The 133856-nt window shown below is 49.6% G+C and overlaps 13 protein-coding genes, 4 non-coding genes and 1 pseudogene across 29 annotated transcripts in view; 13 read left to right on the forward strand and 5 right to left on the reverse strand.

Annotated features, from left to right (window-relative positions):
* Nucleotides 1–14148: 14148 nt before the first annotated feature.
* On the reverse strand, nucleotides 14149–15173 carry LOC136138622 (eukaryotic translation initiation factor 3 subunit E pseudogene; annotated as a pseudogene).
* A 7173-nt stretch (nucleotides 15174–22346) lies between these two features.
* TNFSF12 (TNF superfamily member 12) lies at nucleotides 22347–30302 on the forward strand. The gene is made up of 7 exons (XM_065896418.1): nucleotides 22347–22581; nucleotides 22742–22789; nucleotides 23371–23443; nucleotides 24113–24166; nucleotides 24251–24286; nucleotides 29236–29360; nucleotides 29542–30302. The coding sequence occupies exons 1-7, from the start codon at nucleotides 22423–22425 to the stop codon at nucleotides 29791–29793; spliced, it is 747 nt and encodes a 248-aa protein (XP_065752490.1). The 5' UTR covers nucleotides 22347–22422; the 3' UTR covers nucleotides 29794–30302.
* A 1126-nt stretch (nucleotides 30303–31428) lies between these two features.
* TNFSF13 (TNF superfamily member 13) lies at nucleotides 31429–33576 on the forward strand. 5 transcript variants are annotated; one of them, XM_065896420.1, is made up of 6 exons: nucleotides 31429–31740; nucleotides 32099–32168; nucleotides 32322–32369; nucleotides 32513–32631; nucleotides 32843–32981; nucleotides 33242–33576. In XM_065896420.1, the coding sequence occupies exons 1-6, from the start codon at nucleotides 31483–31485 to the stop codon at nucleotides 33349–33351; spliced, it is 744 nt and encodes a 247-aa protein (XP_065752492.1). In that variant the 5' UTR covers nucleotides 31429–31482; the 3' UTR covers nucleotides 33352–33576. The 5 variants fall into 5 exon arrangements, with proteins under 5 accessions (XP_065752492.1, XP_065752491.1, XP_065752493.1 ...); XM_065896419.1 differs by having other exon boundaries at nucleotides 31483–31740; nucleotides 32096–32168; nucleotides 33242–33351; XM_065896421.1 differs by lacking the exon at nucleotides 32322–32369 and having other exon boundaries at nucleotides 31483–31740; nucleotides 33242–33351.
* Nucleotides 33577–35704: 2128 nt separating this feature from the next.
* Nucleotides 35705–43848, forward strand: SENP3 (SUMO specific peptidase 3). The gene is made up of 10 exons (XM_065897244.1): nucleotides 35705–36419; nucleotides 38631–38870; nucleotides 38968–39079; nucleotides 39454–39601; nucleotides 39731–39778; nucleotides 40191–40268; nucleotides 42265–42402; nucleotides 42589–42672; nucleotides 42792–42842; nucleotides 43294–43848. Exons 1-10 carry the CDS (start codon nucleotides 35705–35707, stop codon nucleotides 43402–43404), a joined length of 1725 nt encoding a protein of 574 aa, XP_065753316.1. The 3' UTR covers nucleotides 43405–43848.
* An 886-nt stretch (nucleotides 43849–44734) lies between these two features.
* EIF4A1 (eukaryotic translation initiation factor 4A1) lies at nucleotides 44735–51470 on the forward strand. The gene is made up of 11 exons (XM_065896362.1): nucleotides 44735–44767; nucleotides 46130–46178; nucleotides 46615–46747; nucleotides 47207–47346; nucleotides 48839–49007; nucleotides 49343–49452; nucleotides 49789–49932; nucleotides 50016–50153; nucleotides 50277–50366; nucleotides 50636–50715; nucleotides 50834–51470. The coding sequence occupies exons 1-11, from the start codon at nucleotides 44745–44747 to the stop codon at nucleotides 50976–50978; spliced, it is 1221 nt and encodes a 406-aa protein (XP_065752434.1). The 5' UTR covers nucleotides 44735–44744; the 3' UTR covers nucleotides 50979–51470.
* On the forward strand, nucleotides 46782–46916 carry LOC136139594 (small nucleolar RNA SNORA48). Its single transcript, XR_010657114.1, has one exon. It is a non-coding gene; the product is annotated as a small nucleolar RNA SNORA48 (small nucleolar RNA).
* LOC136139595 (small nucleolar RNA SNORA48) lies at nucleotides 47645–47789 on the forward strand. The gene has a single exon (XR_010657115.1). It is a non-coding gene; the product is annotated as a small nucleolar RNA SNORA48 (small nucleolar RNA).
* LOC136139610 (small nucleolar RNA SNORD10) lies at nucleotides 49111–49251 on the forward strand. Its single transcript, XR_010657129.1, has one exon. It is a non-coding gene; the product is annotated as a small nucleolar RNA SNORD10 (small nucleolar RNA).
* On the forward strand, nucleotides 50412–50558 carry LOC136139576 (small nucleolar RNA SNORA67). Its single transcript, XR_010657097.1, has one exon. It is a non-coding gene; the product is annotated as a small nucleolar RNA SNORA67 (small nucleolar RNA).
* Nucleotides 51471–52284: 814 nt separating the features above from the next.
* CD68 (CD68 molecule) lies at nucleotides 52285–54431 on the forward strand. 3 transcript variants are annotated; one of them, XM_065897504.1, is made up of 6 exons: nucleotides 52285–52440; nucleotides 52523–52980; nucleotides 53162–53281; nucleotides 53413–53489; nucleotides 53602–53772; nucleotides 54087–54431. In XM_065897504.1, the coding sequence occupies exons 1-6, from the start codon at nucleotides 52392–52394 to the stop codon at nucleotides 54103–54105; spliced, it is 894 nt and encodes a 297-aa protein (XP_065753576.1). In that variant the 5' UTR covers nucleotides 52285–52391; the 3' UTR covers nucleotides 54106–54431. The 3 variants fall into 3 exon arrangements, with proteins under 3 accessions (XP_065753576.1, XP_065753574.1, XP_065753575.1); XM_065897502.1 differs by having other exon boundaries at nucleotides 52392–52440; nucleotides 53413–53485; nucleotides 54087–54220; XM_065897503.1 differs by having other exon boundaries at nucleotides 52392–52440; nucleotides 52601–52980; nucleotides 53413–53485; nucleotides 54087–54220.
* Nucleotides 54432–56275: 1844 nt separating this feature from the next.
* MPDU1 (mannose-P-dolichol utilization defect 1) lies at nucleotides 56276–59121 on the forward strand. The gene is made up of 7 exons (XM_065897129.1): nucleotides 56276–56378; nucleotides 57538–57603; nucleotides 57792–57924; nucleotides 58258–58343; nucleotides 58463–58581; nucleotides 58746–58856; nucleotides 58996–59121. The coding sequence occupies exons 1-7, from the start codon at nucleotides 56276–56278 to the stop codon at nucleotides 59119–59121; spliced, it is 744 nt and encodes a 247-aa protein (XP_065753201.1).
* A 572-nt stretch (nucleotides 59122–59693) lies between these two features.
* Nucleotides 59694–61497, reverse strand: SOX15 (SRY-box transcription factor 15). Its single transcript, XM_065897130.1, has 2 exons — nucleotides 60723–61497; nucleotides 59694–60102 (listed from the first exon to the last, which is right to left on the reverse strand). The coding sequence occupies exons 1-2, from the start codon at nucleotides 61247–61249 to the stop codon at nucleotides 59934–59936; spliced, it is 696 nt and encodes a 231-aa protein (XP_065753202.1). The 5' UTR covers nucleotides 61250–61497; the 3' UTR covers nucleotides 59694–59933.
* A 1313-nt stretch (nucleotides 61498–62810) lies between these two features.
* On the reverse strand, nucleotides 62811–76867 carry FXR2 (FMR1 autosomal homolog 2). Its single transcript, XM_065897128.1, has 17 exons — nucleotides 76430–76867; nucleotides 70170–70222; nucleotides 69743–69836; nucleotides 69269–69340; nucleotides 69006–69154; nucleotides 68658–68751; nucleotides 68066–68182; nucleotides 66552–66722; nucleotides 66270–66348; nucleotides 65803–65912; nucleotides 65480–65566; nucleotides 64954–65176; nucleotides 64557–64754; nucleotides 64264–64464; nucleotides 64074–64169; nucleotides 63828–63928; nucleotides 62811–63512 (listed from the first exon to the last, which is right to left on the reverse strand). The coding sequence occupies exons 1-17, from the start codon at nucleotides 76508–76510 to the stop codon at nucleotides 63417–63419; spliced, it is 2022 nt and encodes a 673-aa protein (XP_065753200.1). The 5' UTR covers nucleotides 76511–76867; the 3' UTR covers nucleotides 62811–63416.
* A 7580-nt stretch (nucleotides 76868–84447) lies between these two features.
* SAT2 (spermidine/spermine N1-acetyltransferase family member 2) lies at nucleotides 84448–86098 on the reverse strand. Of its 2 annotated transcripts, XM_065896840.1 has the most exons (6): nucleotides 85785–86098; nucleotides 85563–85614; nucleotides 85343–85426; nucleotides 85142–85243; nucleotides 84959–84999; nucleotides 84448–84825 (listed from the first exon to the last, which is right to left on the reverse strand). In XM_065896840.1, exons 1-6 carry the CDS (start codon nucleotides 85848–85850, stop codon nucleotides 84658–84660), a joined length of 513 nt encoding a protein of 170 aa, XP_065752912.1. In that variant the 5' UTR covers nucleotides 85851–86098; the 3' UTR covers nucleotides 84448–84657. The 2 variants fall into 2 exon arrangements, with proteins under 2 accessions (XP_065752912.1, XP_065752913.1); XM_065896841.1 differs by lacking the exon at nucleotides 85142–85243 and having other exon boundaries at nucleotides 84658–84825; nucleotides 85785–85850.
* A 1109-nt stretch (nucleotides 86099–87207) lies between these two features.
* Nucleotides 87208–91567, forward strand: SHBG (sex hormone binding globulin). 4 transcript variants are annotated; one of them, XM_065896881.1, is made up of 8 exons: nucleotides 87208–87315; nucleotides 87481–87572; nucleotides 88684–88873; nucleotides 89783–89944; nucleotides 90180–90339; nucleotides 90456–90592; nucleotides 90992–91199; nucleotides 91452–91567. In XM_065896881.1, the coding sequence occupies exons 1-8, from the start codon at nucleotides 87208–87210 to the stop codon at nucleotides 91565–91567; spliced, it is 1173 nt and encodes a 390-aa protein (XP_065752953.1). The 4 variants fall into 4 exon arrangements, with proteins under 4 accessions (XP_065752953.1, XP_065752955.1, XP_065752956.1 ...); XM_065896883.1 differs by lacking the exon at nucleotides 87208–87315 and having other exon boundaries at nucleotides 87502–87572; nucleotides 90234–90339; XM_065896882.1 differs by lacking the exons at nucleotides 87208–87315; nucleotides 87481–87572 and having other exon boundaries at nucleotides 88737–88835; nucleotides 89837–89944.
* A 7230-nt stretch (nucleotides 91568–98797) lies between these two features.
* ATP1B2 (ATPase Na+/K+ transporting subunit beta 2) lies at nucleotides 98798–103947 on the forward strand. The gene is made up of 7 exons (XM_065896877.1): nucleotides 98798–99335; nucleotides 101111–101239; nucleotides 101954–102058; nucleotides 102175–102380; nucleotides 102618–102674; nucleotides 103455–103553; nucleotides 103661–103947. Exons 1-7 carry the CDS (start codon nucleotides 99224–99226, stop codon nucleotides 103823–103825), a joined length of 873 nt encoding a protein of 290 aa, XP_065752949.1. The 5' UTR covers nucleotides 98798–99223; the 3' UTR covers nucleotides 103826–103947.
* Nucleotides 103948–111721: 7774 nt separating this feature from the next.
* TP53 (tumor protein p53) lies at nucleotides 111722–115284 on the reverse strand. 3 transcript variants are annotated; one of them, XM_065896984.1, is made up of 11 exons: nucleotides 115211–115284; nucleotides 115052–115073; nucleotides 114890–114962; nucleotides 114705–114832; nucleotides 114099–114285; nucleotides 113906–114018; nucleotides 113566–113675; nucleotides 113087–113223; nucleotides 112926–112999; nucleotides 112392–112498; nucleotides 111722–111803 (listed from the first exon to the last, which is right to left on the reverse strand). In XM_065896984.1, the coding sequence occupies exons 1-11, from the start codon at nucleotides 115282–115284 to the stop codon at nucleotides 111722–111724; spliced, it is 1107 nt and encodes a 368-aa protein (XP_065753056.1). The 3 variants fall into 3 exon arrangements, with proteins under 3 accessions (XP_065753056.1, XP_065753055.1, XP_065753057.1); XM_065896983.1 differs by having other exon boundaries at nucleotides 114705–114962; XM_065896985.1 differs by lacking the exons at nucleotides 111722–111803; nucleotides 112392–112498 and adding an exon at nucleotides 112567–112598 and having other exon boundaries at nucleotides 112925–112999; nucleotides 114705–114962.
* Nucleotides 115285–124331: 9047 nt separating this feature from the next.
* The window catches only part of WRAP53 (WD repeat containing antisense to TP53), an 11454-nt gene continuing 1929 nt past the window's right edge, over nucleotides 124332–133856 (forward strand). Inside the window, exons 1-5 of the mRNA XM_065897349.1 lie at nucleotides 124332–124878; nucleotides 125029–125127; nucleotides 125614–125725; nucleotides 133436–133524; nucleotides 133712–133802. Of these exons, the coding sequence (XP_065753421.1) occupies nucleotides 124475–124878; nucleotides 125029–125127; nucleotides 125614–125725; nucleotides 133436–133524; nucleotides 133712–133802 (795 nt within the window). The 5' untranslated portion in view covers nucleotides 124332–124474. The remainder of the gene's footprint in view (nucleotides 124879–125028; nucleotides 125128–125613; nucleotides 125726–133435; nucleotides 133525–133711; nucleotides 133803–133856) is intronic.

A 133856-nucleotide genomic window follows, 5' to 3' on the forward strand; every position in this document is an offset into this window, starting at 1 on the left:
CTCGCGGGCTCTAGAGCGCAGGCGCAGTAGTTGTGGAGCACGGGCTTAGTTGCTCTGTGGCATGTGGGATCTTCCTGGACCAGGGCTCGAACCAGCGTCCCCTGATTATTGGGGGCTAACTTTTGTTACATGTGGCACTTCAGTTGTCTTAGCACTGTTTATTGAAAACAAATTTAATTGACTTGGCACCCTTATTAAAAATTGGTTGGCCATAAATGTAAGGTTTTACACCTTGCTAATTCTCACTCGTTCTTAACATGTCAAATCACACTTACCTTCCTCTGTGGTGCTTTCCCTGACCATCTCCCCACTCTCTGTACCCAATTAGATAGACTTTTTTTTTTTTTTTTTTCATTACGCAGGCCTCTCACTGTTGTGGCCTCTCCCGTTGCGGAGCACAGGCTCCGGACGCGCAGGCTCAGCGGCCATGGCTCACGGGCCCAGCCGCTCCGCGGCATGTGGGATCTTCCCAGACCGGGGCACAAACCCGCGTCCCCTGCATCGGCAGGCGGACTCTCAACCACTGCGCCACCAGGGAAGCCCCAGGACTGATATTAATACCAAGAGCAGGAGGAGTTTTCCTGAGCAACTGGTTGGTTGTTAATCTCAGAGACTCCTAGAATCATGTGATTGACTGAGTCCTACATCAGCTGCTGGGATATTTAAAGCAGATTTGTGGTCCCCTCCCCCAACACAAAGCAATTGGGGCATTGTGGTACCCATTTTATACTTGTTCCTGGCATGTGATGGCCCCACCTTGCTTCTTCGCTCCTCTTTCGCCTTCTTTGCTTCACTGAGGTAAAATTACATCCAGTGAAATGCACACATCTTATGCAGACAACTGGATGAGTTTTGACAACTCAAATGTTGACACCCATGTACCAACACCCAAAGCAAGAGAAAGAGCATTTCTATCACCCAGGAAGTCCCCTTGTATTCCTTTTCTGTCAACTCCTCACCCTGAAACTGTCCTTTCCTGCCTTTAGTGTAGTCTCTTATTGTTTTTCATGTAGTCTTTTAAATATCTTAAATTCTCTCTTGGAATGAGAAAGGGGATGAATAATGAGGATATTCAAGTGGTGGAGAGGTCCCGGCCCTGGCTCATTCCCTTACAAAGCTTACCTCCCATCTGGGAGAACGACACCCAAAGAGGAAGCTCAGATCCCACCGCCTGAGGCCTTCTGACCACGTGCTGGGTTCCTGGCCAGGCCCTCCTTCCCTCTGCATAACTGGAAGCCCCCTCTGTATCTCACTACCCAGCCTGGGGGTGCTTCCCAGGACACTTCCTCATGGGCAACTCTTACCTTTGTTCATTGTCCCTTTCCATCTCTGATCATCATGGATCCTCTCCTTCCTTCAACCCAGCCCCAAACTTAGTCATCACAGTTTATCCTACAAACCATTTTTTTTTCTACGTGCCCATCACTGCACCGGGTGAGGGGGACACAAAGACAGAGCCTAGATGGTTCTGGCCCTCTGGTAAGTAAGGGGCTTGCTACCCACATGTGGAAAAGTCACCTTACAATACAAGGCAGTATGTGACCTCAGAAAAGGAGAATCACGGTGAATTTACACGCATCAACCTCAGTGAGGCCCTCCACAGCAATCTAAGGTCCTCGAGTTTATTAAGCCATTCAAAAATATTTATTTTATGTTTGCTATATGCCAGGCACAGTTCTAAACACTTGGGGCACATGAGTAATTAAAACTGTTGAGGCCCCCTGCCCTTGGGGAGCTTGCATCGCAATGGGAGAAAACACATAATAAATGTAAGAAATAAGTAAATCAAGTAGGAAGTGAGAAAGTAACCATTGCTATGGCAAAAAGGAAAAGGGCGGGCTTCCCTGGTGGCACAGTGGTTGAGAGTCCGCCTGCCAATGCAGGGGATGCGGGTTCATGCCCCGGTCCGGGAAGATCCCACATGCCGTGGAGCGTCTGGGCCCGTGAGCCATGGCTGCTGAGCCTGTGCGTCTGGAGCCTGTGCTCCGCAACGGGAGAGGCCACAACAGTGAGAGGCCAGGGTACCGCAAAAAAAAAAAAAAAAAAAAAAAAAAAAAAGGGCAAGATGAGGGACCAGGAATTTGGGACCTGGGCCAGATGCAGGATTAAATGAGGTGGTCAGGTGGGCCTCATTGAGCAGAAGAGATTTGAGCAAAGACATGAAAAGGGGAGGGAGGAGATCTAGTGGGTATCTAGGGAAACCTCTTCTAGGCCAGTGGTTCTCAGGCCAGTGATGTTTCCTCCCTCTTACCCAGGGGACTTTGCCAACATGTGGAGACATTTTTGTCGTCACAACTGTGTGTATGTGGAGGTGCTACTGGCATCTAGAAGGGAGAAGCTGTAAACATCGTACAATGCACAGGACAGCTCCCATGACAAAAACTTAGCCAGACAAAGAGTGAATAGTGCCAAGGCCAAGAAGCTGGTCCAGTAGTAGGAACAGCTGGCGCAAAGGACCTGTGGCAGAAGCATGCCTGGTGCTCATGGAACTCTGGGAACCTGTGTAGCTGGAGGGAGGAGACAGGAGCCAAGGTCGGAGGGGGAAGGGCCAGCTGATGCAGGGCAGCGAGGCGAGTGCTGATGATGTGAGCAGTCACTGCAGGGCTTGAAATGGAGGCGTGATGTCATCTCGCTGAACATTTTAGAGACTCCGTCAGGCTGCTCTGCTGAGAACAGGCTGTGGGACCGAGAGCCAGAGACCAACGCAGTGACCCTGAGAGCCAAGTTGGACTTTCTCCTCTTTCCTCCCCGTCCCCCATCCCTCCCCCTTTCACTCCCAGCTGAGGACCTCAGCCCTCAGGGAAAAAGCAGCAGCTGTGGATGAGACTCCCGCCCCTGCACCCCCTGCTCACCCTCCTTTCCGGCACAGGGTACAGGCCAAGCCCCAGGCATGGGCCCAGGATTCCCCTCTGGTCCCTCCCTTCAATGCGCAGGCCAGGCGCACTCTCTTATCTCCCATGTGACAAACCAAACAACCAGCCCCAGAGGCAGAACTGTCCTTCAAGGCAGGAGACTCTGGAAGGGGGTCACCATCGAGTGCCAGCCTTCTGAACCGTTGAGTCCCTTTGTTATGAAAGATCCTAGGGGTTCCCACCACCTCACAGTTTGAATTCTTCTTTCCATGAGCAGGCATTCCTTTTCCAGATAAAACAGAAGGGGAGAATTTAAAACAGTTAACAAAAATGATCAAATCTACTATAAACACCCCCTCCCACTGGCCCTGGAGACCTCTTTCAGCTACCATCCCCCACCCCATCCCTCTGCGGCCAAACCACATCTTCACCCACTGCAGTCTGGTTTCCGCCTCCCCAGCTCCACCAAAACTGCTCTAACCTCCATGTTGTTAAATCAACACAGCCGACACCTCCCTGCTCCCTGACACTCCATCCTCCCCTCCTGCCCCATTGGGGCTTCTCTTGCAGTCTTCTGGAGTCCCTCAGGGTTCAGCCAGCCTCTACTTCTCCTCTCCCCCTCCCCTTTCTCCCTGGGTGATCCCCTCCCACAGATTTAAATAGCATTTATTTAAAATATCATTTATTCCCTCAGCCTGGCTCCAACCCGAAATACCCAAGCACTAGGCAGACTTCTCTGCTTGGACATTTCATGGGTACTTCAAACCTAACATGATCAGAATGGAATTCTTTGTCTCAGACCCGTTCCTCTCTGGAGGTCCCCATCTTGATGTATGGCACCCACATGCATCCAGGTGCTTGAGCCATCCGAGCTGCCCTGGATCCTCCTCTCCTTCGGGACCATTTCCAAGTCGCATTGCTGTTCTGTTTTATGAATATGTCTCAAGGCCACGCACGTCTCTCCCTTTCCACACCTCCTCCTCAGCGTTAACTGCCATCATCTTTCTCCTGGAGTCCCCAGCCAGCTCCCTGCCTCTTCTGTCCCTCCCTCCAATCTTTTCCACGTGATCTTTCTAAAGCGAAATCTCCTCCCTCCACGGCCTGAACCCGGTATAATGGCTTCCCTCTGCCCTTTGGATCAACTCCCAAATGTCCAGCCTCCCAGCCGGCCGCTGCCCCTCCCACACCACGTTCCGCCAGGTCTTCCCCACCCCTGGGCCTTCTAGGGATGCTCTTCCCCTCCCAGGAAATATATTATTTATGTTAAAATATATTTTATAGGTTCAAAAAAATTTTTTAGGTGTTGTAAAATACATGTAACATCTAATTCACTGTGTTAACCATCTTTAGGCGTACAGTTCAGTAGTGTCAAGGACACTCACATTGTTGCACAACCATCACTGCCATCCATCCCCAGAACTCTATGCATCTTGCGAAACTGAAATTCTGTACTCCATTTCCCCTTCCTCCCAGCCCTCGGCAACCACCATGCTACTTTCTGTCTCTATGATTTTCACCACGCTAGGTATCTCATATAAGTAGAAGGATATAGTATTTGTCTTTTTGTGACTGGTTTATTTCATTTAGTGTAATGTCTTCAAGGTGCATCCGTGTTGTAGCATGTGTTAGAATGTATTTCCTTTTAAAGGCCAAGTAATATTGTATGGATATACCACATTTTGTTTATATATTCTTCTATCCATGGACGTTTGGGTTGCTTCCACCTTTTGGCTATTATGATTAATGCTGCTATGAAGAGTCCAAATATCACTTCAAGATTCTGCTTTCAATTCTTTTGGGTATATACCCAGAAGTGGAATTGCCAGATCATATGATAATTTTATTTTTATTATTTGAGGAATGGCTATGCTATTTTTTTTTTTTTTTTGCGGTACGCGGGCCTCTCACTGTTGTGGCCTCTCCCGTTGCGGAGCACAGGCTCCGGACGTGCAGGCTCAGCGGCCATGGCTTATGGGCCCAGCCGCTCCGCGGCATGTGGGATCTTCCCGGACCAGGGCACGAACCCGTGTCCCCTGCATCGGCAGGCGGACTCTCAACCACCGCGCCACCAGGGAAGCCCCTATGCTATTTTTGATAGTGACTGTACCATTGTATATTCCCACCAACAGAAGCACACAAGAGTTCCAATTTCTCCACACCAGTCCCAGCACCTGTTATTCTGTGGGCTTTTTAAATTTAATATTAGCCATCCTAACTGTTGTGGGGTGATATTTCATTGTGGTTTTGATTTGCATTTCCCTAATGACTAGAGGTGTTGAGCATCTTTTTATGTGCTTATTGGCCATTTTAAAAATCTTCTTTGGAGAAACGTCTATTCAAGTCCTTTGCCCATTTTTTAATCAAGTTTTTCTTTTGGGGGAGGTTGAAGGAGTTCTTTGTAATGTATAACCCCTTATCAAATACGTGATTTGCAAATATTTCTTCCCACTCTGTGGGGTTGCCTCTTCACTCTATTGATGTATCTTTTGATGCACAGAAGTTTGAATTTTTGCTATAGTCCAGTTTACCTATTTTTAGTCTTGTTGCCTGCGCGTTTGGTATCATATCCAAGAAATCATTGCCAAATCCAAAGTCATGAAGCTTCTCCCCTACGTTTTCTTCTAAGAGTTTTAGAGTTGTAGCTGGAAATACTCATAAACTTCTCTCTCCCTGGTTAACTCCAACTCACATTTGCCTGCGTAAATGACCCTTCCCCAGGGGGCCTTATCTAATCCCAGCTGCATTCATAATCCCAGTCACATCCTATGACATCCTTTCATGGCCCACATAGTACGACTTCCCCTTCGTGGCCCTTTCCCCAGTGTAGCGAGATTTTTACTTGGTGGACATTTGTCATCTTGAAGGCAGGAGCCTCTTGTTCTCACTGCAGGACTAACACCCGCCACAGCACTTGGTACCTAGTGGGCCTCCGTACATTTTTGTTGAATGAATGAATGAGTGGCCAAGTGTTAAGTGAATGGGACAGAGGGTGAGCGCGTAGGGAAGTTAAAGCTGGATGGCCAGAAAGAGGAGAGGTCTGATCCAGGAAGGCCAGGAAAAGATTGGAGAGGAGAGAAGTTCGGGAAGGCCTTCTAGCTGGAGGGAACAGCCTATACTCAGAGGTGAGACTGAGCACGGCCGCCAGACACAAGCAGGTGGCCAGACTGCCTGGAGCAGGGCCGTGCAGGCAGCCGTGGCCAAGGGGGCTGGGTGGGCCCGGCCTACACCAGGTACATGAGTCTGACCAGGAGAAAGAGGGGAACCAGTGAGGAGATGGAACCACCCTGTGCCATAATAAAATACTGTCTCTAGAAGATTCTTTGGCAACAGGGTGCACAATGGGTGTGAGGGGAGGAGATGCTGGAGGTACAAAGGCCAGTATGGAAACTTCTACTGGTTGAGAACCACCCTGTCTGAGACCCAAGCTCACTGCTTAAGTGCTATGGCCTTTCCATCTTTTGCTAAACTCTTTGCTAAGAACATCCTGGGCAGAAATAACCAGCTGCTGCACAGCCTCCCGGTGTGGTCCTGTTTCCTGCGCGTGAGTTTGGCCGTGTACACACCTCAGCTTTGTCCTTGTCATCTGCCATGCCTGCACTGCACAGCCGGACACACAGCAGCCCCTGAGCTGACAGGTCAGGCGAATGAATGCTTCAATCAGGCATTTTCTTTGCTCCCTGAAAAATGGGGCCTGCCCCTCCATTGCAGTTTAGGGGAGAAGGCCAATATGTTTTCTCAAAATAACGCCTGGTCAGACAGACTACAGAGTGTGTTCCTTGTATCCAACTACAGTGTCCTCTTTGTATAATGCAAATTGCTTTGCACTCCTTGCATACAAGTGAGGGCTCAATAACTATTTGTTAGCGGTGAACAGAGAGCGGTACCTCAATAATTGTTAACGGATGAGCCCAAACATGACCTAAGTACATGCAAACAAACAAGCCTTAACCTCCACCAAAAGCCTAAGGATGGAGCTGCCACCAGCGTGGGCCTCTGGGGTCATTTGGCGGCCCGGGATCTGATCCTCCTGTCTGGGCAATTTCCTACCATATGCACATTGCTGGGAGGTGGAGCCATCCACCCTCGTTAGAGACCCTAAAGCCAGAGGTTCACTCTCCCAGCATCCCTTGCAGCTGATGGGGGTCACATGACCCAGGCTGAGCCAGATGGACCACTGCCCCTTCAGACTCTGGTTTGAGGGCTAGAGAAACAAAGCAACAAGGAGCACATCCATCCCAGGGCCAGCAGTGGCCTCCAGCGTCCAGGACCAGTGGTGCTGGAGGTCCTGGCTGTGCGTGTGTCCTGCAGGGCCTGTGGCTGGCATACCCTCACCAGGCCAGATCTGCAGGGAGCTTTGGTCTGTGTCCATGCTGCGGCTCCCTTGACCTGGCTATGCAGGCTTCCTGGTGATTCTGGGAGCCTATGGCCTTCTGATAAACTGCTTTTCTGCTTATAAACACCAGGGATGGTTTTTATTGCTGAAAACGCTAACGGCTCAGCCACAGACAAGAGCTTGGGGCAGAGGTGGAGGCCTTATGTCCTGCTCGTCTGAGGGCCATGCATCAGCTCCAGGCCCAGGCTCTGCCCCAGGAACCCCTCCAGCAGAGCCTGAGCAGGACTCTGAAGCAGTGGGGTCACAGGCTGTCCTAGCTCGAGGTGCCAGACCAGCAGCAGAAGCATAACCTTAAATGCAAATCCTCCTTCCCAGACCTACAGAATCAGAAATGCTGCTGGAGGATCTCCCTGGTGGTGCAGTGGTTAAGAATCCACCTGCCAATGCAGGGGACATGCGTTTGAGCCCTGGTCCGGGAAGATCGATCCCATATGCCGCAGAGCAACTAAGCCCGTGCGCCACAATTACTGAGCCTGTGCTCTAGAGCTCACGAGCCACAACTACTGAGCCCGCGTGCTGCAACTACTGAAGCCCGTGCGCCTAGAGCCCGTGCTCCTCAACAAGAGAAGCCACCGCAATGAGAAGCCCATGCACCGAAACAAAAAGTAGCCCCTGCTCACCACAGCTAGAGAAAGCCCACGCGCAGCAACGAAGACCCAACGAGCCAAAAATAAATAAATAAATAAATTTTTAAAAAAAGAAATGCTGCTGGAGGGGACCAGCAAACCCTCTAGGTGGAGACGCAGATGCACCCTAAAGTTTGCCGTAGAGGTTAAGGGAGGAGCCACGTACAGCAGAAAAAGCAACAGACAGAAAGCAGAGACCAGGTTCTAGCCCTTGACTAGTTGGCTTTGTACTCATTTGCCTTACCTTTCTGAGTCTAGTTTTCTTTCATCCATAAAGTGGGGGATCATGATATCACCGTAGAGATTTTTTGTGAGGATTAAATTAAGTAACACTGTACACATACAGTGCCAAGCATGGTGACGGTCCCACAGGAAGTGGCAGCCATCACTGTTCAGACTGGTTGCAATTAGTCCTCTTAGTGGACAGTTGTGCAAATTTGGGCTGGGCCCCTAGTGTCTCAGCCTCATTTTTTCCTCTGTAACATGCAGATAACAACCCTCACCTCCCAGGCTTGTCTGGAGAATCAAGGAAGATAAACTCTGAAAGCAATGTTTTGTCCAAACTAAAACATGAGACTGTGAAAACACAAAGTGAAACACAAACGTTCAAAAATATTCCACCTAGATACCAACACAAGGTCAAGTAGGGCTCACTTGTGGGCTTCTCATCAGGCCTGGGCTCCAACTGTGGGCGGGGGCTGCATTAGGCAGAGGAGACCCAGCAGTGAGCTGGCAAATATGGTCTCTGCCCTCGAAACTGCTCATAATTGAACTTCACACTCCAGTGAAGGGATAGACAATAAATATAAATTGTGCTCAGTGCAATGACGGCAACACACAGCGTTGTGATCGAGAATAACATTGGGGTTGGGGAGGGGATAAAAATGTGGGAGGGAGGATGAGGAAGAAACTTGCGGTGTTGGACCACACTTAAAGGTGTCATATGAATTTACTATATAATATTTATATATCCTATCTGTGTCTGATAAAGGGTCTAGAAGCAGTGATACTTCTAGAAGTACTGAGTTTACCCTGTGTTTAGATCTTGGTTTCTAATAGACCTCTCTGTGACGGGAAACAGAATTCCTTGAAGAGCTCCCAGGGCTGGTACAGAGGAAGTACAAAGGGTGCCTCGAAGAGAGAGGTGGGGAGGAGAAGAAGAAAGAGAAAGAGGAGGAGAAGGGGAAAGAGGAAAAGGAGGAGGAAAACAAGAAGGAAGAGCTCAGAAACTGAAGAGGACACAGGAATCAAATGGAAAAATCTCCCACTGGATGAATCTGGAACAATATACATATTAAAATGGATAATGACCTAATAGATTATAATACATTATATAATCAATGAACACATGGCTATCCTAAAAATAAAAACAAATAATAAGTGGAGAAGAAGGGAAATTACAGTAGAGTGTAATTAATAAATACAGAGGAAGAATTAGGAAATTCATGTCTTGAACCCAACATAGTAATAATTGATTCAGGCAAGAAACATTAAAGGATGTTAAAGTCTTTAGGTAGACTTTTGTTGGAGAACAGGATATTTACAGGGTCTCAAACGTCTTTCCACAGACTCTTTTTTTTTTTTCGGCCGTATGGCTTGCAGGATCTTAGTTCCCTGATCAGAGATGAAACCTGTGGTCCTTGCAGTGTAAATGTGGAGTCCTAACCACTGGACTGCCAGGGAATTCCCTCCACAGACTATTTATTCATCACAAAGATGATAAAGGTAACTTTAGAGTGGAGAAGCCTAGCACAAGAGACCTTAACCAAGGGATCAAAGTTAACATCACCAGCGGTAATGGGATGAATCATGTCCTGTGCCTCCTGATACGAGGCACCGAGAAGGACACACAGCATTTCTAGGCTTTCCTGCCAAAAATGTGCAACCTGATTTATTCATAAAACAACAGCAACAACAAATAACCTAGGGGACATTATGTGATATTGTGATTTACAATAAGAAATATATATTTCATCTTTGTCCCCATTTCTGGCACAGAGCTCCTAAAACCCTTGGAATTTCCCAGTTGATAAGAGCAATGGGAGTATCTTTTCTTTTAGTATTTGGTCTTTTGTCCTTGGTTTCTGAAATAATGCCAGGGCCATAAAAGTGAAAGGAATGTCTTGTGTCATAACAAGTGTCATAACAAATCCCCTTCAATCACACTTGAGCTTATGTTAACGGGGTGACTTTTGGAAAGCCCCTAAGGATGGGGGCTGGTTGCCAGGGGAGCCAACCATGTGATTAGAGGGTTGGAACTTTCTCAAACTTCCAGGGAGGGGAGAAGGGCTAGAGATGGAGTTCAGTCACCAATGGCCAATGATTTAATCAATCATGTCTATGTAACAAAGTCTCCATAAAACCCCAAAAGGACCACGTTTACAGAGTTTCTGGGTTGATGAACATGTGGAGGTGCTGGGAGGGTGGCACGCCCCTTCTCACAAAGCTTGCCCTGTGCATCTCTTCCATCTGGCTGTTCCCGAGTTGTATCCTTTTGTAATAAACTGGTAATCTAGCAAGTAAACTGTTTTCTTTCTTTCTTTTATTTTTGGCTGCAGTGTGTGGCATGTGGGATTTTAGTTCCCTGACCATGGATCGAACCTGTGTCCCCTGCATTGGAAGCACAGAGTCTTAACCACTGGACTACCAGGGAAGTCCAGTAAACTGTTTTCTTGAGTTCTGTGAGCCTCTCTAGCAAATTAATCAAACCTAAGGAAGAAGTGGCGGGAACGACTGATTCATAGCTGGTTGGTTAGAAGCACTGTTATCAACCTGGACTTTCCCTTGGTGTCTTGTATGTGGGGAAGGGACAGTCTTATAGGACTGAGCCCTTAACCTGCAGGGTCTGACACTATTTCCAGGTAGATGGCCCGGAATTGAGTTAAATTATAGGACACTCAGCTGGTGTCGCAGAAACGCTTGATGTGTGGAAAAACCACACCTCTGGCATCAGAAGTGATATGGCATTGTAGAAGTATTGAGAATAGAGGAGACACACAACAGGAAGTGAGTTTTTCCTTTATACCTTCTCTAAAACAACTGGCCCAGACACAAAAAAATCAATGTCTTGAAAGACAAAGAAAGGTCGAGAAACTGTTCGCAATTACAGTAAGTCCCCTACATATGAACAAGTTCCATTCCGAGAGTGCGTTCGTAAGTCCAATTTGTTGGTAAGTCCAACAAAGTTAGCCTAGGTATATAACTAACACAATCGGCTATATAGTACTGTACTGTAATAGGTTTATAATACTTTTTTTTTTTTTTTTTTTTTTTTTTTTGCGGTACGCGGGCCTCTCACTGTTGTGGCCTCTCCCGTTGAGGAGAACAGGCTCCGGACGCGCAGGCTCAGCGGCCATGGCTCACGGGCCCAGCCGCTCCGCGGCATGTGGGATCTTCCCCAACCGGGGCACGAACCCGCGTCCCCCGCATCGGCAGGCGGACTCTCAACCACTGCGCCACCAGGGAAGCCCAGGTTTATAATACTTTTCACACAAATAATACATAAAAAACGAACACAAAAAATAAAGAAAACATTTTTAATCTTACAGTACAGTACCTTGAAAAGGACAGTAGTGCAGTACGACAGCTGGCATCCAGGGGCTGGCATCGAGTGAACAGGCAAGAAGAGTTACTGACTGGAGGAGGGAGAGGAGGTGGGAGACGGTAGAGCTGAAGGATCCTCAGCAACAGGAGACGGAGGGCGAGCTGCACAGCCACTTGTGGAGGATGCACGCACGTGACAGTGTACTCCAGACACGTGAACTAATTCATGTAACTGGACATTTGAATGCACGTTTAATCTTTGAAAGTTCGCAACTTGAAGGTTCGTATGTAAGGGACTAACTGTAAAGGAGCCTACAAAGGCGTAAGAGTGTGACCTGTGATCCTGGATTGGAAGACGCCTTGCTATAATGGACATTATTGAGATAATTGGGGAAATTTAAATATAGATTGTATACTAGATAGTGGTGTTGTATAGATATATTAAGTATGCAGATTTGATATTTATATTATAGTTAGGTAAGAGAAAAATCCTTGTTCTTAGGAGATCCATGCTGAAGTATGTAGGGTAAAAGGTCATGATGTCTGCCACTTACTCTCACATATTTCAACAGTAATAATAATAAGAAGAAAGTATATTCGTGTATATATATATAATATATACATGTGAAAAGAAAGACAAAGCAAATGTGGAAAAAAGTTGACTATTGGTGAATACAGGGGGAAGGTCTAAGGGTGTTCATTGTAGTATACTTCAACTTTTCTGTAGGTTTAAAATTGTTCAAAATAAAATTTAAAATAAAAAGCTAAAAACATTTCCAGTTGAAAATACTTTGGGACTTCCCCGGTGGTGCAGTGGTTAAGAATCAGTCTGCCAATGCAGGGGACATGGGTTTGATCCCAGGTCCGGGAAGATCCCATGTGCCTTGGAGCAACTAAGCCCGTGCGCCACAACTAGTGAGTCCACGTGCCACAACTGCTGAAGCCCATGCGCCTATAGCCCATGATCCTCAACAAGAGAAGCCACTGCAATGAGAAGCCTGTACACCACAACGAAGGGTAGCCCCCGCTCGCCACAACTAGAGAAAGCCTGCGTGCAGCAGTGAAGACCTAACGCAGCCAAAAATAAATGAAAAATAAAGAAATTTTAAAAAATAATAAATAAAGAATAAAAAGCTAAAAACATTCCCAATTTAAAATACTTTGGACTGTATTCAGTGATCAAGTGTGAAATTTCTGTATCAACTCCATTTGTGATACCAAGTTTGGTAAAATAATGAATGAACCAATTTAAAGATAGTGCATTTATCTTCCTTAAAATGACTAATGAAGGAAATGAGAAGCCAGAGGGATAGAGGCCAGGGAAAAAGGGTTTCAAAATGAGAGTGAAAAACAATCAAAGATGTTGCAAAGAAGTAAGATGTGCGCTAAGGCGTATCTACTGCGTTGAGTAAAGGGGACTTTGGTGGAGCATCGTCAGCTGGGGAGTGGGAGGGAGGGCCAGGGAGTTATCAGTGAAGGGATGGTTGTGAAAGCCTGGGGAAGGATGGGGATTTGGAATACGAGTAGAGGATTTCGGTTGTTTTATTAATCGATTGAGGGAATTCCCTGGCAGTCCAGTGGTTAGGACTCCACACTTCCACTGCAGGCGCCACAGGTTCAATCCTTGGACGGGGAACTAAGATCCTGCAAGCCTCAAGGCGTTGACAAAAACAGACCAAAAAAAAGTTGATTGAAGTTTTGAGCTTCCGAATTTTGACAGAAAGTGTGTGTGGTGGTGACTTGGGAGGGTGGTGATAAACAGCTAGTCCTCTTCTAGGCTTGCTACCGACTCCAGTTGCCTGGGATTGTCCCGGGTTTAGCACTGAAAGTCCCTCATCCTGGGAACCTTCTCAGTCGGGATGGCCACTGTCCACTCCCAGGTTGCTCCCACTGATATTAACTGGTCACTGCCAGCCTGGGAGGTTACATTATATTTTTCATTCAACAAGCTTTTGCTGGCGGTGGAAATATGATGGCCAGCAAAGCAGACACAGCCCCGACCCTTACAGACCACGGGAAATTCCTTCTTTGCATTGAAGTGGTATTAATCAAACTGGGCCTCTTTTAAAAAAAATCTTATTTTCCCTCATTATAATGGTAGAAAAATTGAGAAGAAAAGTGTACAAAGGCAGAGAAAAAAAAATCGCACTGGCAGATTTCCTTTCAGTATTTTTCCTACACATTTCCCCAGTCACTTCCTATCAGTGTCCAAAAAAATGCAAGTTAATTTTAATTTTGGCCGCAAACCAAGAACAAAAAGGTTAAGTGCATTGAATTAATTTTTCAAGCCAAAGTTAAAGGCTCTGAGGATGATCTGCTGTCTCCAAGGGTCCAATCCCTGTTTTTTTCCACTAGCAGGTGTGATCACAGGCCTGGCAGAGGCGTGTAATGACTTTCCCTCCTCAGCAAGGCTTCCTGCTTTGCAATTTTTTTTTCTTTTTACAAATTGAAATGCTGCATTCATTTGATAACGAATCAAGTAGAACAGAGGAGATTATGGTGAAAAACAACAGTGCCTCACCCCTTCCCATCCTGTTCCACCCAACACCCTCCTGTGACCTAGAGGCAACCCCATTTTTTTTTTAACTGCATAAATGAAACAGCCAATTTTATTCAAATTCTCCAAAATTTATGCTCAATATGTTAATTGTTTCTAAAATGTTTCACCTTTGTATAATGGTTTTATTATTTCATCTTTCTTTTATAGTTTTTTCATTTTTTTCTGTAGAGTTCTTCAGTAGAAGCCAGAGTCCTGAGTGGCCCAGTTAGGAGCCTCTGACCTACTATTCTGATTAAGTTTCTTCTCAATATTCATGGCCAACATCTGGCTTCTAAATGAAAGGCTTTTGGTCTTTTCAATCACTTGTTGATGGGGTGAGACTGCACTGTTACCCATAACCACATGACCTAATTTAGAATCAATCTTGGCATCCAGTCTTGAATTTCTAATCAAATTTACAATCCACCTTTCAGCTTCTTCTGGAGTCATGTTCAGTTTATCTGCCAACATGTTTATGCTGCTACATTGATGGATGCGACAAAATGTCTCAAATACGAAGAGACAGGCATTTTCAATGAAATCCTCAAGACAAGCCACCAAGAAGAAATCATTCACTAGCACTGATTCACATTCCCTTAGCTTTTTCTGAGCCCCATCAAAGTCAAAGTTAACATATAAGCATTCAACAGACTCTGTAATTGGGTTTTTATATGTGTAAGACTCCTGTTGAATAACTTTGACCAGATCTTTTAGCACCTGCCGGCGTTTTCAGACATCTTTGTTTGTTATGACTGCTGTGGTCAAATAGTGGAGAATATGTGGACACATTGTCTGAATTGTGTTAAGATACGGTGGCTGGTAAAGGAAGAGATCAATAATGTTATCACACCCTTTAGGGTGATTGAAGAAAACAGAGACCAATGAATGAGCCACATTTGCTGCTGAAGAGGCTGAAGTGGAGAACTCACAGAATTATTATCTATCGTCTCTTTTAATGGTGTATGGTCTTCCATGGCTGCATCCCAATTCTGCATTAAGATTTCAGAGGCCAGTTTTCCCCAGAGTGAACTCAAAGCATTTCTATCCATTGCTGGAACCAACACTCTAAAGAAGTAAAGATATTCTGCTGCTCCAGAGTAATTTCCACATTCATATTGGAATTTTGCATATCTGTAGAGTGTATCTAAATATTCCTGCCTAAAACCATGCTTGTCTGCCAGGTAGTCAAACAGCATCTGACCATCCCTGGTTGACTGCATTTGAGGCAACCCCTTTTAATGGTTTCTGTTTTTATTTCTTTTGGAAGTTGTTTCCAAAAATCCTAGCTCAAATGCCCGTACTTTATTTCTTTATATATCAGTTTTAGTGAATGTTGAGCTTCCAATATAAAACATGAGGCGTTTAACTCATTTACCCTCCCTCTCCCTCTCTTCTTCCCAATAATGACTATTTATATTATTATTTTTGTTTTTATATTAATTATTTTGGTTCCATCTACTTTCCTCAGCATCTCTAGCAAGAGAGGCCAGCTTGTAACTCCTCTTTCTCTCCTCACTTCCACATGCAAACTTTTCTCAGTTTCACATTTATTGTACAAAGTCAAGATTTTGGGTATTTACAATTGTTCCTGCAACCACAAACAAGTCTTCTTGATTTTTCTATGTCGACTCCAAAGGTTAAGATCCAATGAACAGTATTGACATTATGAGGGTCTTGTGAATACTGGTCACACTCAAACAACGGGCTGGAACCCTGCGCCCCCAGCAGTAGAAGTGTGGGGTCTTAACCATTGGACCACCAGGGAAGTCCCAGGATTACACTTTCTATTCAATGCACTCAATCCCACAACCCAGGAGAATGTTTTAAGCATTAAGGTCATTGATTAATACTATGTCAATTAAATACCATCATGTCATATTAGAACTTGCCTATCATTTAAACTATTATTTATTTATCTATTTTGGCTGCGCCGGGTCTTAGTTGCAGCACGCGGGATCTTCCTTGTGGCACGTGGGATCTTTTATTTCACTTGCGCCATACGGACTTCTCAGCTGGCCCACAGACTTCTTAGCTGGGGCATACGGACTCTTCCTTGCAGCGTGCATGTGGGATCTAGTTCCCCAACCAGGGATCGAACCTGGGCCCCCTGCATTGGGAGTGTGAAATCTTACCCACTGGACCACAAGGGAAATCCCTTGCCTATCATTTAAATCAAGAATTTCTTCTTCAGTTTTGGAATTTTCCTAGAGATTCTGATGGCTTTTCTTTCTTCTTGTACTCCTTACCTATAGCATGTCTTTTTTTCCCCCGAGTTATTGTTCATACCATTTATACAATTCAAGCCACATTTTTGCTTCCTCCTCCAGGTAGAACCCATTACTCCCTAAGTCATCATCCTTCATTCCCTGTTCTTTGGGCTTAGATCCACTGTTTCCTGTATATTATTTTGTCTTCTTTCTGGTTTGCTACCACATTTTCTGGAATACATCCTCAATTTTCTAGAAAAGTGTGTGTGCAGGCCAACTTTGTGTGTCAGAACAAGTCTTTATCTGTTTGACCAGATATATATAGAATTCTAGGTAGAAATTCTTTTCTCTCAAAACTGTGCAGGCATGTCTCCATTCAGTCTTCTAGGATTCTCTGGTATTGACATAAAGTCTGTAGTCATTTTGATTCTTGTTCCTTTGGAGAGGAATAGTTTTTCTCTTTAGAAACTTTTAACATCTTCCCTTTATTCCTGACGTTCTGAAGTTTCATGAGGAAGTATCTAGATATGGATAATTTTTCATTCATCATCTTGAGCATACAGTAAACCCTTTCAGAAATGAAGACATGACTTTTTCTGGAAATTATCTCTTATTTTTTTCTAAGATAGTTTCCTTCCCTCCAATTTCTTCATTATTATTTTCTGGGGTTTCTAATAACTGTATGATCCTTCTGGATTGGTCCTCTGTGTTTGCTATCTTTTCTCCCTGATTTCCATTTTTCCTCTTTTCTTTTTTTTTATAAATTTATTTATTTATATTTTTGGCTGCGTTGGGTCTTTGTTGCTGTGCGTGGGCTTTCTCTAGTTGCTGCGAGCAGGGGCCACTCTTCGTTGTGGTGCGTGGGCTTCTCATTGCAATGGCTTCTCTTCGTTGCAGAGCACGGGCTCTAGGTGCGCAGGCTTCGGTAGTTGTGGCACACAGCATCAGTAGTTGTGGCTCACAGGCTCAGTAGTTGTGGTACACGGGCTTAGGTGCTCCAAGGCACGCGAAATCTTCCCAGACCAGGGCTCGAACCCATGTCCCCTGCATTGGCAGGTGGATTCTTAACCACTGCGTCACCAGGGAAGTCCCTCATTTTTCCTCTTTTTATTCTATATTTTCAGAGATTTTTTTTCTTAACTCTATGTTGTAATCCTTCTATTCAACATTTATTTTTGCAACCACAGTTTTAGTCTCTGCAAAATAATTTTTGTTCTCTGATTGCTCCTCTCTCACACAACATCCTGTTCTTGCTTTATGGATGTTTCGTCTTCTTGAATCTCCAAGTATATTAGATAGTTCTCTTTGTACTAGGAATTATCTGTTTTCTCCAGTGTCAGTTTTTTTGTTTGCTTATTTTGGTCTTTCTTTGCATGCTACTTGTTCTCCCATATGCGTGTAGATCCTTGGTAATATTTAATAAAGAACTACCTAGGTATCCTGGATTTCCTCTGCTGGTATATAAATTATACTCTTTCTCCTCTAGGTTTTTCCCTGGTGGAAATTTGGCCTAGAAATTCTTTGTGCATCAAGATAGGACATATCAACTGAAAGGCTTCAATTGGGGTAGGGAAGGTTGATGGTCAACTGTCAGGCAGTGGGCCACCCCAAATGCTAGAAGGAAAGACACTTATTCTGAACCTCCAACATTCATACCAGAAGCATTAACTTCCCTCAGACAATTGATTCCATTTCTTTGGAGACAAGATGTCTGACATTTTGTCTGAGGGAAAATGCCTTCTGGTGAGGAAGGGAAGTAGAGTCATAACTGATGCTGGTGGCCTGTTTTCCAGGCCTTCAATCAATTCTGGGTTTTCAGTCCCCCTTCTCCCACTGTCCTTTGCCCGTTGGCCAAGACCGTGGCCTCTCCTTGGCAGCCTAAGCAGCCAGGCTTGGCTGGACACCCCCCCCATCTTGGCTGTCTTTCCTTTTGATACTGTCTACTTTGATTTCAGTGGGATCTGAGGGGAGATTGGTGATGAGGAGTATGCCTGACCTGGGATCAGAAATCCTGTTTTATTTCCTAATTGTTTCACACGTCCAATACCCAGACTGACAGAGGCCCATGGTAATGGCTCACTCGTCAAGCTCAGTGAAAATCAAAGAACTCTTTAATGAATATCAGGGTCATCTCTAAACACAAGGCTCGCACGTTCATCTCAGGACTCTGGCCTCAGAGCTGAGGAGGGAGTGGGTAAACTGAGGAAGGAAACCGAATTACTTCAAGAAAACACAAGCATTGCCTTTATGTGGGTCAGGCTTTTCCAGATGGAGGTCTCTCTGGTCACCTGAAGGAAGGGGGCTTGTGCAGGGACAGACCCCTGTGGCTGACAAAACCAAGACCTTCCTCAGCTCGAGGCCTGGTGGGAAGAGGCAGCCACCCTCAGGAGTGCACACAAGCTCCTCAGATTCTCTTCAGTTCCTCACCCGCTCAGACAATGGTGTCTGGTACCAGTTTGCATCTTGCTATTCTGTCCTTGACTTTTTCCAACTCTTGCCCAATAACCTCAGATAATCCCTTTCCACTCCGTCATCCCTTTCTTCATCTCATTTGTATGCACCCAGAAAACCCTAATCACACCTATTAAGCACAGAATAATGACAGAGAAAACCTTGCTTCAAGGGAAAAAGGAAAGTCACAAGTTTGAAGTAAAATTAAATTTAAATCAGTGTCATTAAGTGATATAAATCCTGAAAATGACCAGAATTCCTTCTGGGCTTTCCACCAAAGCCTCCTGGGCTTCTTCCTTCTCCCTGTATTAAATGTGAACCACTAGAATCCCCAATAAAGATCTGTCCATTGGGGCTTCCCTGGTGGCACAGTGGTTCAGAATCTGCCTGTCAATGCAGGGGATACGGGTTCGAGCCCTGGTCCGGGCAGATCCCACATGCCGCGGAGCAACTAAGCCCGCGTGCCACAACTACTGAGCCTGCGCTCTAGAGCCTGCACGCCACAACTACTGACCCCACGCGCCTAGAGCCTGTGCGCAACAAGAGAAGCCACCGCAGTGAAAAGCCCATGCACCGCAACGAAAAGTAGCCCCCACTCGTCGCAACCAGAGAAAAAGCCCGCGCACAGCAACAAAGACCCAATGCAGCCAAAAGTAAAAAAAAAAAAAAAAAAAAAACCAACAAACAAAAAGAAAAAAAAAAAGATCTGTCCATTCATTCATTTATTAAATATTTATTGAGTGCTCCCTGTTTGCCTGATACTTCGCTAGTCACCAAGTACAAACAGAGAAGAAGACATGTCGGCCCTGTCCCCTTGGGGCTTTCAGTTCAATCAACCAACAAATGTTTATTAAGCATCTGTTATGTAGGTTGAGAACTGAAACCAGGGATACTCGTTCAGCTTAACATTGATTTTTTAAAAAATGTTAATTATTTATTTTTGGCTGCGTTGGGTCTTTGTTGCTGCACGCGGGCTTTCTCTAGTTGCGGCGAGCGGGGGCTACCCTTCCTTGCGGTGCGCGGGCTTCTCACTGCGGTGGCTTCTCTTTGTTGCGGAGCATGGGCTCCAGGCACGCGGGGCTTCAGTAGCTATAGCACACGGGGTCAGTAGTTGTGTCTCGCGGGCTCTAGGGCGCAGGCTCAGTAGTTGTGGCACACGGGCTTAGTTGCTCCGTGGCATGTGGGATCTTCCCAGACTAGGGCTCGAACCCGTGTCCCCTGCATTGACAGGCAGATTCTTAACAACTGTGCCACCAGGGAAGTCCCAACAATGATTTTTTTTTTTTTTTTTTTGGCTGCGTTGGGTCTTCGTTGCTGCGCACGGGCTTTCTCTAGCTGCTGCGAGCGGGGGCTATTCGTTGTGGTGCTCGGGCTTCTCATTGCGATCGCTTCTCTTGTTGCAAAGCCTGGGCTCTAGGTGTGCAGGCTTCAGTAGTTGTGGCACACGGGCTCAGTAGTTGTGGCACACGGGCTTAGTTGCTCCGTGGCATGTGGGATCTTCCTGGACCAGGACTCAAACCCAAGTCCCCTGCATTGGCAGGCGGATTCTTAACCACTGCGCTACCAGGGAAGTCCCTTAACATTGATATTAACATGACTATTCCACTGCCTTCATTGGCATAACATTTTTCCAAGAGACTTACCCAGAAAGATGAATATTGCAAATTAACCTTATTGCTTATTTATTGCTGACAGTTTGCCCCCTAAGACTGTTTGAACCCCTCACCTCAAAATCCTCATTATTCTGTGTTCATTCTAAACTATTACGCCATGACCCTTCCCCAACCCTAATCAACCCCCGCTCCTACCCCATCATGGAAAGACTCTCCCCCTTTAAATGAGATTTCAGAGTCTCAATAAATGTCATGGCCTTACTCATCTCCCTGTGAAGTGTTGTCAGACTGTCAAGGGCTCAGCAATAAACCTGGCTTTCTTTATCTTGTCAAAAAGATATCACGAGGTTGCTCTCGTGATATCTGGGGAGCCAGCATTTGACAAAGTGCTGGGAGCACAGTAGTGACTGATGTCCTCATAGAGTTTACATTCTAGAGATAGACGATAAGCAGATAAACCAGGAAATATGTAATTTGTATTTTACAATGTAGTTGGGGAGATAGTAGCCAAACAGATCATTACAAATTACAAACAGATCATTACAAAATAACTAAGAAGGAAATAAAGAATAGAGAACGGGGGAAGTTGGGAACCTGATTTAAAAAAAATGATCTAGAAAACTCTCTTTGAAGTGACTTGAGCCGGGGGTGAGGGTGGTCTGAGTGTTCCAGGTAAGGAGAATAACTGGTGTTGAGACCCTGAAGCAGGAAGGTGGTTCAGAAAGGTTCCACAATGGAAGAGAAACCAAGTCAGGAGGGCAGCGGGGGAGCGGGCAGGACTGAGCAGAGGGGGAAGGCAGAAGGGTCTCCACATCCTTACCTTGTTCAGAACCACTGCTTTACCTTGTTGTTTAACTATGACTTTTGCAACAGAGTTTTTTTCTAATCCAGTACTTCTCTTTGCAAATATGCAGAGGTGAACACTGCATAGTTTAAATGAACTTTGGAGAGTCTTACTGTTTACAAAAGTGTTTTCATGGCAAAAAGGGTCCAGCTTTTACGAAATTCAACTGAGTAAATTTGAAGGTCTAATTGGCTTTATTCAACATTCATGAATCGGGCAGCATCCCATTTTAACAAGCAGAAAGGCCTCTGAGGAGTTGAACCAAACGGATCTTTTATAGGGACAAAGCATTTATTAGCAAAAGAAAAGAAAGCAGTTTTTGTTTCAGGCAAGGTCCCCTTCCCTTTGGGGCCAGGAAGGGCAGGAGTCTTTTGGAGACTACCTCACTAGTGTGGATCAGGAAATTCCAGACTGATTGGTTGAAAACTCAACTCCTGGGAGAGGCTGTAACTGCAATTAGGTTAGGTATTACGTTTTGGTTTTGCTAACGTGGCTTTGCGCCACGTTAAATTTAAAGAGTTCTTGCAGCTCCAGTTGAGCTCAGGTTAGCCCTATTATTTGTTTAAGTGGCTTCTGTGTTTCCAGAGAAGTGCATTTGGGGAACACACTTGGCGAGGTTGGGGGCCGATGTTTCCGGCACACAGGTCTGGAAGCTTGCTCTCCCCAGCTGCATGACCCCGGGGTTTAAATCAACTACCAACTGATTTGCTAAAAGAAGTGAAAACCCAACCCGGGCTAATGGATGCCCTCAGGCTCTTTCCGCCACTTACAGGAAAGAATCGTCTTTTGGTGCAGCTGCTAAAATCCAAATGCCCCTTGGCCTCTAACCGTGTTGATTGAGGGATTGCCTAGTTACCTTGGTCTGGAGGCCTAAATTAGCAATCTCGCTTGGGCAGGACTAGACCTGCAGGAGCTGCAGTGCTGTCGCCCCGGCCACCCGTACACAGCCCGAGTGGAGTTTCTGCTCTTTTCAGCCCTCGCTGCCTCTCTCCCGCCGGCCGGCCGCGTGGAGGGCGCTCAGCCGCACACCCCATCTCGCCCGCTGCGCACTCACACAAACACTGCCCCGCTTTTCCACGCCCGGGCGGTGCGTGCCCCCGGCCGGGACTCGCTCTGTGGTCTGCACGCGGAGCGGCGCGCGTCCCGCTCCGTGCACTGCTCTCGGCCGGGCTCGGAGTTTAATCTCACACACAGTGTCCGGCTTCCTGTCCTCATCACACACACACACCCCCTCCCGCCCCGTTTCCCTGGCCCCTCCCTCTCTCCAGCCCGATCCGCCCGCCGGCTCCCCCTCCCCCGATCCCTCGGGTCCCGGGATGGGGGGGCGGTGAGGCAGGCACAGCCCCCCGCCCCCATGGCCGCCCGTCGGAGCCAGAGGCGGAGGGGGCGCCGGGGGGAGCCGGGCACCGCCCTGCTGGCCCCGCTCGTGCTGGGCCTGGGCCTGGCGCTGGCCTGCCTTGGCCTCCTGCTGGCCGTGGTCAGCCTGGGGAGCCGGGCATCGCTGTCTGCCCAGGTGAGGCCCGCCTGCACACCCCTCCCTGGGCAGATCAGGAGCGGACTCTGCCGAGCAGCTGACGGGGCCGGGTGGGCCGAGGGCAGGGGGCCAGGAAGATGGGTGGAGGGTGAGATGTCAGGTGGAGAAGGACAGGGTGACGCTGCCTCCTTCCCAGCAGGAGCCTTCCCAGGGGGAGCTGGTGGCAGAGGAGGACCCCGACCCGCTGGTGAGTGGGGGTGGGTGCTGGCCTCGGGCTGCTGGGCATGGGAAGTGTGTGCCGGCTGAGGGTGCAGGGTGTGCCCCGGTTGTGCCAGCAGTGTGCGGGGGTGTGCACCAGCCGCGCCGTGGGGCACGGGTACGTGAGAGAGAGGGTGACAACTGTGTGTGAGGGGTTTGTGCCGCGCTTGTGTCAGCCGAGTACGAAGCGTTTAGTGGCTGTGGTGGAAGTGCGAGTGTGTGGGAGTCTGCGTGGGAGAGGGATGCTGGCTGTGTGTGTGTGGTGCGTGTACCCACTGTGCATGCTGACTGGGTGTGGGCGTGTGTGCAGTGTACCAATGGCTGGTTGGGCGGAGCAGAATAGGGGGATGTGGCTGGTTGTGGGAAGGGGGGCGAGGGCTGCGGCCTGATCCTGGAGCTTGCCTCCTCGTGGCCCTGGCCACTCTTGGCTGAGAGGCTCGGTCCCTCCCTAAGACTTCTGTGCCTCTTGCTGGCTGGGGCCTCTCGTGACGGGCCCCCTGTCGGTCTCAGTTTATGTCTCTGGGAGTCCCTGACAAGATCCTGGTTTAGCCCTGCCCTTAATGTCCCTAGGACCTGAATCCCCAGAGAGAGGAGCGCCAGGATACCCTGCCTTTCCTGAAACTGGTTCGGCCTCGCAGGAGTGGTGAGCAGCCCTTTATCCCAACCTCAGGAATAATAATAGCGGCTGGTCTGTGGTGGCTTCTGGACTCATTATTGCTCTTGTTCATCATAACAGCCCCGTGAAGCAGGCAGAGCAAAACCCATTCTCCTCATTTACGGATAGAGAAACTGAGGCACTGAGAGTAAAGGGGGGGTTCAGAGTCATGGAAACTCGAACCTAGAATTCAGACCCTCCCTCTGAAGCTCCTTCCATGGCATAGACCTGCTTCTCGCTTCAGACCCTACCCCAGATATGAAGGTGGGATGGCCAGGAATTAGGAGAACCCCTGGGGTCCTGATGAAGATGAGGTGGGGGAGTCAGAGGCCTGAAGCCCAAGAAGCAAAGAGCCTTATGACTGGGGTGACCGTGTGGCCACGTATCCGGGTTTGCAGGGGGCTGTCCTGGCTGACACCTGTTGGCTCAGAGCGACGATTAGTAACACCCCTATTGCTCTCAGAAGCATCCCAGCTTGGATAATAAGTTATCAGCGGCTCTACCTATGGAGGAAGATAAGGCCTGAGGTTCTGAGGCCAGGAGTCTGGACGAGAATAAGGATGCCAGGGTTTTGAGGGGGATGGGGCTGAGAGAGCCGCTCCTGGCCCCTCTAGACGTGGGGACTGCTTTGCCCATCTGTCTTTCTTTGATTCTCAGCACCTAAAGGCCGGAAACCACGGGCGCGCAGAGCGATTGCAGCCCACTATGAAGGTGGGTGACCGTGAGCCATGCCCAGGGAGAAGGGGTGGCAGAGGGGCAGGGCAGGGCTCACCAACCCTTTCCTGTGTCTTACAGTTCACCCACAACCGGGACAGGACGGAGCGCAGGCGGGTGAGACCCCATCCCCACCTCTGAGCTCTTCCCTGACCTCCATAGCACTGGCCTTCTAGACAAGGGCCCCCCCAAAACCTTGACTTCCCACCCTCATCCCCGCCTTCAGCCTCAGAACCCCAGAAGCCAGTTCAGGAAAGTGCTTAGGGCTCGCTTCTCTCAGCTCCCGAACCTGAACTTTCTCCGTGACTCAGACATAGGACCCTGGGGGAGGCCCCTTCCCCTCCCAGAGCACAGGCTGATTCCCCCCACCACACCACCAGCCCAGCTTATCCTTTAGCCCTCGCTTGTCTCCAAGAAGCATCGTTGATTTTTTTTTTTCCTCTTCTTTCCCCTCCATATTCCAAGAGTCTTCTTGCTCTGATCATTTTTCTCCAAATGTTTCCAGTCTCTGCTCTTCTTTTCCATCCCTACCCCACTCCCCACCTCAGCGCCATGACCTCGGAACCTCAAACTCATTCTCCAGTCCCTTCCCCATTCTAGACTTTCCCCGCCCCTACTCTGTCCCACCTGTGTTGCTAAGCTAGGCCCCCCTGAAGCCCGCCTTCCATTATTCTGTTGCTTTTCTGCTTGGATTGCAGCCTCTCCCTGGTCTGGTCTCAGCCTATTTTCCTGGCACACCCTTATGCCTTCTCCACATTTGTTGGGCTGACACCCCCTCCCCATCAGCGTGCCTCGTCTGGACTTTGCACATCCTGTTCTCTCACCTGGAATGCTCTTCCATGTGAGAGGTCAGGAGGCAAGACATGAGAGTGGCTTAGTCTAGGGGTCTGGCAGCAGAGATGGAGAGAAGTAGATGGATTCAGCGTGTGGCTTGAAGATAGGGTTTGCTGTGGGGATGAGAAGGATAAGGGAGAGGGGGGAATCAGAAATGATTTCTAGATTTTTAACTTGGGCATCTTTGAGAATAATGGTCCATTTATTAAAATGGGGGTTAACCAGGGAGGAAATAGGTTGTGAGGTGTGTAAATTAATAATTGAATTTGAGATCTAATAATAACTAAGTGGATGCATAATAATAAACGAGTGAGTTTCACAGATAGATGGCTGCACACGGTAGAGCACACATCCTGGGCAGGATGTGTAGGGTCAGGAGTCCTCACCAGATGGGGGTATTTAAAGCTATAGGTCTGGATGAGACACCTAGGGGAAAGACGGGCTCCACAAGTGAAGCCCTGAGGCTCTTGGACCTTTACAAGTGGAGCAGAGGAGGAGAACCCAGCAGAGACTGAGAAGCAGCCAGAGAGAGGGGAAGAAACCCAGGGAGGGTGGTGTCCTGGAGTCTCGGGGGGGACACAGTTTTAAGAAGGAGGATGCGGCTGTCTGTGTTGAGTGCAGATGACCAGTCACATGAGATGAGAACAGACAAATGACCGCTGGGTTTGGTAACATTAAAAGTCAACTGGTGACCTTGACAAGGGCGGTGTCAGTGGTGTGGTTAGGATGGAAGCCAGCCTGGATTAGGTTAAGAGAAAATGGGAACTAGGAATCGGAGACAGTGACAACCCTTTCCAGAAGTTTCTCTGTGACAGGAGCAGAGAAATGGGCCAGGAGGTAGAGGAGGATGTGAATCAAGGAAAAGTTTGGTCTTTTTAGTGATAAACAATACTGCATGAGTCTTAGCTAATTCTTATTCAGTGTTTAATCTCATCTAATCCTCGAAACAGTCCTGAAAGGAAGATAATCCGATCATCTCCATTTTACAGAGGTAGAGATGATGTAACTTGTACGGGTCATGATGATACGAAGAGGTGGAGCCAGGATTTGAACCCAGCTAGTGTGTGCTTGTGTTCCAGACATTGTGTGAGAGGCAACTGCTGGTGCATGGCTGGGGAAACCTGCAGGGCAACATCAAGAAGGTGGGAGGGGGTGGGTTCCAGAAGGAGGAGAGGACACATCATCCCATCACCATAAGAGGCTCAATGGCAAACATGAGAACAGGTTGGTTTGTGGTTTCGGTGGCAGGAGGTGGGGAGCCCTTATCTGATGACTTCTAGGTCCTCTGGAGAACGAGGGAGACAGCGGCAAGAGAGATGGTGCTAAAGCAAGCGTAGTGGGGGAAAGAAGGACAACTGCCATGCAGTAAGGAATGAGTTGTGATTGTGAAACTGAGTGACACCACGGTCCCAGACACGCCATGCCCTTAGCCACAACCAGCTCAAACTGGTTCCCTAGCCAGGAATGCCCTCTCTCCTTCTCTCCCCCTACTCTTCCTGCCCCAGGCCACCTTCCTCCTTTCTGTATGGACCATTTATTTCAGCGGTTACCCAGACATTCATTCATTCGTTGACTCAACACACATGCCCTGAGATCCCACTGTTTGTAAGGACCCGGCTAGGTGCCCACAGTGAATAATACCCAGACCTCTTTACAAGGAATTGCTGTCCAGGAGAAGAGACAAGCATATAAATTTGTAAATTACAATGTGATACAACAACAACAATAAAGAAAGTAGCCAGAGGCGCGTGGCGGCACAGAGGAGACCACTTTACAATGGGGTAAGGGACTCCTTCCCTAGGAAGGTGTGGGCCTTGAAGTGTGAGTGTGAGATGGACGGGGGGGCAGGGGCCACTTGTGCAAAAGCCCCGAGTCTGCCAAGAGTATGATGAGGCTGGGGGACCGGAGCAGCGCGATGTGGCTGACGAGACAGAACTAGAAGAGCAACATGGGGTGAGGCCGGAGAAGAATATGGAGCCAGGTCACAAATGGAATCTGGAAGTTATCCTGAGGTCAAAACAAGAGAGGCAGGCTCGCATCTGCATTTGAGAAGCGTCACTCTGTGGCTCTGTGTCGCGTAGCCAGTAAACTGGACCAGGCGAGACTGGAAACAGGGAGTCCAAAGAGGAAGCAGGCTGGGAAGAGTCCCAGTGAGAAGTGGCAGGGGCCAGACCAGGGAGGGAGACAGAGCCGTTTAGGTGGCAGAATAGCTAGAAACTGGTGATCAGTGAATGAAACTGGTAAAGGAGAGAGTGGCTTGGGTGCCTGGTAAGAGGTAGAACCAGGAACCCAATGTGGAATGCAGACAGTCAAGCACATTTGGGACAGGGGAGGACCAGGCTCAGTTTTGGGTTTTGTTTTTCAGGCTCAGTTTTGATCTAGGTGAGTGTGAGGTGCCAGGGGCTATTCTGATGGCAGGCAGGTAGCAGTGTCAGGAGGGGCAGGAAAGGGCAGGGCTCGAGGCTCAGGTTGGAGTCTGCAAAATAAAGGCCAAGGGAACCCCTAGGTGGGGATGAAAATGCCCAGCGAGCATTATGTTCTCCTTGAGAAAGCAACAAGGATAGCGCACCGGAGCAGGCAGAGGGTGAGGCTGCTGGGGAAGGAAGCTGGCCGGGCTACTGAGATGAAGCCAATGAAGCCCTGGAGAGTGGCCCATGGACCCAAACAAGAGAGAGCTGTTGCCACGGCCACCTCCTTCCCTCTATCTTCCCACCAGCGTGTGCTTGGTGCCCACTCAGGGCAGGCCCAGCTCCAGGGGCTGGGGTGCAGCAACAAGACCAATACCTCTGTCCCCTGGGGGAGTCAGACCCCAAACTATCACAGAAGGAAATAAAATGATTTCCCTCCTTGGTGACTGCTGTGAGAGAAACGGGGTGAGTGGAGGAGAGATTATTGGAGATGAGCTATTTCAGGCTGGGAGGACCGGGGAGGTCTCTCAGAGGGACCAGTCTGACAGAAGGGGCCAGGCAGGGGAGGAATCCTGTGGGGAGGGAAGAGCAGTAAAAGCCCTGTGGAAACAATGAGCTTGGTGCACCGCAGGAACAGAAAGTGGGCCGGAGCGGCTAGAGGCTTGTGACTTGGAGGAATGTGTGAGATTAGATGCGAGAGGTAAACAGGGGCAGCCCATAGAGGACCTGGGAAGCCACTTGAGACCCTGCTCTGTCATTTGAATATTTATCTTCTTTACAATTTGCAATTACCCTCACTCTAGACTTTTTTGGTAACAGCTTTATTGAGATATAATTCACATTCGATATAATTCCCCTGTTTAAAGTGTACAATTAAGTTTTTAGTATATTCACAGAGTTGTGAGATCGTCACTACGGTAATTTTAGAGAGTTTTCATTACCTCAGAAAGAAACCCTGTACCCTTTACCCGCCACCCCATATTTCCATGATCCCCCGAGCCCTAAGCAACCACTAATCTACTTTCTGTCTCTATATATTTGCTTACTTGGACATTTCATAGAAATCATATAATACGTGATCCTTTGTGACTGGCTTCTTTCACTTAGCATAATGTTTTCAAGGTTCCTCCATATTGTAGTATGTATTAGTATTCCATTTCTTTTTTTTTTTTCCCCCTTGGCCCCAGCGCGTGGCTTGTGGGATCTTAGTTCCCCAGCCAAGGATCGAACCCGCAACCCCTGAAGTGGAAGTGCAGAGTCTTAACCACTGGACCGCCAGGGAAGTCCCATTATTGCATTTCATTTGATGGCTGAATCATATCTCATTGTATGGACTTAACACAATTTTCCTTATCCATTCATCAATGGATGGACATTTGGGTACCATTTTATTATTTTTAATTTTTTTTCTTTTTTCCCCTCTTTTTAGTTTGTTTTCCCATATTTTCCTTTTCTCTTATTTTTAATTTTAATAATCCAAGTAATGTATGATTCAAGTAACGCATCGATACATTCTCCAAGTAGAAGAGCAAACAATACAGACACAAACTATAAAAGCCCCCCAATGCTTCTTCAATCCTCCTCTTCTCCCCAGAAGTGGCTGGTGACAACTTGCCCTGTTTGGTTCTGGTCATATACGTTGGGTTTCTTCACCGAACTTCCTATTTCACTCCCAGCTCCCTAGGCCCTGGCGCCTCCCTTGCCCTGGGCCCTCTAGATATCTTCTGGGTAAGGTAGGCCCAAATGTTTATAAACTCAGTGGGTGGGAAGTGTGAGAAAGTTCTATAAAGGGATTTCCCCCTGTCTCTGAACATCCACATTCAGGTGTGGACGGGACGGTGAGTGGCTGGGAAGAGGCCAAAATCAACAGCTCCAACCCACTGCGCTATGACCGCCAGAGCGGGCAATTTATGGTCACCCGGGCTGGGCTGTACTACCTGTACTGTCAGGTAAGCCCCACCTGGCTCCACGGGTAGAGCAGGAACTGAGGGAGAAGGGCTGGGCTTAAGGGGTGGGGGCAAGTTAAAGGTGGGGGAGGAGGAGCTTGGGGTCTGGACTGGACAGGAGCCCAGGGCTAGCAGAGGCCTGGACTCCGCCCCCCACCCCCCACCCCCCTCCCCCACCCCCCAGGTGCACTTTGATGAGGGGAAGGCTGTCTACCTGAAGCTGGACCTGCTGGTGGATGACATGCTGGCCCTGCGCTGCCTGGAGGAGTTCTCAGCCACAGCGGCCAGTTCCCTCGGGCCCCAGCTCCGTCTCTGCCAGGTGTCCGGGCTGTTGCCCCTGCGGCCAGGGTCCTCCCTGCGGATCCGCACCCTCCCCTGGGCCCATCTCAAGGCTGCCCCCTTCCTCACCTACTTTGGACTCTTCCAAGTTCACTGAAGGGGCCCTGGTCTCCCGATGGTTTGCCAAAGCCGCTGGCTCCCCAAGGCAGCTCTCTGAGCACCCCAGTCCCCTCTGCCCACCCTGAGCGGCTCCTCCCCCAGAACTGCCTCTCCCTCTGTAGGCTGCCAGGGCACACTCAAGAGACGGCCATGCCACAGAAATAGTCCCCTCGTCTCTGACAGCTCCCCACACCTCCAGCTCTCCACCTCACTAGCTCCCAAACCCCCATTTATCTCCTGACTCCCCACCCTGGCTGCAGCCCCCCAGGACACTGAGTTTACTGTACTCTGGGTGACGATGGGTCCTGAATACCCCTCTTCAGGCACTAAGAGGGGCTGGATGCCAGAGAGACTGGGACTAGGCCAGGAGTTCCCGAATGTGAGGGGTAAGAGACCAAGACATAATTCCTCCCCTGATAATTCCCTGTGGATTTTAAAAACAGATATTATTTTTATTATTATTGTGACAAAATGTTGATAAATGGATATTAAAGAGAATAAGTCATGGTCGCTCTCTTTATTGGGCCTTAGGGGACATCCTCGGGGTAGCTGAGGGCCATGCAAAGGGGGTCTGGGAATTGGGGAGTGGGGGGCAGGACGCCCGGAATTCCAGGGCAATGTCCAGGCTTGGGAGTGGGGACCTACATGCCTCTAACGCCGAAGCATGAGCAGAGAGTCGAAAGGCAAACTGCCAGGAAAAAAAATCAATCCTCTGCCCAAGGTCCAGCAGAAGCGGCCTCATTTACCTATAGGAGGCGGGCTTCCTCCTGCGGGGAATCCCTGGGCTGGGAGGAACAGCGGCCCTTCCTCCTGGCAGCCTCGGAGACTTCAGCAGGTGCTGGCACAAGCCCTGGCTGGGACGCGGGGTGGGAGCAGGCCCAGCATGGGGGCTCAGGGGCAGGAAGCGGGACGCCAGGGCCTGGGAACACGGACACCTGCGTCCTTGGGGCCAGGGAGGAATCCTACAGTGGCAGGGGGCTTGGGCTGTCTCTTTCTCTCTTTGTCCAGAGCCTTATGTAAGAGCTTTTCTTGGGAAACAGGAAGTCCTGCCTGCCAAGTTCAGCACACAGGGAGTAGTGCAGGCCTTATTCCAACACACCCGGCCTGGCCTTAACCCCAGAACTCAGCCAGTTTCTTGCTTCCGCGACCCTGGTTCTCCTCCCCACTGACGCCCTCCCCTTCTTTCCCACCTTTGGTCTCTCTCAGCAAACTGCCCCAGAGATCTCGCCTGTGCCCGGGCCAGAGGGTCTTCCACTCTCACCCCTTGACCCTCAATGCTGCCCAGCTCGTCCCTCCATCCCGGCTCCTGGCACCATGCCCCATAGCCAGCCAACCTTCCCTCCCCCGCTTCTGGGGCCGCCCTGGGGTTCCTGTGCTCTGGCCGCTCCTCCTGGGTGTCACTGGCAGCCCTGTCCTTCTTAGAGAGACTGACAACCAATTCTCCTGAGGCTGGAGGAGGGTGAGGGGTCTCAGGACAACACTGGCCCTGCAGCGGGGTGCCAGGAGCACCAACAGTGCCCCGAGCTTGCTTTCTGCCTCCCTCCTTTTTATTCTCAAGTTCCTTTTTATTTCTCCCTTGCGTAACACCCTTCCTCCCTTCTGCACCGCTGCCTGCACGCCGACCCTCCCCGTCACCTCCTTGCTACCCAACTCCTGAGGCTACAGCTGTTGGCAGGGTCCCCAGCTCATGCCGACCTCATCTCCTTCTTTACTAGCCCCCAAAGGGCCCCCGGGAGACATGGGGGGCCCAGTCCGAGAGCCGGCACTCTCAGTTGCCCTCTGGTTGAGTTGGGGGGCGGCTCTGGGGGCTGTGGCTTGTGCCATGGTTCTGCTGACCCAACAAACAGAGCTGCAGACCTTAAGGAGAGAGGTGAGCCGGCTGCAGAGGACCGGAGGGCCCTCCGAGAAGGGGGAAGGGTATCTGTGGCTGAGCCCCCGGGAGCAGGTGAGTGAGGGGAGAAGGGTGTCTGGGGGAGAAGGGTGTCTGGGAGAGAAGGATGGGTGGCAGGGTGGTCTCCAGGCCTCTTGGTTCCAGCCGCCTGGTCTGCAAAGTTTTCAGTGGGTGCAAGAGAGGGTCCCAGGTTTGGAGGTCAAGGGAGCAACCATTTCAGGAAAGGAAATTGTTAAAGATTAATGCTTCTCGTACCTAACAGATCCTGGAGGACAGCCAGCACCAAGACTCAGGTTGCTGGGGAAAGGTGCAGGAGAGATGTGAGGCATTCCCGGGGCGGGGGAGGCCTGGGGGAAAGGCTTTCTGGGACCCTTGCATCTCAGCCTAACCCTGACCCTCTTTCCATGAGCAGAGCTCTGATGGCGTGGAAGCCCGGGAGAATGGGGAGAGATCCCGGAGAAGGAGAGCAGTAAAACAGAAGAGTGAGGCCCCCGGGGTGCAGCAGGGGTGGGAGGTGATCAAGCAGCACCGGGATTTGGAGACTGAGACCCTGAGCCAGGGGTGAGGGTGGAGGGCTGACAACAGGGCAACGGGGGTAGGTGGGCGCTGCTGAGATTTCCTCCTTCTCTCCCCAGAGAAGCGCTCAGTCCTTCATCTTGTTCCCGTTAACATCACCTCCAAGGGTGAGCACTATTTTCAATAATGGCTTTTGAGGAGAGGCAAAATCTAGGAACTGTGGGCCTGGCACCTGGGCCCAAGAGAACCTTAGAGCAGAAAGTGTCTGAGTGTGCACAGAAACCCTGACTGCCACACTCCTTGCCTCCAGAGGACTCTGATGTGACAGAGGTGATGTGGCAACCAGCTCTCTGGCGTGGGAGAGGCCTGGAGGCCCAAGGATATGTCATTCGAGTCTGGGATGCTGGAATTTATCTGCTGTACAGCCAGGTAACCCCAAACATCCCCTGAGCCTCACCTGAGGGCCTGGAGGCCTGTTCTCCCAAAGCCTTATGCCCCAGCACTGAGGGTTCCCAACCCCTATGGATACCCAACTTAGAGGGCACTTCTTCATTCCTCGGCTCCCTTGTCAGGGCTCCTGAGGCTGCCCAGACGCGAGCCACACTATCCCGTTTTCTTCATCTCCTCCCTTCCCTGCCAGGTCTTGTTTCATGATGTGACTTTCACCATGGGTCAGGTGGTATCCCGGGAGGGCCAGGGAAGGCAGGAGACTCTATTCCGATGTATACGAAGCATGCCCTCCAACCCTGACTGGGCCTACAATAGCTGTTACAGCGCAGGTGAGAGCCTGAGAGGTGGGTGAGCAGTTGAGGGTGGATGCGAGGAGAGCAGGGGATCTCTGACCTGGGGGCACTGGTTGGGGGGCTACAGCAGGGGGTGAAGAAGCGTGGGTGTAGAGGCAGAGCTGAGGAGTGAAGGACCGAATACCTTGGTCCTTACAGGAGGCAGAAACAAGGTTGAGCTGGAGAAGGGAGGGTGAAACATCAGAGTATCTTTATGGCCGTGCTTCACTGAGCATCTCTTTTCTCCCTTTTCTCAGGTGTCTTCCATTTACACCAGGGGGATACCCTGAGTGTCATAATCCCCCGGGCAAGGGCGAAACTTAGCCTCTCTCCACATGGAACCTTCCTGGGGCTTGTGAAACTGTGATTGTGTTGTAAAAGGTGGTTCTGAGCTTGGAAGACCAGGGTGGGTTCATTTTGGAGACAGCCAAGAGCTGACTAGACAAGACAGGGAACAGTCAGGAACAGAGGCCTCTTCTGGGTTTGACTGGAATCCCAGGTTTGACAGCTCATGACTCTCCCTTCCTCCCTTCTCCCCCGCAACCCCACCCCCAGGACTTTGAATTCATGGATATTAAAGAGGTAGTAGAATATCTTGCTCTTAGTCTCCATCCAGCCCCAAATTCTTGAGGGAGTTGGGCGGGGGTGGGAAATGCCCGGCATTGTCTAGACTTGCTCTGGGTCCCACTGGAATGCTTCCAGAACAGCACCACCATCTAGCGGCAATCTGAGACAATGATCCTGCCTGTTGGCAGATGGCCACGACTCCTTCCGCCACTCAGGAAAACTCCTGGTTCTTTACCCCACACCTCTCTCTAGGTATCTGCCTCTCCACTCGACAAGAAGCCTCATCTTCACTCTCCTCTCTCCATCTATTGGGGCCCAGTTTCCATCACTGACTCCAGAGGTGTAATTATTATGCGCCCGTCTGCAGAAGGTGCCCAACGACGACGGTGCCCTTGCAGCCACATCATTACTCTTTGGGTGCCAACTTTTGCCTTTCACGCTCTCCACTGCCCTGGCGCCGGCAGGCCACTCTAAGCCTCTCTGGACTGGGAGGGGAGCCGGGGAGCCTCGGATAAATCGTACGCCCTAGTCCTGATCCTGTATCACTCCTCTGATCTCTCCTTTCTGCGCAAGCCCTGCCTAAAGTTAAAAAATAAAAGAAAAAAAAAAATAAAAGAGAATAAATGGAACCTCGGATCCATTTCCCATGCTGCTGTGCCTCAGCTCCGTCCCCGTACCAGGATCTCCCGGCCCTCCCGGCCCTCCACCGAAGCGCCTCACTGGACCGAGACGTCTCACTGAACCGAGGCGTCAGAGTCCTCAGCTCAAGCCCGGCGGCGCGTGGAACGCAGGGCTACGCAGCGCGGGGGCGAAGGGCGGGAGAGCGGCACGGGACACGCAGGCGCAAAAGAGCGAGTGGAGGCACCGCCCCGCACGGCTCAGGTTAAGCGGGTGTGCGCAGGCGTGGGGGTCATGGGCGGGACGGTCCCGTGGCGTCTGCGCTCTCGCGCAGGCGGGACTAGGCGCGTGGTGGCCGCGGCGGCGCTGTTCGCCGGCTGTGACGTAATAATTGTGCGCCACCACCGCCGGTGGGCCTGGGGCTCGCGGGAGGGGAAGGAGGAGGAGGAGGGGGAGGTGGTGGAGGTGGAGGCTGAAGCAGAGCGAGAGGCGGCCGCGGCGGGGCGGCTCGGCGGGGCGGCGCGGCGCGCGGCCCAGAAGCGTTGGAATCCTGAATTGAGACGGCTACGCCTGAAGACAGCAGGAGTGGCGGGGCAGCCGCCGTCGCCGGAGAGATGAGCCGGGAAGCCTGAGGCCGGAGACGCCCGCCCTCGGGCCTGTCCGCCCGGCTTCCCCGCTCCCGGTGAGGACGCCCCCTCCCCTCCCCCCAGCTCTGCCACGGCCTCTCCCATTCCTGGACCCCATTCCTACCTAACCGGGGCCCAGGAGGCCCTCGAAGGGGCTTTTTAAGGCCCTTGCGCGCCGAGCCGCCCGAGCCTGTAGGATCCTACCGGTGCTGGGACGCATTCTGGTCTCCGGGACGGAGCAGGAGAGGGGGCTGGGCCAACCTAGCTCGGCTCAGTTCAGTCCCAGCGCGCCTTGATTCGGCTGCCTGAGCGCCGCTTCGGTTCTGTTTCAGTTTCCTCTAAAATCATTCCCTTTCCATTAGATTTTACCACCTGAACCATAGCCACGGTATGGTTCCTTCCTGAGACTACCTGAGCATGCCCACACACCCCACTCATTCCACGGTGATGGAGATCTCTTTTCCCACTCTAGATCACGGTTTTCCTGCGGAAATTGTGTTCTCCTCAGGTGTCTCTGTAACATGTCAGGATTCCCGTACTGAGCCTTCTCCGTTATTAGGCTTTCAACTAGGACATTCCTGGTGGTACTAAAATAGAGAAGTGGAGCCTGAAAATACTAGGTTTGATCTGGGGATCTGAGAAATAAGAGCCTCGAGGCCTGCCGCTTAGCCATTCTTCCTTGCCTCTATCTGGGCAGGAGAGAGATGATGGCACAGACTCTGAAGGGCACCTTGTGGACCATATTAACTAGGAAGATATGAAGTTAGGAGTTTTGAAGTTTTTTTCTCTTTTCCTTAGTTTATTTGCATTTGATTGCAGAAGAGGCGTGCTGAGGAAGAGAGGCAGAATCCGGAGTGTAGGATGTTTGGATTCTGACACTCTAATCTTTGTTTTACAGGTTACTGGAAGATGAAAGAGACTATACAAGGGACCGGGTCTTGGGGGCCTGAGCCTCCTGGACCCGGCATAGCCCCAGCTTATTCAAGTCCCAGGCGGGAGCGTCTTCGTTGGCCCCCACCCCCCAAACCCCGACTCAAGTCAGGTGGAGGGTTTGGGCCAGATCCTGGGTCAGGGACCACAGTGCCAACCAGACGCCTTCCTGTCCCTCGGCCCTCTTTTGATGCCTCAGCTAGTGAAGAGGAGGAAGAAGAAGAGGACGACGAGGATGAAGATGAGGAAGAGGAAGTGGCAGCTTGGAGGCTGCCCCCCAGATGGGGTCAGCTGGGAGCCTCCCAGCGGCCTCGCCCTTCCCGCCCTGCTCATCGGAAAACGTGTTCACAGCGCCGTCGCAGAGCTATGAGAGCCTTCCGGATGCTGCTCTACTCAAAAAGCACCTCGCTGACATTCCACTGGAAGCTTTGGGGGCGCCACCGGGGCCGGCGGCGGAGCCTTGCACACCCCAAGAACCATCTTTCACCCCAGGAAGGGGGTGTGACACCACAGGTGCCATCCCCCTGCTGTCGTTTTGACTCCCCCCGGGGACCACCTCCCCCCCGACTGGGTCTGCTAGGTGCTCTCATGGCTGAGGATGGAGTGAGAGGGTCTCCACCAGTGCCCTCTGGGCCCCCCATGGAGGAAGATGGATTAAGGTGGACTCCAAAGTCTCCTCTGGATCCTGACTCGGGTAAGGTGGGAATGGGGCAGAGGAGGGCATGGGGAGAGCTAAGATCCTGGGAGACCAGGAGCCTCTTGCTGTGGTGAGAACTGGGGTCTAAGGAAGGTAGGAGGGCAGAGAGAGGGAGGGTCCAGAACAGCAGTGAAATGTCTTCAGCTCCATTTTGAGCAGGAACTAAGTCTGGGAAGAGAGTCAAGGCCGGGATACAGGATCCATAAGTAGGTGTCCTGTGCATAGATGAGAAAGGGAGTCGTGGTTTAGTGAAGTCAGTCATGTCTGCTTGAAGTCCCACTTCATGTGGCCTCTCAGGATAAGTGCCCCTGCGTGTACATTTCTAGAGAGTGCCGTTCTTATAATGGTGGGATGGGATCTCTGAGTAGTGGAGTACATCACCTGGACAGTTGTGTGTGACATTCTCACTCAGAGTATTTCTCTTTCGGAGAACCCCACTAAACAACTTCAAGCTTTCTTTTTGTTTATTTATTTATCTATTTTTTAAAAACGTTTATTTATTTTAGTTGTGCCGGGTCTGAGTTGCGGCAGGCTTTCTATTTCTTTATTAATTATTTGAGTATTTATCGAGCCTTTGCTGTATGCCAGGTACTATGCTAGGTGCTAAGCATATAGTGGTGAGAAATATTTCTGAAATTTACATCTCTCTGAATTGCTAGTGTTTCTTGCTTTCGTCCTGTTTATGAGTACAGGCATACCTCATTTTATTGCACTTCGCTTTATTGCAATGCAAAGACATTGCATTTTTACAAATTGAAGGTTTGCGGCAACATTGAGTAGAGCAAGTCTGTCAGCGCCATTTTTCCAACAGTATTTGCTCAATTCATGCTTGTATCACGTTTTGATAATTCTCGCAATATTTCAAAGCCTCCACCCATGAAAAGATTACAACTCACTGAAGGCTCAGATGATAGTTAGCATTTTTTAGCAGTATTTTTTAAAAATATTTTTATTTTATTGGCATATAATTGATTTACAATGTTGTATTAGTTTCAGGGGTACAGCAAAGTGATTCAGTTATACGTATACACATATTCATTCTTTTTTTAGATTCTTTTCTCATATAGGTTATCACAGAATATTGAGTAGAGTTCCCTGTGCTCTATAGTATATTCATGTTGGTTATCTATATTATGTATAATAGTGTGTGTATGTTCATCCCAAGCTCCTGATTTATCCCTCCCTCCACACCGTTTCCCCTTTGGTAACCATAAAGTTTGTTTTTGATATCTGTAAGTCTGTTTCTGTTTTGTTAAGTAAGTTCATTTTATCTTTTTTTTTTAATTAGGTTCCACATATGAGTGATATCGATACTTGTCTTTCTCTGTCTGACCTACTTCACTTCGTATGATAATCTTTAGGTCCATCCATGTTGCTGCAAATGGCATTATTTCATTCTTTTTTAAGGCTGAGTAATATTCCATTGTGTATATATACCACATTTTCTTTACCCATTCCTCTGTTGATGGACGTTTAGGTCGCTTCCATGTCTTGGCTATTGTAAATAGTGCTGCCATGAACATTGGGGTGCTTGTATCTTTTTGGATTATGGTTTTCTCTGGTTATATGCCCAGGAGTGGGATTGCTGGGTCATATGGTAGTTCTGTTTTTAGTTAAGGAACCTCCATACTGTTCTTCATAGTGGTTGTACCAATTTACATTCCCACCAGCAGTGTAGGAGGGTTCCCTTTTCTCCATCTCCAGCATTTATTGTGTGTAGACTTTTTGATGGTGGACATTCTGACTGGTGTGAGGTGATACCTCATTGTCGTTTTGATTTTCATTTCTCTGATAGTGATGTTGAGCATCTTTTCATGTGTAACAAAGTATTTTTAAATTAAGGTATGTACTTTTTTTTTTTAGACATAATGCTGTTGCACACTTAATAGATTATAGTAAGCACCGGGAAACCAAAAAGTTTGTGTGACTTGCTTTATTACATTATTCGCTTTATTGTAGTGGTCTGGAAGTGAATCCGCAGTATCTCTGAGGTATGCCTGTAGTAACTTTTCCTTTCTGTCTTTTATAACCTCTTGGACATAATTATCTCGTGCTTTAGGGTTTTCATCCTTTAGAGTTTATATTGGTAGATTTTGTTCCAATTCATCCTTTTTGTGGTCTTATAATTTGGGTGCATCATTTAATCTTCCCATTGGCCTTTGATCTGAGCCAGTTTCTTGCCTCCATTCTGTTTCCCCTGCCCTGCAGGCCTCCTCTCTTGTACTCTGCCCAACGGCTTTGGGGGGCCACCTGGGCCAGAAGGGGAGCGAAGTCTGGCACCCCCTGATGCCAGCATCCTCATCAGCAATGTGTGCAGCATCGGGGACCATGTGGCCCAGGAGCTTTTTCAGGGCTCCGATTTGGGCACTGCAGAAGAGGCTGAGCGGCCTGGGGAGAAAGCTGGCCAGCACAGCCCCCTGCGGGAGGAGCATGTCACCTGTGTGCAGAGTAAGGAACCCTAGAGGATCTAGTCTCTTTCCCACAGCTGACTCCTAGATCAGAGTCTGGAGGCCTTACCTCACTCCTCTCTCCCTCCTCCACTCAGGCATCTTGGATGAATTCCTTCAAACTTATGGCAGCCTCATCCCCCTCAGCACTGATGAGGTAGTAGAGAAACTGGAGGACATTTTCCAGCAGGAGTTCTCTACACCTTCCAGGTGAGGCATGAAAGAGATGCTCTTTGGAAGAGGGCTGGGACCAGGGAGATGGGGTGAGAAAGCTGCTGCCTTTTCGGGGAGGAAAAGGGAGCTAGAACTGAGGGGAGGAATCTGCAGGCAAGGTGCCAAGCTCCCATGAGCCAACCGGGAGGGGCTTTACGTGGGACCCTGAAATACCACGTGTACCTAAGTATTCATGTGCCTCTTACTGGGGAGTAAGCCTTTAGCAAGTCCTCAAAAGGACCCATGACTGAAAAAAAGAAAAAAAAAAAAAAAAAAGGTTAGTTTTAGATTCTTATTCTAGGCAGTAGAAGGTACTTCTGTGTGCCCTAGCCCCCTCGTCTCTTGTGTGACCTCACCCTTGGCCTACCCAGGAAGGGCCTGGTGCTGCAGCTGATCCAGTCATACCAGCGGATGCCAGGCAACGCCATGGTGAGGGGCTTCCGAGTTGCCTATAAGCGGCATGTGCTGACCATGGATGACCTGGGGACCTTATATGGACAGAACTGGCTCAATGACCAGGTAAGGAGGCGTGCAAAAACAGGCCCAAGAGGGGATTCAGGGAGCAGGGTGTCTGGGGCCCTCTGCATGGGGGAGCCCTGTACCCATGCCACACCCTCCATGGCAAGTGGCCTCCCATCTTCTCCCCAGGTGATGAACATGTATGGAGACCTCGTCATGGACACGGTCCCTGAAAAGGTAGGCCTAACCAGATATTTCAGTCCCTGGAAGAACTCCCGCACTTTTAAGCAGCTTTTTCAGTCCCTTTCATCTCTTCCATTTTACATAAAGAGGGTCTCTCTCTCTGGGGAGAGGCAGTAGAATGTAATTTGTTCAATTCAAATCTGTAATCTTGGTCCTGAACTTAACAATTTTAGTTCTTTCCTCCAGTCTGTAGTGTTTTTCCCCTATGGCTAGCCCCACAGATTGGGGTGGGATGCTATAAGATGAGGTTAAAAATAGTTTGTTTTTACCCTCAGTGAGTTGGACTAGAGTTTGTTGAAACCAGTCCTCAGAGCCATAATGAAATGGAGTGGGCTGGGGAGAGGACACTTAGCAGGAGGGCCTGAGGTCTTTTAATTCCATCCAGTTTTTTGTATCATTGGCACAGGTGCATTTCTTCAACAGTTTCTTCTATGATAAACTCCGTACCAAGGGTTATGATGGGGTGAAAAGGTGGACCAAAAACGTGAGTTATGAATTCACATCTACTTGTGTAACACCTTGCCTCTAAAGAAGAGTTCCGTTCCCTGTGAGCCCTTTCCTCAATCCTGTTCATTCAAACTTTCAAGTATTTATTAAATGTCTTCTGTGTGCCAGGTGCTGTTCTGGGCACTAAGGATACAGTATTAAATAAAGAAAACTTCTTGCCTTTATGGGGTCAGAGTAAATATGCAAGTTAAATTTCAGCTAGTGATAAGTGCTGTGAGCAAATTAAAACAGTAATGTGGTAGCATGGGGGTGGGTACTTTAGATTGGGTGGTCTGGGAAGGCCTCTGTTAGCTGAGACTTGAATGACAAGGAGCTAACCCTGTGCAGATCTGGGGCAAGGGTGTTCTAAGCAAAGGGGACAGCAAGTACATGGGACACAGAGTGAGAAAACGTTTGAGGGTCAGAGGGCCTGTGTGGTTGGAGCAGAGTGAGCAAAGGGAAAACGATAGAAAATTTGGTCAGAGAGTAGATAACGTGAGGCATGGAGGGTAGATTTTTTTTTTAAATAAATAAATTTATTTATTTTTGGCTGCGTTGGGTCTTTGTTGCTGTGCATGGGCTTTCTCTAGTTGTGGCGAGTGGGGGCTGCTCTTCATTGCAGTGCGCGGGCTTCTCATTGCAGTGGCTTCTCTTGTTGCGGAGCACGGGCTCTAGGTGCGCGGGCTTCAGTAGTTGTGGCGCACGGGCTTAGTTGCTCCGCGGCATGTGGGATCTTCCTGGACCAGGGATCAAACCCGCGTTTCCTGCATTGGCAGGTGGATTCTTAACCACTGCGCCACCAGGGAAGTCCCGAAGTGAGGGTAGATCTTATTCTTTGTGTTCTGAGAAGCCATTGAAGAGTTTTAAGCAGGGTGGGAAGTGCCTCATGTTTTAAACTCCTGTTTCAATGATAGATTGAAAGAGGCAAGAGTGGAAGCAGGCAGGCTAAATGGAGTAGCCGAGAAGTCCAGATGAGAAACTTGGACCAGAGTGGTAAAGGTAGAAATAGAAGTAGTTTTATCTAGGATAAATTTTGCCAGTAGAACCAATAGGACTTTCTGATGGATTGGACATGAGAAATGAAGAAAAAGATAAGATTCAAGGGATGATGCTTAGGTTTTTGGCCTAAGTTCCTGGGGAAAATAATGAAGGGGAAGGGGAGCCAACTTGGCGGTGGGGGGGGAGTTCTTTTCCCCTGTCCAGTTAGTTTACCTGCTCTCTGATTCAAAGGCCAGGAAATATCTATAGTGAGTTAGGGCCGTTGACTCCAGCATTTCTTAATTCCTGTCTCCAGGTTCAAGAGCTTACACCCGCAGGGACCTGGCAGGCCTTCTTCTGGTAGAGGCAGGGTGACATGCAATGGAAAGAACTTGGCTTTCTATATGCCGGTGTTTAAATCCCACCTCTGCCATTTCTTACTTCTGTGACCTTGAGCAGTGACTTTACTTTTCCAAGCCACAGTTTCCTGATGCGAACTTTCTCAGGATTGTTGTGAGTGTTAACTGATCGAGCATCTGTTAGGTGCCATGCGTTGTTCTTAGTGTATCATGGATATTAATTAATCTGTATAACAAACAGGTGAGGGTAGGTACTGTTATTTTCACCCTCTTACAGAAAAGGGAACTGAGGTACAGAGAGTTATTAAGTGGTCATAACGCTAGTAAATGGAAGAGCTGGGTTTGAACCCTGAGAGTCTGGCTCCAGGATCCTGAGCCTGGGTTCTTAGCTACTAAGCACTTGTGCCTTTAATGTGTGTGAAGTACCTGGCCCTGTCCTGGGCTCTCGAGTGTTTGTTGTGCGCCACCTCCTCCGTCCTGCCTTCCTCCTTAAGCCCAAGAATCCAGACATCCAGATGCTGAGCCTTGCCTCGCAGTCTAGGGACTGGGTATTGAGTTCTCCCACTTGGCTCCTTGCCTGCTTCTCCTTTAGAACCCTCCTGGCAATAGGCAGGATTCCTGTGCTGTCTTTCCTGACCTCCAGCACTGCTTCCTTAGGTGGACATCTTCAATAAAGAGCTACTGCTAATCCCCATCCACCTGGAGGTGCATTGGTCCCTCATCTCTGTTGACGTGAGGCGGCGCACCATCACCTATTTTGATTCGCAGCGCACCCTGAACCGCCGCTGCCCTAAGGTTTGAGAGGGAATGGGAAAGATGGGCAGAATGTGGGGAGGAGATCCAGTGGCAAGGCATTTCAGGCAGAAGGGTGGGTTTGGAGGCTCTGAGGAGCAACCTGGGCTTGCTGCCTGTGACCACCACAACTTGGGTTCAGTTGGGAAATGTAGGGGCATCACTTCCTCCTTTTCTCCATCTACATAGCATATTGCCAAGTATCTACAGGCAGAGGCAGTGAAGAAAGACCGGCTGGATTTCCACCAGGGCTGGAAAGGTTACTTCAAGATGGTCAGTTTCTAGAGGAGGGTTATGGGGGCGGTTTTGGGGGCATGGTAGGAGGCAGAAGTTGAAGCCATACGTGTAGAGTCTCCTCTAGGAGAAGGGCTTACCTTCTTTTTATTCTCTAGAATGTGGCCAGGCAGAATAATGACAGTGACTGCGGTGCCTTTGTGTTGCAGGTAAGCAGATACCAGTTGGGTTAAAGAGTTGGGAGGGAGGCGGGAAGCTGTCTCTCATTTGGCTCACAGCCACTTAGGGAGCGGGAGTAAGCTTCTGTGTTAGAATGCAGAAACCCTGATTTCATTGTCCTCTCTTGGTTTCTCCATACCACATTGGGACTGGGTGTGTGGTCCTTGGTCTCTGGCCCTGATATAGCTGCCTCCTGATCCCCTAACGCAAAGTATTTTCTCTGTTAACACTAGGTGTTTTATGTATCAAATAGGAACACTGGCTTTAGAGTCAGACTTCTTTTGAGCCCCAGTCTATGGGACCTTGGCTTCCTTTGTGAAATGGGAATGTTCTCGGAAAGATCCAGTGAGATGTGTATCATACAAAATATGTAGCACAGGTCCTGATTTGGGGGGGGATGCTCAGTAGATGGTTCTCATGGCCTGCTTTGTTAACACCCAGTATTGCAAGCACCTGGCCCTGTCTCAGCCATTCAGCTTCACTCAGCAGGACATGCCCAAACTTCGTCGGCAGATCTACAAGGAGCTGTGTCACTGCAAACTCACTGTGTGAGCCTCGTATTCCAGGCCTCAAGCCCATTCATTAATGGGCAGGGGGACATGGGAGACCCTTCCTTCCCAAGAAACTCCAGTTCCCTTTGTCTCTAGCCTCTTCCCACCCAATTCCGTTTGGATTTTCATATTTAAATGTTTTAATTGATTTCTGTATTTTTTTTTTCTTTGAGAGAATATTTGTTGCTTTCTGATGTTCAGGGGTTGGCCATGGAAAATCCCCTTTTTCCTTCTGTCTACAGGGGAGTATGGCCTTGTGGCCTGGGTGGGGCAGTCATCTCCCTTCCATGTGCAGGGCGGGGGGGGCAGCAAAATCTGTGCTGGGGTGGTGGGCGGGCAATGGGATTACTGCCTGCCAGATCTTCAAACTTTTTTTTATATATATATATATATATAAATACCATGGTCCTTCTCTGGTCAATAAAGGATCCTTTGGAGATACATAGTGGTGGTCTTCCTTAAGGGGCCTCAAACTAGTGGATATGCTCTCCAGCTTTCCTCCAGTCAATGCTGTTAGCTACCCTTTCATGGGTCTTGAGACTTACCCCGGGGGCCAGCTTTCCATCCCTGGCTCAGACAGTGCCAAGACCATGCCTTCAACCAAAAGAATCCCCCAGCAGGGGGAGCCAGGGCTGGAAGGAGGGAGAGTAGGTAAGCCTCGAAAATACGGGAGCTTGAGAGGTGCTGAAGTTGGGAAAACAGCATACTTAAGGGAGCCCACCAAGATTCATGACAGCAACCCCAAATGCTCTTAAGCCCGTTACGTCAGTTCCTTCATCCTTTCTCCCTCCAGCCCGGGGGTATGGCCCTTGATTCCATTATCCCTGTCCATTCGGAGTTGGTGTCCGATTTATCTTTGCTGCAGGAGAGAACAAAATTAAACGTGGGTCCAGTGGAGACCTGGAGCAGAGGTAGAAGGAAGTGCTGGTCCCGGGAGCCCGGAAGTCCGGAAGTCCCTGGAGGCTGAAACCTCGCCCCCCTTGCGTGATAGGGTCTGCTAGGCCACATGACCAGGGCACTCTCGCCTCCGCACGTGTATGGGTGCAGGGCACCAAGATGGCTGCCAGGCCTCGAGGCCTGAGTCCTGTATGTCACTTCCGTACCGGCAAGAAAGGCGGGCCCTTTAGCCAATGAGGCCGCGGGGCGGGCCTTCACCGTGATAGGCACTCAAGCTATCCAATGGTGGTTGCATGCCAGAGCGCCGACGAATGAACGTCACGCCGGGTTGCTGAGCGGCGGCAGGCGGAGCCGAGGAGACCAAGCCAATGCGATGGTTGGGGCGGGGTTGGGCTCCCTATAAGTTGTCGATAGGCGGGCACTCCGCCCTAGTTTCTAAGGATCATGTCTGCGAGTCAGGATTCCCGGTAAGAAAGACATTTGCAAGAGATTGTGGTTCCTTACCCTGCTGTCCCTTCCGAGGACCCCGTCGGGGGAAGCTGAGGTCCACCGCCCTAGGCCCCCCCAGGGTTGCGGGGCGAGCAAGCCGGGAGCACCCGTGGGGGGGGGGGGGCGGTGAGGGGCGGGTCCACGGCCGACGTTGCCGCCAGGGACTAGGTAGAGGCCGAGGACGGCCCAGGTTTCGGGGCTCGGTGCGCTACGAGGGCTCGACCGACGAGGTGCGCGAAGCCCCGGCGTTGAGTCGGGCGGCGAGGTGGCATCCTGGCGTGGGAAAGAGAGGTAGAGGCGACCGTGCGTGGCCCGGAGCCGCCGGCCCGGTTGCCTCACTGCCGGAGGGCTCGCGCGATCGGGATTCTGGAGGAGTCTGACGGTACCACTCGCCGAAGGCGGGGGTGCCTGCGTCCTCAAATCCAGTCGCTGAGTCGCGTGGAGCTGTGGGTCGGGGGAGAAGAAGCCGGCCGTTCTGTGTGCTGGTTTTCTTGACGGCCAGGACCGACCCTAACCCCGAGGAGCGGCCGCGTGAGGCACCAGGAGCCCACCCGGCGCCGGGCGGGCGGGTCCATTTTGCCGCACAAGCCGGGCAATTGGCAAACTGCGGATGGTCAGGTCCACTTTCCTTCGGGGGTGAGCGGCCTGAGGTATGGGAGGGCGACGCCATTTCGCGACGGGGCGGGCGGGATGTGGTTTGTTCCGGGGTGGGGGGGGGACGCCGCCGAGTGGTCGAGGGAGCAAGCACATGGCGTCCCGAGGTGTTCCCCTCCCCCAGTCTGCTTTGCTTCTAAGTGTTGTGCAATCTCCCCCTTTGCTAGCTTGGCTGGGGCTCATTGTGCGCGAGGCCGCCACCGCCCGCGGCCTCCCACATCCGGGCACTGCGAGGGGGGGAGATGGGCTCGAGGGAGTGGGGGAGGGCGCGGGCTGCATGACGTGGGGGGAAGGGGATGTCCTACCCTGGCATCTGGGGAGGAGAGGGCGGGACTTCCGGCGGGCAGGGGCCACGGTGGGAGGTGCACGCGTTTGGGCTTGGAGCGTCAGGCTCAGGACACGTGGGCCCGGAGGCAGGCACCACCTCCGCGCCCCTTAAGCGCAGATTGGTTCCTTCCAGCCTCTGGGTCTTCTAGGAAGGTTACTCTATCATGTCGGGGTCGGCTTGACTTGAGCCGCTCCCGAGATGGGGCCTGACTCAGTTGTAAAATAACTATTATGTTTTTTTGGGAACACGTGGGTCTTGGACTAGGAAGTGAAGGCTGATGGCATCATGCAAAGTTGGTTTGTTGCTAGGAAGAGGCTGGTTGTCAGGATTTCTACATACTGTATTTTTAAACCGACAGATCTAGAGACAATGGCCCCGATGGGATGGAGCCCGAAGGCGTCATCGAGGTGAGGTTGGACCCCTCCCACCATTATCCTTTAACTCTGGCAAAAGCAGTGCCACTTAGCATTGTTCTTTGGCTTATGAAGTGCTGGTTTAGTGAATACACCAGTGATTGAAACCCAGGATTCAGCTGTACTACGTAACATAAAACTCCCAGGTAGTTAGACACGACACCTTGACTCCCTTGCAGAAATTTGTTTAAAGTGTGTTTAAAACATGTCACTCAGATTCTGTTCTCCTTTCTACAACATCTAGGTTCACTGTTTACAAGTGGGCTGGCCCCTTAGGGCGGTTTCCCAGGTCATGTAGAACCATCAACCATCTGGCTTCCATGGGGAGAGGAGAGGTTGTGAGCTCTGAAGCTGGTGCAGGCACCAGGTCCTGTTTACTCCAATGTAAGAGCACAGCCCTATTTCTCCTACTTGAATTTGTTTTCTACAGAGTAACTGGAATGAGATTGTTGACAGCTTTGATGACATGAACCTTTCGGAGTCACTCCTCCGTGGCATCTACGCCTATGGTTTTGAGAAGCCCTCTGCCATCCAGCAGCGAGCCATTCTTCCTTGTATCAAGGGTAAGACCCTTCTGCCCCAGAACAAGTTCTGGACTGTCCCTGGCCTGGGTAGAGTGGCGCCTGGTTGGTGGTGCCTGTCTCATATCAGCCAGGGACAAAGTAACTCCTTGTTTATCCCAGCTTGGCTTTTGGTTTGTGCCCATGTCTGGTTCATGCCCTGGAAACATGGATTGCTGGTTTAATTTCAACAAGGCAGTGCTTTAGCCAGATCATGCTGGCTATTTACAGCTGTATTTCTAGCCCGATTTTGTGCAGTACTAAATGGCTGAAACCTGGCCTGATTGTCCAGATCTGTTCTTGTTTGGATACTGTGTTGTCATGTAGAGTCTGAAGCACTTATTGCTGGGCACATATCTCTATTGGTTGCTTACTAATCTCATTCAGCAGGGCTGTTGAATGTCTCACGAGTCCAAAGAATGCTTTCTACCATATAAAATTTCTCTCCTAATTTGCGTTTAGGTTATGATGTGATCGCTCAAGCCCAATCTGGGACTGGGAAAACGGCCACTTTTGCCATATCAATTTTGCAGCAGATTGAATTGGATCTAAAGGCCACCCAGGCCTTGGTCCTGGCACCCACTAGAGAGTTGGCTCAGCAGGTGAGTTTACCATTCTTCCCCTGAAGGACTTATTTAGCAAGTGGTTAACATAAACCAGAAATCAGAAGTTATGTGCTCCAACTCCTACCACTTTTGGAAGAACTGAAGTATGGGGAAAAGAGATGATATAAAGTCAGTTGACGACTTTTATGTCTCAAGACTTAGTAGGTTAGTTGTAAGCTTTTTCCTCACCAAACACTGTAAGCATCCCTTACTCCACCCATTTCCTGAGTCAGACGGGGAAGGCTGCTGGGTGGAGCCTGGCTGGCTGGGCAAGTTTGGCTGTTGTATGAAGAAAACCCCCTGGCAATGGGCAAAGAGACACCTGATTGGTGGTGGTGCTCTTGTATCAGTCAGGGGCAAAGCAGATGTCTAGTCCTTTCTTCATCGTAGCTTGATGCCTGGGTTGGTGGCCAGAGCTGTTTCATGGCTGGGGCACATAAAATGTTGGGCTATTTTCCTGGGTCTTGGAGGGGGAAAAGATCAGAAACACTTGTCTCATAAGTTGATTACTGAGTTTAGGGGAATGTATTCTTACAGTGTCCTACGGAGGTATCATGGTCATTCTGTGCCTAACTTCTGAACAAAGGCAGTGTAAGCAAGAAGTTACAGTAGAGCTCCACTCGAGGGCCCTTAACGTTTAGAACATGCTTTAGGAGTGAACATGCCGGGCTTCCCTGGTGGCGCAGTGGTTGAGAGTCCGCCTGCCGATGCAGAGGACGCAGGTTCGTGCCCCGGTCCGGGAAGATCCCACATGCTGCGGAGCGGCTGGGCCCGTGAGCCATGGCCGCTGAGCCTGCGCGTCCAGAGCCTGTGCCCCGCAACGGGAGAGGCCACAACAGCGAGAGGCCCGTGTACCGCAAAGAAAAAAAAGTGAACATGCCATCCAATGTAGGCAGGAGTACAACAATACATAGATGTCATTCCACACATAAAACTAATTGCTGTGACCCATCGAATAAATGGGTCACAGTTGATGACTTACAGAAAGCTGTGAGGTCTAATTGGTTAAGAAGCCATATTGAAGTTATTTCAGGGGGCCATTACTGTGAATCAGTGTGTACATTCAGGAGCCAGACTGAGTTCAAATTCTGAGACTGCCACTTATCAGCAGTCTAATCTTAGATTGTTTAACCTACCTGTTTATTGCTTAAGAAGTGAGCTCAGGGGGCTTCCCTGGTGGCGCAGTGGTTGAGAGTCCGCCTGCCGATGCAGGGGACATGGGTTCGTGCCCTGGTCTGGGAAGATCGCACATGCCGCAGAGCGGCTGGGCCCTGTGAACCATGGCCGTTGAGCCTGCGTGTCCGGGGCCTGTGCTCCGCAACGGGAGAGGCCACAACAGTGAGAGGCCCGCGTACCGCAAAAAAAAAAAAAAAAAAAAGTGAGCTTAATAGTGTTTGTCTCAGAGCTGGAAAGAATAAAATACATAGCACTTAAAATGGTGCCCAGCAGTTGTAGCTAATATACAAGCACTTATGTTTTTCTGGTTCAGATACAGAAGGTAGTTATGGCCTTAGGAGATTACATGGGTGCCTCGTGCCATGCCTGCATTGGGGGTACCAATGTGCGTGCTGAGGTGCAGAAGCTGCAGATGGAAGCTCCCCATATCATCGTGGGTACCCCAGGCCGTGTGTTCGACATGCTTAACCGGAGATACTTGTGTGAGTGTACAATTTTCTAGCTCTCTGGGTCACTTCCTATACATGCTTTTCCAGTTTCTTAACGTGGCCACAATTTGATTCCCAATGATATCCTCTGAGAGTTGCTCTGTGATGAACCCCATGCGTGTCATCTGAGCCTGGCTTCCCTGTCATCTCAGCCCATGTAGTGTTCTACTTCCCAGGGCTATTGTCTGGCCTGGCAAGGGGGTCCCAGGCAGAGGATCAGTCTTTGTCTTCTGAGAGCAGACCGCCTGTCCCTGTTTTTTTTTATTGGGAAAGTTAGGGGTAGTTCACATTTCTCTAGTAACTACCTGTTGGTGTTTTTCTTTCTGCAGCTCCCAAATACATCAAGATGTTTGTATTGGATGAAGCTGATGAAATGTTAAGCCGTGGGTTCAAGGACCAGATCTATGACATATTCCAAAAGCTCAATAGCAACACCCAGGTGAGGAGGACATTGGCGTCTTGCGTGCATGGCTGACAGTTGCTTTGCGTAGGTTGTGATGTGCTTGGGGTGATGATGGAGCATTATCAAGTGCCAAAGGAGGGACTTCCCTGGCAGTCCAGGGGTTAAGACCCGGCACTTGCAATGCAAGGGGTATGGATTCAATCCCTGCTCAGGGAACTAAGATCCTACATGCCACGTGTTGTGGCCAAAAAGTTAAAAAAAAAAAAAAAAATCTTGGATGATATCCAGACATGTAAAAAACCCAAAAGTGCCAGGGGAACCATGGAGTTCTGGAGTATCCCCTACCCTGAGACTGCTCTTTTTTCCCATTAGGTGGTTTTGCTGTCAGCTACAATGCCTTCCGATGTGCTTGAGGTGACCAAGAAGTTCATGAGGGACCCAATTAGGATTCTTGTCAAGAAAGAAGAATTGACGCTGGAGGGTATCCGCCAATTCTACATCAATGTGGAACGAGAGGTAGGGGCCCAGTGCAGGAGGCGGGCCTGGTGGTAAGTTGTTGGGTATAGCCCCTGACTGATCTCCTCCCACCACCCCACCAGGAGTGGAAGCTGGACACACTGTGTGACTTGTATGAAACCCTGACCATCACCCAGGCAGTCATCTTCATCAACACCCGAAGGAAGGTGGATTGGCTCACTGAGAAAATGCATGCCCGAGACTTCACCGTCTCTGCCATGGTGAGGTTTCTCCACCTTGTTTTACCAGCAGAGTCACATGTCAGGGTCCTACTCACAGTCAGTTATCTCAGAACCAACGCACCTACTTGTAACACCATTACACCATTCTATCTCCTGTTTTAGCACGGAGATATGGACCAAAAAGAACGAGACGTTATCATGAGGGAGTTCCGCTCTGGCTCTAGCAGAGTATTGATTACCACTGACCTACTGGTAAGTAAAAGGGCATTTGGACAAGAGGGGAAGGAAGATGGGAGAATCCAAGGTGATTCCCTCTTCCAAGGGGCCTGCTAGTGCCCCTCTTCAGGAAAGTAGCAACTTGGAATAAAATCTGGCACGCCTCTGGTTTCTGGGGAGAGGGGATGTTTGTTTCCTTGCCTTGCCTTCCTTTGGCTGCCTACATGTATGCTTAAGTCTCTTTCTGGATAGACTTAGGGTGTCCTCGCATTCACACACTGAAGCTGCCTTTTTTCTGGACATAGGCCAGAGGCATCGATGTGCAACAGGTTTCCTTAGTCATCAACTATGACCTCCCCACCAACAGGGAAAACTACATCCACAGGTAAATGCAGATCTGGACTGTTAACCAGCCCAGCCCCTTCCTGCCCAATCCTCCCTGCACGGAAGCATCTTATTTACTCTTTAATCCTCACTTATTCTAAGGTGTTCTTGTTTTCCAGAATCGGTCGAGGTGGCCGTTTTGGTCGTAAGGGTGTGGCTATTAACATGGTGACAGAAGAAGACAAGAGGACTCTTCGAGACATTGAGACCTTCTACAACACCTCCATTGAGGAGATGCCCCTCAATGTTGCTGACCTCATCTGAGAGGGGCTGTTCTGCTACCTAGCCCCAGCCAGGGCTCAGTCCTTGGGGGGGCGCTGAGGAGCAGCAGGAGGGGGGAGGGAAGGGAGTCAAGGGATGGACATCTTGTCATTTTTTTCTTTTTTTTTTTTTTCTTTGAATAAATGTCACTTTTTGAGGCAAAAGAAGGAACCGTGAACATTTTAGACACCCTTTTCTTTGGGGTAGGCGCCGTCTCTTCTCCCAAAAACACTAATCCACTTCCCTAACCTAGTCAACCTCCAAACCCCAGAGGCTCTCCCCACCCCACCTGAATTCCTCTGAAAATGATTCAGTCCACCTCATTTGCTGGACCAAATCTGGAGGGAGAACCCCTGAGTTAGGTGGCCCAGGGGGTTGTCCCCAGGTGGGGGGAGTAGGGGAGAGAAAATGGTAGCCATTTTTACATTGTTTTGTATAGTATTTATTGATTCAGGAAACAAAGACAAAATTCTGAATAAAATGACTTGGAAACTGCCTGCCTTGGCTTGTCATTTCTTACCTCCCCTTCCCTCCCATCTGCTACTGGGTACAGCTCTACTCCCTTCTGTTGAGCTTTTTTTGTTGTTGACTGGAAAATGGTAGTGTTAACTGGATAATATGACCTTTCTGGAAGGGGCTGGGCAAAGACCATCGTTAAGTACCTCATGTGTCCCAGCAAAGAGGAAGCAACAGGGCTTCCCTGGTGGCGCAGTAGTAGAGAATCTGCCTGCCAACGCAGGGGATACGGGTTCAAGCCCTGGTCTGGGAAGATCCCACATGCCGCGGAGCAACTAGGCCTGTGAGCCACAATTACTGAGCCTGCGCATCTGGAGCCTGTGCTCCCCACTGAGAGGCCCGTGCACCTCAATGAAAGAGTAGCCCCCGCTTGCCACAACTAGAGAAAGCCCTCGCACAGAAACGAAGACCCAACACAGCAAAAAATAATTTTAAAAAAAAGAGAGGAAGCAACAGACGGAGAGGAAAGGGAGTAGAAATAAATGTTCAAGTTTTACATCCTATTGAACTGTGACAGGGAGGGGCTGCTGGCTCCATAATCACTTGTCACAACCACTAAGCATGTTTTGCTGAGGCAGACAAATGAATCCCCAAGGATCCACTTACCCAAAACTCCATCTCACTATCCACATGACACATGTTGCTGACGGCCCCTACTTCGGTGACACCAGGGCCAATCATCTAACTTAATGACAAAATTTTAATGACTAAGAGATGGGTGGCTGGGGCTGAGGTGCCTGAGTCAGGCTGGGGGTTGGGTTACCTCAGTTACAGGAAGTCAAAGATTGATTTCCTCTTTTTCCAGAAGAACGAAGGCAGAGGGTATAGGGTTGATTGAGCAGGCAGGCAGCTGGTACCGACACAGAACCAAGCTGGACTCTGGGTGGAGGCTGTTCTGTCATGAGGTTGGCTGTGCTCTTCTCTGGGGCCTTGCTGGGTCTACTAGCAGGTAAGGAGAAAGGGGACAAAGGGGAGGGGGCCCCTGGGAAGGAGCCTGCCCCTGGGTTGCTAACCAGTGTTTCCTCTGAAAGCCCAGGGTACAGGGAATGACTGTCATAAAAAATCGGTCACTCTGCTGCCATCCTTCACGGTGACACCTACAGCTACAGAAAGCACAACAAGCCCTAGAACAACCAGCCACAGAACAACCAAGAGCCACAGAACGACCACTTACACGGCTACCACCACTCATAAAACTACCACCACAGGCACCACCAGCCACGAGTCGTCAACAGCCACTCACCATCCTGCTACCACCACCAGTCACGGAAATGCCACAGTTTATCCAACAAGCAACAGCACTGCCACCAGCCCAGGACCCTCCACCAGATCCCCCCGCCCAGGACCACCTCCACCCTCTCCAAGTCCTAGCCCAGGCTCCAAGGAGGCGATAGGAGACTACATTTGGACTAACGGTTCCCAGCCCTGCGTCCGGCTCCGAGCCCAGATTCAGATTCGAGTTCTGTACCCAACCCGGGATGGAGGAGAGGTAAAGCTAAACAACAGTAGAGGACATAAAGGGAAGGGGATGAGGCCTTCCGCTACAGTTCAGAAGGGAAGGAGGAAGTAAAGAAGTAGACGAATACAGGGTGGAGACAAAGGGAACAGGGAACCTTGGACAGCACAGCTGTGTAGTCTTGTGACCCTCTCTCGTCTTTTAACTTCCGCAGGCCTGGGGAATCTCTGTTCTGAACCCCAACAAAACCAAGGCCCAAGGGGGCTGTGAGGGTACTCATCCCCACTTGCTCCTCTCATTCCCCTATGGACAGCTCAGCTTTGGATTCAAGCAGGTACTTAACCCTCATCCCTCACTCTCACCCTCCAAGTGCCCTACCCCTACCAACTTCTTGCCACACTCCTTACTCTGTACCTGGATGCCACTCTCCCCTGCTGCCCTGAGTCTTCCTGGTCACCTCCCCAGGAGCCACTGCAGAGCACCGTCTACCTGAACCATGTGACTGTGGAGTACAATGTGTCCTTCCCCCAGGCATCACGTGAGTAACCTTCCCTTTCTCATCACTTGCACTAGATGTCTGGGCTCCTGAAGGGACCTAGGCTGGGGGTATGGTGGGGATGTGGCTATGGAGCTGACCCTTCCTCGTTCTTTCAGAGTGGATATTCTCTGTTCAGAATTCATCCCTTCGAGATCTCCAAACCCCTCTGGGCCAGAGCTTCAGTTGCAGAAACGCAAGCGTCATTCTTTCACCAGCTTTCCACCTGGACCTGCTCTCCCTGAAGCTACAAGCTGCTCAGCTGCCCCCCACAGGGGCCTTTGGACCAAGTAAGACCTATTCCTTCCCTCCCAGAATTTTCCCACTGCACTGAAAGCCCTCCCCCCCAGGCCTATAATCTCCCTTCCTGCACCCCCAAATTTCCTCCCCCTCTCAAGCTTGTCAGAGCTAGGGTAGCTGTCCTCCCCTCCTCTGTAAGACTCTACCCAGGCTCCCCTTTTTTTTTTTTTGCTCTGAGTCCTCTAGGTGTGCCAGCCCCTCACCAATCTCCTACTTCCCAACATCCCACATTCCCTCCTCCCTCCTTCCACCTTTATTCCAACCACCACCGTTGTGATGCCTACTTGCCCTATCTTTCCGCCAGGTTTCTCTTGCCCCAGTGACCAATCCATCTTGCTGCCTCTCATCATTGGCCTGATCTTACTCGGCCTCCTCACCCTGGTGCTTGTTACCTTCTGCATCGTCCGGAGACGCCCACCCACTTACCAGCCCCTCTGAGCATTTGTCCCAACAGCCAGGGCACCAGTAGGTGCCCTCATTTCTCACCACGCAACTGACTCAGAGACAAAGTTATCTTCCTTCCCTGTCTTGATGAACAAAAGTCGAGATAATGCAATCGGGAGGGATGAGAAGAGAGCTGTTTATTAAATATGACTGATTCCCCCTCCCCCATCTCCAGTGGGAGAATAGTAAAACTTGATCAAATCTTTATCCTTGGTTTTCCTTGTCCTTCCTGCCAGGATTAAAAGCCATGAGTTTCTTGTCACACACCTTTCTGTACCTTCCATGGTTGAGTTTTGGGGAGCCAAGAACAGCTGGTGAGGAGGGGTGAAAATGTCACTGTGTGGCCCAGTGCCCTCACGGGTTCATCCTTCGAAGCCTGACACAGCTGGTGTCGAATCGGCTTCGCCTCCCTTCCTCCTCTTCTTCTGGGGCCCCTGGCTGCTCCAGTTCCCTCTCTCCTCCAATCCAGTGGAGCCACCCATCCCAGCAGCCTTCTTTCCAACCTTCATATTACAGTTATAGGCAAAGTAGGCAGCAAAAGCAATGAGTGTGGGTGGGAAGGTCACAGCCCTGCCCTGCTCTGTTTCAAATGCCCTGCCCTACCCAGCGTGCCCAGGCCTAGCGAACAGCCTGGATTAAACTCTCCCCGCACCTGGGATGCTCCTATCTCACCTGCAAAGGGTTTTCATCAACCACGGGAGCAATGCGTACTGTGAACTCCACATACGATCACCCTCTATGCTCCTGGGAACAACATGCCTCCAGCCTGGGCGACCCGCGGAGCCAACCCTAAAGTCCCTGGTGGTGGCGCACCTAGTGGTGGTGGATGGCACCCCCCCCAAGGCAGCCTTGAATCCAGATTCTTCAAAGGACCTCCCCGACCAACAAGTGCCAGACCCTTTACAATCAACTATGAGCATCCCCGGGGCCAGAATAGGACCCTTCCAGTTGTAGCAGCCGTGTACGGCTACAGAAAGCAGCCACCAGGACCTGCAGACCCAGCCCTCTGAGGGCAGCACGTGGCAGGGACCAAATAACCACACCACCGCCTCGCCGACACCCCGTTATGACCTTGTTGACTGTGGTGCGGGAGTCCCCAAAGGGTGTGGTACTCCCAGCAGGCGCCCAGCCAACAGAGCGTGATGGCCAGGCCCATCTCCACCGAGATGGCCGAGAGCTGGTGTCCCGGCACTGGGAGGCAGAGCGCATCCCTCCCGCCGCGTAATCCAAGATGCCCTTTCCCAAGGCTAGCTGCTAGGCCCCCTCCGCCCGGCCCAAGCCCTGGCTCAGCACGCGGTCACAGGAGGCCGAGGAGCGGGCCTTGGCCTAGAGGTGGCGCCCTCGGGCCAGTGGGGTGAGAGGGAACCCCAGGGCCCTCGTTTCACAGGGGCGGCCAGGGCTGGGCCCGCACGGGGGTTAAGGGCGTTGCAGTCCCCCGAAACTGGGCTCACCTTCCCCACCTCCCCCTCCTCTGCTTCACTGTCCCGGCCCAGCAGTTGCTGGCGCAACCATCTGCGAAGGCCTGGGCGAACCTGAGGAGGAAGAAGCATGGGCTCGGCGCCTAAGGAGGGATGCCTGGCTCAGACTGTGCCCCTCCCGTCGGTGCCGTGTCCTCTGGAGACGCCGGGAGCACAGCAGAGAGAACGCTACAGAACCTCCCGCCCAACGCCATTTTGGAGACTCACGCTCCTTCTGTCTCAACCTCGTACAATGTAAAGTCAGCTGGAAGAAGACAAGATGGCGCCGAGCAGGAGGAGCGGAGAAAGGCTGAAGGATAAATCTTGTTGCCGAAGCGGAAGCGTAAACAAAGGCGCGAATGATGGAACTGCGCAGGCGTACAGCTTTGGCACGCGTTAAAATTCGAGCAGCAGGGTGGGCGCGTCCAAAAACGTGCTCTCCGGGCGAGACCTATTTTACGCGAACGAAGGTGGGATGGAGTAAGGCAGGAGCAGCAGCCCTGTTTAATCGCGAGAAGACGGGAGGCGGAGTGCCCAGAGCGCGCATGCGCACCGTAAGTCAATGGCGGTTTGAGGAAGCTAGCCTTTCAGTATGGCGACCGAGGTAGACGGGCCGCTCAAACGGGTGCTGGTGCCGATTCTTTTACCTGAGAAATGCTACGACCAAATTTTCATCCAGTGGGACTTGCTTCACGGTGAGTTTTATTCGGCATCCGGTCAAAATTGTGCTTCAGAGCCCTCCGGCCGTAAATGGGGCGTGAGTGCAGACTAAGTGACAGCAGTGACAGCTGCCACGGCGCGCGGGGCGGAAGTCGCTTCTGAGAGGGGCGGATATGTCGCGGGCTCCGTAGAGGGAGGACTCCATATTTGAGCGAGAGAGGGGAGTCGCCGGGTGGGAGTAGTTCTTTGGTTTAGCGACGGTGAAAGACGAAAAGACTCAAATTTTACAAAACAACGTTTAAAATCTGATTAGATCGTTCCAACCTGTAATAGATCTCTATACCTTCAGGAGCAAGGTTACACTTGATTGAAAGCCTCTGATGAATCCAGGCCTTCTGCGGCTCCCCCAAGAATCCTGCCATCCCAGTGGCTTTCCTTCCAGCTTCCACGTTTGCTCATGGTCGAATTTTGGAATTAACTTGTCTGCCTTCCTCCTTCTATCTATGAGGCGACGCCAGAGCAAAACCTGCTTCTGACGTCAGACCTTTAGGGAAGCCTTCGCGGTCTGCCCCCGTCAGTTCTTGGTACCCCAGCTGTGCTCCCGGGACAATGTTTTAGCCGCGTTCAGGACCCACGAGAATCTGACTACTACTGGGCCAGGCACCTTGGGGATAGGGCTTCAAGGCTAGAGAAGATGTCGGTGGCTAGAGCATAAAAGCAAGCCCTGGAAGGGTCAAGTCCCTGAGTAGGGGTCAGAGACAGTGTTCAGGAATGAGTGATACAGAGGAAACCTATCCTTGGAGAAACAAGACATGTGAAGTGGATTGCCTAGTGGCTCAGAGGCGGGGAATAAAGGATCAGAGGACTCTTGGGCATTGCTCAGCTCTATACAGGGAAGCAAGGGAGAGGTTTGGAAGTCAGATCAAGGAGTTTAGATGTGATGGCAGGGAATGGAAGGTTGGGTCAGAAAAAAGGAATGGTAAAAGCCGTTTTGGAAAGTCACCTTGTCTGAACGTGATATGATTTGGAGTAGGAAGAACTAGGCCTTTTTCACCTGCCTCCAGACCACCCAAGGCTTCCTTTGTGTGGGTATGTCAAGGTCTTAAGGAGCACTTCAAGCCTGAGCTGCCTCCTGGAACCCCTGGCTTGGGTTCCATAAGTGTCATCTCTGCTTACCTCTTTTTCTCTTCTTAGTTCCCTGCCTCAAGATTCTCCTCAGCAAAGGCCTGGGGCTGGGCATTGTGGCTGGCTCACTTCTGGGTATGTTTCTTATCATCTTCCCTTCCTGTTGTTGGGAGGTTGGTGGAGTGCTAAGATGCCATGAACTGGATGGGTCCCTTAACCAGAAGCGGGGCTAACATGCCTCCCAGTCTGCTCTGTAGCTGTCGTGCTGCGCTCCCAAGGGATGTCAGCCCCTCAGCCCTGACATTTTCATCCTCTTTCTCCAGTAAAACTACCCCAAGTGTTTAAAATCCTGGGAGCCAAGAGCGCGGAAGGGTTGAGTCTCCAGTCGGTAATGCTAGAGCTGATGGCGTTGACTGGGACCATGGTCTACAGCATCACCAACAACTTCCCCTTCAGGTGAGGGGCCCCGCCCTTCATCTCCAAGGGTAAATGGTCACAACTCTAGTAAGGATTAGGGTGAGGGAGGTAAAAGGGCAGGAAAGCTTAAGCCTTTCTGGAACTCTAGCCATTATCTATGGTGATGAGAGGAGGTGAGAATCCCAAGAATGCCCAGTTTCCTATCCTGGGTCAAGCGGGTGGGGGCTGCCGGGAGGCAGGAGGTAAGGAACCAGCAGGGCTGTGGAGGACAGGGAATAATCAGAATTGGGTCCCCAAGATGGATGGGCTATGGAGGCTTTCCCTGCCTCTTTCCAGGCCCACGTTTCTTCCCCCCAACTCTTGACTCTGCAGCTCTTGGGGTGAAGCTCTGTTCCTGATGCTCCAGACAGTCACCGTTGCCTTCTTGGTCCTGCACTACAGAGGACAGACTGTGAAAGGTGCTGAGGATTGAGCCAGGAGCTGGCTGCAGCTGTTGGGAGCCTTGCTGGAAATGCAGGCCTGGGAAAGCTGAGAGACTCAGAGGTTGATGAGGACTCCTTATCTCCTTGTCTCCCAGGTGTTGCCTTCCTAGTGTGCTCCGCCCTGGTCCTGCTGGTGCTGCTTTCACCACTCACGCCCCAGGCTGTAGTCACCCTGCTCCAGGCCTCCAACATGCCTGCTGTGGTGGTGGGAAGGGTGGGTGCTGGGAACAAGGGAGAGGATGTTGGGAAGGGGGACTGGGTGAGGAGCAGAGGGGAAACCCAGAGTTTGGGGGTGTTGGACTGAGGGGAATGCAGAAATGTCATGGGAACATTGGACAAATTCATGTGACAAAACGAAGGGTCTCAACTCCTCCCCAGCTGCTCCAGGCAGCCACCAACTACCGCAATGGGCACACGGGCCAGCTGTCAGCCATCACAGTCTTTCTGCTCTTTGGGGGCTCCCTGGCCCGAATCTTCACCTCCATTCAGGTGAGTGCACCTCCTCCCCTCTAGAGGGCACCATAACCTCACCTTACTTCTCTCTCTCCCCATGGACTTGAAGCTGCTCCCGCTCTGGAGCCCTTTTTGGCTATGCTGAAGAGTAACCCTAGCCGTGTCTCTCACCCAGGAAACTGGAGACCCCCTCATGGCTGGAACCTTTGTAGTCTCTTCCCTCTGCAATGGCCTCATCGCTGCCCAGCTCCTCTTCTACTGGAATGCAAAGGCTCCCCACAAGAAGAAAAAGGAGCAGTAGTTGAGCTGGCTCCTGGAGTACATTCCATGTTTCTATTCATCCACCCAACCTTGGGATCCTTCCCATCTGAACCAGTCTGCTGGTGTGACTTTTAATCATTCCCTGTTCTTCTGCCATTGCAGCTTTAGTGGAAATGCTTGGTTGACCCAGATCCTTAGAAACGGTAGGGGAAGAGATTTACGGGCTGACATTTAATCATTTAGCTGAGATTCTTTCTTTAGCAGAAGTTTCCAGCTACTTGCCTATTCTGGGCAAAACTCTTACCCTGTCCCCCCTATTTCCCCACTTCCCTTCTGACCCTAGAGGACAGAGGCTGGACAGTGGAAGGGAATAGGTGCTTGTGGATTCCTCCCTCCCGCACCCTGGCTCAGACTATCTCCTGGACCCCAGTGCTTGGTGGGGGAAGGGGGAAGGGGGACAGAAGAATGACTGACTCAGGCAGGGCCCCAGGGTGGGGTGTGGAGGTTCCTGCTCTGGCAGGTCCAGGCGGAAGGGAGTGGAAACTGCTGGTTCCTGCTGCAGTAAAGGCGAACAGAGATGGTACAATAAAGACTCAGAGACGTGGTGTAATCGTACAAAACTGTGTTCAGCCTACAAAAAAAAAAAAAAAAAAAAAAAAAAAAACTCTTGTTTTGTTCCCATTGGCTTTCAGGGCTTTGGGGGGTACTGCCCACCTCCTCTGAACTGTGGTCCAACACAGTTCTAGAACAGGGTTTGCAGCCTGGGAATGGTGGTGGTGGTGGTGGTATTGGGGTGTTTCTGGGTAGAAAAGGAGGATGGAAACCTCTCTGGGAGGTCCATGTCCATGAGGATTAGAGGTGGGTTAGGGGCATGGGGGCCCCTGGGAGGGGAGGGTTGTACAGAGTGGGAGAGCCTGGGGGTGGGTAGGGGCTGTAAGGGGGGAGCAGCTCCCCCTGGAACCTTGGGTTACTCTGAGGGAGAGAGCACGGCGAGGAGGCTTCCGGTTTACAGTGGGAAGAGCTGCAAAAAGAAACACCGGGGTTAGAAGGCACTTGGTCCCCTGAGTTGGAGGTGCCGAGGAGGGTCCCCAGCTCGCATGTGGGGGTGGTTCTGAGCAGCTCTGTGCAGACAAATATAACTTGTCACCCACCTACCCATCGCTGGAACCGGACCCCAGGACGGCTTAGAGCAGCGCCGCCGCAGCCGTGTTGGGGCACGCTCAAGAGCGAGCTTGCGTGCTGCGCGCCTGTTTTCCTCTTTTGGGGCGGCAGGCCAGGAAGGGGTAGAGCTGGGCTTGGCCTGTCCTTGCCCCGAGGGCTGGGAGAGGAAGCTGGGTCACACGAGGGCCAGAATCGGGGGTGGGAAACGGGAAATTCTGGTAACTAGAACACGGTCACATCCAGGGCACTGTGGTCTGCTCCTGCGGTGCCACCACCAACAGACTATGATGGAAACGTCCTCTAGAAACACCCTGGCTCCCCGGAACTCTCCCACCCTTCACGGAGCGCCCCCCAAACTTCTCCGGGTGTGTCTCCTTCTTGGGTGGGCTCGGGGCCCCTGCCAGCCAGGCCCTCTGGTATCCGCCCCCACCCAGGCTGCAGGCGGGGGGCACGTCCTCATTCCGCTCCCCGGGCACTCACCCGTAACCGCCAGGCAGGTAGGCTGTCGAGTAGTTGGGGGGCTGGTACCCAAAGCCTCTGCTCCCCTGGGTGGTCGTGTACCCGGGCCCCCAGACAGGCCCGCCGCCAGCCACGCCGCCGCTTCCCTGGCCGAAGTGGGGCGACCCGGCGCCCGCGCTCTTGGTCTTGCGCCGGGGCCGGTACTTGTAGTCGGGGTAGTCGCGCAGGTGCCGGGCCCGGAGCCGCTTAGCCTCTTCCACGAAGGGCCGCTTCTCGTCCTCGCCCAGCAGCTTCCACTGCGCGCCCAGACGCTTGGAGATCTCCGAGTTGTGCATCTTTGGGTTCTGCTGCGCCATCTGGCGGCGCTGGGCGGAGCTCCACACCATGAACGCGTTCATGGGCCGTTTCACCTTCTCCAAGGGAAGCCCCCCGGAGACCACTGGGCTCCCGGCGCCCTCCCGCTCCTGGGAGCCCGAGGACGAGGAGTTAGGGGCTGTGGGAGTGGGAGGTTCCAGCCTCCAGGCCTGTGAGGAGCTGGGTAGCGCCATCGGGGGTGAAGGGAAGCCTTAAGAGGGCGTCTTACACGCCCTCCCCTCCAAAGTGAAACGTTGATTCCCCAAACCCGGTATCCTTAAAATGGAAGTGCCTTCCTAGTCCGGAGTCGTTACAGAGAGACTCGTGTCCTTAAAAGGTATATATATCGTCCCCAAGTTCAGAGTCCTTATAATGGAGCCCCTGCCACCAATCAATCCGGCACGTTTGGGGAGTCAAGCGCAAAATCCGCTGTCCGGTACCCAGTCTTGGATAGGCTGTGCTCTTTCCTTGTGGCCGCGGGGTCCTCGACCCTGCCTCGCTCCCCCTACTAGCTGCCGGCCACCGGCCCGGGTTTCGGTGAAGGCGGTAAAACTTCGCGCTCTGGGGTCCCGCAGCTGCCAGGAGGCACAGCCCGAGTGCCACAGCCCTCTCTCACCTGGCCTCAGCGTCTGTGGCTGCCGGGTGCGCCAGGCCCGGGAACTGCTGTTAACGACTGACTCCTCCCTACTCCCTCCCAGCCGACCGCGCCTCCTGAAGGGGCGCCAACCTCCCCCCTCCCTTAGGCCAACCAGGTGTCCTGTTCTTCCCAGCCCCCAACACTCCCCCCCCAGGGGACCACGCCTCCTCCCCACCCAAGACCCAAGTCAGGCCTTCCAGCCCCAGTGGCTCTGAACAGCTACCCCTCCCTTCTTAAGCACTGGCAATTTAAAGTCAATGCCTTTGCACAACGGATCAGGCATCTGGTGATCAAAAGCCCTCAGGCTCAGAGTTGTGCTGGGAGGGAGGTGAGGACACCCAACCCCCCAATCCAAACCAAACTCTTTTCTGGTGCCTCCTGCTCCTCAAACCCCTAACCTGGCCCGGGGCAAAAAAGTCTGGCAGTCAGGAGGTAGGCAGGCCATTTTTGTTTCCTGAGGTGCTTGGGTGGTGATTCAACCCCTTTCCAGGTGAGAAAATTTAAACCCTCCCCACTATAGCCCCCAAACCTAGGTTTCTCCACTGCATGTTTTATTTCTAATCCTCAGAGTTGGGAGGCAGGGAGCAAGGAAGCCCAGGATGACCCCTAAGGCTGCGAGGTCAGTGATGTGGATGCTGGAGAAAAAGCCTGGATCCAGGGCACAGAACCAGCAGGAATGAGGGCTGGACACCTAGGTCCCAGAGGCTGTCTTGAGGGAACCCTGCTCCCCACTCTGCCCAAGGCCCAGCCCAAGCCCCAGGCCTCAGGTAATCGGATTAAGCAGCCTGCCTTGGCTCTCAGCTCTTAGCAGGAACAGCTCCAGCTCTGAGCAGCCCTACCTAGCCCGCTGTGACTCAGGGTATAGGAGTGGCCCAGCTCCCTCTACCAGCAAACCTGGGGGAGGGGAGAGGCAGCAAGGCACAAGCCACTCTCCTCTGGACCAGGAGGGTACCTGGGCCTGGAGAATTTAGGAATGTCAGAAATTCCCAGAAGTAGACCAACTTTGGAATGCCAGAGAAGCTAGGTGTGGAGATACAGGAAAACAAGGGTCAAGGCAGGTCAGTCCTACACAAACAGATGGACCAAACTGGGCATAAGGAAGGTGCAGGAACCAGAGGGCCATTTGGATTTTTTTATTCTCTTTTTAAATACTGTACAGTGAAAAATAAATACGCCTTCTCATCCACCAGACAAGGTTGGTCCCCCCTCCCCTGGGGGACCTTGTCACCCCCCTTCATACACACCCCTGGTTCTACTCCAAAACCTTCCCCATGCCTCCCACCCACTTATACCCTTACTATCCCCGTCTTCCACAGTGATGAGGCCCCAGAAATGGGGGGTACAGGACGGGAGGAGGGATAGCAGGGGAGCCCCCCTGAACTGTCCAATCTGGGTGGGTCAAGGAGCACCCCGCACCAACAGGCGGAGAATGGGGGTGTTCAGAGAGAGATTGGGGCATTAGAGGATAAAGGCACATCCAGTCTGATGGGGAAGGAGAGAGGCTCCCCTCACCCTGGGGGTAGGGTGGACAAGAGGGAGGGGGGTATGACCCTGTTACACACCCCTCCACTAGCTCCTGGAGGCTGGGGGGGGACCCAAGCTGCTGTGCCACCCCCCCGCCCCCCTAGATAAGAGCAGCTCCAGCGCAGGTCAGTTGGGCCTGTGAGGGCCATGGTGTTGGGCAGCAAGCGAGATGGAGAAAGGAGGGATGCGGGCTGGAGGGTTTATGAAACCCCATTCACCAAACTACCCAACTCCAGGGGGGCAGAGAGCTCCCCATTCTCTGAGGGGCCCTTAGGAAGCTTGCTGACAGAGTCACCCTGAGGGGGGAGTGGGAAAGAAAATGGAGAGGAAGGAAAGAAAAAGGTCAGTAGAAATTCAGGTAATGCCATTCCCTACCACCTAAATGCTCCAGGTACCTCCAGGCTGGTCCCCTGTAGTCACTTTTACTGGGATCCAGAAAATATGAACCAAATTCTCTTCTACTCAAACTTTTCACTATTCTAAATGCAGTCTGAACTCCATCAGACACGCCTTCTCTGCAATTTAATGAGAGGTTCTTTGGGAGTTTTCTTGTGCCCCTACCCCAGAACAACAAAAAAGGAGGTGGGGTAAACTCTATCTTGCTTGCCTACCTTCTGTCCTGAAAGAGAATCCTCTGAAGGTTTAGTGCGTTCCAGGGGTGGCCGCTGGCGGCTCTGAGACTTTGCTCGGGAGATATAGTCAGCCACAGTCACTGGGGAAGGCAGAGGACCAAAAGTTTCAGAAGGAACCCAGGTACCCAGCCCCTAGACACCCACTGAACCCCAACCCCTAGCTTTCACAGGATAGGAGGCATCCTGTTCTCTGAGGAAGTCTGCTGCCATCCTGTGTGAGCTGACCTGGCTGACGGTCTCCACTGATCGAACCATCAGTCCGGTTACCACGGTTACGGCGGCGGCGGCTCCGATTACGACGCTGGGGTCTTGACTCATCTTCTGTGGGGCAGGGGAAAATGAGAGCTGTGCATCAATCTCCCATCCCTCAATTCTTGCCCAGTTCTGATTTTTCAGATCCAGGTACACCCCTTACCCAGGCCATTCTCTGTCATGCTGGGCCCGTCAGATTCCAGGCCTCCATCCATGACAGTCCTGTCTTCATCAGTGCGACGGCGGCGGGAACGGCGGCGCCTGGCACTTGCTGGGGGGGGTTCTCCAGGCTCTGAATCAACTGGGGGCTCTGGTTCGGATGTGTCCAGTAGGCTGTAGGGATTACTGTCTGGGTCCTTCAGCACTGGTTAGAGGAAAAAGAGGAGTTGGGAGTGAGGTGTCCATCATCTTTCCTTTTGGCCCACATTCGTGAACCTAGCTGTCTGCTTCTGGTACCTGAGCTAATTGATGAAGAGTTGTATCTTGAGGTGGGCCGGGGGGCAGGTGGGGGTCCCCTACCCCGGCCCCCAATCGGCCGCCTCCGACTTTCTTCCCCCCGGGTCGGGGGATCCCGGTCACCAGGCCCAGCTCGGTTGGGCTCTTCCCTCTTCTCTGACTCAGTCTCAGAAGCTGTGGATAGGTCTGAGATGGGGCCTGAAGAACACAGTAGGGTTCAAACAGGGTCACTCACCCTACCCCAGGATCCATCCCAGTCCCCAGGCTGGAAGACTCTCGCTCTCACTCCTAAGTCCCCCAGCCAACCACTTCTTCATCTTCTCCATCACCCTTTCCTCAAACTTCCACCCAGACTTCTGCCTCCCACACACCCCACCACTGCTCGCCTCCCTCTCACCACAGGCAGGACCGCCTGGCCTCCGGCCCCGGCCCCGGCCCCCGTAGCTGCCCCCATAGGTTCGTGTGGTGTGGAGGGAGGAGGAGGAGCTCTCATCGGTGGTGTAGCCAGCCTTGTCGCTGCCACCGCTGCCCCGCCCACTCCCAGGAGGGCGAAAGCCCAGCCCAATCTGCCGAAGCTGTTCATCAATTTGCAACCTCTCCAAGCGAAGCTGCTCCACCTCCTGGTTGGGGAGAAGATGGAGAAAAACAAGGAAGGAGGAATAAGTATAAGATCAATGAACAGTCTCTTTTTCCTGCTTCTCTGCCCTGACTGTCCCTATGGATCTGAACTCTCAGGAATGCAAGAAGGCTTAAAACAGGGAAAATTCTGGGCTCCAACTCCACAGCCCCAATTTTCCACCTAATGGTTTCTATTCTACTCAGAGATACAAACTGGGAACCACCACTTTTAACTTTATCCACCAGTATCCTTAGTCCCCTTGTACACATGGATCTCTCCTCTCCCAGGCTTCTGGCTTGGATACCTGCAGGTAGGAGAGGTGATACTCCAGCAGAGCCTGAGCATTGCTGATATTCTCTCGGGTGCCAACAAATATGAAGGGAACCATTCCCTGGAGAGCAGAGGAAAGGACAGATGGATTAGAAAGAGACTCAAATGAAGTTTTAAGTCCACCCTGTCTCCTACAGAAGCCCACCCAAATGGGATCTTTCTGGGCTGTACATCTACCAGGAAAAACCAAAGTTCCCAAGCCCCAACCCCTAGAAATCCCATCTCTCAAGGGAATGGCTTGGAGAATAATCCCATCTACTTCTGGCAACCAATCTCTAGGTGTTAGCTGCCCCATACCTCCTCCCTGGGGTTCTTCTTGTCATTATCACCTTCTACTCGAACCCTCACCACACCAGATTTATCCACAATCTCCTGGATCACTTTCCCGTTCTTTCCAATCACTTTGCCTGAATGGGTAAAGGAGGAATTAGGCCTTTTTTTTTTCAAAGGAAAGAAAGAAAAAAAAAAAAAAAGGAAAGAAAGAAGAGTAAAAACAGACAAGATAAACAGTTTTCCAGCTGCTACATAAGGATTCCGTTTAATGGTTCTCTTGCTTCTAAGCTTCTGGTGTGTTTTCACAGGACAAAATATCACAATCCCTAGAAATCTGTTCTCCCATTTTTATCGCTCCTACTACAGACTGTTTGCTCTGTCCTTGTGAAACTGGAAGTTCACAGGGAGGTGCCAAGCCAGAATCACTTTAGAGCATCTCACATCTGGTCCCCAGCTGTATTCTCTTATACACATACTCATCCCCAACTCACCAACCAGGTTCCTGGGCACTTGCACGGAGTCCTCAGAAAACTCAAGGTAGCTCCGGGCCTGTCGGCACGCCTCGGGAGTCTAAAAGAAGAGGAGTGGGGAGTCATTAATAAAACAGAACACCTGGATCTCAAACAGTGATCTTCCTGCCACTCTCTGTCTTTGAGAAAATGTGGTGCCACCGAAGTCAGGGAGGGAGGTCAACAAGACAGGCTTCCTTTCTGTTTCACACTCTCTTCTCTCTATCCCCTAAGGGACCTAGACAACAGCTGTCTTTTGCTGACCTCCCCATAGATGCGGAAAGTGCAGGTCTCTTCACCCAATTCGATGGCAGTCACCCCAGGTACTTTTCGGGCCTGCTGGATGTTGGCACCATGAGTCCCAATTGCTAGTCCCATCAGGTCCTCTCGCACTGTGAACTCCTCTTGGAAAGCTGCCGCCAGCTGCTTACTTGTCTGAAAAAAAAAAAAAGGCACTGGACCACTGGACTATAGGAATCATGGAGAAATCTCAGAACACCTGTCCCAGATACCTGATGCTTTGCATAACTTAAATGAGAAAAGACTGTATGAAAGAAAGCCAGAACTACCTGGGAGTCCACTGACCACCAGGACCTGTGAAGAATTCAGGAACTTTTCATTCCACTCCTACCTTCCCAATACCAATGGCTTGGTGGGGAGGGGAGGTAATGATGGCCGAATCTGGGCTGAGATCCATCAAAGATCCGGATTTGGCTATAACACTATCTGGTTGTGTGATCCCAAACAAAACATACTCTCTGTGCCTCTGTTCTGTCATCTGCTAAATGATTACACCTGACCTACCCTATTCCCAGACTAACAAGAGGGTTAAATAAAGTTGGTATGAAAGAAAGGACTTTTCACAAGGTAAATGCAAGTGTAAGGAACTATTTACCTTAACCAAACCAATATCAACTCCCAAAATAAAACATGAAAAGTTGAACAGAAAGCAACAGGTTGAGAAAAGCATAAAAAGAGGTTATAGTACACCATGCTACCACTTCATTTCTCAACCAGTCCTTAGAGGGATACCTGAGTACAAGGGCAGGAAAAGGGAAAGGTTCTGGCAGTGCCCTGAGTAGCATCCCTGGAGAAGTAAAGATTACCATGGTCCAGAATTTTCAAAGGCTCCCGAAAAGATCAGTTCACTTGATAAAAAGGAAACAGATGTTCAAATACACACATACACGTGCATGCAAGCACGTGTATATATACCATCCTCATTTAGGATGGTATAATCCTAAGAGAATCTGACCATCATAAGATGTCAGAACACAAAAAGACCCTGCAGAAACACTCACATTCGACTACCTCATTGTCACAGCTAAAGAAGAAAAAGCTCACTGAAATCAAATTATTTGACAAAGCAAGACTTAGGATTGATTCCAAGTCCAGTGGTCTTTCCAGTGTACAAATGGTTCCCAAACATATCCCACAAAGCAGTCTGGTCCTCAGAGGTAATTTGGGGGCAACCAGTGGAGGTAAGAGCCACACCCTCTTGCACTTTTAGACCCTGTTTTGATTGATCTGTTTTATGCATTGTGCTTTCAAGTAAAATTTCACTTGGTCTAAGGGTCCCTTTGAAAAAAAAGAAAAAAAGCTTGTACTAAAACATGATGGAGCTCTGCCATCTGGAGGAGTCTGAGATAAAATAGCAGACCCAGGTTTAATGGCCCAGAAAGACCTTAATGTCTGTTCACAAGAGCATGGGTGGAGGATGGGGTGGGAGGGGAGAAGGACAATACCAATCAGCAGTAAAAACTGAAGCCAAAACTTACCTCGAGGTGCTTGGTAGCTTCTTCATTGCGGGACATGAGTAGCAGTTTGGTGCGCAGGCTTCGGAAATGCATATCACCCAGCAGGGATGCTCGCTTCACAGGGGCTTCTGTGGTTGACTGCAAAGAAACCAATGGAAAAGTCATTAAAACTGACTGACTACATTTTAGAGGAGATCCAGGAACTGGGAATCAGGATGCCTGAGTCACTGGAAAAGGGTGGGAGTTAAGAAACAAAGTTGAGGAACAGGAAAAATCACTGTCAGTCTCACAAGGGCCTACTAACTGGGTGCTTAAGGGAAGTGATTTTAAGTAGCAAGCGCAGGTGAGAATCACACTGTCTGCTTTTGAGAGTCCAAATATGCAAGGAAGGGTACCCAGCCCAAACTGCAATACGATGGTCAGGTTGAAAAAAAAATTAAGGTCATACATGAGAAAGACTAAGGAAAGGTAGGGCTAACCTGGGTCCACAGAGGTCAGGAGCAATAAAGTCCTCTCTGACAAATAAATATAAGCACATTTTAGCTCTTCTCTTCTTGCAAAGGAGTTAAAAGGGGAAAAGGGCTTAGGTGAAATTCAGGCAGAATAAACTCACCAGAATGAAGAGCTCACTATTTGTGATGTTGAGAAAGATGCAGTTTGCTCCCAATGCTTTCTTGAACTCTTTATGGACGTTTTCATTGGAGCAGCTGCAGAGAAAGAGAACAGTGCTCAGAGGGCAGAGTGTAGAGTACAGTTGAAGGGGAGAGAGAGAGGGACTGAGAAAAATAAGGACTGCAGTAAAAGAACAGGGATGAGGAAACAGAGGAACTGGGAGCAAAAGGGACTCTAGAGGGCCTAGGGAACACAGAACACTGAAACTGGGAGCGGGGGCTGGGACAAACAAGGGCAGAGATGAGGACCATAAAGAGGGCCCCCCACTCCCGACATCCCAAACACTCACGCCTCTCTCAGATCCTCAGGCACAGCCATGGTAACCTTGAAGAAGCTGCCTTTGGTTGCAAGGGGATTGGGATTAACTGGCCGAAGCCGTTCCAGGGTGACAATCTCATTGTAAGTGGCATCACAGGCAGCATATTCAATGACATAGAACTGGCAGAAGGAAAGAAAGGAGAAGCTGTGGATGACCTGAGTTTCTATCTCCCACCTTTCTCTGACTAAAATACGTGTTCCAGCAGTTCTCCAAAGGCCTTGACAATCACTCACATCTCCCTTCATCATCCGCACCCGGGCCAGCCACCAGCCACAAGGTTCTTGCTCATTGGCTCGAGAATAAACCTGAAGAGAAGTTGAAAATAAAAGAGATATTGAGGACCATCCAAAAACATCAAGAATGGAATGAGCATTAAGACACTTGGGAGGCATCCTAAACTAAGATAAAGGAATCTAGAGGAAGGAGCTGCTAATTAAAATCAGAGTACACTTGATTTTAGATGCTGTTATCATAAATGGAAGAAAAGTGAATCCCCTGAAAACAGGAAGCTCCCTGAGAGCTTGACTGATCACAGCAATGATGGACAGAAAACTGCTGTATTTCACTCTTCCACAGGCTGCCTAGCTGGATGGAGGAAGGAGCGTGAACCAACCAGTGAGGAGCCTAGGGTACTGGTATCAGGGTAAGGGAGACGCAGAATCCTGGGAAAAGGGACATTTAGAAAAGGTGGACTCCAAGGCCCTTACCTCCACTTCATCCCCTTCTGTGATCTCCTTATTATAGTCAGCTGGAGGTGGTAGCCGGACATCCCCAAAAGGAATCTGCCTCTCACTCTGCCAGCTGCGAGGGAAAACAGTGATATGAAAGCATTCAGGCGAGTGTGGCTGCCCGTCTCTTCCTCCACCGGGCATTTTCCACCTTCCCTGGTGATTACAAGTTAAACTCCAGGCCCTGCTCCATAGTGGTGCTTTCCATCTCTTGCTAGAATCTAAATATGGAGTCAAATGACCCCCACTCTCACCATTTCCTCTCCTGGGATCCATATAAGTTGCCCACCCAAACCCTTGGCTCTCCCCCACCTATTATACACGCCTCATGGGACTCAGCCGCCCCCTCTTCTCCACTCTCCTGCTAGGACCTAGTATGCTGGATTCTCTATTCCCAAGGTCTTACTTGTTTTCAAAGAAGATGGTGACAGAGTCTTCATGGACATCCTTCACAAAGCCCTAGAATGGATTTTAGAACAAAGTAAAAAAAAAAAAAAAAAGACAATCAACTACCACCTCAGCCATCAAGGGAACAGACAGTTTTAGAGGGCCTTAAACTAGTTTTTTTGTTTGCTTTTCTTTTCTTTTTTTTTTGCCCGCGCCTTGTGGCTTGCGGGATCTCAGTTCCCCAACCAGGGACTTGAACCCGGGGCCACAGCAGTGAAAGCCAAGAGGGCCTAACCACTGGGCCACCAAGAAACTCCTTTTTTTAAAACTAGAGTTTTAGATGGGGACACAAGCAATCTAAAAACAGGGCTAGAAAAAGCTGTATTGGTGAAGGAATACGAATGTTGAGGTAGCAAGAAAGGAAACAATACTGGCAGGGAAAGAAATGTTGCAAAATCCAGAAATAAGATAAGATAGAAATTAAGTAGAAGGGAGAAACATCACCTGCATCAGAACAGCTGGGAAACTAGTGGTCTCCTACGGCTCCCACAGAGGCCTCCCTATCTGTCTGCCTCATGCAGTGCTGAGCAGCTTGCCAGAGTTCAATTAAAATACCAACAACATTCAGCAAAGCTAAGAATATCCCATGAGACAGTGTGAGGTTGTCCTGGAACACCTAGAGAACATCAGGATCTGCCAAGAGAGAAAGGGTCTAGCTCCTAATACAGCAAGAGGCCTGAGCGAACTTGGTGCCTTGATGCCTGGGTCGTAAGAAAATAATCAGAACACTGGAGAAATTAGAAACAAACACAATTTACGGATGGAAAAATTAGAATTTAAAAGATGTGAGGGGGCTTCCCTGGTGGCGCAGTGGTTGAGAGTCCGCCTGCCGATGCATGCGACATGGGTTCGTGCCCTGGTCCGGGAAGATCCCACATGCCGCCGAGCGGCTGGGCCCGTGAGCCATGGCCGCTGAGCCTGCGCGTCCAGAGCCTGTGCTCCGCAACGGGAGAGGCCACAACAGTGAGAGGCCCGCGTACCCCAAAAAATAAAAATAAAAATAAAATAAAATAAAATAAAATAAAAGATGTGAGGGAATTCCCTGATGGTCCAGTGGTTAGGACTTTCACTGCCATGGGCCAGGGTTCAACCCCTGGTCAGGAACTACGATCCTGCAATCCTGCGAGCTGAGCGGTGCGGCCCAATAAATAAATAAAAGATGTGAGATTTCTAAATGCTAGACTAGGACATTGCTAAGAATTTGAAAAGAGTAAGAAAATTTGTAGAAGACCCCAAACTTGAGATGAAGACAAGGGAGAGGAACAGGGATGACTGAATAGCTGGAATCGCTGGTCTACCTCCTATTTTCTCTTTTTTTGGTCAAGGCAGTGAAAGCTCTGAGCCCTAACCACTGGACTGCCAGGGAATTCCCCACCTATTTTCTATGTCTTCACTGAGCAAGCCAAAGCTATGCGTTCAATCCTGTGCTCCCAATTTTCCTACCTTCTCTCCTGTTTTTCACATACTCAAAATTAGGGATTGCTAATTTTGATGAAGTCCAATTTTTCAACTTGTTCTGTATCTGAGCTTTTGGTTTTATATCTAAGAAATCTTTACCTAATGTCTTTGTCTAGCGTTTTATAGTTTTTATTTTACATTTAGGTCAATGATCCATTTTGAGTTAAATTCTGTATATGGTGCCAGATACAATCAAACTTTTTTTTTTTTTTTTTTTTTTGCCGTACGCGGGCCTCTCACTGCTGTGGCCTCTCCCGCTGCGGACAACAGGCTCTGGACGCGCAGGCCCAGCGGCCATGGCCCACGGGCCCAGCCTCTCTGCGGCATGTGGGATCTTCCCGGACTGGGGCACAGACCCATGTCCCCTGCATCGGCAGGCGGACTCGCAACCACTGCGCCATCAGGGAAGCCCCAAACTTCATTTTTAACCTATGAATGTGCAGTTCTTTGAGCACAATGTGTTGAAAGACTATCCTTCCTCTACTGAATTGCCTTTTCGCTTCTGTCAAAAATCAGAAAATGCAAACTAATGCATAATGACAAAAGGCATTGGTGGTTGGTGGAAGACTTTTGGGATTGATAGAAATTGTGGTGATGGTTTGTTTTATATATATGTCAAATCTTAACAAATTGTATGCTTTAAATAGGTGTACTTCATTGTATGTCAATTATGCCTCATTAGATTTTTTTTAAAAAATCAGGGGTTTCCAAAAGCTAATATACGAAGAACTATTCCTGAGCTTTGCAGGTAGGAACAAAATATGAGTTTGGGAGAGAAAACACCAAAAATGTACACTTGTGTCACTCCCACCTCAGAGAACTGATCAATCATAAACACTTAATACACTGTTTTTTCCTTAAATCTAAACCTAAAATGTCACTCTTGATACCAGCCATCTTTCTCTTCTTTCGGGAAGGGATCTTGTTATGGAGTCCTACTACTTAGAGCTTTACTTCTGCCCAAGGCATTAGTCCTCCTGGTACTGCCTAGCCTCTGACTTACCCATGCTTCAGCCTTCTCTGCCATTCCCTTCTTCAGTAATATTTTTTCCGCTCTTCATTCAGCTCCATCAATACCCATTCCTACTCTTCTCCACTCACATCTTCTATTTGCCCAAATCCCTCTCTTCCCTTTTGGGTTCTTCCCTTAGCTCCTTTTTTTTTTTTTTTTTTTCTTCTTTTTTCCTTAGCTCCTTTTTAGGTGTCCTCCTCTTTTCTTCCTTTATAAGGATTTCTCTAAACATTTCATCTAGCCTCTTCAGCTGACTTTATCCAATTCTTTATCCAAAATGTCTATCTCTAAGCTTTAGAAATAGTTTATCAAGAGAGAGTTAGCTATTTTCAAAACATTTCAGGGATGAGATAAAACATAGTGGAAGAGAATCACTTGCCTGCTTCTTTTGTGAAGAGATCCCCACTCCTAGATACACTCATTCACAAAGGATATGTCTAAAGCTCTAATCCAATTCTCCTCCAACATGTCAGGGTTGGCCCTGAGGCAGAGGTAGCAACATTACCCTGGTTTTTCCAGCTACCATGATCCCAAGGCAGAAATGCAAAGCTCAGAATGGAGTTTTCCCTCACATAACTCAGCATTTCAACTAAACTGTCACTCATTCTTATACTTCTAGGGTCCTTTTCCTTCAAAGATTCTCCAAAACAAGCTATCTCCTCAACTTCATATTCCAAGTCAGTCTCTGCTCCTTAATTCCACCCACATTACCCCAGTTTTTTTCCTCCAAAAATACCAGTGGCATAAAGTGAGCTCCTAGTTCTGCTCAGTCCATGCTCACTGAGAAGATAAGCAGAGGAGGGCAAGAGCAGTTGAGTGAATCTCTAGAAGGCTACCTACATCCAAAGGATAACTCAATTCAATTCAATGGCCAGGGCATATGGAGCTTTGGCTTATAGAGCCTAGGACTGGACAGAGGAAGTGAGAGCCCTAGGTTCCTAAGTACTTCACTTTCCTTAAATTATAAGATACAAAATTAGGTCCCACCTTCAACCTATCTTCTAGTCCTGGGTTCTCAAAATAAAGGAGGGAGTTCTAGAAGAAAATCAGGAAGGGTCTGGATAAAAATCACGTGTTGAAGGTGAGGATGCCATATTCCTTAAAAAGGAATTGGAATTGGGATATCCAGGTAAGGTCTGGAAAGTTGGATGACTGTGCCCTGGAAGGTGAACAGATATTTCATTTGGGAGAGCACCGCTTAAAGAACAAAACACATTAAGTTCTGACAGAAAAGGAAGAGCTGATGGGATTGCTAAAAGATAACTTAGATCCCAGATCTGACATTTGCAGTTCTATCCTGGAAGAAGATCAACAACACTAGGACCCAATTCTGAGAGGGATGAAAGGAACCTTCCCAAATTTATAGTTCTAGAAGCAATGTAAACACTCCCTGAACCACATTGAAGTTTGCTGAGTCATGAATATTAAATCAGCAGCAAGGACAGATTGGGTAAGTATCTATATGGCACTGAACGTTGAAGAAAGATTAGTCTGAATTTAAGGATTTACTGTTGTTTTCAACTGAGGCATGGGGCAGAAAATGCTAAAGTGGCCAGGACACAAAATCCACATTACCTGGCTTTCAGCTCAAGTCCAAACTCTATTCTCTGATTCAAAGCATCCTAGCCCCAATTCCCTCAATCAAGTCTATCACTGCCATAGCCCACAGGAGAAAAGAGAAAGATCCAGAGACACATTTTCTGTTGGACATTTATATGTGGAAAGGGAAACATGTCCCTTCCCAGCAGTCTCACACAGCTAATTTGAACTGGATACCAATCTTTCCCAGCTGTGTCTGACTCCCATGCTTCCTAGAACAAATGCAAACATCATATCTTGATCTCAGGCTCAGTTTAAGAATCACTTTTCTTAGGGATGGGAAGGACCCAGATGAAGGACAAGATACTGTGGGAAATGAGGCTAAAATCTTATGAGGAAAGGTATTTCAACAAAGGTAATGCAAGTTTGGGGAGAAAGGATATAAGAGACAAATGCACTCTATCAGAATCAGAAAGGAATTAAGAGAGTTTGCCAAAGAAAACAAATGCTATGGAGGGAGGCTAGAAGAAAAAGTCCCATGAGTTAGGAAAGTATGCAGAAAAAAATGACAGAAGGGATCAGCTGGGAGCTTCCTTCTTCCATCTTAGCTGGGTAATGGAATAGGTAGTTTCTGGGGATTACACAGAAATATTAGGAAAAAAAGCTAAAGGCTTATATTGAGAGGTTAAGTTAAGATAGATGTGGGTACCCACAGGCACTGAAGAATATAAAGAAATCTGGTGAGGGAAGTAAGGCAGAAATGAATAGGTATTTAGAATGGGTCAAAAATGACTACACTGAACTTATCAATCGAAGTTGGGGCAGAAACCTACTCCAAGGGCAAATATGAGACCCTTTCCAGTTATAGCAAGATATGATTTCACAGGGAAGGAGTTCGAGAAAGTCATTTCCAAGGGCACGAAGGTGGAGAGGTCTATTATGGGAGGAAAGGCTTGAGGGGAAGTGAAGGAAAGGGGGTTCTTCTCCTCACGAGTAATGTTATGATAAGATAACTCTGCTCTTGCTCCTCAGGGTAAAATGAGAGAAGACAGGAATCGGGAAAGTCTCTGAGACAATTCCAGGCATAAAGTCCAAAGAGGTTCAAAATAACAACAGTCACATAAAGAAAAATTCCTGAGAGGCAAGAGGGGTCTCCCTCTGGCTTAATCTAAATGGGAAAAAAATGTCCTAAAAAATAAGATTCGGAACAGCTTTAAAAGGTGGTAATAAAAGGAGTTCTAAAAAACCCAATCCTGGGCAACGGGGGAGCTGAAGTAAACAAGGATCTTTTAAAGATAGTCTCCTTCTCCTTTAAAAAAAAAAGGCTAGTGGATTCCCAAACTGGGCGAGTTGGCCAAAAAGTCTTCTAGAAGTGGAAATCCTTAAGAAGGAGATAAACAGAGGGAATCCTTGTGAGATCCCCTTTTAGAGATCAGGGATATGAAGCTTACACTCCTCAAGATGAAGAAACTGTATGAATGATCTAAATGTATGAGGTCAAAGTGAGATGACAAATACAAAACCATCCCTGGGTAGAACAGTAAACCAGCTAGTCTTGGAATAAAGGGGTGGGGCGAGAGACTTGAGAAAAGATGCCACCTTATGGCTATGAGGCAACTAGACTGGTACAGCCCAGAGTTCCTGAGGTCAAAGATACTAAATGTCATAAACAGATTCTGACCGTATCTCCTTGGGGTGGGAACAGAAATATAAGATGAAAGTGGGGTGAGTCTTCCAGAGCCAGTAAGCAGAGGCCTCTCCGAGGAAGATGAAAAGATCTAATATGGGACGGCCTTCCCAAGGGGGTAATAGGGAAGAATAAAGAGAATTCTCCATGTGCTTGGACTGTGGGGAAGACGTGATTCAGATCCAAGGTAGGTCTTCTACTAGAGACAGGAAAAGTCAACGAGACGCTGGGTAAATGGGGTCTCTTCTGGGGGGTTGGGGGGGGAGCTGAACCAAGTACAATAATGCTCTGATGCTCAATCCCGGAGATGCGGGTAAAAGCAGGTGTAATAGAGGGGCCAAAAATAAGAGGAAGGGGTTAACTTATAGAGGTCTCCCCCCAGGAGGGCCGCGGGTGGGAGCGTGGGTCTAAGGTTCTAAGGGTCAGGGCTTAGCTCCAGAATATCGATCCCGCCCCACTCTTCCCTGCTCTGGCTGGAGGGAGGGGGCTGAAGACCGCGTCCCCGGCCGGCGCGCCGCCTCACCTTGTAGAAGGCCCCGTTGGAGCCGCGCACCTCGACCGGCAGTCCCGGCTCCACATCCCCCCCAGAGGCCAGGCCGCCCATGGCGCCGCCACCGCCTCCGACCCCCCCGGCGGCGGCTGCAGCAGCGCTCTGAGTACGGGCCGGGCCAGGTCCCCGGCGTCTCCCCGGAGGAGGAGCCGGAGGGGGAGCCGCGGGGGGCGGGAGCCGGGCCGGCCCCACGGCGGCCCTGCCACAGCCAACGAGCAGGGGGCCGGGGCCGGGCCGCTCCCCGTCCGCCGCCGCCGCCTTGGTCTCCGCCACCGTGAGGGAAACGGCCGCCGCCGCCGCTGCCTTCGTCACCTCAGCTTCCGCCCGCCGCTGCCCCCGCTGCTGCCTCAGTCCCGGGACCCGCTGCTGCCGCTGCCGCTCCACGGCCTCCACCTCCCCCTGCCGCCGTCGCCTACTGCGCAGGCGCACCGGGCACCCGCCCGCCGCGCGCGGGCCCTGAGGCCCAAGGCGCAGGCGTCAAGGCTGGCGACCCAGCTCGCGCTGGCCAGCGCATCAGGGCTTCCACACTCCTCTTCACTCTCTCACGCCCCCTCCTGGTCGCTTACTTGCGCTTGCGCAGAACCAGACTGGTTCTTTTTCCTCGCCACCCCATCTCTCCACGGCCCCTGTCTCTTCCTTTTCCCACCCCACAACACTGAGAGCTAACCAATCATGGGGAGGGAGGGACGGAGCTCACTCAATCGGATTGGACTTCTGATGCTCCTGGTCAGACCACACCCACTTCACCACGGTGCGCTCCACCAGGCTTGTACAAGTTAGGGATGGGCATGCGCCTGAATGATTGCTTGGTCACTTTCCCCACCTTTGTCTTTCTTGGTGCGCACGCTCCGAAGGAAAAAAAAAAAGGAGTTGTCGAAAGAAAAAAAAAAAAAAAAAAGGGCCTGGTGCGCATGCGCTGGGCTTTACAGTCCACAAGGCGGACTGGATTCTTTTGAGCCTCTGTAACTCTGCACGATGCGGTTTAAGAGTCACGTTCTTGCCTTGAGAAGATTCTGATCATGCATACAAAGAAAGGTAAAAGAAAGACTTCAAGGCAGTACCGAAAGGCAAATGCAACTTAGCACAAGATTGGATATCTAAATGCGGAGAAAATTCAAAAGAGGAAAAATTGTTACGGAGAAAGGATAGTAGAGGGGAAACTTAGGATTCGTAAACTAAGATAAGTGAGAAATTTCGGTGGAAGTGAATAAAATAGACAAGAAATTAGGATCATGTGTTGTGCAGTAATCATTTAGCAAATATTTATTTAGCCCTCACTGTGTTCTATCCACTGTGGTAGGTGGTAAGGGTACAAAGACATGTGGTCCCCAAAACAAGGATTTTATAATATATTGGGGAAGGAGCAGACAAACACATTTAAGCAAGTAAGTGCATGGAATTCATTTGAACATGGGATAAAGATAAGGACTAAGTTTTGAGGGAATCCCAAGGAGACAAACAATGGTCAGTTGTTCTTCAGAGTGATAGGGAAAGACTACTGCACGGGAGGTGATGCAAATTGAGATTTGAGGGATAAATAGGCATTTGCTAGAGGAAAAGTGCAGTAAGAGTATTCTTGAGAGAACAAGGACTACAATGGTGCAGAGGAGCAGAAAGAACATGTCCTTTGGGGAACCACAGCTAGTTCAAATAGTGTTTGGCTTGAGGTAGGGAAGCTAGACTGCAAAGGACTTGTAAATCAGGTTAAGGAAAATGGTCTTCACTTTATCAATACTGGAGAGCCACTGAAAGATTTAAAGCAGTAGTATAATGTAATAATATTTATGTTTTACAACTGTGGGGAATAGATTAAAGAGAAAGGGCATTCCAGAAGGCAGTGAGAGCTGTGAGGAGCTGTTGCAGGTGAGAAAGATGCTGAGGAATGCCTTGGATTAGGGCTGTGGGCAACAGAGGTACAAGTTGATTTGAGCCTGTTAAATTTGCAATAGAATCAACAAAAATTGGTGATAAGGATGGGGTGGAGTCAGTGAAGAAGTGGGAGGAACACAGATTTCTACCTTGGATTGCTGAGTGCATGGTGATGCCAGTCATGGAAGAGAGAACATACGAGAAAAAGTTTTGGAGGAGAAGTTGATGAGTTCAATGAGTTTGATTTTGCTCTTTGAGTTTGAGGGTCTACCATCCAGGTGGTCATGTTCCTTTGTCTTCAACAAACTTCTCTTTCAGATCCCAATTTAAATATAATTTCATTAGCCTTCCATTATGCCCACACTGGTTTAGGTCCACTGCCTCACACTGCCAAAGCATCCTATACTCCTTTGTGGCACACATCATGTTGTAATTTTAATCATTTATCCAGCATCTGTCTTCTGCCATCACACTATAAGTAAGCCCTATGAGATCAGAGACTGGGTTCCAGGTCTGTTTGTCCCCAGCATTGTATACACAGTACTTAGCACAGTTCCTGGCACGGCAAATATTAACTGAAGGAACCAATGTCCTGTAGGTCAATGGACACACAAGTGTGTAGCCCAGGAGACATCTGGGCTAGAGAGGTGAATGTGAGAATTATCAGCATATTAGACATAGTTAAAGCTGTAAGAGAAAATTAGATGTCTAAAGAAAAGTGACTTAGAAATGGATTGGGTCCATGATAAAACTCTCAACTACAACAGTATTTAAAGGGCTGGCAGGGAATTCCCTGGTGGTCCAGTGGTTAGAACTCTATGCTTCCACTGCAGGGTACCGGTTGGATGCCTGGCTGGGGAACTAAGATCCCACATGCCGTGCAGCATGTCCAAAAATTAAACAAAGATACAAATAAATAAATAAAGGGCTGGCAGAAGAAGAGGTGCCTTCAAGCGTGCCTGAGAAGGAACATCAGTAAGGAGGGTAGCAGAAATAATAAAAGGGACTAGACTATCAGCAGTGATTCTGATAAGGAGTAGGGAGGGAGAATTAGAGAAATTAAGTGGGACAGATTATCAGGAGTTCTGGCTGTCAGACTAAAAAGTTTGGGTTTGGACCCTTAAGCAACAGGAGTGGCTGAATTTTGTCTTGGAAATGGCACCATCATCAATTTCGAAGCCTCTGGCAGCAACAGTCCTCTCAGATTTGACTTTTGCACTTTTTCATCTGCTCTAGTCATTGTTCATTCAGGCCAAGGATGAGAGTGGGAAAAGGGGGAACAGCATTTCAGATGGGAAAATGGCATGTACAGAAGGCCCAGAGGGGAGACTACACTGCATTTGAGGTACTGGAAAGAGTCTAACATGGTCAGAACTGACTTGCTGGGGAAAAAAGGCTGGAATAATGTTTCAGATAATGGAGGTTTGGGCCAGAGCCTGGAGGGATTAGCCAGAAGTTTGGACTTTGTGCTGACAGCAGTGGGAGCTGTGACTGAATTTTCAGCCAACTTGCCTTTAGGTGAAATTACTCTAGCTGGACTATACAGAATGTGTCAACAGAATGCCCCAGCTTGCCTTAGGACTTCTTTTGGTTTTTTTTGGCGGCACCGCATGGCATGTGGGATCTTAGTTCCTGGACCAGGGATCAAACCCTTGCACCGTGCCGTGGAAGCACAGAGTCTTAACCACTGGACCGCCAGGATAGTCCTGCCTTAGGACTTCTAAATACACAGAGAGATTGAGAGAGGAAGTTAGAAAGATGGATAGATTGATAGGTGGATGGCTAGATAGATACTGAAAATGGGGATCAAATGAACGTTTACAAATTGAATGTTGAGACTTGCCCCAGACTCCCTCTTCACCCAGCTCTGAGATTACCTACAACCAGGCTTACACCCTCCAGGCAGGAGTTTGGAAGCATCTTCTCTGGGAAATCTAACCAGACAAGGAAAAAGACCTAATGGCACTGACATCAGGGGTTCCTCAAGGAATTGGCCTCATGGCTCACCCTATAGTAAAGTTCACGGTCCACATGCCTCCCTACATCCCATACAGACACACTCACAGTTTCCAATCAGTACCTTAGTGTCCTGATCTTAAATATGAGCAGACAACTGAGGATTACCAGACATTTGAGGAAAGACTTTAAAATGAAAGACGAAAAAATAAATAAATAAATAAAATAAAATGAAAGACGGAGGCCAAAACAAAGAAAGAAAGAAAAGTTTAGAAGAAATACAGACTACACAAGGAGAAAAACATTTTTTAAAAAACCTATGATGGATATTCTCAGATAAGAAAAAACATATATCCATGAAACAAAAACAGAATGTTTTTAAAATGCAGAGAATAAAAGAGAGTTCTTAGAAATTAAAAACATGAGAGCAAAAATAAAAATTCAGTAGAAGGAGGTATGTAATGTACAACATGATAAAAATAATTAACATTGCTCTATGTTATATATGAAAGTTGTTAAGTTCTCATCACAAAAAATTTTTTATTTCTTTAATTTTGTAACTGTATGAGATGACAGATGTTCACTAAACTTATTGTGATAATCACTTCATAATGTATGTAAATCAAATCATTATGCTGTACACCTTAAACCTATACAGTGCCGTATGTCAATTATATCTCATTAAAACTGGAAGAAAAATAAATAAATAAAATCAATTAAGGGAATTAAAAAATTTCAGTAGAAGGGTTGGAAAATAGAAATGAAAGAAATCTCCCAGAAAGTAGAGCCAGAAAATGAAGGAGATGGGGAAAAAGGAAAGAAAAAAAATTTGTTTTTAATTATAGGATTAGTCCATGGGATTCAACATCTGAATAACAACAAAAGTTCCAGAAAGAGATCACAGAGATAATGGAGGGAGAAAATCATCCAAAAAATAATAATAAAAATTTTAAATGTTTCCATAACTGAAGAACATGAGTTTCCAGATTGCAAAGACCCACTGAGAAAACACTAAGACATTTCCATGGAAGGTTTCAGAATGCTAGGATAAAGAGATGACCCTAAGAGCTGTGGTTGGGGAAAGAGGGAAGGAAAATAAAAATAAGCTTCATACATAGGATTCAGAATAAGAAAAATTTCAGGTTTCTGAACAGCAATACAGCAAACTTTCAGTTTCTGAAGCTTGAAGACAATGGAGAAATGCCTTCAAAATTCTTAGGGTAAATTACTTCCAATCTAATATTTGATACGCATCCACACTGTCAATTAAGTACAAGAGTAGAACAGACATTTTCAGACTTGTAAGGTTCCAACAAATTTACCCCCCAGGCATCCTTTCTCAAGAAGCTCCATCAAAGTAAACCGAGAAAGGTGAGTACATAGGTTCTGGGAAACAGGCTGTCAAGAGCGGGGCACAGGTCCCTAAGATGGATGTGAAAGGAGACTCCAACAGTGCAGCCTAAAGATCAGACTGTGTGCTGGAGCAGGTCTAAGGGCTCCGTGAGAAAGTTCTTCAAAATGAAATAGATCAAATTCCTTACGTGTTTATATATTCTTAAGAAGAGATTAACATAACTAAGGGAGAATTGGGGGATAAATTAGAGTACGCAGAAAACTAAGCAAATGAATATAGGAGACAAGGCAAGTACTAATTTCAGGGAAAACAAACATGATGCAAGAAAGAAGGGCTTCCCTGGTGGCGCAGTGGTTGAGAATCTGCCTGCCAATGCTAGGGGACACGGGTTCGAACCCTGGTCCGGGAAGATCCCACATCCTCAGAGCAACTAAGCCCGTGTGCCACAACTACTGAAGCCCATGTGCCTAGAGCCCGTGCTCCGCAACAAGAGAAGCCACTGCGATGAGAAGCCTGCGCCCCGCAACGAAGAGTAGCTTCCCTTCGCCGCAACTAGAGAAAGCCCGTGTGCAGCAACGAAGACCCAATGCGGCCAAAAAAAAAAGTAGCAATATCTGTATGCCATTTTGAATTTGAAATATGAAGGTGAATACAAACCCCCCCCATAACAATACAATTTAAAAACTCAATTGAACATGATTGACTCTGAAGAGTTAGGGGAATTGGGAGACTACTGTTTTCTTATATAGGTCTTGTAGAGATATTTGACACTTTAAATAGTATACTGTATATCTATGATTAAAAAAAAAGTAACCCCATGGAAGGGGGTAGTTACAGAAGGAGGCTGGGAGATCAGTTAGGAGGTTATAGCAATTTTCAAAGAGAGGTGATAGTGGGAGTGGGGTTAGGGATGTGGACAGATTTGAGAGATATTTTTCTCTCTTCTTTCTTTAAAAATCCTTCCCCCTAAATGCCCTCCCCTCTGTTCTCCCTGTAATGGCCAGAACCCAGGTGATTTTCACTCTATACTAGTCAGCCCCAGCACTTAATAGAATCACCCTACAGGAGGTTAATGAAGGGATGAGTGGGTGGGAGATCATGGGGTGGCTGCAGAATGGATTGATGCTGGGGTGCAAAGACACCCTATGAAAACTGGTAAGATCTGGGTCAGGATGAGCGAATAACAAAAAACAAGTGTAAACTCCGAAAAGCAAAGACAAAACAGGACGGGGGCCAGACACATTTTGGAAATACTAAATTTCCTAGTTCATACTCTTATTTATTTATTTATGGCTGTGTTGGGTCTTCGTTTCTGTGCGAGGGCTTTCTCTAGTTGCAGTGAGACACGCATAGTTGCTCCGTGGTATGTGGGATCTTCCCAGACCAGGGCTCGAACCCACGTCCCCTGCATTGGCAGGCAGATTCTTAACCACTGCGCCACCAGGGAAGCCCCCCTAGTTCATACTCTTTTCTTCTGCATTAGCATTTAAAGTTTTATTTATTCATTTTCCTGAAGTACTACATGGGCGAGGCACAAAATTCAGAAGATCCAAAGTGGTATGGGGAAGAGTCCCCTTCCTTCCGTTACCTGGACACCTAGTTCCTCTCCCTGGAAGCAACCACTCTCTGCTTGTTTGTGTGTCCTTTCAGAAATAATTCATTCTGAGTTAAGTTTAAAAAGTGCCATCAAAAGATAACTTGTTCATGTTAAAAAGATATTCATCCCTGCCAGATTAGATGAGCCAAGGGCATGAAACTGGATTCTTCTGGCTCCCATCTGTGGAAGGGGCTGACAAGCTTCATTATTTCTCAGTCAAGTTTGTCCTAAAGGCCCATCTGTTGTAAACTCGTTTTAAGGGCCCAAAATTGGCACCACTCTGGAAGAATTTGGGCATTTGAAGTGTTGTTTGGCTGAATTGTATTTTTTAAAAATTTTGAATTTTAAGATGGATCTTCAACTCTCTAGACTCCATTGATCCTGTTTTTTACAATTTACACATGTATGTTACCTTGTTGTCCACTTTCAGTGTCTAAATTATGACCATTTAACCAATGGTTCCTCCACAAAAGGAATAATATGTCACCACTGAAAGTGATGATGTGTTTAATAACTTAGGCAGATGTTTCTGATTTATTGTTAAATGAAAAAACAGGTTGCAAAAGAGTTGATCCCATAAATCCCCACACACTTAACTAATTATATGTATACATGTACATTGAAAAAATCTAAAGAATCAATACCAAAGGGTTAAGAGTAGAGATGTAAGTAAGGCTATGGATTTTATTTTTATATGTCCCTTCAAACTTCTCTACAACAAACCTGCATTACAAAATATTATGAAAGTAGGAAATGAACCTGTTTCCCTTCTTGTCTCCATGCGTCCTAAAGGTTTGTTTTGGTTCTGCTGAACTGAAAATAAAGGCTTTGTGACTTTTGAAAAAGAAAAAGCACTCGCTAGCTGAGCGGATTTTTGGAAAAGTTGGGGCCAGTGGTCCTTCCCAGTGTCCCTAAAATGCCACCACCAGGTGGCAGCCTGCTCCATCTGTTGAGTCGGTGGGCCTGCCTCAGTCTCGGATTCTACACAGCCCAGTCCAGACACTGGAGGCCTTTGTCTGGGTCCCAAACCCGACCAACAAGCCTGATATGTATGCTAGAGGCCAGAGTCAATACTCTGGTCCATTGTGGGTGAAAGTCATCTTAGGCCCACTTTTATCCCCAGGAGCAACATCCACTGACCAGAAAACACTGAGGAAGGGTCGTAATAGCCGAAGCTTGTCACATCCTCAATTCCTCCACCCAACACCACATCAACACATGGGAATTCTCATTTATTTTTCACCCTTAACAAGGAGGTGGGAAGCCTTGCCTCTTCCTCACCTCTGTTCTTTCCATCTGGGAATATTCACTTCCAACCCTCCTTCCCTTCCTTCAGGGAGGCCTAGGTCAGTGGAGGCAGTCTCTGAGGACTGCTTGAGCTGGTGGGGATGAAGAAGCTGAAATAGAGATCCCCAAGGGATGGCGTCACTTTCCTGCCAACTCCCTCATCGCCTCTCCTTCAAAGCGAAAGCAGTGCCAACCTTCAGCTTCCGTCAGATCTTGGGCTCCTAGGGCCTTATACAAGTCCATAGCCCCCTTGTTCCAGTCTAGGACTGCCAGGCGGAGCTGGGAGCAGCCCTTATCCAGGGCCACCTGTGGGAGAAGACACCACTCACTTTCCTGGGTCAAAAAGGAAAAGACTTGCTCGCCCTCCATTCAACCCAGGGGCCTCCCATACAGCTTTGCTTTGCCAGGGCCCAGCTTGTAGCCGCATCCCTCTCCTCACCTCGGCCACTTTTTTGATTATTTTGGAGCCAATCCCCTGACCTGATGTGGGGAGAAAAAGGCAAAAAGAGGGATCGTCTGAGTTGAAGGGGACCAGAAAAGACCATAGGCTAGGATTAAGAGGCAAGGGATGGTGGTCCAGTCTATGGGCTGCTTTTCTCCCATCCCGGCCTCTGCCCAGTACCCCGATACTCTGGCTTCACGTAGATGTCTTCCAGATAAATGTTTCGTCCCTTCCATGTGCTGTAGATGAAGTAGTATAGCCCATAGCCCACCACACAGGGCCCTGAGAGAGAAAAGAAGAAGGGTCAGGCCGCTGGGCACCTGGGGGAGAGACCTTTGAGGCTGACTGGAGAGGGCACCTCTGAGATCAGGCTGCTCTTACCCTGTGGCTCCCCGGGGGCAGGAAGAATCTCTGCTACCAAACAGTGATAGAAAGGATTCTCTCCAAAGCCATCTGCTCTCAGGGCTGCAGAGATCGGAGTTGTGACAAAGAGATAGAGAAAGAAAGCCTGGGTGTGTGCCCAGTCTGGAGTTACTGCCTGGGGAACCCATCCGTCACTTCCACCCCAGCCTCCGTCAGGACTCAGGTGTTGGGCCCGTACCTTCTTCACTGATCTTCACCTGGTCTGAGAGTTTCTCGTACTCAGCGAGTTCCTACAGCGTGCGGACAGAGGCTAGATTAAGGCAGGAGGGCCTCACTGCTCCCTAAGCAGGAGCCCTGGGCGCGCTCCTCCCTCTGCTCCCACCTCCTCCTTCCCGTCCCCACTCCAGCAGCGCCGCTCTGACCCCCTCTGGGACCCCGGTTTCCGGCCCGCAGCCCTCACCCGAATCAGCCTCAGGATATTTCCACAGTCTCCCTCCTTGGCTTCTCGAATCAGCACGGAAGCCATCCCGATCTCCACCGTCTGGAACCGAAGTCCAGGATCCCCACTTCCGTTCTGCAGGACCGGGCGAAGAGCAACGGGGACCCTTTAAGGGGCCTCCAAATTCGGATCCCGGAAAGCCGGGGGAGTGGTGGGGAGCGAGGTGGTGGGGGTGCCGCGGGCTGGGAAGCAGAAGCCCGATTCCGGCTGCCGCAGGGCGGAGAGAGTGGTGGGACTAGCGGTCCGCACGGCCTGGTAGCCCCTAATTTCGGGCCCCTACAGCGCGCACCTGCCAGCCAATCAGCTTGCAGAGCAGGCATGTCCCCGCCCCCCGCGCACCCCCCCCACCCCCCCACCCCACCCCGTCCAGCTCTGCCCCTATGGCCGGGTCTCTTGACCGCACTCCCCGCAGGGGTCAAGGCTGGACTGCCGAGGCTTCCTCGTCGTTGTTATCTGGGTGTTCCAGCCTCCATTGGAGAAACTCCACGGCTCAAAAGATACCTCCTTCTTTAACTGAAGTGTGCAGTGATACCTGCTCTACCCTTCACCCCAACTCACCCATTCCAGCCCATCCAGACTCGGGGTGAGCCCCAAGACCTCCAGCTCTTGCCTACTGGCTCAAAGTGTTACTCCTCTTGGGGGCATTTGTATTTTAAGATGGGTCAGGGAGAGGGTGATGAATTTCTACTGGTAAGTGGTTAGGCCTTGTAGTCGATGGCTAAGAGAAGATAATGGCGGGGGAGGAGGGACCAGGACTCTTAGTATCCACTGAATCACACTCAGAGACAATGCCTCCCTATGCAGCAAGCCTCAGAGGCCTGGGAAAATACTAAGGCAAGAGCTCAGAGCAGATACCAGGCACTGTGCCTGTATCATCTCAATTCATCCTCGTTCACAGTAACTCTGGAAAGTAAGTATTTTTCACATTTTGCAGACAAGGACACTAAAGCACACAGGTGGGGTGACTTGCCCACAGTCACCCAGCTAGTATTTGGGATTCCATGTCTCATAGCTCTAGGCCTTATGGAGGATGCTACTTGGGGATCTGGGCATGTCTGTTTCTAGATCTCATGTTTGTCCTCAAGGCAGCCTCCGCAGGTGGGCAGAAGGCTTGGAGGACCCAGGTCAGGCTCTAGAAGGAGAGGGGAAGTGAGGTGTCCTTTCCTAGCTCAGAAACTTTCTCAGCAGTGGGGGAGGGTAGTGGAGGAGCTCTGTTCCTCACTCCATTTGTCCTCAGAGGGGCCGTAGGGTCAGTGGCCCTGTCTCCTGCCCCCCTTCTTCCCCCGGGGCAACATTTAACCCTCCACCAACCATGTGCGACGCTGCCTGCCCCCATGCATTCTCCTCAGAGTTGTCTGAGGCACAGAGAGGACCGCGGCTGATTATGGAGAGCGGAGGTCCACCGGCCACGTGGCATGGGCTGCCGCTGCTGCTGCTACTGCTGCCTCCCAGCCATGAAGGACGAGCAGTGAGACATACTCTCCCCAGACAGGTGCAGGAGCAGGACAGGGCGCTAAGCCCTGTGTGTGTTTAAGTGAGCTACACTTTAGCTCTGCTCTCTTCCTTTCTTTCCTCCTCTGGCCTTGTAGCAGTGCTTCTCCCTCCAGTCTGTCTCTGGCACGTCTTAGTTCAGCTTGTTTATTTTTCTCTCTGGCAGAGGACTCAGGGCCGGCCTGCTCTGCACCTCAGCAATGGCCCTGGACAAGAACCTGTAACCATCATGACCTTTAACCTCACCAAGATCATAAAGTATGGGGTTGACCTAATTCTTTGACCTCACCCTCTCTCCATCAGCTCCTCTCTCTCTCTTTTTTTTTTTTTGCTTTATTTAATTGAAGTATAGTTGATTTACAATGTTGCGTTAGTTTCTGGGGTATAGCAAAGTGATTGAGTTTTATATATATATGTATTTATGATACATGTTATATATATACTTTTTCAGGTTCTTTTGCATTATGGTTTATTACAAGATATTGAATATAGTTTCCTGTGCTGTACAGTAGGACCTTGTTGCTTTTTTTTTTTTCCAAAAATATTCTTTATTGAGGTCATTGCTCCTAAAACAGAAGCAAAAAGCAGAGATCAAACTTGGTAGTAAGATGTGATTAAAAAAAAAATGATGATAAAATATAAGCTGGCACATTTCAAGGAATAAGCAACAGAAGTTGCTTATCTATTTTATATATAGTAGTTTGTATCTGTTAATCCAAACTCCCAATGTATCCCTCCCCACCTTCCCCTTTGGTAGCCATGAGTTTGTTTTTTATGTCTGTGAGTCTGTTTCTGTTTTGCAAATAAGTTCATTTGTATCAGTTTTTAAATTCCACTTGTAATTGATAGCATATGGTATTTTGTCTTTGTCTGATTTACTTCACTTAGTATGATAATCTCTAGGTCCATCCATGTGGCTGCAAATGGCATTGTTTCATTCTTAAATATTTATTTATTTATTTGGCTGTGCTGGGTCTTATTTGCAGCATGTGGGATCTTCGTTGCAGCATTCAGGATCTTTAGTTGCCGCATGTGGGATCTAGTTCCCTGACCAGGGATGGAACCCAGGCCCTCTGCACTGGGAGCTCGGAGTATTAACCACTGGACCACCAAGGAAGTCCTTGTTTCATTCTTTTTCATGGCGGAGTAATATCCCATTGCATATATGTACCACATCTTCTTTATCTATTCATCTATCGATGGACCTTTAGGTTGCTTCCATGTCTTCGCTATTATGAACAGTGCACCAGCCCTGTTCTTTTCCCTGTCTCCCTGTCCTTCTCTCTCCCTGAACTCCACTTCCCTCAAACTCACATCTATGCTCAAAGAGCACACCCCATACCCAGTCTTTCCTTCTGTGTCCTTTCTGAACCTCCTCCTCCTTTGAGTTTCAGACCTGGGGTCCAGAGGGAGTGATTTTTTATGGTGATACCAACCCAGAGGATGACTGGTTTGTGCTGGGACTTCGGGATGGCAGGCCTGAGATCCCGCTTCATAATCACTGGGCCCAACTTACAGTGGGTGCTGGACCCCGGCTGGACGATGGGAGGTGGCACCAGGTAAGCCAGATCTGGTCCTGAGGGAGGGGTGTCTTGAGCTGGTGTGAGGAAGGGAATGGAACCAAGTTATTGGGCATCCCTTTACCATTGTCATCTCATTGAATCCACACAAAAGCCCCATGAAATTGCCTTTTTTTTTTTTTTTTTGCCACACCTCTTGGCATGCGGGATCTTAGTTCCCTGACCAGAGATCAAACCCGTGCCCCCCGCAGTGGAAGCACAGAGTCTTTTTTTTTTTGATATAATTTAATTTATTTTTTTGGCTGCATTGGGTCTTTGTTGTGGTGTGCGGGCTTCTCGTTGCGGTGGCTTCTCTTTGCAGAGCACGGGCTCTAGGCGTGTGGGCTTCAGTAGTTGTGGCACGCAGGCTCAGTAGTTGTGGCTCATGGGCTCTAGAGCACAGGCTCAGTAGTTGTGGCACATAAGCTTAGTTTCTCCGAGACATGTGGGATCTTCCCGGACCAGGGATCGAACCCGTGTCCTCTGCATTGGCAGGCAGATTCTGAACCACTGCACCACCAGGGAAGTCCCGGAATTGCAGAGTCTTAACAACTAGACCGCCAGGGAAGTCCCAGAAGTTGCTATTCTTGTCCCCATTTTTTTCAGAAGTGAGTTCTGAGGCTTTGTTAGTATGTAAGTGACAAGTCCAGAGTGAGCTGCGGATGCCAGCTGACTCTTCAAGTACTTGTTCTTTCTGCCATACTAGACTTCCTCTGGTAGGTTCAAGTCTTTTTTCGTAGATGGTTGTTCAGCAGTTAGTTGTGATTTTGGTGTCTTCATGAGAGGAGGTGAGCTCAAGTCCTTCTACTCCGCCATCTTCAGTATGGCATTTTCTGGACTGCCTCTGAAGAAAGTGGTGGAGGCAGGCCCCAGGAACCTCTGATTCTTCTTCTCTTTTTCTTCTTGCAGATGGAAGTGAAGATCCATGCGGATTCTGTGATGGTAGAGCTAGATGGGGAGGAGGTGCTGCATCTGAGACAGGTCTCTGGGCCACTGGCAAACAAACCCCAGCCCATCATGAGGATTGTTCTGGGGGGGCTGCTCTTCCCTGCCTCCAAACTCTGGTTGCAGGTAGCTGCGTCACAGGGGCAGGAACCATGACCAAAGTTCGTAAAGCATTGCTGGCTGGGTGGCCGTGGGGGTCTAAGTCCATACTTCAAGGAGGGGGTATGGGGTGAGAGCTGCATGGGGGAGGCCAAATGCTTGCATCTTGGAGGGGAATAAACAGGGTGGGAGTCTGGGACTGGCGCTCAGATATCCTGATTCCAGCATCCCCCGCATCTTCCCTTCCCCGCACGGGCTCCAGCTGGTCCCTGCCCTGGATGGCTGCCTGCGCCAGGAAGACTGGCTGGACCAGCAGGCCCAGACCTCAGCATCTGTCCCCACTAGTCTCAGAAGCTGTGCTGTAGAGTCTCAACCTGGGATATTCTTCCCGCCAGGGACTGGTGCAGAATTCAGTCTTGAGGGTAAAGGTTATTTTCCCCTCCATGGCCAGCTCTGTGTCCATTTCCCTCCAGCACTAGCCCCTTCCCTCCATGAATCCCCAGCCTTCAGGCCTCAGGAGGGTCATTTCTCCCCCCAGACATTCCCTGGCCTCATGTAGAGCCCTGGGCCTTCTCCTTGGACCTAGGACTCCAGCTAGCAGCAGGCTCAGGCCACCTCCTTGCCCTTGGGACCCCAGAAAACCCTTTCTGGCTCAGCCTCCACCTCCAAGATCAAGTAAGAGGGAGATGCTGCCTGCATTCAGTGGAGCCTGGGAGCAGTGGGAGAAAAGGGGCTCTAAAATGTCAATATTATGAAAAAATAAAGAAATAAAAATAAAATAAAATGTCAATATTACAATGGTTTAAGAGTTGGGGTGGGCGGGCAGAGACACATATTAAAGCTGCCCACAGCAAACAGTGACTTGTAGTTAGATTATATATTTACCTGGGGAGGGTGTGGTTTTATAGAAGGCCAAGCCAGGAGAGTTAAGGCAGTATGGAGGTGGTGGGAATGGCCAGTAGATAGACTGCATAGCTAAGAGACAGGATTAAGGCAGCCAGGGGTGGGGCACATGGAGCAGATGCAGTTCATTCTTTCCTCCCCCGCTTATGTCCCTTCCCACACACTCTGCAGAAAGTGATGCTGTCTTCTGTGTCAGGGCCAGGGCTGGCGCTGCCCCTCATCTTGGGGGTCACTCTTCAGCTGAAGCTGACTGTGTCCAGGGTGGTTTTGAGCCAGGGGACAAAGAAGGAGATCCTTGCTCTGCCTCCCGTGGGCCCTGCCCCCCTCCTCAACCTCTGGGCCCAAACACAGGGGCGTCTCTTCCTGGGGGCTTTGCCAGGTAAGAAAGTGATGTTGAAGTTTCTCAGCACACCATGGGAAACAGCTAAGGGGAGGGGAAGAGGTGGGAAGGGATGCATTTTTAGAGGAAGGAAATCTCTGCGAGGGAAGAGGAGAAGGCCACAAGAAGAGAGAGGATAAGGGGACAGTGGGAGGAAGTGCTTTAAAAATTTAGGTTAGAGGACTGGAAAAGTGGGGAGGAGCTTCTGGACCACGGCCACCCTAATGCCTCCTCCATACTACCTCACTGCAGTAGAGGCCTCTTCTGCATCCTTTTGCTTGGATGGCCTTTGGGCACAAGGCCAGAGGCTGGACATGGACCGGGCCCTGAGCAGAAGCCAGGATATCTGGACTCACAGCTGCCCCTAGAGCCCAGGCAATGGCACTGACACTACCATTAAATCCCCGCCTAAGAACCTCCTTTGAATGTCACTCATTCATTTATTTAACAAATATTTACTGTGCGTCTGCAATGTGCCAGGCACCGTGCTGAGCGTCAGGGTGCACTGATGAACAAAACTTACCCTGCTTCGGGACCTCCCTAGTGCCAGCGGTTAAGACTCCGAGCTCCCAATGCAGGGGGCCTGGATGCGATCCCTCGTCGGGGAACTGAGATCCTGCATGCTGCACATTGCGGCCAAAACAAAGCAAAACGAAAAACTAATCCTGCTTCCTGCCCTCTCTGTGCTTGTGGTCCCCTGGGGGAGGCAGGCATCCATCAAAGACTAACAAGTGAGTGGATAATTGGAAACTCTGATATGCACCATAAAGGAGCAGTCAGGGAACTGAGAAAGCTTGAAGGCCAGTGGCCTTGACCTAGGCTGGGGATCAAGGAGGGATTCCTGAGGAAGTGGTGACTTCTTAGGCTGAGATCCCAGCAACAGCACCCACAGACCCACAGACACACACACCCCAGTTGCGAGTCACTTCCTGGGAGCCAGCAGCCCACCTCCTTCCCCAGCAGCTGCTGCGCCGGTGCTTTAGCTTTGTCCCTCTGGGGCTGGTCCCCAGAAATCTGGAGGGAAGAGAAGAGATGGGATTTTGTTGTCCTTTAGACAGGCCACTGCTATCCAAAAAAGGAGCAGCAGGGGGCGTGAGTGGGTCATAGACAGATGGAGGCCTTTGGGAAAAGGGGTGGAGGCAGCAGGGAGAAAGAAAAGGGGGGGGAGAGCAGAGGGAGAAGGCTGCCTCTATCTCTTCTCATCTCGGCCCACTAACTGCGTTCCCAGATGAATTTGTCTTTACTTCATTAAACAGGAACTGGTTTGTGCTGGTCCCAGCTGGAAAGAACAGACAGAGTCGGGAATATCTCTGCCCTCAAAGAATATATGGTGACTCAGCCTCCAGACCTCTGGAGAATCCTGGCGCCCCATCTCCTTCCTGGGGTACCCTCCTGCCTCAGCCCCCAGCTCCCTGGGAAACTTCATGCCCATCCCCCATCTCCAGACCCCATGGGGATCCCAGTGTCCCAGCTTCCTAGGTTACGAGGATCTTCCTACCAGTAACCCAGGCAACAGGATGAGTCACTCATTGGACCTGCTGTCCCCCTTCTACAAGGATTAGCCAGGACCTAAGTTACCCCAGAGAGTCTCTGGGTTGGAAGACACATCCTAGGCCCCTCCTTGGACCCTCACAATCTCAAGTTTGCAAGTCTATGGCTGCCTCCTTCCAGTCAGAGTGTTTTTCAGGAGAGTCCTCAGCATGTCCAGAGAGCCCAAATTCAACTCTGGTCCCTGGGCAATGTTCAGGGTTAGCCTGGGCCACTTGACTAAGTTCATTCAACTGGTATTTACTGAGCACCTACTGTGTACCAGGCACTGTTCTAGACACTGAGAATGCATTGATGAAAAGGATACACAATCCCTGCGCTTATGAAGTTCACAGTGTAAGAGAGGAGACAGCCAGATGGTCCATAAACAAAAATAAATAAGCAAGGTCATTTCAGATAGTGGTTGTCTCTATAAAGGGAATAAAATCCTGTAGTAGGATCAAGGGTGGTAGGGGAGGGGCAGCATTAGCCAGGTGGTCAGGCAAGGCCTCTCTGAAGCAGTGTCACTTGAGCAGAGACCTGAGTAGAAACCTGAAAAGAAACCAGTCCTATGAGCAAGCCAGTGGGGAGAGAGGCTCAAGGGCTTGAACACACCTGGTCCCCACCAAAGGGGTTGTTCTGAGTGGCAACTTCCTGGCCTTGTGTCCCTGAGGAATCTCCCAAGGGCTAGCTTTTCTCTCCTCCCTCTACCCCATCCTGTCCAGGACACTGTGCTCCCAACCTCTCTTTCTCCAGCCTGCCCTAGATTCCAAGATTCCTGATTACCATCCAGAGCTGTCTACACTCTTTCATTAAGACTGACTCTGCTTTTACACAGACTCTGCCAGGCTCCCACCAAGGGCACCTACAATGCCAGCCCAGTGTCCCCTGCCTCTCCCACACCCCTAAAAACCATTCTGGAGCTTGAGAGCATATGCTGTAGGCCCCAAGCCTGGTCTACCCACTCACTCCACCCTGTGTGTTACCTCTCTCTTCCCTTCCCTCCTTCCTTCTCACTCTCTCTCTCTCTCCCTCTTTCTTACTTTCAACTAACATTTATTGGACCCTGACAGTATGCCAAGTACTGTGTTAGGTACTCCATAGGGACTCCAGACATGGATAAGACTTGGTCCTGGCCCTGGAGAACAGGGGTCTGGGGAGAGAGACAGATATGTAAAATGATTTAATAGGGATCTCTTAGGAAGTGCCAGGAACTTGAACAAATGACTAAACCTCTTTATCTTTCAGTTTCCCCATCTACAAAATGGGCAAGTCACCCTACTCAGGGTTGCCAGGAGCGTTTGGTGGAATCATGTAAGTCAGATGTGTAGCACAGTGGCATATAGAAAGTGCTCCCTGTATGAGAGATGTTGCTCTTGTTTATATCATCAGCCTCCTGCATAGTTCTTGAAATATGAGTCTGAGCCTGCCGGGTATGGAAGATAAGGAAGGGTGTGTGATGTGGCTGAACTCGGGGCAGGCTGAGATGGAATGAGGGCAGACTGGGAGGGCTCCTTGGGCCACGGGGTGAGAGGCCTTGTATGTCCTGCTGAGGAGTTGGGGCTTGATCTAGTCAGCGCAGGAACATGTGTTTCTTTCCTTTTTTTTAAATTGTGGTAAAATACACACAATGTAAAATTTACCATCTTAACCAATTTTTTGAGGAATTTAATCAAGATATATTGAATACATGGATGAAATGAAAAGCCAACAGATAAAAAACATTTATATATCAGTTCCAGGTGGCATGTTTTAAAGTCAGGCTAAGTCTTTAACGGTTACAGAATACAAATATATACCTTCATAATATCACACATACCTTCATCACATAAAACAAAGACACTCTAGGCCATTACACAGACCATGATAAATTGCAAGAAAGGAGAGGTGTTATAATAGTAAATTCAAGCCAGTCAGTTTTCCTCAGTCTTTTACCATCTTAACCATTTTTAAGTGTCCAGTTCAGTGGCATTAAGCTTCACAATGTTGTACAACTATCACCACTATCCATCTCCAGAGCTCTTAATCTTGTAACACTGAAAGTCTGTACCCATTAAATAATAACCCGCTACTTTTCCTCCCCCACCCCTGCCCTGCCCCGGCCATATCTGTGTTTCGGAGCTCTCTTCTTTCCTTGCTCTTGTCTCTACAAAGACCCGTCTTGCTGGGAACCCAAACAGCTGAGTCCCTGGGATCTGGTTGGTAGGGGGAAGAGAATCATTGGGCACAGACCTAAGACAGGCTCTGGGTATGGGAGAGGGGGTGTGGGAGCTCTCATTCCCTTCCTCCTTTCTGGAGATGCTGGAGGGAGGGCTGGGTTCCAGAAAGAGGTTGGAGGTTTGTAATGGCTCTTTGCCCCCTCACTCCTTCCTCAGCCTCTTTCCCTGTGAACACCAATGCTGCACGGAGTAGAGTGTCCTTCCCTCCCTAGGCCCAGCCCTCCTCATGCTGACCCTCAGCTTTAGGAGAAGGCATGGAAGGGAGCAACACAGTCTCAGCCTTACCCCAGAACTGCCCTAAGTGTACAGAAGACATTCATTCTTTCTTTTCCAAGTGAGCCTGAGGTACAGGGCAGAGACTGAACCAACAGTCTGGAGGCCATCTGCAGGCCTGTGTTTGCCAGGCTGTGTGTGTTGAGGGTAAGATCCAGGCCTCATCTCTCCAGATCGAGACTGGCCCATTTCCGTGCTGCTAAACTGATGAAGGAAAAGGCGAGTTGCTTCCCTGAGGTTTCTCGTAGAAGGAGCCATTCCATGTTTAAGCCCAATTCAGCAACCAGGCGTTATCTTCGGTAGCTCTGTGGGTTGCTTGGGTATGGAGGATATATAGAAAGCCTTGCTCTGAAAGAGCTTACAGTCTAGCTGAAAAGATAAAATACAAGTTTTCAGCCCAGTTGCTCAAGACAAAAACTTAGGCACTAGCCATGGTCATCATTCTACTGCCTAAATAGATTCTGAACCCATCCTCTTGTCTCCATCTGCAAAGCTGCTGCCCTGGTCCAGGCCATCCATATCTCCCACCCAGACTGCTGCAAAGCCCTGCTACCTGGCCTCCTCGCTTCCCATGGTCCACTCTCACACGGCAGCCATGGTGATTTTCATCAAATTTAATCGTGTCGATCCATTGCCTAGAATTAAGACTTCCCTGGCGGTCCAGTGGTTAAGACTCAGTGCTTCTGCTGCAGGGGGCATGGGTTCGACGCCTGGTCGGGAAACTAAAATCTCATGTGCTGCACAGTGCGGCCAAACAAACAAACAACAACAAAAAAAACCCGCAGAAAAATCCTGAAATTGTTTCTGTGATGGTTGGATTAAAATCCAAACTACTCCCTTTGGCATACAAGGACCTGCATGACTTGGCCTCTGCCTACCTCTCAGATCTCTTGCTGTACCAATCTTGCTGTCCCTCGTTCAAGCCCAGCCTTTGCACTGACCCTTCCCTCCACCTGGAAAGCTCTTCCCCTACATGTCCCTGTGGCTCCTTTGGGTTACTTGGGGCAATTAAAAATTATCTCCTCAGTAAGGCCATCCATGCCCATGCAGGCACTCTGGCACATCACCCTGTTTTATTTTTTTCTGCATAATATTAACATTATTTAATTTGTTTTTACGGTTTATTGGAATGGGAGTCCCAGGAGCACAGGGACCAGAATAGTGCCTGGCTCTAAGCAAATGCTCATTAGGTACACATTGAATGAATGAATGGGAGTCGGGGCTGGACTCTGAAGGGTGGGCAGTCTTCCAGGATGTGGAGATGAAATGGACAAAGGTGTAAAGTCAGGAGTAAGCACAGCCTGTCCCAGGAGTGGCGGGCTCAGCTCCAGCAGAGGACTAGTTGGGGCCTAGTGGCAAAGGAGGTTGGGGATACAGACTGGGTCTAGATATGGAGTACCCTGAGGGTGAGACTGAAGAATCAGGACTGCATCCTGCAGGGTCACAGGAAGCCACTGAAGACCTTTGAGCTGAGGGGTGCCCTAATTAAAACTGTATTTTGAGAAAATTAATCCAGAGTCTGCTGCAGAAGGGACTGAAGTAAGACCAGCTGCATAATTTGTGGGACCCAGTGCAATATGAAAATGTGGAATCCTCTGTTCAAAAAGCAGGAAAAAAGTGCCGTTCGGGTACTAAAATATAAAATATTTTCCTTTCTTCCATGGTTCTTCTCTTGACTTTTCATGGTATTTTAAATTTATTTAATGTTATTCTAGATAAAGAAAATAACATTTGGGGGACTTCCCTTGTAGTCCAGTGGTTAAGAATCCACCTTCCAATGCAGGGGACTCAGGGTTCGATCCCTGATTGGGGAACTAAGATCCCACATGCCGCAGGGCAACTAAGCCCACGCGCCGCAACTACTGAGCCTGAGTGTTCTGGAGCCTGCGCGCCACAACCAGAGAGCCTGTGTGCCACAACTAAGAGCTGACGCAGCCAAAATAAATAAATATTTTTTAAAAAGAAAATAACATTTTTAAAGATAAATTTATTTATTTATTTTTGGCTACATTGGGTCTTCATTGCTGCGCGCGGGCTTTCTCTAGTTGTGGCGAGCAGGGGCTACTCTTCATTGCGGTGCGCGGGCTTCTTATTGTGGTGGTTTCTCTTGTTGCGGAGCATGGGCTCTAGGCAGGTGGGCTTCAGTAGTTGTGGCACACGGGCCCTAGAGCGCAGGCTCAGTAGTTGTGAGCACGGGCTTAGTTGCTCCGAGACATGTGGGATCTTCCCGGACCAGGGCTCAAACCTGTGTCCCGTGCATTGACAGGCAGATTCTTAACCACTGTGCCACCAAGGAAGTCCCAGATAATGATTCTTAACAGGAGGTCTTTGGAGGCCCATGTACCTCCCTACTAGACTGTGGGTCTCTGGAGCCCTGTGAGAACCATGACTTTACCTCCCCAGCGCTGGGTTGCACAAGGTCTCTAGTAGGTGCTCAATAAATGTTTGTTGACCCAAATGGGCAAATGAGAAGGGGAGTTTAGACATGGGGGTGGGAGGAGGCAGAACACCTAAGCAGATGGGGCTCCAGGGCTGGGGTCTCAGGGCAGTATTGGGGGCTGGGAATGTGGTGTTGGAAGGTCTTTTTTGTCCCCTTAATATTTACTTGGTCGCGTTAGGTCTTAGTTGTAGCAGGCGGGCTCTTTAGTTACGGCATGCACGTGGGATCTAGTTCCCTGACCAGGGATGGAACCAGGGCCCCCTGCATTGGGAGCGCAGAGTCTTAATCACTGTGCCACCAGCGAAGTCCCTGGAAGGGTTTCATGAGGGATGTGGTGGGAAGGCAGAGAAGCCCCCAGGCTTGGGGAGAACCAGGTGGTGGGAGAAGCGGCAGTGGGACTGGAGAAGGAGGTGTCGGGGGGATTGGTAGCAGCTCCCATAAGGGGAATTTCCCTCCTGTGGTGGCCTCTATTGATCTCTTTGAGGACTGTTCTAGCTTCCAGCCCGGCTGGTGTAGTACCTCAGCTGGTCTCTTCGATCTGTTTTTCTTGATCTCTGGCTCCTTCTCTATTCGTCTCACATTCTGCCCCGTCTCCTGGATCTTAGTCTCTTTCTAACTCCCTGCCTGAGATGGGGCCCCCATCTCAGCATATATCTGTTTTCCTCTCTGTCTTCTGTGTCTCTCGGGGGTTATCTTTCCCTCTACTCCGCCCGGACACGCCCTCTATCCTCTCCACTCACCCAGATCTAGTCCAGTACCTGGAGTGGGGGTAAGGGAGAGACCTCTAGGTCCTGAAGAGGCGTCAGGGGGGCGGGCCCAATCCCTTTCTCCAAATTTGCATATGCATGAAGTCGCCCAGGCCAGCAGCGAGGAGGCGGGGCCTCTTGGGGGGGTGGAAAGGGGGCGGGCACCCCCGGAGCCGCGGAGTATATAGACTGAGCGCCGCGGCTGCCGGCCCCGCACTGCTGAAGAGCGGAGCCTCCGCCCGGGGGACCCCTATCCCTGCCTGTCCCCCACAACTGCGCGTCCCCACCCCACCCCACCCCCGCGGCCGAGCCACCGCAGGTGTGGCGGTCTCCGCTCGGCAGAAGAGCCTTGAACGGTCACCCGACCCTCCTCCACAGCCTCTTTGCATCTCGGATTTCGGGGCGGTCCCCTCCCCCACCTCCCCCTGCCCCTTTGCACCCCGATTTTTTATGCGCTTCTCTCGGGTTTTGCAGCCGTCTATTTTTGCATCCCTTTTCGTTTTGCTTCTGGGAGGTTTGGGGAGTGAAGCTGCGTTCGCACCCCTTCCCCTTTTTATCCTCCCCTGCTCGGACAACCCCCCTTTTCATTGCAGAGGGGGGGGCCTAGGTTCTGTGCATCCTACGCCGCGCCGCCAGCACCCCGCAACGTGTGGCCCTGCGCCCCGGAATTTGCAGCAGCTGCATATCTGAGGGAGGGGTCTCCCTCGCCCCCGCTGCCTTTGCTTCCCGCGCGTTCTGGTGCGTGAGTGTGCTTCACGCGCCGCACCCCGGCTTCTCCGTAGCCCCCGCCCCGCGCGGGACTCGCCCCCCGCCGTCAAGATGGTCATTCAGAAAGAGAAGAAGAGCTGCGGGCAGGTGGTTGAGGAGTGGAAGGAGTTCGTGTGGAACCCGAGGACGCACCAGTTCATGGGCCGCACCGGAACCAGCTGGGGTATGCGGGGCCGGCCGCGCGAGGGGTTGGGGGTCCGCCGGGCGACGCCCCGAGCACACGAGGTCCCGCCGGCGCAGCCCCAGCTCCCTTCCCGGGTCCCCGGCGTCCGGCCCCCCTGCCGGGCTCTGGGCTGGGAGGGCGCCGAATCGCCGGTCTAATCTCCCTGGCTGGCCGCTGCGGAGGCGGAGAAAGTAGGTCACTGCCGCCTTCCCGTCCCCCGCGGAGCCCCCTCGCTCGGGGGGTCGCGGGCTCTGAGCGCGTGTCCGCGCCGCGGCGCTCGCGCTCGCTGTCGGAGTCCGGTCAGCTCCGCACAGTCGCCCCCCCTTCCCCAGAAGAGAGACCCTTCCCTCCCTCTGACTCTCACTAGCTAGCCAGCCCCGTCTATTTTTAGCTCGAGCCCACCCCTTGGACCCTGGGAACGTTCATGAGCGGGCGGGCCTTGGAGAGGTGGGGAGTGTGTTGGAGGGGGTTCTTCACAGCGGAAGTTGTCTGTGTCCTACTACCGGGTGTTTTGGAGCCTTCTGTGGCTGCTTGGCGGGTGGGGGGCTGTTGCAGCGGGGTGACACTGGGAGGTTTTCGGGGCTGGGTGTTCGGCTCAGATGTCGCAGGCGGAGGGAGTGGTCACTAGTGGTGAGACATGTACATCATCCGGCCCAGTGTGTCTCTGGGCTTGCGTGGCTTGGCTCCTTACCCACCCATACCTTGGCGCCACTGGGGAGGCGTGGAGGGAGTTGCATCTCGTTGAGGGTCCCGTGCTGGGCATAGGTGCCAGTGAGGGGTGGAATTCTTCCGAAAGGGATTTTCAAGCTGGGAAGTCGAAGCACAGGAGACATTGTGTGACACAGCTTACAATTCATCCACACTAATTGAACGCGGACCCCATTAGCTCAGCCACTTGGGGCACTTGAGGTGGGTCCGATGCAGTCCTTGCCGCAGGAAACTTGAAGTCCGCTCCCTAGGACTGGAGGCATCCACGAGTGCTTGGGAGAATCTGAGAAGGCTTCTTGAGTGAAATGTCTTCTGAGATGGAAGGACTGGGGGTCTGGGCTGGTGGAAACAGCAGGTACTCACACCAGGCTGAGGAGTGACGGAGTGACGTGTCACATCCACCAAGGACCAGCTCTATGCCTGAAAGGCTATTGGAGGTCTGCGTTTACTCCTGCCTCTGCCCTGGGTGCTGTGTGTGAATTGGGGGGTAGGTGACTGTTGGAGGTTCTGGACAGCTGAGACTTTGTAGCTTGGCAGGAGCCTCATTCAAGGTTTGGCTTTTGTGGGGCTCTGAGAGAGATTTTGCTATTTGAGTGTGGACGTCCACGCCCTGAGGGATGGGATAAGAGTTTGGCTGTGAATTGGGGCCAATGCCAGCTTGAAAGTCATCGTGCTAGACAGCTTCAAGCACGAGTACCGATACAGTAGTATCAGATATTGTGCCTTTTCAGGGCCACGAAGGTTGAGGAGTTGAGAACGTAATTTGTGGCAAAATGACTGCGGCCTATACTATGAGTTGTGCCAGCAACAAGAGTTTAGACCTCTTGTGGTCTCCACAAGGTCGGGCTTCACTGTGCTGTGGGATCAGGAAGGGCTGGGAGTCATGGCTGGAAGCCAGACACAACTGCCGCTTTTCAGCTTGTCTCCTTTTGCTTCCAGGGGAAGACTTCCCAAGGCTCTGCGATCCATTCCTGTGCAGAACCTCTGAGTGGGAGAGGGGTGTGTGGGGATAGGTCAGGTCATCGAGGGAGACCTGGAACCTGCTGACCCTGTTTCCTCCTCCTTAGCTTTTATCCTCCTCTTCTACCTCGTCTTCTATGGCTTCCTCACCGCCATGTTCACCCTCACCATGTGGGTGATGCTGCAGACGGTCTCTGATCATACTCCCAAGTACCAGGACCGACTGGCCACACCAGGTGAGTGATGAGGCTCCCCCACCAGCCACTGTAACTGCTCTTGTGCCCCCAGGTATCCAAAAGGAACTCACAGGCTGAGAACTGTCAGCTCTTCTCAGAGGTTCGGTTCTGATGATCCAGTCACCATGTGCGGGGAGTTCTTTTTTTTGTTTTTTTAATTACTTATTTATTTTATTTTTGGCTGCGTTGAGTCTTCATTGCCTACGCAGGCTTTCTCTAGTTGAGGCGAGCAGGGGCTACTCTTCATTGTGGTGTGCGGGGCTTCTCACTGCGGTGGCTTCTCTTGTTGCGGAGCACGGGCTCTAGGCTTGTGGGCTTCAGTAGTTGTGGCACACGGGCCCAGTAGTTGTGGCTCGCAGGCTCTAGAGCACAGGCTCAGTAGTTGTGGCGCACGGGCTTAGTTGCTCTGCGACACGTGGGATCTTCCCGGACCAGGGCTCGAACCCATGTCCCCTGCAATGGCAGGTGGATTCTTAACCACTGCGCCACCAGGGAAGCCCTGGGGAATTCTTGAAGTCTGCCTTCCCATTTCCCACAGCTGAGAGCTCTGTGATCTGGGGAGGTGGCAGATGTTCACAGGAGATCTCCCTCCCGGGAAGACGATCTCGGATCTTCACCTGTCCCTCACCCTGGTGTTCCCTATGTCCATCTTTTTCCCTCTGTGTGTGGTCCCTCATCTTATATATACCCCTCACTCTCGCCTTTGTTGACTAGGCTTGATGATTCGCCCTAAGACTGAGAACCTAGATGTCATTGTCAATGTCAGTGACACTGAAAGCTGGGACCAGCATGTTCAGAAGCTCAACAAATTCCTGGAGCGTGAGTATGGGGCTGGTGATGTGGCTGTGCAGGACCTCGGGGCAGGGGACTGGAGACCCTGGGAGCAGAACATGAGGCCTGTGACTCTCCCCCCCCACCCCCCCACCCCCCCGTAGCTTACAATGACTCCATCCAAGCCCAAAAGAATGATGTCTGCCTCCCTGGGCGCTATTACGAACAACCAGATAACGGAGTTCTCAACTACCCGAAACGTGCCTGCCAGTTCAACCGGACCCAGCTGGGCGACTGCTCTGGCATTGGGGACCCCACCCACTATGGTTACAGCACAGGACAGCCCTGTGTCTTCATCAAGATGAACCGGGTACTCATGACCTTAGTTCCCAGGGGGAGCGGAGGAGGGAGCTGGGGCTACCATCTGCTGGCAGCTGCTTTATTTTGCTGGGGCTCTTGCGCTTCGGGAGATGTGTAGATATTTGAATGGCTGAGAGAACAAGAGAGATGGGGCCATTGGAGGCTGAGATGGTGGTTGGAAGGCTGGATACTTGTGTCTTTGACAACTTCTTTCTTTAACCCTCACGACTCTCTCTCCTCGCTCCAGGTCATCAACTTCTATGCAGGAGCAAACCAGAGCATGAATGTTACCTGTGTGGGGAAGGTGAGTTTGTTGGGCCTTGTGCACCTGTTTGTCCTTCATGGTTTCCATGTCATTCACTCATCTCTCCCTATCTTCTTTGCTCCCAGAAGCTCCATCACTCTAGGGACAAGGGGGTAAGAGTGGGCTCCAGTATGGCTCAAACTCCAAGGGGCTGCCACTCCTCTTGCTTCTGTCTAGGATGCAGAAGTCTGCTCTTTCGTGTGGATAGACACCCCCTTCCTGACTCCACCCAAAGCCCTGCTTCTGGCTTCCCTCCCTAATCCTTCCATGTTCTCCTCTATTCCCTGACCATGTCTTCTGCTCTCCATCCCATATCTCTCCTATCCCTCAATTCTTTTTAGGTATCTGGTAGCTGCTGATCTGTAAGCACCACCTGCCACCACTAAGTTGTCCTTGGAACCCTGCTCCCCCCACCTCTGTCCTCTCTAGGAACTTCCTGCCCCTCTTTGTTCATCCCCCTCCTTGTTTCCTACTGAGCCCTTACTCATTTATCTGTTCTCTCTTGGCTCCGCTCCAGAAACCGATTTCTGAGGATGGGGTAAGAATTTGGGGTGGGAGGGCAGTAGGAGGCTTCAGGCTCATTAGCGCCCTGGAGGCCTTCCCAGTTTGATGGAAGAGATGGGACACCCGCTCCTGCGCACGCGCGAACACACCAGCCTCCGCGCTCAAGGGATACGGATATGAGACAATAATTTGGGGGTCAAGGAGGAACAAAGGGAAGTCTGGATAGCGTCTGGGTTCCCTCACATGCTCTCCCCCACCCTCCTGCGCCCCCCACAGCGAGATGAAGATGCTGAGAATCTCGGCAACTTCGTCATGTTCCCTGCTAACGGCAGCATCGACCTCATGTACTTCCCCTACTACGGCAAGAAGTTCCACGTAAGTCCCGTGGGAGGCTGGGTGCTGGTTCCTGCAGGGGAGCGGGGCCCTGGGGAGGAGGCCGAGTTGCTGCGGGCCTGGAGCCTCGCTCTCCTCCTCTGGCCCAGGTGAACTACACGCAGCCCCTGGTGGCTGTGAAGTTCCTGAATGTGACCCCCAACGTGGAGGTGAACGTGGAGTGCCGCATCAACGCCGCCAACATCGCCACTGACGACGAGCGCGACAAGTTTGCTGGGCGCGTGGCCTTCAAACTCCGCATCAACAAAACCTGAGGCCCCTTCCTCCCGCCCCCACCTCTTTCCTACGGATGCTTCTGGAATATCCCTGACCTTGCCTGATCCCTCCCTCACCCACCCCAAAGGTATTTTTTATAACAGAGCTCTGGCTTGTCTGAGTCCCTTTTCCTTTACTTCTGAACCCGGCCTGATGTCTGTCGTGATTCCCTGGCTACCCACATTTTCCACCATCTTCTTCCCACCCTAGCTCAGTCAGAGACAGGGAGATGGGACCCCAAGACGGTCACAGAGGAGTTGGGAGCCTTTCTAGGCCTGGAGTAGCTTTGAGTGGGGTGTCCTCACAGCTACCCACCTGTCCCGCCCTCTTATCCCCTGAGAGCTATAGAAAATGCCCACCCACCCACCTACGCACATATCTCATTTCACCCCTTACTTCCACACACTGAGGTGGCGCTCAATTCTGTTTTTTAAAGTGAAGGAGAATTGACTTACAACACTACGTTAGTTCCAGGTGCACAGCATAGGGATTTAATATTTCTGTACGTTAGAGTGGTCACCAGTGTGGCCCTCTATCCCTCATTCCAGCTCAGCTGCTGTCACCTTCCTCTGTCTCCCACACCTTCTGCCTATCTACAACAGTCGCTGTCTCAGTGGCTTTTGACTTGTCTGGCTCCTCTGGCCGGTCTTCTCCATCCCCATTCCCTCCACTGAAAGGGGGGCCGTTTGTAACTGAGGACAAGGTGGCTCTGTGGCCTTTTCCCTCTTTCCTGGCACATCTGGCTTCTCACCCCACGTTGACTACGTGAGCTGGGAATGAGGGTCTGAAGGAGAAGTCCATGTTGGTTCTTGAAAATTCTCTTCTGGTCCCTCCTGTCACCCAACTAGGCACTCAGAGGGGCGGGGTTGACCTAGGCTGAATGTCCACTTTGTTTTTGCCGATGGCTCCCTTCCCCCTGTTCGCGTTCCCAGAATATCCTGCAAGTTCCACTTCCCAGGCGCCCCGGGGGAGGGGCAGCCATTTTGGCTAGGTCCCCAGTGGCCACCTTGGAAACGTCAGCTGGCTATGGGACTATTCCACCTCCTTCCCCTGGGCCCAGATATGCCCCCACCATTCTCTCTCTGGCTTCTCTTAGCAAGTTATCAACTAATCACTAACTCCTTCCTTTTTCTCTGCATGCCAGCCTGAAAATTGCAAATACCTCCTCCATCTAAGGCTCTGAATTTCTTGTCTCCGTCTCCTTCAGACCCCTTTGCCTTCTTAAACAACCCCATAGTGCCCATAGAATGTTAAATGAGGGACTGCCTGTGATCTTGAGTTATAGAGGCATTTTAACTCTTTCTTTTCCCACGTCCTTCACTTCCTCCCCTCTGACTTCCTTTTTTTTTGACGCTGCAGCTTCCACATCCCACCCACAGATGGACTCTCCCCTGTTTTTCTCTCGCTGGATCTGAGTCTCTTCCCTTTGGGTCCCCATGTCTTCCTGCACTCCCCTCACCCCACTGGTCTCTCTCTGCAGTTATTTAATGCCTGTGTCAGATCTACTGTAAAAAGAGGATAAAGTACAATAAAATGAGAGCAATTATATATATAAATATATATCATACAGGGAGCCCTGTGTGCAGGTTTTTCCTTTCTGAGCATTTGGAAGACCCCTGGGAAGGGGGTGGGGGGTGGATTTGGGTGACTCGGGAGTTACCCAGCCCTTGGGGGCCCCCTCCCCAGCTTTGATCTCTTCCATCCAGTGTCCAAGCATCTACCTCCTAGATTGCTCCATCACGTATACTATCTTGAGATCACTCAATACAAGACAGGCAAGAAGCCTACGTCCTTTCCTACAGCAATACTTATAAAGTGCCTACTCTGTGCATTCTAGGCACCAGGAAGACACACTTATGAAAGAGGCAGAGTTCCTGCCCCCAAGGAGCTCCCCAGTTTAACAGGAGAGGGGAGGAGCACACGAGAAACTCTCAAACCAGGTAGACCTAAATGTATTTCCAGGAAGGGGAGAAAGCTGGTGAGGACAAAATTCAGAGTGGTCACCCACTCCCTGTGGGGGCTTCGAAGGGCTTAAAGGATGTGGTGGTTTTAGGGGGAGAGACTAGCATCAGCAAATGCCCAGAGACAGGCGAGGAAAATTGATCAGAAGAAACAGATCTCAAAACAATATGAACCGTAGGAGCCCAGTTTTGTGTGTAAAAAAGTACACACACAAGCGTAGAGAAAAAGGATGGATGAGTCTATACCACAGTGTTGATTGTGGTATTTGTGGATGGCTTTATAGCTAATTTTTATTTTCTTGGGGCTTATTTGTTTTTGTTTGCAATGAGTTCCTCAATATTTGCCTTGAAAAATAACTTTATTATGCATACGCATATATCCACAGTTTTATCATGAATGCATAGTACACACACACACACACACACACACACACACACACACACACACACACAGAGGGATTGCTGGGTTTTGGTCATTGTTACACCAAAATTAGATCATATTATACACAATTTTGTACATCTCACTGTGTTCACTCAATTTCACTTGGCCTGGTAGAGCTCTAATTTTTTTTTTTAAATGGCTGCATAATATTTTTTTCTATTGGGTCGTTCTTCCCTTGTTAATTTGTTAGAGCTCCTTGACAGTTGTAGATATAAACTGTTTTATGCATTGTAGAATTTGCCCCAATCGATTTTTTCCTTCTTGAGTTTGTGGTTTCTTTTACTGTTAAAAGTGGTTTCTGGGCTTCCCTGGTGGCGCAGTGGTGGAGAGTCCACCTGCCGATGCAGGGGACATGGGTTCATGCCCCGGTCCGGGAAGATCCCACATGCCACGGAGCGGCTGGGCCCGTAAGCCATGGCTGCTGAGCGTGTGCGTCCGGAGCCTGTGCTCCACTACAGGAGAGGCCACAACAGTGAGAGGCCCGTGTACCGCAAAAAAAGTGGTTTCTTTTCCTTTTTTTTTTTTTTTTTTTTGGCCACACCTCCTGGCATGTGGGATCTTAGTTCTCCCGAGCAGGGCCTCGGCAGTGTAAGCGCAAAGTCCTAACCACTGGACCGCCAGGGAATTCCTGGTTAGTTTTTCATATAGTCAAATATGCTTTAGTTGTTCTTTTGCAGTTTCTGGGTTTCCAGTCAGTAGTGTATACTCGTTTTGTAAATTTTTTTGACAGGATTTTATTTCAATTTTTACATTCACCGTAATTCATTTGGCCTATTTTTTAAAAAATTAAACTGACTTTATTTATTTTTGGCCGTGCCTCTCGGCTTGTGGGATCTTCCCTGACCAGGGACCAAACCCGGGCCGCCTGTGGTGGAAGCACGGAGTCCTAACCACTGGACCACAAGGAATTCCCATATTTGGTTTATTTTCGTTTCTTTTTGTGTGTGGTGTGAATGAGGAGTCTGGTTTACTTTTATTTTTTAGTTGTGTCAGCTTCATTTAAAAAATATCCTTAATTTACCCCCATTGAATTGAAATGCCAACTTCGGTTGTATAATACATTTTGCTGTATGCTGAGATCTACTTCTGGATTCATTACTGGCTTGTCTACCACTCCATATACCAAGCCATACTGAACTGATTCCAGTAGTTTTATAGTATGTTTTCTGATATCTAGCAAGGCAAGTAAGCCTCCTTTTTAAAAACAACTATTGGCTATTTTGGGGCACTTATTCTTCTCTATAATTTTTTATAAAAATAAATAAATTTATTTATTTTTGGTTGCGCTGGGTCTTTGTTGCTGTGCGTGAGCTTTCTTTAGTTGCATCAAGCGGGTCTACTCTTCTTTGTGGTGCACAGGCTTCTCATTGCAGTGGCTTCTTTTGTTGCGGAGCATGGGCTCCAGGTGCACGGGCTTCAGTAGGTATGGCACATGGGCTCAGTAGTTGTGGCTCGCAGGCTCTAGAGCGCAGGCTCAATAGTTGTGGCACATGGGCTTAGTTGCTCTGCGGCATGTGGGATCTTCCTGGGCCAGGGCTCAAACCTGTGTCCCCTGCATTGGCAGGCAGATTCTTAGCCACTGCGCCACCAGGGAAGTCCCTCCATTACTACTTTTTTAAAAAAAATTATTTATTTATTTTTTTGGCTGTGTTGGGTCTTTGTTGCTACGCATGGGCTTTCTCTAGTTGTGGAGAGTGGGGGCTACTCTTTGTTGTGGCGCGCAGGCTTCTCATTGCGGTGGATTCTCTTGTTGCGGAGCATGGGCTCTAGGCACGCAGGCTTCAGTAGCTGCAGCACGCAGGCTCAGTAGTTGTGGCTCACGGGCTCTAGAGCACAGGCTCAATAGTTGTGGCACATGGGCTTAGTTGCTCTGTGGCATGTAGGATCTTCCCGGTCCAGGGCTCAAACCCGTGTCCCCTGCGTTGGCAGGCGGATTCTTAACCACTGCGCCACCAGGGAAGCCCGCTCCATTACTATTTTAATTAAGTTTTTTTTTTTAAAGGAGTGGCTGCTGAAATTTAATCAAATTCCTTTCAGCATCTGTTGATATGATATTTTTCTTCCTTAATTTGTTTTTATTTATTTATTTATTTTTGGCTGCATTGGGTCTTCGTTGCTGTGCGTGGGCTTTTCTCTAGTTGCGGTGAGCAGGGGCTACTCTTTGTTGCGGTACACAGGCTTCTCATTGCGGTGGCTTCTCTTGCTGCAGAGCACGGGCTCTAGGTGCGCGGGCTTCAGTAGTTGTGGCACGTGGGCTCAGTAGTTGTGGCTCGCGGGCTCTAGAGCACAGGCTCAGTAGTTGTGGCACACGGGCTTAGTTGCTCCGCAGCATGTGGGATCTTCCCGGACCAGGGCTCGAACCCATGTCCCCTGCATTGGCAGGCGGATTCTCAACCACTGCACCACCAGGGAAGCCCGCTCCATTACTATTTTAATTAAGGTGTTTTTTTTTTTTTAAAGGAGTGGCTGCTGTAATTTAATCAAATTCCTTTCAGCATCTGTTGATATGATCATATTTTTCTCCCTTAATTTGTTAATGTAATGAATAATGTTGATAGATTCTCTATTAAACCAACTTTATGCTCCTGGAATAAGCCCTACTTGGTTATAGTGTTAATACTCTTTTGATTCATCAATGTATTCTGATACTATTTAGAGATTTTGTATCTCTATAAATTAATTTGGCTTCTAGTTTTTTAGTATCTTGATCAGGTTTTAATATTAACAAAACCACAATAATTTTACATGAATTGGAGATTCCACTCTTCCTATGGTCTGGAATAGTTTAAATAATATTGGATCAATTGGCCCTCGCTTTTTTTTTTTCCTCAGTCAAGCGCTTGAGTTTTTCTTTTCTTTTAAAGTGTTTTGTTTTTTTTTAAAGCCCTACTTTTGAATCTATCCTTTCAACCAAGATTGCTTTCTCTTTCAATAAGTTATATCTTTAATTTTTAGGATGCATGCTAGGTTGCTTTCTCTTCCTTTTCTTTTTTTAAATAGTGAAAGCATTTATGGCTTGACATTTTCCTCATTATACAACTTCTGCTGGGTGTTATAGATTTGGGGACCCCTGTGTTCCTGAAGTCAAGGAGGTAAGTTTTTATAATTATTCCAAACCTTAGTGGGACAGGACTTGGGCTCTCTGAGCCTGAGGGCAGGGGCCATGTCTGCCACAGGCCCCCACAGCCTAGAACAGTCCTGGGCACAGAGTAAGGCAACAACCAATGAATATCTGCTGGCTAGATTGTTAGAGGAATGAACACAACCAGAGGGGAGGAAGTGAGCAAGTGGGACCAGAGAGGTCAGGGACTCATTGGAGGTCACACAGCTTAGTAGAGTTGGCCTGAAAACCTAGGACTAATAATTCTCAGACCAGTAATCTATCAGCTCACAAAGGGATTGGCAGAGCCAGAATGGATCTGCTTTCTGAAGCAGTACAGCAGAAATAAAAACAGAGCTAAGGACACACTCGAGAGAAATGCTGAGCATACGGGGGTGCCGGACACTGGTCAGAAAGAGAGCTTCAAGGTGACCTGTCTACAGGAGTGAGACGATGGAATGAGTTTCAAGTGCTCTGGTTTGCCAAGGGCCCGGCTGGTAGGGAGAGATGGTAAAGTTAAAGGTCTCTAAAAGAGGTGGTTCTGGGTCTCCTGGGGAGTGTTTGGCATTCCCCAGCAGGGAAGAAAAAAGGTGGTTTTGAGGCCAGGGAGGGCGAGTGGCTTCACAGCTGTCTGGGATCCTCGGGGTAAGCCAAGGGACTCCCACAGGCACTTTAAGCCAGGTTGAGAGGACAGTGGCCCCAGAAGCCCCTTTGGCTCTTACTCCCCTCTCTCTGACCCCAGGGTGGCAGGATGAGCCACGTCCCCACTGTCCGGCCATCCCTCCGAGCACTGGCTCAGGCTGCAGTGGGTGATGGGGAGAGCTCGCCCCCAGCCCTCTTCCTTGGGAGCTGGCAGCACTAAGGGACAGAATGGTTGGGGAGAGTGCTGGGTTCCCCAGGCTCAACTCTCCTCCCTACCCCAAGAAGCCCTTTGAAAGGTTTTCCTGGCAGAGTTTAAAGCTTCAATTCATTCAGCTGGCTGGCATGAGGCCCGGATGAGGGGATGCTGGGAAGGCCCCAGTCCCACATCCCAGCCCTCACCTTAGTCGCCCCCACTTCCTGGGGACCCCGGCTGGCAGGCCTCCCCCTGCTCTCCTCATCCATTAGCAGCCGCCCTCCTTCTCCTTGGGCACCCAGGTATCCTGCCCCTTTCCCGTGGAGCAGATGGCCACCCCAGAGGCTCAGGCTTGCTAAATCAGACATAAATCCCATAATCCTTGGTGAGAGGCTGAGAGGGGGCAGAAGCCCAATCCTAGAAGCAGGAGCAGAAGACCTTGTGCCAGCCTTGGCAGGAGAGGAGAGGGGGACAGTTGGTTCCCGAGTTATGAATGGAGTCACCCCTTCCCTTATTGTCATGCAGCCTGCGGACTGACCCAGTCTCCAGGCTTTGTTCTCCTCCCGGAACCCGGGCGCTGGGCCCCCCAAACATGCTCCCTGAAGACTCAGGTGGCTGCCTCCCAAATGCACCCCCTTCTTCACCCCTGCACTGTGGGCCCCAGGCACCCTGCACTGGCACCGATCTCTCAGACACACAGGTGGTAGCAAAGTTTTATTGTAAAATAAGAAATCAATATAAAAATGGGATATAAGAAGGGAAGAGGAAGGGTGCGGGTGACAAATGCAGATGTGCCCTGCAGAGTACAAAAGAAATCTGCCTGAGCATTTGGGGGAAATAAAACAGATCTCGGTAGATACACCAGGGATGGAATCCTCCAGGACGTGGGATAGGGTGAGATTTCCCCTTGGGTGCTGAGGTTCACCAAGAGGTTAGATAGGATTTGGCGGGGCCAGGAGCCAAGGCACTTGGAAATTCCTTCCCCTTGCCCAGCCATCCAGTCATAGAAACTATCAAATCATCCATCAAGGGGGACACAGAACCAGCACCCACAAAGGCACTAAGTCCCAGACATCATGTAATAAAAAGATGGTTTGGGGGTCAGACATACGTTATTTCATTAACCCTCACAACAAACTCCGTGAGGTAGGTATGATTATCAGCATTTTGTAAATGTGGACGATCAAGTTCGGAGAAACTCAACAACTTAAGATAGCTTCCATGGCTAGTATGGTAGAGAACTGGACTTCCAACCCAGTGTGTTGCTGGTTATAAAATGTTCCTCACATGCAGGAACGTTTTCCAACCTCTCTCAAATGCTCCCCACAGTAAAAACCTTAAAAGCTAAGCTGGAAGGCCCCAGCTACCTCCCCCAAAAACCACGAGTGCAGGCCAACCTCTTTAGCAGAGCCCCAGGCCAAGCAAACGGAAGAATTCCAGGATGTTTCCGAGGCACACCTGCACCAAGCAGAGGTTTAAGCCCCTGAGACCCAAAAAATGGCAGGGAAGGGAGGAACGAGGGTAGGGGTGTCAATAGAGGACAGGAAGCAGAAGATGTCAGTCTGAGTCAGGCCCTTCTCTCTTGAACATCAGTTTTTTATGGCGGGAGGGAGACTGCCCCTTCTTAGACTTCAGGTGGCTGTGAGGAGAGAGGGGGAGGGGAGATGACATCATCTGACTGAGAAGCTCTGGGCCCCTCTTCCTGGACCTGGGCTTTGAAGGGCCTGAGGTGGGAGCAAGGAGAACTTAAGTTAAAATGGTCACCACCAATGGCACACATGCTGACTGAGCACCTTGGGGTACTTGTGGGTATTAACCTCTCAGTCTTCCCTTATCCCATTTGACAAATGAGGAAACTGAGCCTGGGAAGGGAAGTAACAAGGCCACAAAGGACTCCTCAGTACTTTGCAGGGCAGAGGATCTGACCCCAAACTCTGACACTGTGTCCTATACTCTGTGTCCTATACTGTGTCCTATACTCTACACAGTTATCAGTCCCCTATTTGAGACCCTAGCTCTGAGGGTCTAGGGGTTGCTAGAAATGGCAAAGAAATATCCATGCCCCTGGACCCCCGGAGGCAGGAAAGTAGAGGAAGACTAAAGAATGTTTGGGCAGGGCTGGGACCCAATGGCAGGGTTCCAGCCTTTTACCTTGAAGGCAGGATTAGAATGGAATCCCATGGTTTTCCAACACAGGAAGGCAGGGGAGGGGACCCGGGTCACTCACCTAGAGTGAGCCCTGCTTTCCCCTGGCTCCTTTCCAGCCTGAGCATCCTTCAGCTCCAAGGCCTCATTCAGCTCTCGTAACATCTCAAAGCGTTCACGCCCACGGATCTGTGGCAGGGAAGGAAGGGGATAAAGAAGTATTAGGCAAAATCATAGAAACCGTTTTTATGCTCTCTTTAACAATTTTCTTTTTGGAAGAGGCTTCTTTAAAATGTGTGTTAAGGTACAAGCTGGCGTTTGAAGTCAGGCACAACCAGGAGCCATTGTCTCAAGGCACCACTGCCCCCTGATGGCAAATGTCCTAAATACAGGCAAAGCAGTCAAGAAGAAAATAGCATTTGGAGTGCTAGACTTGAAACTTAAATCTGTCAACCCAATAATATTAACTACAAGAGTCAACGCCATGGACAGGGAAAGGATGTCTAGAGAAACTGGGCTTAACCTCACATCTGCTACATTTATATTTTTTCTTCCCTTATCCAACCCCCACTGAGTGGTGGCAAGAGCCTGCATCTCTCTCTCTCAGGCTTGGTACCTGAAGAGTGAAATATTCTCCATCCAGTGGTTTCTTCTTTTGCGGTGGAGAGGAGCTGGTGCCGGTAGGCAGTGCTGGAATATAGGCAAGGAAAGGCGAGAAAAGAGTGAATCTTGGGCAGAACTGCACCCTCTCTGCCTCCTCTTGTCCTGCCTGCTTACCTCGCTTAGCGCTCCCAGTGGGCAGCTCAGGGCAAGACTGCCCCTTCTTGTGGAAATTTTCTTCCTCTGTGCGGCGGTCTCTCCCAGGACACGCACAAACACGCACCTCAAAGCTGTTCCGTCCCAGCAGATTACCACTACCCAGGTAAGAAGAGGGAAGCAGAAGGCAGTAAGGAGGGTGGGCTCCGCCTCCCCGTTCTCCTGTAAACCAGGCCCCACCTACTCCCAACCACCCCCATCCTACATGGATCCTAAGGTCCAGCTCCAGGAAGATTGAGAAGCCACAGGCTGGAGAGATCGCAAAGCCGGAGAAAAGAGAACTGGGAGGGAGCAGCAGAGGAAGTCTACCAAGGGGATGCAGTGAGGGAAAGATGGCTGGTAGCATGGAAGAAAGTGGTGAAGGGCAGAGCCCAGGGGACAGAGAGAGGCAGAGCTTAGGGAGGAGCATGCCAGCGTGGAGGGCGGCGTGTTGTCCCTACTTGGAGTCTTCCAGTGTGATGATGGTGAGGATGGGCCGCCGGTTCATGCCTCCCATGCAGGAGCTGTTACACATGAAGTTGTAGTGGATGGTGGTACAGTCAGAGCCAACCTGGGAGAGAGCACAGGCCCCAGGTGAGGCTATGCAGCCCCGGGGAAGCTGTTAGCCTTTGTGAGCCTCTGTTTCCTCACCTGTGGAATGGGGATAACCCATCTGCTCTGCACACCTCACCAGGTTGTGGGAGATCAAGGGAGGAGAAAGCCCTCCATCTCCCACCTGGATGGTCACTGACAAACCCCTCTGGCCCCCTTCCCCCAGAGACCCCAGTGGCCAAACCAGACCTCGGGCGGCTCGTAGGGCACCACCACGCTGTGTCGAAAAGTGTTTCTGTCGTCCAAATACTCAGCACGTAAATTCCCTTCCACCCGGATGAGATGCTGAGGAGGGGCCAGACCTGAGAGCAATCATGGAGGAATTAGGGGTTTGGGGGCTCCGGGCACCAGCCTTGCCCATCCACAGCCCCCCGCTGCTCACCGTCGCTATAGTCAGAGCAGCGCTCATGGTGGGGACAGCGCCTCACAACCTCCGTCATGTACTCTGACTTCTTATAGATGGCCATGGCGCGGACCCGGGTGCCGGGCGGGGGTGGTGAGCTGACCCACAGCTGCACCGGGCAGGTCTTGGCCAGCTGGCAAAACAGCTTGTTGAGGGCAGGGGAATACTGGAGGAGAAGGAAGAATGAATGGAAGGTCAGGACACAAGTACCTAGGGGTCAAATGAACAAACACTGCATAAGTACTGACTGGAAGCCATGTCCTGTGGGGGAAGGGTAGCTAGAGATGGCACGGTCAGGCTCCTACATCCCAGCTTACTTACAAAAGCCAAAGAATGAATGAGAGTGAAGAAAAAAGAAAAAAAGAATGGCCTCATGACAGACGCTGAGAATGTGATGGGAAGGATGAAACCCCAAGGTCAAGGGGGGAAATGCAACTTTGGGACTGGGGTCAAAGGTCATAGACTAACTAGGTAAAATGTAAAAAGGCTGAAGTGGAACCCTAGAGTTCCGTACAGAGAAACCCTGGGGCACAGGGGCCACACATCAAATTGTCACAGGGAAGCCAGCCCCTCAGGGCCACTTACCGTGCAGGTTACAGACTTGGCTGTTCCGGAATGTAGGAAACCTAGATGGAACCCATAGCTGCCAGGGTAGGTCTTCTGGGAAGGGACAAAGGACGACAGGGGCCAGGAGGTGGCTGGTGCTGGGGCGGCTGGGGTGGGGGCAGCTGGCGCAGGGGGCTCTGGCATTTGGGGGGCTTCATCTGGACGTTCATCCAGCCAGTTTGCGACGTCTTCTGGGGACAGCAGCAGGTCATCCACGGCTGGGGAGAGCTCAGAGGACTGTGGACGGGAGAGACAAGAGTCAGAAGGCCAGGTTCTCAGCCCCCAGCTCTGCAGCCCCTGGGCCCTTCTCGCAGCCCAGCCCTTACCAGAAGGTTGTTTTCAGGAAGCCTGTAAGACAAGAGCAGAAAGTCAGTACTGTTTTTTGCTTCTCACAGGTCTCTACTTAGGGGGCTGGGGACTCGGGTGGGGCAGGGTTATTAGAGGCTCGGCAGTGAACCTGCCCCTCCCTCCAGACCTCCACTTACAGTTTCCACAAGTCTGAAAACGTCTCCTGACTCAGAGGGGGCTCCACGCCGAGTTCTGCCTGCGACTCCTCCATTACAGCTCCCTGGGAGGCAGTGTGGCCACTGGGGGGAGAAAGGCGAGGATCCAGTGTGAGACATACCCAGCCCAGGGTCACCTCGCCCTGAGGCGAGAGGGAGCCCTGTGTGCAGACCAAGCCAGGGTGTTGAGGATCTGCTACGGGGGCAGGACCCCCCCCCCCCACACCGACTCCTCACCACACAGAGAGGGACTTCCAACCCTCCCACCATTGAATCCAGAAGCCTTCCTCAGTGTCTACCTATTTCTGCTCTCCTTTGTGGTAATAAGGCTGAAGCAACTCTCAGCCCACTCCCTCCATCTGGGGTAAGATACCTCCCTTGACCCGCCCATTCCCCACCTGCTCCCTTGGGACGGCTCCTCACCCCCGGCTTACAAATCCCTCAGGACCCAGGCCCTGCCCACCTCTTTGACCTCATCTCCTAGCACCCTCTCCTTTCTCCGGTGCTTGAGCTCCACCGGCTGCCCTGGTGCCAGAAAGGCTGAGGACCACTGCTCTACTGGAATATAAACTTCGGCAGGGCAGGGAAGTTGTCTTGTTCACCAGTTATCAGCATAATGCCTTGCACCTGGTTGGGCTCAATAACTGGGGTGAATAAGTGAATCGTCGTACCCGGGCCATGAGCGGTTACGAGCAGTCGAGGGAACAAAGGGGACAGAGCGGTGGCTGCGGTCCGGGCCACGGCCCTGCCGCCATCGTCTCGTCTCTCAGGCTAGCTTTCAAATGGTTTCATCATGCCCTCTTTCTTTCGTTTTTTTCCTTTTTGTTCCCAGTTCATTTCCCCATATATTTATTCTCGGATTAGTGATTTTTGAACAGGTGTTCATCTCTTTAGAAATACCTGTGCCATGACCGCAGAGTACTCAGATTTCTTTTTGGCATTTGGTGACATATGATGGGGAAAGTGATGAGTTGTATGACAGGAGAGGTACAAGGTGAACCTTAGAGTAAGTAAGACTTTATGCATAGTTCTTTTTTTTTTCTCATGTGTGAATTCTTTTTTTTTTTCACACACACACTGTATTTTATTTTTACAAGAGATAGACTGACACCAAGCATTCTAAATGCATCACCATAACGAAGGCAACAATGATTGCAATTACCAAACACAAAACACACTCACACTATGTCATAATAGTGACATTCAGTCCAGGAATCCTCCACTGTAACAGCTCCTTTACTTTGCAGTGAAAATTGATTTGTATATTTTTCGCCTCTGAGTCCTTGTGGGATTTTTTTTTTATTCAAACAGAAAGTCACAAAAATTATAATCATCCTCACCAGTTCACTCAGTCCCATGTAATTAATTTTTTTTTATCTTGATCTTTTGTTAGCACCATGCCCTCTTTCTTGATGCCAAATTTGTCATCAGCTTTGCTCAGAAACATGCCACTGAAAAAGTCCCTGTTCAGTACATTTTTCCTGCTGTCTCAATGGCACTGACAAACACCTCCCGCACCACGCCCAAGCAAGCGGCTCTTTTCTAATCTCCCTTAAGGTTCACCTGCACCTTTATGTTGATACAGAACCTGCTTTCCTGTGTATTTAGAGTGTGAAAAAATCCTTTCACATGGGTTACCTTATCTGTCCCGATAACCACACCTGCCTCTTGACAGGTGAGAAAGTCTCACAGAGGTTAAGTGACCAGCCGACAACACACACAGGTGAGTGAATGAGCTTTTATGAAAAATGACTGTTCGAAGGTCTAGGATTAAGAGGCTTACTTCATTACAGACTAACCTGCAAAGCTCTCATTTGTAATCAGTTAAGTCTGAAGGTGCAGATTTTAGCGATGAAAGTCCGCCAACTGAGAGGTTGGCAAAAGGGCCTCTTATCATAGCTCCCAAAGCTGATGGGGGATGGACCATGAACGTACATGGAGGAAGGCAAGAGGGGACAGCAGCGGGACCCCAAACATCTGCCTTGGGGGGAAGGACTAGGGTTCCCCCTGGATCGATGATCAAAATAACTTTGAGACTTTTATGGAAGGGAGGCTCGTGTCAACAGAGATGGGGCTCAGAAGCCCTTGGTTTGATGTTGTATTGTCACTTAAATTTGCTGCATGACCTCACTTATCTTAAAGCCCCCATGGCAAACGTGGCAGAGCCTGGGCTCTGGAGGCAGACAGGCTAGGCCTGCACCCCAAGCTCACCATCTAATAGCTGTGTAACTTTGGGAGGTTGCTTAACCTCTCTGTGCCTAGCGTCCTTTGCTCTAAAATAGGGCCCCACTTGTTATAGGAAATATAAAGAGTTGAGAAAAGCACCTAGCACTTAGTCAGAGTTCAATAGATGCTTCTCTTTATATGATTATCCCAATTTTATTTGTTCTCTATTATTGTTGGAAAGTGAGAGCTTTGTGATTGCGAGGGGGTGGGGCTTTTGTGGTCCTGCCTGCATTCATGCTAGTTCCCCTCCTTCAGACAACTCTGTTTAGTAAACATGCCAGGAGGGGCTGTCCTGGGATGGTGGGCCAAGGTCTCAGTCCCACTGCGGGGAGACAGCCCCATGGACATAGGAGGTCTCCCTCTCTCAGACCTCGGCAACAACTGAATTCTCAATGTTTCTTTCTCTAGGAAACCTCTTCAGAGTAGGTACTTCCCATGGGTATGAGCATCAGGGGGTCGGAGGCAGAACATTTACACTGGCAGCCCCGGTGGGAAGGCAATAAAGTCAGCTGGGACCCAAAGGAGGGGCAGGCCTGATCGCCATCATAACAATGGCCTATCATAACAATGGTGGCTGTTTATATAGACCTTATCTGGATCCACTGCTTTCAGTGGCTAATCTCATTAATCCTCTCAAAAAGCCAGTAAGGTAGGTGCTATCATAAGAGAGGAACTGAGGTTAAAGGAATTACCCAGGCTCAGAAAGCTCCCAAGCGGCAGGGCCAGGGATTTGAACCTGGGCTGTCTGAAGCCACACCCAAGCTCTAAATAATTATGCTCCTCTGGCTCCACCCAGAGTCTGATGTAAAAAAAATTTTTGGCTGAAAGCTATGTGATTGGGAAAATATAAAAAAAAAATTGATTCTGGGAAGAAATAAGGCAGCATCTGGTAAAACTGAAAACACATACATTTTACTACTCCACAAAACCACTTCTAGGTGGACGTCCTAGAAAAGTGGTTGCAGGGGGCGACAGAAGGAGTCTTGCACAAAAATATTCATGTCGTTGTTCCTAATGGCAGGTGACAAGAAACAACCTTACTATCCATCGATAGGAAATAGGTAAATGAAACGTGGTGTATTCACTACAGTGGTTTAGGGAAATGAATTATCTGTATATGTAATCCAATACAGCTCACAAACATGCTGGGTGAAAATACAATGTGCAAAAAAAAAGCAAAACACAGTAATCTGGTTCATGGAATTTAAAAATATAAGATGAGGGACTTCCCTGGTGGTCCAGCGGTTAGGATTCCGGGCTTCCACTAGAGGGAGCACAGGTTTGATCCCTGGTCAGGGAACTAAGATCCAGCATGCTGCATGGCAGCACAGGGGGAACAAAACAAAACAACATATATATACATATAGAGAGAAATATGAATATATATAATAACAGTTGCTTATAAACATGTGTATGAAACACAGGCAAGAAGAAGAGAAATTCACAAAATCTATGATCGTGATGGTCTCAGGGAGAGGGGGGTGTATGCTTAGGGTACTGAGGGTAGAGTCAAAGGAGGTTTTAGCTTTATTAACAAAGAAAAATTTAAAAAGATGGTATCCGTACATTACTTGTGTAATTAAAATATGGACAAAAATAAGACAGAATGTTAAGTGTTAAAATTATTTGGTGGGGATATGTGTTATGTTACTTTTGTACCTGTATTTTTCCAAAATAAAAATATCTAAAAAAGAAAAATAAATAGAAATTATGGAAAATTTTAACCATATAAAAAGGTAAACAGGAAAATGTCCCAAGTACCCATCACACAGCTTCAAGAATAATCAACATTCTGCCTTTTTTGTCTCATCTATACCTCTAGCCACTCCCCACAACCCCACAAATGTTTTTGAGGTAAAACTTAACAAAGGTTGAAATGGCACCATACTATTTTGATCACAAAACTTGACAAATTTTGATACAGCTCTGTAACCCACCCCTACCAAGACAAAGATGTTGTGTTCTCTGAAAGTTTTATGTTCAGGGCTATTAACCATGTCAAATTAACTGTTGTGTATGGTGTGAGGTAGAGGTCAAAATCCATTTTTCTGCTTGTTGTTTCAGCACTGTTTGTTGAAAGACTTTCCTTTCCCAACTGATTCACTTTGGTGCCTTTGTAGAAAATCATTTACCATATTTATGTCTTTTCCCATACTCTATTCATTGGTTGTTGTCCTACTGTAGCTTTACAGTAATCTTGATATCCGGTATCTTAAGACCTCCCACTTTGTACCACTGTTTCATTTTCGGAATCAGCTTGTCAATTTCTACAAACAATGTTTTAAGTCACTGAGTTAAATCGTTCTGAAGAGTACAGACACCTTAACATCAATAAGTGTTCTAATCCATGAATACGGTATCTCTCCGTTATTTAAATCTTCTTAAATTCTCTCAGCAGTATTTTGCAGTTTTCAATATGGAGCTCTTGTCCATCTTTTGTTAAATTTATCCCTGAGTATGCCATGTTTTTGACTTTGGATTCAAGGTTGCTATTATATAAAAATACAATGTATGTATATTGCCTTTGAAGCTTGTAACTTTGCTACAATCACTTATTAGTTCGCATAGTGTGAAAATGAATTTTCTATTAGGACTTTTTGTGTACACAATCATACCATCTGTGAATAAAGCAATTTAATTTCTTCTTTTCCAATTGTTATGTTTCTTTCTCTTGCCTGGTTAAGACCTCTAATTTACAATGCTGAAGAGGCTAGAGTCAAATCCTTATCTTAGAGGAAAAGCATTCACTCTAGTCTGTCACTATTAGGTATGTTGTTAATGGTAACTTGATTGGGGGTGCACTGTATCAGACTGAGGAAGTTTCCTCTGCTAGTTTGCTGGGAGGTTGGTTTTTCTTTTAAAATCACAAACAGGTGTTGCATACTGTCAACAGCTTTTTATGCATCTATTGAAGTTGATCATAGGATTTTTACCCTTTAATCTGTTAATGTGGCAAATTACACTGATTGATTTTTTGAATGTTAAATCAACGTTGCAGTCCAGGGATAAACTCTACTTGGGGACGATATATTTATCATTTTTATATATTACTAGGAGTGATTTGCTAAAGTTTGTCAGGTTTTTGCATATATATGCTGACAGCATTACGCTGGCCTCATAAAATGAGTTGGGCAATGTTACTTCCTCTATATTCTGAAAGAGTTTATGTGAGATTGGTTTTGTTTCTTCCTCAAGTATTTGAAGTGAAGAACAAAGGATAGGAAATACCACTGAGACAGCAGATTTAAACCCAAATGTAACAATAATTGCATTAAATGTAAATGGACCAAGCGCTCCAATTAAAGCAATTCAGTGAGGAAAGGAAGGCTATTTCAACAAGTGGAGCTAGAACAACTGGATATCCATAAGAAAAAATAAAACAGAACCTTGACCTCACGTCATGAAATAATTCTTAATTATCAGTTAATTAATTATGGCTCACAGACCTAAGTGTAAAACCTAAAGTTAGAAGGTTCTAGAAGAAAATATATGAGAAACTATAAGAGAACATCTTCATGACCTTGGGCTAAGATTTCCTAAACAGGTCACAGCAACCACTTAAAAGAAAAAAGAATCTTCTGCTCCTCTTAAGAGCTGTTAAACAAGCAAGCAACAGGTCAGGAGAAAATACACGTATCTGACAAAAGATACACTCTTCCTATCCAGAATGTACAAATAACTTCAACACCTCAACAACACAAAAAGCAAATACACCAATTTTAAAAATGGGGAAAAGACTTGAACAGTCTCTTCACATATAACACAGAAATGGCCAATAAGCACATGCAAACTGTTGAACAAAGTTAACAGAGAACTGCAAAATGAAACCGCAATGATGTGCCACATTAGAGAGACTGACAGACCAAATCCTAAGACAGGATATATCCTGCTGGTGGGAGTGTAAAATGGTACAACCACTTTGAATAATTAAAACTTTTTAATAGAATTTTAAAAATATATAGATCTACTCACTCTGTGACCCAACAATCCCACTCCTAAGGATTTATCCAAGAAACATAAAAACATGACTACAAAAGTAATTGTACAAGAATGCTGATAGCAGCTTTATTCAAAATAATCTCAAATGGGAAACAACTCAAAGGCCATCAAAAGAATGCATAAACAATCGATGGTTTATTCATTCAGAGGAATATATTAAAATAAAAAGGAGCAAAATACGGATACACTGATACATGCAATAAAATGGGTGAATTTCACAGATATAAGAAGTTCTCCAACAGGCAAAAATAATCCACGGTGACACAAATCAAAATAAAGGTAGGGGGTCAAAGATAGGGAAGAAGCAAGAGAAACTTGTATTTTGATAGGCGGCGGGTGTAAATGCTACCCCCAATTTAGAAAAAAGCACGCAAGTACAGCGCACTGTGTCTGGTTCGTAGCAGGTGCGTGGTAGGCGACCGCGCCCTAAACGATGAAAATGCGGGAAAAATGGTTACGGGTCGGACTTCGCGCGGGGTTCGCCGCCTCCCGCAGGCCAGAACTAGCCGGGACTGGAGAGCTGCACAGAAGACCTCGGGCCCCGCCCCTCTCCAAGCCCCGCCCCTTCCGCTTCAAGACGTTCACTCTGCGTCCGAAATGGGAATGTCTCAGCCCAAAGCCGAATACAGAAGAAATTGTTTCTCCGCCACAAACAAACGACCCATCGTTACACTCTTTTATCGTTTAATGCTCAGATGTACCCATTCTCGAAAATACCCAGGGTCTGCCCTCAGACACTTAAAGCAAAAAAACAAACCATCCCACGCAATGGTAGCGTCCGCCTGGTTAGCAGTCGACCGGGGTGGAGCACACCATTCAAAGAGGGGGGAGGGATTGAGGTTTGCATGAAAACGAATACCTCTTCCTTTCCAAAAGCGGTAGCTAAGTAGTCCAGGAGGGGGGGAAAAAAAAAGTAAAGGGGGTTATCAGCCTCCCTCCGCAAGCAATAGGAACTAGTCTAAAAGACCTTTTCTCTTTCTACTTCCCTCACATAGGGTGAATAGTGGTCTGTTCCGAAAAAAGAAACCGGAAATGCTCCTGCAAGTGGCAGAAATGTAAATGTAGAGTCAAACAATAACAGGACTCCCGGGCCTCTCAGGCTGGGTTAGTTCTGCCGGGCTTCGGGGGCAAATCTCTCATTTAGCACGTCCCACTTCCACGACTGACAGTCTTTAACCGGATTTTCTCCTTCTAGTGGAGCCACGGGCCATTTGGAAAGAGCACTCCAGGAAGGACAAAGATCCGGAAGTTATGGGACCTTAGCAGCTTGGCCTTCCCGGATCACCCCGAATACCCACTTCGGAATGGAGCCCGAGGTTCCACTGGGATGCCATATGCTCTAAAATCCCGAGCCACGAATCCCCAAAGTTACGAGATCCGAAAGTCTCAGACCTTGATGCTTTGTGCGTCTTATTTCGGAATCCCCCACACCCTGGAATGGGGTGGTAATGGTTGGAAGAACCCCTTAGGCCGGCTCAAGTTTCCCCAAAGCCCCACTCCCCCGCCCAAGTGTTCAGCTTGGAGTTCGGTTGGTCCTAACATCCCCATCATCTACACTCGGGCCTCCCAACATTGCATTCCTCTGTTGGTACCGCTAGCCAAGCTTGCATTCCCCCCCCAAATCGCTAAATCCCCAGTGCCCCGCCCCCAGCCCCCTCTATTCCCACGAGCTGAAAATACACGGAGCCGAGAGCCCGTGACTCACAGAGGACACATGAGGCTCAGTCAAGAGCTTACCCGAAGCTCAGGGGAGCGTGTCACCGTCCTGGGATGCAAGCTCCGAGGCTGGACGCCAGGTGACCCCGGACCCCTGCTACTACCTGCGGCCAGGATGGTAGCTCTGGACTTTTGAAGAGCTCAAAACTTTTAGCGCCAGTCCGGAGCACGTGGGAGGGGAAAATCCCAATCCCAGCAACCCTCGCGAGCCTCCTGGCACAAAGCTGGACAGTCGCCATGACAAGTAAGGGCAAGCAATTCCCCTGCGGGCGGAGGCGATGGGAACTGAGATTAGGAGAGGAGGTTGCGGGGAGAGTCAGGATTCTAGCAGTATTGGTACTGTAGCTGCTGAGAATTTGGGGTGGGGAAGTTCGACGAGCCAGAGCCGTGAGGGCACAATTGGTGGAAACCATTTTGGTAGAATTCTGCCACTGTGTCAAATATGAAGGTGAAAGGAAGAAAGCCTTTGCACTTGTCATTCCCTCTGCTTGGAACACTCCTCTTCTTAAATAGCTGAATAGTTTGAACTCAACAGCTAAAATGTCACAGCCCCTATCATTTTGTGAAATGATTTGTTCCTTGCCTTGAATACACAGCAACCTAAGCCTTAGGAGGGCAGAGACCTTGCCTACTATCTTATTCATTGTTGTATTTCCCAGTGCCTAGTACAGTACTGGGTAGCAAGTAAGAGTTCAGTAATAAATATTTATTGAATGAATGAAAAGAGACGGAGGTTTGAAGAATTCAGCGAATGAGATGCAAAAGAGGCTTAAAACCTGTAAAATCAAACATAGCGCTATCGCCCTCTGCAGGTGGGGGAGAGGAGTAGGTGCTTTAAGAATGATCGCGGAAGACCGCAGGGGGAGCTCAGGCACTTCTCGCCGAGGCAGAAGCCTTTGGACTACAACTCCCAGCAGCCACTAGGAGCCCCAGGGCTTGATGGGAACATAACCCGTGACCTGTTACGTCCCTGCCCTGTCCCTCCGTGGGTCGCCCGCGAAGTCTGATCCGGGATGCGGAGGTCCAATGGAAAGGTGTGCCCAAATCCCGCGAGAAGAGGTGGTTCGTAGCGACCGAGCAGGCTGAAGAGCGCCGTGCTTTCTAACGTTGCTGTTCCGCAGTTCTCCTGGCCTTCTGCCCCCTCCCGGGGGAAGAAGGAAGGCACTGGTGGGTTTCTCCAGTTCTGCATCCCGATCCGTGCGAACTTTGAAGCGGTCTTGGCCGTTCCGCGGGCCCGGCAGCTGGTAGCCGGCGGGAAGAGAACTGCTTGGCTGCGGCCAATGTGTGCCGCGCTTCCTCCGCAGTATGAAGACACCGGAGGCGCCACTGTTAGCTCCGGACTGCTTTCCTTCAGACCGGGCCCCAGCTCCAGCCCCTCTCTCTCCTCAGGCTTCCCCAATGGATAAAAATACGGACCCTGAACTGATGCCACCGACACCCGATGGCGATGATCCGCCCCGGGTGTCCCCAGATCCCATGGCTGTCTCAGCTGTGTCCCAGGAGCTGGAGGAGGGGGACCCAGCTTCTCTCTCCATTCCCCTGGAGACAGGGTTTGGTATTCCTAGTGGGTTGAGCCCTCGAGTCGAAGAGCAAGAACTTTCTGAAAATGTGAGCCTTCCTGCAGAAGAAACGAACAGGCCAGAGTTGGGGCCCGGAGAAGACGTGGAAGGTGTGTCTGAGGAACCCGCTCCAGAGGATGAGGGATACACGTAAGTGGTGATAGCAGGTGGCTCAGGAATCTGTGGAGATTGGAAGTGTGAGATATATCTTATCCGCCAGTCCTCAGCCCCACTTCTCCAGGCCCATTTCCACTTTGCTTTGGTGAACCCAGGTTTGTTGTTCCCCCATCTTCCTTCCAGCGTCTGGAGCTACAGCTTCTCCCAGGTACCTCGGTTTCTCAGCGGTTCCTGGTCAGAGTTCAGCACCCAACCTGAGAACTTCTTGAAAGGCTGTAAGTGGTAAGTAAGCATAATGGGGCAGGGAGATAATCACGCTCAGGATTTCCACCTTAAAATACCCCAGTTATCTGGGAGAAGGATCCACCATGGTGGGAGAAGGAGTAAGAATTCCTCTGGATTGAGTTTGAATTTCATTTGTGGGCTTCCCTGGTGGCGCAGTGGTTGAGAGTCCGCCTGCCGATGCAGGGAACACGGGTTCGTGCCCTGGTCCGGGAAGATCCCACATGCCGCGGAGCGGCTGGGCCCGTGAGCCATGGCCGCTGAGCCTGCGCGTCCGAAGCCTGTGCTTTGCAACGGGAGAGGCCACAACAGTGAGAGGCCCCCGTACCACAAAAAAAAAAAAAAAAAAATTTCATTTGTGATTGTGTGTCTTCTACTTCCTGAAGGTCTTGGGGGTGCTTACCTATACCAGAGGTCAGCTCAGCCCTAGTCCTACACGTGGAAAATACAGGTCTGTCCAGCTTTCTAACTCTTTCCTACTCCTAGGGCCCCTGATGGTTCCTGCATCTTGACCAATAGTGCTGATAACATCTTGAGGATTTACAACCTGCCCCCAGAGCTGTACAATGAGGGGGAGCAGCTGGAATATGCAGAAATGGTAAGGGTAGGGGCTAACTCTGCCCCTTCATCAGACACTGCGCATTTAATTCCTTCCTGTAGATGGAGAAAGTACAGTCCACATGTTTCCTGTTCACAGGCAGGACATTTCACCATGAGGTTCCACAGGTAGCATTTTCTACCCTGAATTCTGACGTCATTTAAAGAGGTTTTTGTCCTTCTTTAGTTAAGAATATGTGTTTTCTATAAAAGACTAGTGGATTTCTCACGGTGGTTTTTTTTTTTTTTTTTCCCCTCACGGTGGTTTTTAATTGACTTATAGGTATTTATTGAATGACTACCAGTGTGTCACTTACTGTGTTTGGTGTTGGGATAAAGTAATGAATGTGACAGATGAAGAGCTGCTTTGCTTTCTTGTATGGGACATAGACAACAAACGTAGTCCAATAAATAATCAAGTTCATTACAGATTATAATAAATGCTACGAAGGAAATCAACAGAATGAGGAGAGACTAACTAGAGGATGCCGCTTTAGATAAAACGGTCGGTCAGGGAGGGACTCTCTGAAAAAGAGACATTTGAGCTGAGACCTAAAGGATGATGAGATCAGTCCTGTGAAGAGCTGTAGAAAGAGCGTTCCAGAAGAGGCAAAGATGCTACAAAGACCCAGAGCTGGGGAAGAGCTTTGTGTGTTCAAGGAACAGAAAGAAAGCCAGTGTGCCTGGACCAAGGCCAGTGAGGGGGAAAGCCTGTTGAGGGTGGAGAGGTGGCTAGCAGCCACATCTTGTCAGATCTTGTGGGTAGGGCATTTGGAGTATTTTGGGGGAAGCCGTGGGAGAGATTTTAGAAGAGAACAAAATAATGGCTAGAGAATAGATTGTGAGTGGGCAAGAGTGGAGACTCATTAGGAGGCATTTATCACGGTCCAGGCGAGAAATGATGTTGGCTTGTGCTAGGGTGATATCAGGCGAGATAGATGTGGGTGGATTTGAAGTATATTTCACAGGACTTGGAAGTCAATTGGGTGGATGGGGGTACAGTTTACTCAGAGGATATGAAGAGGTATTGGGACAGAAGTCAAGCGTTTTTAGGTACTTTATTTTTTTTATTTTTAAAAAATAACTTTATTTATTATAAATATATTTATTTATTTATTTATTTTTGGCTGTGTTGGGTCTTCGTTGCTGTGCATGGGCTTTTCTCTAGTTGTGGTGAGCGAGGGCTACTCTTCATTGTGGTGGCTTCTCTTGTTGCGGAGCACAGGCTGTAGACACACAGGCTTCAGTAGTTGTGGCAAGTGGGCTCAGTAGTTGTGGCTCGTGGGCTCTAGAGCTCAGGCTCAGTAGTTTTGGCTCACGGGCTTAGTTGCTCCGCGGCATGTGGAATCTTCCCAGACCAGGGCTCAAACCCGTGTCTCCTGCACTGGCAGGCGGATTCTTAACCACTGCGCCACCAGGGAAATCTGGGCTTTTAGATACTTTAAGTGTGAAATGTAAAGCTAAGGAGAGACTTTGCGAAGGGCGCTAGGGATATACTTTGGAAGCGGGAGAGCATGTCGATGGTATCTTGTGTCTTGAGAACGAAGTCAATCTCAAGAGAGAGTGTAGATGAAGAAGAAGGCTCAAGCAGAGCCTGGAACACTGCAGCACATGGAGGTGGGTGCAGGAGAAATTATAAAAGTGGAGGCAAAGAGTCATGTCTCATGCTGTTGAGAGTGAGGGCAAATTTAGAGAATGACCCAAGAAGACATAGTGACCTTGACGAGAGCACTTTCAGAGAAGTGCTGGAGGTAGAAGGTAATTAGGGTAGGAGGAAGAGAGAATTCTTTGGAAGTGTTTTCCTGTGAAGGGGAGCTGAGAAATGGAATGGTGACCGGAGGGAATGTGGGGCTAAAGAAAGGTGAACAAGATGCTTCTGTGAGGTCAGAATTACCCCGCAAGAGAGGGAGGAATTGCTGCTGTTGTCGGGGATGGTGACGAAGTCCCTGCGTGGCTGGGTGAAGACAGGATCCAGAGCACATTGAAGGACTAGACTGACAGGCGCAGAACCCTTCCTTGCCGTGGGAAGAAAGGCAGAGGATGTGTTCAGAGGCAGCTGTTTGGTCGTGGGAAGACTTGGGTGTCTCTGTCTCTTGGCTTCTCAGTGTAGCATAAAGGGGATGTTATCAGCTGAAAGCAGACGGTTGTGGGGGGAGAGCAGAAGGTGTGAGATGATCGGTCCTGGGGAGAAGAAAATCAAAACCACCAAGGAATGCTTGGTGTAGAGTAGCATTGCTATTCTTTGCTCAGTGCCCGCTAGAAATTTGTTGTCAACCATGTAAAGTGAGACCAGTTAGCGTGGTTGTGCATCTTTCCCCAGTAAGTTGACTGTAGTTTCTTTGTTTGTAAAATGAGGATGATAATAATAGCACCCACTTCATAGAGTTGTGGCGAGGATTAAAAGAATTAGGGTAGGACTTCCCTGGCGGTCCATTGTTTCAGATTCCATGCTTCCACTGCATGAGGCACGGGTTGGGTCCCTGGTGGGGGAACTAAGATCCTGCACGCTGTGTGGCACAGCCAAAAAAAAAAAAAGAATTAGGGTAAAGTGCTTAAAGTATTGCCTGGCATGTAGTCAGTGTTCAGTACATGCTAGTAGTCCTTGGTGTTAGTTGGATGCAAGCATGGACTAGAAGGAATAGGAGGTCTGGCTGGGGTTTGCCAGGAGAGAAAGACAAGGGGTGTTTCGAGAGTGTCTGCAGGGGTACACCTGTTGTGCTTGACCAGAGTGTAAAGTGGGTAAGAAAATGGATTGTGAATGGGTTTCTGATGAAGCTGAACAATTGTGGTGGAAATGGCAGAGCAAGGGAGCTGGGTGGGTTGGAGATGGTGGTCAGAGATTGTAGTGATGACTTGACTGGGAGTGGGCCCCTGGTGTAGAGTGAGGGCCACGGCCGTGGGTGCTAAGGAAGTCAAGGAATGGCAGAGGCCAGGGTGTTGGGTGTTTTTATTCATTCTTTCATTGATTCATTCATTCAACAAGTTTTCATTGAGCGCATTCTATGCGCCAGGCTTGTTTTTAGCTGCTAGGGGTCAGTCAGGAACAAAACAGACAAAAGTCTGTGTCTTTGTGAAGCTTCTATTCTAGTGTGAGAAACAGGCAATAAAGAAATAACACAGTGAAATATATATCTGACAAGTACCATGGAGAACGATAAAGCAGAGAGGAGGACTGGGGGAATTCATTGCAATTTTAAAAAGGGAGGTTGGGGGCATTCCCTGGCAGTCCAGTGGTTAGGATTTGGTGCTTTCACTGCCATGGCCCCGGGTTCAATCCCTGGTCTGGGAACTAAGATCCTGCAAACCGTGCGGTGCAGCCAAAAATAAAAATAAAAAGGGCGGTCGGAGAAGCCTTCACTATTCAGGTGACATTTGAGCAGAGATCTGAGGGAGTCAGGGAGTGAACCAGCGTGATATTTTGGGGAAGAATATGCTGGGCAGAAAGAACTGCAAGCTCAAAGTCCTGGTGGAAGTGCATGTCACCGAGAGTAACAGTATTTGTGGGGAGCGAGAGACTGAACCAGGAGATAAAAGTCTCAGTGAATGAGGGAGGGAAACAAAAACAGGGAGCTAATGTGATGGCAGGAACTGCAGAGGAGGTAGAGTCTGGAGAGGTGAAAAGATTTGGAAATGACCTTGATGTTTGTACTGAGGAGGGGAGTGAGAATGAAAGACATTTCAGCCTGAGAAAGCCACAGCGTTGGGCAGGTCCAGGTGGGTGGACAGGGCATTCCGAGAAGATGCAAAATAAGGGAGGTTGAAAATTCTAGAGTGGGAATTTCAGAGGCCAAGGGGTAAGGATTTGGGGCGCAGGGAGGAGTGTGGGATTGGGGCCGATCAGGGAGTGTGTTGAGCAGCGAGCAGGTGGTGGTGAGACCAGGTGGCCCGGAAGCCTGGGACTTCTTTGGTGCCCGAGGTTCGTGGGAGTGCCGGGCCTTGATGGTGAAAGAAGGGTGCATTCCGGGGACGGTCCTGAACGCCTGCCTAACCTGCATCTCTGTGAGATCAGAGGCTGCAGACGTGTGAATTCTGTGTGCAAGCTGTAAGGCACTCCTAGCCCTGGTTCCTGGAACAGAAACCGGTGGTGTCCAGAAACCAGGGCTGGGTGGGCGTGGCACAGCCAGCCTGAAAGAGTTCAGGAGTAGGGGTAGTTAGAGGAGACTGGAAATGTGAGAGGTCGAATATTTATTGTACACATTCACTTGAGAGAAATGAGAATGTTAAAAAGGGGAAAAGGTGGGAATTCCCTGGCGGTCCAGTGGTTAGGGATCGGTGCTTTCATTGCCGAGGGCCCAGGTTCAGTCCCTGGTGAGGGAGCTAAGATCCCACAGGCCGCGTGGTATGGCTGAAAATAAAAGGGAAAAAAGTCATTGTTACCTACCACTCTACAAGATTCAGCCCTCTAAGTTTTTCTACATTCTTTCTAAGCTCTGTCCAGGTACCGGAGCTCTCTGTGTGGTTGTAACTCTTTGGTAGATGGTTTTGTACACTGTTTTTTCTTTTAACAATCACATCGTAAATGTTTTTCACGGTGTTCCAGTGTTCATAGTTATGCTTAATGGTGTATGGTATTTCACTGACTGCCTATGATAGTTTTCTTACCTGTTCACCTGTTTTGGACTTTTGGGTTGTTTCCAGAATTTTTATATCATAAATTATTTTTCAGTGAACATCTCCATGTGTTTTGGTGGAGATTCTTCAAAGAATCAGAGAAATTTTACAAGTAAGAAACACCCTAGGTCAGAGAGAATCAATATCTCTTTTTTAAGTCTTGTGATACAGAGAGTCAATTTGTTTTTGAAAGCTCTTTGTGCTGCTTATTCTTTTTATTATTATTATTATTGCTGTTGGCAATATGAGTGTACCTACCAATTCTATCATAGCCTAAATACCTAAATACTCATTAGGCATTTTCATTTTTAACGTCTGCAAGTTTAGTATGGAAATAGACAACATTTGTATAGGTGGGGAAATTGGGGTAGGATATTTTGGGGTATTTGCGTACATCTGTGTACTGCTTCTTCCCACCATATTTTCCCAATTCCTCCCCTCTCTTCTCCACCTTTTCACAGAGCTTTCTGGAACTCCTGTTTCTAACTCTCCACTTCTTCCCTGAGTACTCTCTGTACCCTGTGGCTCTTGCCTGAGGCTTTCCCTTTCCTGTACCCTCTCTGGGAGAGACTGTGCATCCTCTGTGCCCTACATATCTCAGGTTGGAGAGGGAGTGTCCTCATTCCTAAATGCTATATCCAGACAATTGCTCTTTCACTTTGTAAAAACTTTTCCTTTGACGCTTATGCTGTCTGATTCTCCCTAACTCACCGAGGACATTGGCATCTCATAGCCTTCCTGTGCACCCCAAGTCTTTCTACCATCTTGGTGACCTCAGGTATCCAAACCAGAAGCCAGGGTCTCCTCCTTTAATCTTCCATTTCCCTAACCCCCATGTCCAGTTAATTACCAAATCCCATCAGGTTCTTGTGATCTTCCTAATCTATCCACTTCACTTGACTGCCTCTGTTTTAATTCAAGGTGTTATTATTTTGGGCTTATGTTATTGGAATGGTCTTCTGTTTCCATTTTCCCATTAAAACATTTGACTGCTGATTGTACACTAGGTGTTGGGGAAACAGTGGTGAGCAAGACAGACATGGTTCCTGCCTTCTCAGATGGGTACGCTGTGGCGTGGAGGGCACAGAGGGCTTTGGAACGTGGAGCAGGGCACCTGGCTCAGCTCGAGGGGTTGGGGAGGCTTCCCAGTGGAGGAAGTGTCTAAGAGACCCAGAGGATGATTAGGATTCAACCAGCAAGAGTCTCTGGGGGAAGTGAAGGAAGACTATTCCAGACTTGGAGGCGAGTGTGCGTGAAAGTGCGCAGCTCGGGAGTGTAGGGAGTTGGCACCTTCTAGGGACTGAGAGTCAGGGTAATGGGACGTGGAGCTATTACAGGAGTGAATACAGGGATGAGGGATGAGCCTGGAAAGGTGGGTATGGCGTAGACGCCTGGTAAGGGAAGGCTTCATAGGAGATTGGGTTTTATACCGAGGGTTTTGGGGAGGCATTGCAATGTTTTAAGCAGGAGAGTGACGCTGTACAGGATTCCAGGGGCCTCAGTGTGGCTGCAGGGTGGAGAATGGAGGGGCAGATTGGAGTGTGGGGTGCAGGGAGGCTGGGGGAACGTGTAGAAATGCTAGCAAGAAGGCAGTGGCTTCACGTGGGATTGAAGGCAAGGGGACAGGTTCAGGCGAACCTAGGAGGTGCAATTGGCAAGCTCTGGCCTTGGGTTGGACCAGGAGAGGAAAGGGAGTGAAGGGTAGTAGTAGTCAAGGTGCTCACATTTCAGGCTTGAGAACTGGGTGGGGAGCCCAGGAGGAGCAGCAGGTTCACAGGCTGCAGAGGCTGGGTCTGTTCCAGAGAAACTGAGTTTGAGGACCCCGTGGGATGCCCCAGTGGAGCTTTCCACCAGACAGTCGGATGCAAGGGTTCAGGGTGGAGAAGTGGACCCTGCATTCACGGCTGGGTGACATCACCCGAGGGCCAAAGGGGTGACATCACCCCACCAAAGGAATGGTATCCAACTGATGTAAAGATTTCCTTCAAGTCAGTGAGAAAAAAGCAACAACCTAGGAGAAAACTGAGCAAAAACTAGGAGAAGGTGCCCTTAAACACAAAAATGTCTAACTTTCCTGGTTAGACATTGAGAAACGCCAGTTTATATTGTAATGAAATACCATTTCACAGCCTTCAAATTGAGAAAAATTTGAAAGTCTGACAGCACCAAGGGGATTCAGAGCAACAGGCGCTCGTACACGCTGCTGGGGGGAGAGTAAATCTGGATGAGCACTTTGGGAAAAACGTGACATGATCTAGTAGAGCTGGCAGAGTGCAGACTGTAGAGCCCCAGTGATTCCCTCTTTAGCAGAAACTGCAGAGAAACCCTCCCACACGGGTACCAGAATGTTACAGCACACTAGCCAGAAATTGGGAAAACACCAGTGACTGTCAGTGGAGAGGGATGGGTGAGTGGAGCGCTGTACAGCAGGGAAGATGCATGAATTTGAGCTCAGTGTGTCACCGTAATCTCACAATCGCGGTGGGATGCATGCAGCTTGCTACCATTCATATTAAGTTTAACAGCACGCAAGACCATGGTATATATTGTTTTTTTCTCTGTCTGAATGTATTCCTGAAGAAATACACGAGAGTGATAAATTCAGGATGGTGTTTACGTCTGAGGGAGGGTTTCACTGGGAAGAGGTTTTAACCGTTTGGTAAAACATTTTGCTTCGTAAGCTACGAGGAAGACTCACAGGGTTTGTTTGGCTTTGTTTTAATACTTCTTTGCTTGTTTGAACTGTTCAGTAAGTTTTTTTAGAGGATCAAATGGTGCCTGGTAGGCACTCGGTAGATATTTGTATCATTGGTTGGTTCTTTGTTTCTGGGTTGGGATATTACTTGTTTCTTGCTCTCTAAGTGTTGAAAAAGCAAAAGGGTAAATCTGCATGGCTTTTGGTGGCCCAAGTCTGATGTTAAAGTCTGAGCTAAACCTTAATCTTTGAGATCAAGATCGTGTTCTTCATATTTACCCCGTCTGCCTTCTCCTACCTGGTTAAGTGCCCACAGAGCATCTCCCTCTGCCATAAAACTGCTAGATTTCCGAGTGGGCCTCCTTTTCCCGCCAGTGACCCAGGCATCCCCGCATCTCTGTCCAGGCTCCCGTCCTTCGAATGGTGGAAGGCGACACCATCTATGATTACTGCTGGTATTCTCTGATGTCTTCAGCCCAACCAGACACCTCCTAGTAAGTGATGTCTTTTGCCTCCCCTCCCCACCGCCCCCATTTCAAGGGGACCCTCCACTGAGAGTCAGGGGTCTCGGGAGGAGGAAAGCTTGCTGTGCCCTTCAGATGTGAGCTGAGAGGGCCGGTCAGTTGGCTTCCTCCCCTTCCTTTGACAGCACTGGGGCCTCAGTGTCCGTGTCTCTCTCAGCGTGGCCAGCAGCAGCCGGGAGAACCCGATTCACATCTGGGATGCCTTCACTGGAGAGCTCCGGGCTTCCTTTCGCTCCTACAACCACCTGGTAGGGACCTCCCCGCCCAGTCCTAGGGCTCGTCCTGGCCCAGCTCTCCTTCCT

Source organism: Phocoena phocoena, chromosome 19 (genome assembly GCF_963924675.1).
Source record: "Phocoena phocoena chromosome 19, mPhoPho1.1, whole genome shotgun sequence".
Taxonomy (NCBI): Eukaryota; Metazoa; Chordata; class Mammalia; order Artiodactyla; family Phocoenidae; genus Phocoena; species Phocoena phocoena.

Coding starts and splice junctions, on each gene's coding strand:
- TNFSF12 (XM_065896418.1), top strand. CDS start 22,423: ATGGCCGCCCGTCGGAGCCAGAGGCGGAGGGGGCGCCGGGGGGAGCCG. Junction 22,790..23,370: donor AGGAGGACCCCGACCCGCTG/GTGAGTGGGGGT, acceptor TAATGTCCCTAG/GACCTGAATCCCCAGAGAGA. Junction 24,287..29,235: donor ACAGGACGGAGCGCAGGCGG/GTGAGACCCCAT, acceptor ATCCACATTCAG/GTGTGGACGGGACGGTGAGT.
- TNFSF13 (XM_065896419.1), top strand. CDS start 31,483: ATGCCGACCTCATCTCCTTCTTTACTAGCCCCCAAAGGGCCCCCGGGA. Junction 32,632..32,842: donor TTTATCTGCTGTACAGCCAG/GTAACCCCAAAC, acceptor CTTCCCTGCCAG/GTCTTGTTTCATGATGTGAC. Junction 32,982..33,241: donor CAATAGCTGTTACAGCGCAG/GTGAGAGCCTGA, acceptor CCCTTTTCTCAG/GTGTCTTCCATTTACACCAG.
- SENP3 (XM_065897244.1), top strand. CDS start 35,705: ATGAAAGAGACTATACAAGGGACCGGGTCTTGGGGGCCTGAGCCTCCT. Junction 39,080..39,453: donor GAGTTCTCTACACCTTCCAG/GTGAGGCATGAA, acceptor TGGCCTACCCAG/GAAGGGCCTGGTGCTGCAGC. Junction 39,779..40,190: donor TGGACACGGTCCCTGAAAAG/GTAGGCCTAACC, acceptor TCATTGGCACAG/GTGCATTTCTTCAACAGTTT.
- EIF4A1 (XM_065896362.1), top strand. CDS start 44,745: ATGTCTGCGAGTCAGGATTCCCG. Junction 49,008..49,342: donor GCTTAACCGGAGATACTTGT/GTGAGTGTACAA, acceptor TTCTTTCTGCAG/CTCCCAAATACATCAAGATG. Junction 49,933..50,015: donor ACATCAATGTGGAACGAGAG/GTAGGGGCCCAG, acceptor CCACCCCACCAG/GAGTGGAAGCTGGACACACT.
- CD68 (XM_065897502.1), top strand. CDS start 52,392: ATGAGGTTGGCTGTGCTCTTCTCTGGGGCCTTGCTGGGTCTACTAGCA. Junction 52,441..52,522: donor CTTGCTGGGTCTACTAGCAG/GTAAGGAGAAAG, acceptor TTCCTCTGAAAG/CCCAGGGTACAGGGAATGAC. Junction 53,773..54,086: donor CACAGGGGCCTTTGGACCAA/GTAAGACCTATT, acceptor TCTTTCCGCCAG/GTTTCTCTTGCCCCAGTGAC.
- MPDU1 (XM_065897129.1), top strand. CDS start 56,276: ATGGCGACCGAGGTAGACGGGCCGCTCAAACGGGTGCTGGTGCCGATT. Junction 56,379..57,537: donor CCAGTGGGACTTGCTTCACG/GTGAGTTTTATT, acceptor TTCTCTTCTTAG/TTCCCTGCCTCAAGATTCTC. Junction 58,344..58,462: donor CAGAGGACAGACTGTGAAAG/GTGCTGAGGATT, acceptor CTTGTCTCCCAG/GTGTTGCCTTCCTAGTGTGC.
- SOX15 (XM_065897130.1), bottom strand. CDS start 61,249: ATGGCGCTACCCAGCTCCTCACAGGCCTGGAGGCTGGAACCTCCCACT. Junction 60,103..60,722: donor TACCTGCCTGGCGGTTACGG/GTGAGTGCCCGG, acceptor TTCTTTTTGCAG/CTCTTCCCACTGTAAACCGG.
- FXR2 (XM_065897128.1), bottom strand. CDS start 76,510: ATGGGCGGCCTGGCCTCTGGGGGGGATGTGGAGCCGGGACTGCCGGTC. Junction 70,223..76,429: donor CCAACGGGGCCTTCTACAAG/GTGAGGCGGCGC, acceptor AATCCATTCTAG/GGCTTTGTGAAGGATGTCCA. Junction 65,567..65,802: donor AGAAGAACCCCAGGGAGGAG/GTATGGGGCAGC, acceptor TCTGCTCTCCAG/GGAATGGTTCCCTTCATATT.
- SAT2 (XM_065896840.1), bottom strand. CDS start 85,850: ATGGCTTCCGTGCTGATTCGAGAAGCCAAGGAGGGAGACTGTGGAAAT. Junction 85,000..85,141: donor CGTGAAGCCAGAGTATCGGG/GTACTGGGCAGA, acceptor TCCCCACATCAG/GTCAGGGGATTGGCTCCAAA. Junction 84,826..84,958: donor TAATCAAAAAAGTGGCCGAG/GTGAGGAGAGGG, acceptor CTTCTCCCACAG/GTGGCCCTGGATAAGGGCTG.
- SHBG (XM_065896881.1), top strand. CDS start 87,208: ATGGAGAGCGGAGGTCCACCGGCCACGTGGCATGGGCTGCCGCTGCTG. Junction 88,874..89,782: donor ACGATGGGAGGTGGCACCAG/GTAAGCCAGATC, acceptor TTCTTCTTGCAG/ATGGAAGTGAAGATCCATGC. Junction 90,593..90,991: donor GCCTCCACCTCCAAGATCAA/GTAAGAGGGAGA, acceptor CACACTCTGCAG/AAAGTGATGCTGTCTTCTGT.
- ATP1B2 (XM_065896877.1), top strand. CDS start 99,224: ATGGTCATTCAGAAAGAGAAGAAGAGCTGCGGGCAGGTGGTTGAGGAG. Junction 99,336..101,110: donor CCGCACCGGAACCAGCTGGG/GTATGCGGGGCC, acceptor CCTCCTCCTTAG/CTTTTATCCTCCTCTTCTAC. Junction 101,240..101,953: donor GGACCGACTGGCCACACCAG/GTGAGTGATGAG, acceptor TTTGTTGACTAG/GCTTGATGATTCGCCCTAAG.
- TP53 (XM_065896983.1), bottom strand. CDS start 115,284: ATGGAGGAGTCGCAGGCAGAACTCGGCGTGGAGCCCCCTCTGAGTCAG. Junction 113,676..113,905: donor TGCCCTACGAGCCGCCCGAG/GTCTGGTTTGGC, acceptor GCTCTCTCCCAG/GTTGGCTCTGACTGTACCAC. Junction 111,804..112,391: donor GAAAGCAGGGCTCACTCTAG/GTGAGTGACCCG, acceptor CTCTCCTCACAG/CCACCTGAAGTCTAAGAAGG.